The 113,139-nt window shown below is 54.5% G+C and overlaps 2 protein-coding genes across 5 annotated transcripts; both read left to right on the forward strand.

Moving 5' to 3' along the window:
• Nucleotides 1-12,258: 12,258 nt before the first annotated feature.
• Nucleotides 12,259-79,675, forward strand: CEP170B (centrosomal protein 170B). 4 transcript variants are annotated; one of them, XM_029058894.2, is made up of 19 exons: nt 12,259-12,357; nt 22,094-22,214; nt 35,717-35,806; nt 38,456-38,534; nt 41,482-41,540; nt 43,257-43,398; nt 53,080-53,196; nt 53,956-54,423; nt 56,293-57,011; nt 57,303-57,482; nt 58,020-58,158; nt 59,324-61,084; nt 64,916-65,156; nt 69,850-70,009; nt 73,411-73,554; nt 74,066-74,154; nt 75,480-75,573; nt 75,703-75,754; nt 75,965-79,675. In XM_029058894.2, exons 2-19 carry the CDS (start codon nt 22,095-22,097, stop codon nt 76,195-76,197), a joined length of 4,887 nt encoding a protein of 1,628 aa, XP_028914727.1. In that variant the 5' UTR covers nt 12,259-12,357; nt 22,094; the 3' UTR covers nt 76,198-79,675. The 4 variants fall into 4 exon arrangements, with proteins under 4 accessions (XP_028914727.1, XP_039768079.1, XP_028914729.1 ...); XM_039912145.1 differs by having other exon boundaries at nt 65,021-65,156; XM_029058896.2 differs by having other exon boundaries at nt 58,023-58,158.
• A 1,502-nt stretch (nt 79,676-81,177) lies between these two features.
• On the forward strand, nt 81,178-106,822 carry PLD4 (phospholipase D family member 4). Its single transcript, XM_039912146.1, has 11 exons — nt 81,178-81,265; nt 87,371-87,460; nt 89,829-90,007; nt 91,227-91,410; nt 93,020-93,140; nt 93,720-93,847; nt 96,890-97,090; nt 98,106-98,245; nt 102,439-102,604; nt 105,043-105,139; nt 106,505-106,822. The coding sequence occupies exons 2-11, from the start codon at nt 87,371-87,373 to the stop codon at nt 106,702-106,704; spliced, it is 1,506 nt and encodes a 501-aa protein (XP_039768080.1). The 5' UTR covers nt 81,178-81,265; the 3' UTR covers nt 106,705-106,822.
• The last annotated feature ends 6,317 nt before the right edge of the window (nt 106,823-113,139 follow it).

The raw sequence follows: 113,139 nt of genomic DNA on the forward strand, positions 1-113,139 counted from the left end.
CTTCAAAGCCTTATTGAAGGGACATCTCCTCCAGGAAGCCTTCCCTGACAAAGCCCCCCGCCCTTTCTTCTTCTCCCACTCCCTGACTTGCTCCGTCTCTTCTTTCCCGCTCCCAGCCCCATAACAACAATAATAATAATAATGATAATGATGCTGGTATTTGTTAAGCGCTTACTATGTGTAGAGAACAGTTCTAAGCACTGGGGTAGATACAGGGTAGTCAGGTTGTCCCACGTGAGGCTCACAGTCTTAATCCCCATTTTACAGATGCGGTAACTGAGGCACAGAGAAGTGAAGTGATTTGCCCAAGGTCACACAGCTGACAAGTGGCAGAGTCGGGATAGCACTTATGTACGTATCTCAGGAGAGTGGCTCAGTGAAAAGAGCAGCGTGGTTCAGTGGAAAGAGCCCGGGCTTGGGAGTCAGAAGTCATGGTTCGAATCCCGGCTCTGCCACTTGTCAGCTGTGTGACCGTGGGCAAGTCATTTCACTTCTCTGTGCCTCAGTTACCTCATCTGTCAAATGGGGATGAAGACTGTGAGCCTCACGTGGGACAACCTGATTACCATGCATCTACCCCAGCGCTTAGAACAGAGCTTGGCACCCAGGAAGCGCTTAACAAATACCATCATCATCATATCTGTAACTTATTTATTTGTACTGATGTCTGTCTCCTCCCCTCTAGGCTGTAAGGTCTTTGTTGGGAAGGGAATATGTCTGTTTATTATTGAATTGTACACTCACAAGCGCTTAGCAGTGTTCTCTGCACGCAGGAAGAACTCAATAAATACTATTGCACGAATAATGAAAAAAAAACCAGAATTGGGCAGTTGGCAGGAGCAGCTAAGGCACCTCACTGCTGTCTACCTTCCTGGTTCAGTCCCCGGGGCTGGAGCTGGTATAGCAAAGTGGACCAGTATGTGCTACCACCCTGGGGTAATCCCACATTCCTCCGTGGTGTCTTTGTGGGTTTATTCATTCATTTAATCGTATTTATTGAGCGCTTACTGTGTGCAGAGCACTGTACTAAGCACTTGGAAAGTACAGTTCAGCAACAGATAGAGACAATCCCTCCTACCCCAAATTTCACGCAGGGTTTGGGGCAAAAGAAGAAAGCGTTGAACTTTTCTGTTCCCGTCAGTGTACTTTCGGTCCTGGGGCATTCCTCAGGTTGTGATTCTTGAAGAAGAAATACAACACGACCCCTGCCCTAAGAGAAGCAGTGTGGCCTGATGGAAAGAGCGCAGGTCTGGGAGACCCGGGGCTTCGGTATTAATCCCGGCTCCACCACTTGTCTGCTGCGTGACCAGGGGCAAATCCCTTAACTTTTCTGTGCCTCATTTACCTCATCTGTAAAATAGGGATTAAGATCTTGAGCACTGAACAGGACAGGGACTGTGTCCAACCTGATTATCTTGTATCTACCCCAGTGCTTAGTACAGTGCCTGGCTCGTAGCAGGTGCTTAACCAATACCATAAAAAACCCTCACTCTCCTTCTGTCTGCTGTGTGACCTCGGGCAAGTCACTTAGCTTCTCTGTGCCTCATTTACCTCATCTGTAAAATGGGGAATGAGATTTTGAGCCCTATATTCGACTGGGATTGTGTCCAACCTAATTGTGTTAGTACGGTGTTTAGTACAGCGCTTAGTACAGTGCCTAGCCCATAGTAAGTGCTTAACGGATACCATAAAAAAAAATCCAGGTCCTTCTGATTCCCAGGCCCACGCTCTACCACTAGGCCAGGCTGCTTCTCTGAACTACAGAAGAAAAAGTCTCTGGGGTGGGATACTGGGGGTGGGGTGGGGTGGCGATTCAGGAACTGGGGGAGTGAACGCAGGGGATCTACCCTGTGCAGCCTCTGTGTTGCCTCAGGCGGGTCCCTTACCCTCTCTGGGCCTCAACATTCCCTTCCCCCAGGGCCGTGAGGAAGGAGTTTGGGATCCAAACTATTACACGCAAGCTCAAGCTACCCCATAGGGTATTTTCATACCTCTCGGAGTGAGGTTTTAGCGGAAATTAGCCCATTCTCTATGTAACTTTTACCTCTTCGGTTGGCATTCTTTTGGGTGCTAGTTGTTTATCTTGTATTCTCCCCAGCGCATAGCACAGGATTCGTCACATAGTGCAATAATAAGAATGGTAATAATAATATCGAGGAGCACCCACCCACCCGAGGGAGAACTTTGGGTGGGGAGGAGGGGTGGAGGACAGTTCCTCTTTGCTCCCTTGGGAGGAGTTGGAGCGAGAACATCCAAAATCCCTCCGCAGATCGACGGATGGATGCAAATCCCATCCACCCAACCCATTTCCTCCGCCCCCACCCCCACCCACGGGGCCCTGCAGCCTTCTGGAAGCTGCAGCTCTTTCTCTGACGCTTTCTGTTTAATCAATCAACGGCACTTACCGTGTGCAGAGCACTGTACTAGGCGCCTGGGAGGCTACAATACGAAATTGCTTGTAGACAAGATCCCTGTCTTCAGGGAGCTTTCAGTCTAGCGGGGACCTTCCAGTCAAGAGCCATCCATGTCTGCGGCCGACGGCGCGGGCACGGTGGCTAAACCAAGGGACGGAGATCTAGCCCAAAGTGGACGGTCCCGTGGAGAGCGGGTAGATGAGACCCCTGCACCCCTCCCCGGCCCGAGGCCTCAGTCAATCATATTTATTGAGTGCTTACCGTGTGCAGAGCACGGTACTAAGCGCTTGGGGGAAAACAATATAACAATGAAACGGACACATTTCCTGGCCACAGCGAGGTTATGATCTAGAGTGGGAGACAGACAATAGTATAAATAAATGAATTACAGATGTGTACGTAAGTGCTGTGGGGCTGGGAGCGGGGATGAATAAAAGGAGCAAAGTCAGGGTGACGCAGAAAGGAGTGGGAGAAGAGGAAAGGAGGCCTTAGTCAGGGAAGGCCTCTTGGAGGAGATGTGCCTTCAGTAAGACTTTGAAACAGGGGAGGAGTTGTCTGCCAGATATGAGGAGGGAGGGCATTCCAGGCCACAGGCAGGTTGTGGGTGAGAGGTTGGTGGCAAGGTAGATGAGATTAAAGTACAGTGAGGAGATTGGCATTAGTGGATTGTAGTTTACGAGCCGCTGCCCGGATAATTTTTCTACGGAAAGGTTCAGGACGTCAACCCATTCTTCAAAAAATTCCAGTCGTTGCCCATCCATTTTCCGCATCAGATAAAAACTCCTCACCATTGGTTTTAAAGCACTCCATTCATTCAATAGTATTTACTGAGCGCTTACTATGTGCAGAGCACTGTACTAAGTGCTTGGAATGAACAATTCGGCAACAGATAGAGACAATCCCTGCCCAGTGACGGGCTCACAGTCTGATCGGGGGAGACAGATGGACAAAAACAAGACAACTTCATCGCGATAAATAGAATCAAGGGGATGGACACCTCATTAACAAAATAAATATACCTTGACCTCTCCTACTTCACCTGGCCAAGCTCCTTCGGCAACCCAGCCCTCATTCTTCGCTCCTCTAGTGCTAAGCTTCTCACCGTGCCTCGATCTCGCCTGTCATCTTGCCGACTCCTGGGCCTCGTCCTGCCTCCGGCCTGGAACGCCATCCCTCCCCAAATCCGGCAGACAATTCCTCTCCCCGCTTCGAAGCTTTATTGAAGAGCCCCACGTGGGACAGGGACCTTTTCTAAAGCTCCACTGACCCCTCGTGCAGCTGATGGAGAGTAAAACCGGGAGGAGCCTACACTCTCCTCTTCTTCGCTGACCCACTGTGTGACTGTGGGAAACTCACTTAACCTCTCTGAGCATCCATTTCCCCCACTTGGGTAGTGGGGAGAACTCTCCAGAAGCCCTAGATTATTTAAGAGCTGATAGCTGGGAGTGAGTTAAATAATATTATTTAATATTTTTATTTTTATTCTCCCCTTCTAGACTCTAAGCTCACTCTGGGCAGGGGACGTGGCTACCGACTGTTATATTGTATTCTCCCAGACACTTTAGTACAGTGTTCTGCACACAGTGATCATTCAAGAAATGATATGAATATAGATAATAATAATTGTGGTTTGTGTTAAGCACTAACACCAAGCCCTGTACTTAGTGCCGGGGTAATTATAAGATAATCGGATCGGACACAGTCCCTGTCCAATACCGGGCTCACAGCCAAAAGGGAGAGGAGGTATTGAATCTCCATTTTACAGATGAGGAAACTGAGATGCAAAGAGATTAAATGACTCTCCCAAGGTCACACGCCAGGCAGGTGGCGGAGCAGGGGACTGGAACCCGTCTCCCAACTCCCAGATCTCTAGACCGTGAGCTCGTTGCGGGCAGGTAAAGTGTCTGTTATCGTATCGTCCTCTCCCGAGCGATCGGTACAGCGCTTTGCACGCTGTAAGCACACAGTTGAATGAATGAATCACAGATTCCAGATAGGTGGTGTAGCTTGTCCCCTTCCTTCCTGTCACCTTCCTCCAACCAGCTCCAACAACCCCTCCTTCCCACTTATCCTTAGGAGCTGGAGGAGGGTGGGGAAGAGGGAGTGGACGGGGGAAGGAAGGCAATAGAGGGGAAGCTCCCTTTGGCCACTCACTGATTTCCCGGGTCAGAGACACGTTCAGATCATCAGAAGCTCAGATCCCTTTCCTTGTATGTTTTGTCATTTTTTATGGTATTTGTAAAGTGCTTACTATGTGCCAGGCACTGTACTAAGCCCTGGGGTAGATACGAGATAATAATAATAATAATAATAATGTTGGTATCTGTTAAGCGCTTACTATGTGCAGAGCACCGTTCTAAGTGCTGGGGGAGACAGAGGGGAATCAGGTTGTCCCCCGTGGGGCTCACAGTCTTAATCCCCATTTTACAGATGAGGTCACTGAGGCACAGAGAAGTGAAGTGACTCGCCCACAGTCAGGTTGCAATCAGTCCACGTTCCACATTGGGCTCCGGGTCTTAATCCCCATTTTGCAGATGAGGTTACAGGAAAATGAAGTGACTTTCCCAAGGTCACACGGCAGACAGGTGGTGGAGCAGGGATTAGAGCTCTGGTCCTTCTGACTCCCAGGCCCGTGTTCATGCTGCTTCCTGTTCGGTGGGCCTGCCTTGATTTCCCTCCACAGGTAATTCCCACTTCCCTCAGTTGGGAGGGCTGTTGTTTTGGCATCTAGCTGCCTGCTGCCTGTGGATTCCACGCACCCTCTAGACTGTAAGCACATAACGGGCGGGGAATGTGTTTGCTATATTAATAATGTTGGTATCTGTTAAGCGCTTACTATGTGGACAGCACTGTTCTAAGCGCTGGGGGAGATACAGGGTCGTCAGGGTGTCCCACGTGAGGCTCACAGTTAATCCCCATTTTGCAGATGAGGGAACTGAGGCGCGGAGAAGTGAAGTGACTTGCCCACAGTCACACAGCTGACTAGGGGCAGAGCCGGGAGTCGAACTCATGACCTCTGACTCCGAAGCCCAGGCTCTTTCCACTGAGCCACGCTACTTCTTGTCATGCGCTTACCAAATACCATAATAATAATATAATAATAATGATGGTATTTGTTAATGGGGATGAAGACTGTGAGCCTCACGAGGGACAACTTGATTCCCCTGTATCTCCCCAGCGCTTAGAACAGTGCTCTGCACATAGTAAGCGCTCAACAAATACCAACATTATTATTAAGCGCTTACTATGTGCCAAGCACTGTTCTAAGTGCTGGAATAGATACAAGGTTATCAGGTTGTCCCACGTGGGGCTCACAGTCTTAATCCCCATTTTGCATTTGAGGTAACTGAGGCACAGAGAAGTGAAGTGACTTGCCCAAAGTCACAGAGCTGACAAGTGGTGGGAAGCAGCGTGGCTCAGTGGAAAGAGCCCAGGCTTGGGAGTCAGAGGTCATGGGTTCAAATCCCAGCTCCGCCACTTGTCAGCTGTGTGACTGTGGACTAGTCACTTCACTTGTCTGTACCTCAGTTACCTCATCTGTAAAATGGGAATGAAGACTGTGAGCCTCACGTGGAACAACCTGATTACCCTGTATACCCCAGCGCTTAGAACAGTGCTCTGCACATTCATTCATTCATTCAATAGTAATTTATTGAGCGCTTACTATGTGCAGGGCACTGTACTAAGTGCTTGGAATGAACAAGTCGGCAACAGACAGAGACGGTCCCTGCCTTTTTTTTAAGCGCTTAACAAATACCAACATTATTATTAAGTGGTGGAGCCTGAATTAGAACTCACGACCTCTGACTCCCCAACCCGGGCCCTTTCCAAGCAGCCACGCTGCTTCTCTTTATATTATATTCTTAAGTGCTTAGTACAGTGCTCTGCACCTAGTAAACACTCAACAGACGCGATTGACTGACAGACTGGCTCCGCTCATCCTGGCCAGAGTGTGGTCTCAAGGTTGGAGAGTGCTTCTGGGAATCAGGAGAAGCAGTGTGGTCTAGAGGAAAAAACACAGGGCTCAGGAGTCAGAAGACCTGAGTTCTAATTCTAACAAATACTAAAAAAAAACCCCCCAAAACAAACCTGAGAAGCTGGATCTGCCTTTGCCAAGGCCCAGGTAGCAGCAGGGCTACTTACTGGCAGGCAGTTTTGCCTGAAGCGGGCGACTACAGCCCGACTGTAGCTAAACTTTTTGGTCTGTCGTGCCCAGGTCTGGGGCGGGTCTGAGCCTATAATTATAATTTTGGCATTTGTTTAGCACTTACTTTGTGCCAAACACTGTTCTAAGCCCTGGGGTAGATACAGGTTAATCAGGCTGGTTACAGTCCCTGCCCCACTTGGGGCTTACACTCTTAATCGTGGCTCAGTGGAAAGAGCCCGGGCTTGGGAGTCAGAGATCATGGGTTCGAATCCCGGCTCTGCCGCTTGTCAGCTGGGTGACTGTGGGCAAGTCACTTCACTTCTCTGTGCCTCAGTTCCCTCATCTGTAAAATGGGGATTCACCGTGAGCCTCACGTGGGACAACCTGATGACCCTGTTTCTCCCTCAGCGCTTAGAACAGTGCTCTGCACATACTAACCGCTTAACAAACACCAACATTATTATGAATCCCCATTTTATAGATGAGGGAACCGAAGCCCGGAAAAGTGAAGTGACTTGCCCAAGGTCACACAGCAGACATGTGTGGCTCCACCCCTAATCTGCTGTGTGACCCTGGGCATGTGTGACATGGACTGTGCCCATACTGATTGGTTTATATCTACCCCAGCGCTTAGTTCAGGGAAGCAGCGTGGCTCAGTGGAAAGAGCCTAGGCTTGGGAGTCAGAGGTCATGGGTTCGAATCGCGGCTCTGCCACTGGTCAGCTGGGTGACTGTGGGCAAGTCACTTCACTTCTCTGCGCCTCAGTTCCCTCATCTGTAAAATGGGGATTAACTGTGAGCCTCACGTGGGGTGACCTGACTCCCCTGTATCTCCCCCAGCGCTTAGAACAGTGCTCTGCACATAATAAGCGCTTAACAAATACCAACATTATTATTATTATTATTCGGTGCCTGGCCCATAGTTAAGTGGTTAGCAAATGTCAAAAAATAGGAGGCTTTGGTTCCCTCCCCAGCTCTGCCCCTGCCCTGCTGGTGACGTTGGGCCTCAATTTCCCCATTTGTGGAACTGTAAGCCCGTCACTGGGCAGGGATTGTCTCTATCTGTTGCCGAATTGTATATTCCAAGCGCTGCCATAGTAAGTAGTTCAATAAATACTACATAGTACAGTGCTCTGCCATAGTAAGCGTTCAATAAATACTACTGAATGAATGAAAGGAACAGGACAAATCACGTATGCCTCTCTCAGTTTCTCAGGACTGTAGTGGCCATGAAAGCGTTTTAGGAAAACACCCGGGCCGGACAAATCCCAGGCCGGCATGGTCCAAGCCCAGCTCCCAGGGCAGGAGGCGGAGACAGGGAAGAGAAAACACTGGATTAGCCTGCTGTCCCAGGGCGGAAGAGGAGGGCCGGAGGAGAAAATCATAATCACGTTGGTATTTGTTAAGCGCTCGCTCTGTGCAGAGGACTGTTCTAAGCGCTGGGGGAGACACAAGGGAATCAGGTTGTCCCACGTGGGGCTCACAGTCTTCATCCCCATTTTACAGATAACTGAGGCACAGAGAAGTGAAGTGACTTCTTGGATTAATATTTGCTGTCCCTGGAGAGGAGGGCCAGAGGAGAAAATTTTGGATTAGTCTGCCGTCCCTGCAGCAGAATCGAACTGCAACTCACCAGGGACCCCCAGGGCGAGCGCACACATACCTTCATTTCCCCTCCCCCCGTTACCAGTGTTTTATTTTTTCTTTTTTGGGGCGGTGGGCGCTGGAGGGAGGGTGGTCTCTCTCCGGCCTCCTAATTTCAGTATCCCACTGCTCCCTCCCTTCCCTCAATCCTCTCCCGCCTTCCAGTTAGTCCCTCATCTCCCGGTCGGTAGGGTCTGGGAAGAGAGGTGGGAAGAATGGCAAAGTTTGGGGTGGGAGGGGGCAGTGGGTGGTGGGTAGAACCCGGGCCTGGGAGTCAGAAGGTCTCGGGTTCGAATCCCAGCTCTGCCACTTGTCAGCTGTGTGACTGGGGGCAAGTCACTTCAGGTCTCTGGGTCTCAGTTCCCTCATCTGTAAAATGGGGATGAAGACTGTGAGCCCCACTTGGGACAACCTGATGACCCTGTATCTCCCCCAGCGCTTAGAACAGTGCTGTGCACGTAGTAAGCGCTTAACGAATACCAACATTATTACTTCACTTCTCCGAGCCTCAGTAACCTCATCCGTAAAATGGGGATTGAGACCGCGAGCCCCACGTGGGACGGGGACCGGGTCCCACCGGATTGGCTTATCCCCACTCCGGCGCTTAGTACAGTGCCTGGCACCTAATAAGCGCTAGCCAAATACGATCGTCGCAGCGTGGCTCAGTGGAAAGAGCCCGGGCTTGGGAGTCAGAGGTCATGGGTTCGAATCCCAGCTCTGCCACTTGGCTGCTGGGTGACTCTGGGCAAGTCACTTCACTTAGGAGAAGCAGCGAGGCTCAGCGGAAAGAGCCCGGGCTTGGGAGTCAGAGGTCATGGGTTCGAATTCCAGCTCTGCCACTTGGCAGCTGGGTGACTCTGGGCCAGTCACTTCACTGTGCCTCAGTTCCCTCATCTGTAAAATGGGGATTAACTGGGAGCCTCACGTGGGACCCCCTGATGACCCTGTATCTCCCCCAGCGCTTAGAACAGTGCTCGGCACCTAGTCAGCGCTTAACGAATACCAACATTATTCTTATTATTCTCTGTGCCTCAGTGACCTCCTCTGCAAAATGGGGAGGAAGACTGTGAGCCTCACGTGGGACCACCCGGTGACCCTGGATCTCCCCCAGCGCTTAGAACAGTGCTCGGCACCTAGGAAGCGCTTAATAAATACCATCAGTATGATTCTCGTTATGGGGGAGTGTCAAGGGAGGGACGGCTAACCTGAGCTGACCGCTGTGGGGAGGGGCGTGGCCTGGTTTGGGCCGGGGCTGGGCGGGGGGAGAGAGGAGCTGGAAGGCAAGCAGCGTGGCTCGGTGGAAAGAGCCCGGGCTTTGGAGTCAGAGGTCATGGGTTCGAATCCCGGCTCGGCCCCTTGTCAGCTGTGTGACTTTGGGCAAGTCCCTTCACTTCTCGGTGCCTCAGTGACCTCATCTGTCAAATGGGGATGAAGACTGGGAGCCCCACGTGGGACCACCTGATTCCCCTGTGTCTACCCCAGCGCTTAGAACAGTGCTCGGCACCTAGTAAGCGCTTAACAGATACCAACATTATTGTTATTATTAAGGGAGGCCCGGGGACGTGGGACGGGCCTGGGGCGTGGCTTGTCTATATTCATTCATTCAATAGTATTTACTGAGCGCTTACTAGGTGCCGAGCACTGTACTAAGCGCTTGGAATGAACAAGTCGGCCACAGATAGAGACGGTCCCCGCCGTCCGACGGGCTCACGGTCTGATCGGGGGAGACGGACGGACGAGAACGACGGCGGTAAATAGAGTCGAGGGGCAGAACATCTCATTCATTCATTCAATAGTATTTATTGAGCGCTTACTAGGTGCCGAGCACCGTACTAAGCGCTGGGGATGAACCATGGCAACTAAATAGAATCGAGGCGATGTACAATTAACAAAATATAGGGGACGTGGCTTCGCTATGTAGAGAGGGCGTGGCTGGTCTATAGGGGACGTGGGGGCGCGGCTTGGCTATTCACGCGGTCGTAGGGATTGAGCGCTTACCGTGTGCACGGCACTGCACTAAGCGCTGGGGATTTACGCCTGGGAGAAGCAGCGTGGCTCAGTGGTAAGAGCACGGACTTTGGAGTCAGGGCTCATGAGTTCGAATCCCAGCTCTGCCACTTGTCGGCTGTGTGACTGTGGGCGAGTCACTTCACTTCTCCGGGCCTCGGTTCCCTCATCTGTCAAATGGGGATGAAGACTGGGAGCCCCACGGGGGACAACCTGATTCCCCTGTGTCTACCCCAGTGCTTAGAACAGTGCTCTGCACATAGTAAGCGCTTAGTGTGACCTTGGGCAAGTCACTTCACTTCTCCGGGCCTCGGTTCCCTCATCTGTCAAATGGGGATGAAGACTGGGAGCCCCACGTGGGACAACCTGATTCCCCTATGTCTACCCCAGCGCTTAGAACAGTGCTCGGCACATAGGAAGCGCTTAACAGATACCAACATTATTATTATGATGAAAGGGGACGGAGCTGGGGGGCGTGGCCTAGCTGGGAGGGGGCGTGGTCTGGGCGGGGAGGGCCAAGGGGGCGGGGCCTATCTCTGAGGAGGGACGGGAGGGCCAGGTCTGCCTACAAGGAGTCGTGGTGGGGCTCTAAGGGGGCGTGGCCTGGCATGGGCAGGGAGGGGGTCAGGGGGCGTGGCTTATCCAGGGGGAAAGGACAAGGGGCGTGGCCTGGCTCGAAGGGGGCGTGGCCTGGAAGGGGGGGTCAGTGGACGTGGCTTATGTATGGGGACATGCATGGGGCGTGGCCTGGCTCTAGAGGGGGCGTGGCCTGGAAGGGGGGTGAGTGGACGTGGCCTATATGTGGGGACATGCATGGGGGCGTGGCCTGGCTGTGAGGGGCGTGGCCTGGCTGTGAGGGGCGTGGCCTGGAAGGAGGGGGGTCAATGGAGGTGGTTTATATATGGGGACATGCATGGGGCGTGGCCTGGCTCTAAGGGGGCGTGGCCTGGCTCTAAGGGGCGTGGCCTGGCGCTAAGGGGGCGTGGCCTGCAATAGGGGCATGGCCCGGGTGGAGAGGCGGGACAGTGGGCGTGGCTTATTTATGGAGCCTGGTATGGGGCGTGGCCTGGCTGGGCGGGGGCGTGGTCAGGGTGGAGAGGCGGGCCAGCGGCCGTGGATTGGCTATGGGGACGGTCCTGGGGGCGTGGTCTAACAGAAGGGGCGTGGCCTGCCTGTGCGGTGGGCGTGGCCTGGCGACGAGGGATGGATGGGCGTGGCTCAGCTAGTGGACGGCACTGGGGCGTGGCCTGAATGGGGAGGCGGGCGTGGATTGGCTATGGGGAAGGACTCGGGGGCGTGGCCTTTTCATGAGGGCGGGGCTCGACTGGGGGCGTGGCCTGAGGGATGGGCGGGGCTTAGTCAGAGGGACGGCTCGGAGGGCGTGGCCACGCTGCGGCAGGGGCGTGGCCTGGACGGGGAGGCGGGACAGTGAGCGTGGATTGGCTACCGGACGGGCCCGGAGGCGTGGCCTAGCAGAGGGGCGTGGCCTCGCTGGGCAGTGGGCGTGGGCTGGGTAGGCGGGGGCGTTCGGAGGGCGTGGATTGGCTGGGCGGAGGGAGGGGGCGGGGCCTGGCCTTAGGGGGCGTGGCCTGCCTGGAGGGGCGGGTCCTGCTGGGGAAGCGGGGGGCGTGGATTGGCTACGGGTGTCGGGCGGTGGGCGTGGCCTATCATAAGGGGCGTGGCCTTTGTGGCGTGCTGGGGAGGTGGCGCGGATCGGCTACGGGACGGGCTCGGGGGCGTGGCCTAGCAGAGGAGGGCGTGGCCTGTGAGGGCGGGGGGCGTTTCCTAGCCGGGGATTGGCTACGGGGACGCTCCTGGGGGCGTGGCCTAGCCGAGGGGGCGTGTCCTAGCCGGGGTGGCGTCCCCGAGGGCCCGGATTGGCTAGGGGGACGGTCCCGGGGGCGTGGCCTCCCGGAGGGGGCGTGTCCTGTGCGGGCGGAGGCCGTGGATTGGCCGCGGGCGGCGGAGGGGGCGTGTCCGTCCCGGCCCCTCCCCCCGCCGACGTCACCAACCTGCCGGGCCAGTGCGGGCGGCGGCGCTGCGGGGCCGGGGCGGCGGCGGCGGGGGGGGGGCGGCCCGCAGCGCCTTGCGCAGCACCGCACCGCCCTTCCCCCGACCCGCTCCCCGGAGGAGGCGGCCGGACCAGGTACGAGAGGGGAGGGTCCGCCCAAGGCCCCAAGGAAGGGGTGCAGGGTCCCCCCCCCCTTTAATTCCCCTCCCCCACCCGGGTATAGAAATCGATTAAAAATAGGATTAAATAAAGGGATCGCCGCTCTAATCAATCGTCGGCGCGCACGGGGGGGCTCAGCACTGTGCTGAGCGCTCGGGAGAGCAGCCGGGATCAGACCCGTTCCCTGCCCACCACGAGCTCGCACGTTAGAGGGGGAGACGGACGTTAATAGCAATAGATAAATAGATAAATAGATGAATTGCAGATCTAATAAATTAATAATAAGGGCTTACTGGGTGCCCAGCACTGTGCTGAGCGCTCGGGAGAGCACCCGGGATCAGAGCCGTTCTCTGCCCACCACGAGCTCGCAGGTTAATAGACGGTAATAGCAATAGATAAATGGATAAATAGATGAATAAATGAATTGCGGATCTAATTAATAATGAGCGCTTACTGGGTGCCCAGCACTGTGCTGAGCGCTCGGGAGAGCAGCCGGGATCAGACCCGTTCCCTGCCCACCACGAGCTCGCACGTTAGAGGGGGAGACGGACGTTAATAGAAATAGATAAATAGATAAATAGATGAATTGTGGATCTAATAAATTAATAATGAGCGCTCACTGGGTGCCCAGCACTGTGCTGAGCGCTCGGGAGAGCACCCGGGATCAGACCCGTTCCCTGCCCACCACGAGCTCGCACATTAGAGGGGGAGACGGACGTTAATAGCAATAGATAAATAGATAAATAGATGAATTGCGGATCTAATAAATTAATAATGAGCGCTCACTGGGTGCCCAGCACTGTGCTGAGCGCTCGAGAGAGCACCCGGGATCAGACCCGTTGCCTGCCCACCACGAGCTCGCACGTTAGAGGGGGAGACGGACGTTAATAGAAATAGATAAATGAATTGCGGATCTAATAAATAATGAGCGCTCACTGGGTGCCCAGCACTGTGCTGAGCGCTCGGGAGAGCGCCCTAGAAGATCGGACCCGTTCCCTGCCCACCCCGAGCTCCCACTCTAGAGGGGCAGATAGACGTTAATAGAAATAGATAATTGAATAGATCGCAGATGTAATAAGTAAATAATGAGCGCTTTTAGTTTGCCCAGCACTGTACTGAGCGCTTGGGAGAGCACCCTAGGAGATCGCACCCGTTCCCTGCCCTCCGCGAGCTCCCGGTCTAGAGGGGGAGACAGACGCGAATAGAGATAGGGAGAGGAATTACAGCTGTGACACTAAATAAATACATTAATTACAGATCTGTCTCAGGTCCCGGGCCTGCTAGGCCGCCGCGCCGGCGGAGAGTCGGGCCCTGCGTCCCGGGGGGGGCGATTAAATGGGGGACGGGGTGAGAGTCCCACGGCTTCGGGGCCGGGGGCGACGCTGCGACTTGGGGGTCACCGGCCGGCCGGGGCCCGGGCCTCCCTGCCTCCCCCTCTCCCGCTTCATCCCAGCCGGAGGCCGGCCCGACGGCAACGCGTGGCCCCACCGCGGCCCGCTCGCCGTTGGGAGACCCGTTTCCCGGGCCGGTCGGACCGGCCGGGGCGGGCGGTCCTCGGATGGCGAGCGACCCTCCGGCGGGAGGTGACCGGACGGAGGCGAGGCCCCTCGGCCCGGACCCCGGAGGAGAGGTCCAGCGGCCGGGGCCGTGAAGGCGGCGGGAAGGCCCGGCCTCGTCCTCTTGGGCCTGGCCGGCGATTCGCATCCACCTGGTGCCGGGGAGGGGTTGGGGATTGATCGGGTTGAGGTCGGCCCACCCCGACGGACCCTCGCGTCCCCGAGGCCGGGGGGAGGAAGGGGCCCGGGGAGGGGCTCGCAGAGATCCCGGTGGTCGTGGGGGGACGCGGGGACGGAGCTCAAACGCCACCTCCCTCCGCCCCTCGGATCCGAAGCCCGCGGTGGAAACGGAGGCGATGATTCCCACTTCGGGAATCCCGGTAGGGCGGGGCCCGCTTTGCACCGGGGACGGGTTAGGGCGGGTGTCCCGCTGCGTCCCGGGGAGGCTCCCCCCGTCGATCGATCCGTCGATGGTGTTCATTGAGCGCTTACTTGGTAGCGCCCCGTACTGAGCGGAGGGCACGGCCTTTGGACGGGTTCCCCGGCCCCGGCGAGGGGGAGCGTGGCCCGCCGGATGGTGCCCGGGCCCGGGGGTCGGAAGGACCGGGGTTCTGACCCTGGCTTTGCCGCTGGTCCGCTGGGTGACCTGGGGGAAGTCACTTCACGTCTCTGTGTCTTGGTCGCCTCCTCTGGAAAAGGGGATTAAGACCGTGAGCCCCATGTGGGCCGTGGACTGTGTCCTACCTTGGTCAGCTGTGTGACCGTGGCCGCGTCACTTCACTTCTCTGGGCCTCAGTTCCCTCGTCCCTAAAATGGGGAGGAAGACTGTGAGCCTCACGTGGGACGACCCGATGACCCTGTTTCTACCCCAGCGCTTAGAACGGTGCTCTGCGCAGAGTAAGCCCTTAGCAAATATCAACATTATTATTTTGTATCTACCCTAGTACTTAGAACAGTGCCCAGCACACAGTAAACACTTAAATACCATTTTAAAAAAAAGACCTCCCCCCTCCCCCCCCCTTTCCCACTTAAATTTAGAGCCAGGGGAAGGGAGAGGATGAAAGGGGAGTGGCCTCTGAAGCTCTGGAGATAATAATAGTGATATTTATTAAGCTCTTACCTTGCCCCGAGCTCTGTACTAAATGCCGGGGTACAAAATACAAGGTCGTCAGGTCCCACGCGGGGCTCACAGTCAAAGCTGGAGGGAGAACGGGAGAATCCCCATTTTGCAGCTGAGGAACCGAGGCACAGAGAAATGAAGCGACTTGCCCAAGGTCATACGGCAGACGAGTGGCAGAGCCGGGAATGGAAAATGCATTCATTCATTCATTCAGTCGTATTTACTGAGCGCTTCCTGTGTGCAGAGCACTGTACTAAGCGCGTGGAAAGTGCAATTTGGCAACAGATAGAGTCAATCCCTGCCCAACAACGGGCTCACGGACTAGAAGGGGGAGACAGCCGACAGAACGAAACTAAAGAAGTAGACGGGCGTCGATACCATCAAAATAGATAAATAGAATCGTGGATATATATACACATCATTAATAAAATAGAGTGATAAATAATATATACGAATAGACCCAGGTGCCGCGGGGAGGGGAAGGGAGTAGAGCGGAGGGAGGGAGTCGGGGCGATGGGGAGGGGAGGAGGGGCAGAGGGAAAGGGAGGGCTCCGTGTGGGAAGGCCTCCTGGAGGAGGTGAGCCCTCAGTGGGGCTTTGAAGAGGGGAAGAGAGTTAGTTTGGCAGAGGTGAGGAGGGATGTCTGACTCCCAGGCCCGTGCTCTTTCCACTAGGCCGTGCCATTTTCAATTAATGGTTCTCAGGGTGGTTTGGGTAGATCCACAGATGATCGGCTCATCCCCGGTCACTGGAGAGGGGGGAGTTGGAGGTGTCGGAGAAGCCGCATGGAGTAGTGGCTAGAGCACGGGTCTGGGAATCAGTAGGTCGTGGGTTCTAATCCCGTCTCTGCCACTTTTCTGCCGTGTGACGTTTGGCAAGTCACTTGACTTCTCTGGGCCTCAGTTCCCTCATCTGTAGAAGCGGGATTGAGGCAGTGAGCCCCACGTGGGACAGGGACCGTGTCCAACCCGATTACATTATATCCACCCCAGCGCTTCGTACGGTGCCCGGCACTTAGCACGTGCTTAACAGATACCATTATTATATGCTATCGATGCCCGTCCGCTTGTTTCGTTCTGTTGTCTCCCCCTTTCTCGACCGTAAGCCCTTTTGTCGCCAAATTACACTCTCCCAAGAGCTTAGTACAGTGCCCTGCACACAGTAATCGCTCAATAAATACGATTGAATGAATGAATGAATGTGCCGGCTGTCTGGAGGAAGAGTTGGAGATGGAGAGGGGAGAGTTAGGGGTGTTGGATGGTCCGTGCTCGTTCGCTGGAGGGAGAGTCCGGGATGAGAGGGGAGAGTTAGGAGTGCTCGATGGTCAGGGACGGACCGTGGGGGTGGGCGTCCCGGAGAACGATGGCAGAAGGTTCCTCCGCCGGCCACTCTTGGAGACAGAGTCCTTGGGCTGGGTAGGCTTGGTGGGGGCTGATTGAGGTGGTTATCTCTCATTCATTCATTCATTCATTCGTATTTATTAAGAGCACAACAATAAACAGTGACATTCCCTGACCACAATGAGCTTAGAGGCTAGAGGTGGGGAGACAGACATCAATACAAATAAATAAAATGACAGATATGTCCATAAGTGCTGTGGGGCTGGGAGGGGGGGGGGAAGAACAAAGGGAGCAAGTCAGGGTGACGCAGAAGGGTGGGGAGGATGAGGAAAGGTGGGGCTTGGTCTTGGAAGGCATCTTGGAGGAGATGGGCCTTCAAGAAGGCTTTGCAGGGGGGTGGGGGGAGAGTCATCGTCCGTTGGATATGAGGAGGGAGGGTGTTCCAGGCCGGAGGCAGGACGTGGGCCAGGGGTCTGTGGCGAGACAGGCGAGATGGAGGCCCAGTGAGAAGGTTAGCACTAGAGAAGCAAAGTGTGCGGGCCGGGCTGTAGGAGAGAAGTGAGGTGAGGTAGGAGGGGACAAGGTGATGGAGAGCTTTAAAGCCAATAGTGAGGAGATTTTGTTTGATGCGGAGGTGGATGGGCAACCACTGGAGTTTTCTGTGGAGCGGGATGATGTGTCCTGAATGTTTTTGTAGAAAAATGATCCGGGCGGCAGAGTGAAGTATGGACCGGAGAGGGGAGAGCAAGGAAGCCGATGCAGTGATCCAGGCGGGATGGGATGGGTGATTGTATTAATGTCGGTAACAGTTTGGATGGAGAGGAGAGGGCGGATTCTAGCGATGGCGTAGGGGTGGGACCGACGGGGTTGGGTGACCGATTGCCTGGGTGGGTTGAATGACAGGGAGGAGTCAAGGATATCGCCAAGATTACAGGCTCGTGAGACGCCAAGGATGGTAACGATGGTGGTCTTCAGGGGTGGGAGAGTCAGGGGGAGGACTGGGTTTGGGGGGAAGATAAGGAGCTCCGTTTTGGACATGGTAAGGTTGAGGTGAAGGGAGGACATCCAAGTAGAGATGACTTGAAGGCAGGAGGAGATGCGAGACTGGAGAGAGGGAGAGGGATCGGGGCTGGAGTTGTAGATTTGGGTATCATCTGCATAGAGGGGGTGGTTGAAGCCATGGGAGCGAACGAGTTCTCCAAGGGAGGGGGTGTAGATGGAGAATAGACGGGGGCCTAGAACTGAACCCTGAGGGACCCCCACATTTAAAGGATGGCAGGCAGAGGACGAACCCGCGAAGGAGACTGAGAACGAATGGCCAGGTAGGTGAGAGGAGAACCAGGAGGGGACAGAGTCAGGGGAGCCACGGTTGGATAAGGTTTCCAGGAGAAGTGGGTGGTCTGCAGTGTCGAAGGATTAGGTTGGAGTAGAGGCCGTTGGATATGTCAAGAAGGAGATCATTGGTGACCTTCGAGAGGGCTGTTTCTATGGAGTGGAGGGGTCGGAAGCCAGCTCGGAGGGGGCCGAGGGGAGAATTGGAGGAGAGGCGTTTGAGACAGCGCGTGTGTACAACTCGCTGTAGGAGAGAGTTGGTGTTCATGTGGAGTTCCTCTCCATTCCTGCTCTGATCGGCGATGCTGCTCCAGCATAGAGCACCCGAGGCCAGGCCCAGCCCCTCCTCGCTATCTAACTCTTCCGGGACGGCGGTTCCAAGCTCCTGTAGCACCCTGTGCCTCCGGTGCTCCCCGGCAGGGTGAGGGTAGAGGTTTCTGAGATTCCGGCCCCTCCGCGAGTCCATCTCCACTCACAGCGGTCTCGGTTCCCCAGGAGCCACATGATTCGGAAGCAGAGCAGGCCCGACTGAACGTCAGAGGGGTGGACGGCAAACGGGAAGTTGCCCGACGGGGCTCGGAGGCCACTCGTCCCGCCCACCGCCGAGCGTGGCAGGGCTGGGAGGGGGCGGGAGGTGTGGAACCCGTTCCTCACCCCACAGGGCCACCCAATTTCTTACCCTTGGCCCTCCCCAACACGTCCCAGTATCTCAGACCGGCCGCTGGTCGTGGCCAGGCTCCATTCATATTTATTGAGCGCTTACGATGTGCAGAGCACTGTACTAAATAAACAGGCACATTCCCTGCCCACAGCGAGCTTACAGTCGTTCCTCTAGCGCTAACCTTCTCACTGTCGATCTCGCCTATCTTGCTGTCAACCCCTAGCATACGTCGGGCAAGTCACTTCACTTCTCTGTGCCTCAGATGCCTCATCTGTAAAATGGGGATGAAGACTGTGAGCCTCACGTGGGACAACCTGATCACCCTGTATCTCCCCCAGCGCTTAGAACAGTGCTCTGCACATAGTAAGCGCTTAACAAATGCCAACATTATCATTATAGGTCCTGCCTCCGGCCCAGAGCGCCCTCCCTCCTAAAATCCAACAGACAATTACTCTCTCCCCTCTGCAAAGCCTTATTAAAGACCCATCTCCTCCAAGAGGCCTTCCCAGATCAAGCCCCGCCTTTCCTCATCTCCCACTCCCTTCTGCGTTGCTCTGACTTGCTCCCTTTGCTCTCCCCCTACTTCCAGCCCCACAGCGCTCATGCACATTTCTCTAATTATATTTATTTGTCTTGATGTCTGCTCTCCCCGCCTAGACTGTAAGCTTAACAGTGCTTAACAAATATGTGACCGTAAACTCACTGTGGGCAGGGAATGTGTCTTTTTATGGTCATATTGTACTCTCCCAAGCGCTTAGTACAGTGCTGTGCACGCAGTAAGAGCTCAATAAATATGATTGAATGGAGGGGGAGACAGACATTAATATAAATACATAAATTACAGATATGTACATAAGTGCTGTGGGTCTGGAAGGGGAGAATGAATCAAGGGAGCAAGTCAGGACGGTGCAGAAGGAAGAAGAGGAAAGGAGGGCTTAGTCAAGGGAGGCCTCTTGGAGGAGAAGCCAAGGAGCCAGAGAGAGGTACCCGCAGGGCGGCTGTGGGGCCTGAAGCCCCCATGGAGCAGAGACACGCTCCAGGGATGGCGACCTGGCCTGGGCACCGTGCCCGGGCACCGTCCGTACAGGGATCCTCTCTTGCCAGTGCCACCCAGCTGGGGAGGCCCACTGAGGCTCTGGCTGAACCAACTCTCCCCGGCGCCCGACTGCCCATCCCTTGTCTCGCTCCCCTCCCCGGTCCTGCAGCACAGCAGCTGCCAGAGGAACCGGCCGTGGATCGTATTTACCGCGGCTCCAGGAGACTCTTGGTGTTGGGCAGGGGAATCTGGTTGTGAGTCTGTGGTGGAAGGGGGAGACCGGGAAAAATCCCAAAGGGGTGAGTGAAAAATCCAGGGGGAACTCACAGTCTAATCCAGGAGTCAGATGAGGGACAAATACCTCATGGAGAGGAGCAGGAGAATGGACATAAATAATAGATAACAGATAATCAATAAGTTCTCAGCAGGTAAATACCTATGTGGCAAGATGGCGGACGGGATGACGTGACCAGGGAGGCGAGGATCATCCCGGGACTGCCTCCTGGAAGAGATGGGAATTGAGGGACTTCCGGAGCCAGGGAGGACCGTGGTCTGACGTGAAGGGATAGGTCTAGACAGGCGGAAAGGTGTGTGCGATAGGTCCGAGTCGAGCGGGAGTCGAGCTGTTCCCGGCTTTCTTGGGAGAAGCAGAGAGTGTGAGCTGGGGATGGAGCAGCAGGAGAGCCCGTTGATAAGTAGAGACCTGAAGCCAGCGGCCGGGAGTTTCTGTTTTCTGCATGAAGAAATGAGGAGGGGAAGAGAGAGGTTCTGATTGGCGTTTTAGAAAGAAGATTCACGTGGAAGTGGGTCCAGGAGGGATGGCAGTGGCTGGAAGCAGGGAGGCTACCGAGGAGGCCTTTCGGCAGTCTTGGCTTTATTGAATGAACAGTCAATCAGTGGTATTTCTCGAGTGTTTACTGTGTGCAGAGCGCTGCACTAAGTGCTTGGGAAAGTACAATATAGCAGACTGTAGATACTTCCCTGCCCACAAGGAGCTTACCGTCTAGAGGACTTGCAATCCGATTCGATCGGTGCGGGCTGTTCAAATGAACTGTGAGCCTAACGTGGGCCAACCTGATTACCCCGTACCTCCCCCGGCGCTTAGAACAGTGCTCGGCACATAGTGAGCGCTTAACAAATGCCATTATTATTATTATCAAGTAGAAAAACCTGAACCTAATCTTCAAATGTCAGACCTTTCAGCACAACTGGCCTCCTGGTGGCCCCTACCCGTCTGCTGCTCTTCCCCCTTTCCCTCCCTCTCCCCTTCTACCCACTCTTACCAGCTGGTGGGTGTGGAGGCCCACGTGCAGTTAGTCTGCAGGTGGGACTCTGACTTCATGCCCACAGGTAAGGCGTTTTCCCTGATCTTCCTGCGCCGGCTCCAGAATCTGGACCCCGCTGAGGATGTTGCTCCTGGAGTCACCCCAGGGTGACCAAGCAGAGGGGCAGAACTGGCTCCTCTCCCTGGAGGGAGGCGGTGAATTAGAGACAGTCCTCAGTTGGGGGTCAGACCAGACAAGTCCTCTAGACTGTGAGCTTGTTAATAATAATAGTAATAATAATGATAATGATCATAAGAAATGGTTTTTGTTAAATGCTTACTATGTGCCAGGCACTGTACCGAGCGCTGGATGGAAACAAGTAAATCGGGTTGGACACAGTCCCTGTTCCACATGGGGCTCACAGTCTGAATCCCCATTTTAAAGATGAGTGGACTGAGACTCTGAGGAGCGAAATGACTTGCCCAAGGTCACACAGCACACAGGTGGCGGAGCTGGGATTAGAACTCAGGCTTCTGACTCCCAGGCCCACGCTCTATCCACTAGGCCATGCTGCTTGTGGGCAGGGATCGTGTCTCCCAACTCTGTTCTATTGTACTCTCCCCAGTGCTTAGTACAGAGCTCTGCACAGAGTAAGTGCCATTGATCGATTGACATTTGGCTTGTCAGGTATCATGAGCCTTGATTGAGCCTCTTCTGTGCGCCGGGGGCTTGTGAAACAGTCAGGGATTGAAAACACCCTCCCTGTTCTTCAGGAGGCAGAAGATATCGTCTGACAAATATTTGGTAAAGTATGAGATCGTTGACATTAGCCAATCAATCAATCAACAGATCAGTTAATGATTGCTGGGCCACTGCTGGGACGTCATCACTGGGATTATCTTGTCTCTGTCTTAGCCCGTTGCACGGTGGTTGGCACATGGTAACTGCTTAACGAATACCGCAGTTATTATTAATCAATACCCAGAAGGTGGGGGGATTAATCATGGAAGGTACCTTTTTAGGAGCGGGAGGGCGTGACCAGGAGGCAGGGCGGATTTATCTCTGGGCGGAAATCCCCTCAGATTTCTGCCAGGCATCTCCGAGAAGCGCCGGGAAACCCAGGCGGGAGTTTCCGGGATCTAAGCGGGAGCTGCTGGGGCCGCTCCCCTCCGCCCACCCCCTAGCTCATCTCCCTTCTCCTCTTCCGCACAGGCCTCCGGCCGGGAAGGACATGGGGATGCGGGGAGTGGCCACTCTGATGGTCCGGGAGTGGTCTGGCCCCATGATCCCAAACGGGCCCTGGTGGGAAGGGACCCCGGGGATGCAGGGAACACCTCCTTTGGTGGGCCCGGATTGGTGCCGCGCCGGCTGACCAGGGGTCGCGTCCTCGGTCTCCTCCGCAGGATGCCCAACGGCAAGATGAGTGTGACCTCGTGGTTCCTGGTGAGCAGCAGCGGGACCCGCCACCGGCTCCCCCGGGAGATGATCTTCGTGGGCCGAGATGACTGTGAACTCATGCTGCAGGTAGGCCTCACCCCGCCCCACCTTGGCTTTACCTGTTTCAGGGTAAACGCCCTAGATCTATCCGAGTTGTTGGTGCTCGCTTTCGCTCTCGCTTTCCCTCTCACTTTTCATCTCTCTCCCCCGTCTCTCCCCCGTCTCTCTCCTCTCCCCCCCCCCCATTCTCTGCTCCCTCCCTCTTTCCCTTCTTCCCCCCACTTTCTATCCTTCCCCCCAATCCCATACTATGTCCTGCATCATGGCCAATAAATAGAAAATGTGCGTCAGCCCAGCGGGCTAGTTGCCCGCCAGAAGTGAGTGGAAGCAAAGTGGACATAACCCCGTCTGCTTCGTCCACCCCCACCCCCAGCGGCCCCCTAAAGACCGCCCTTGCCTCGGGCTGCCTCGCAACCCCCTTGCTGGGCAGATGGGGAGTTTTCAGGGCCGCTGATCTTTGACCTTACCTAGATTGGCTTTGCCTTAATGCAGCGTCTTAAGCCAGGGGCGGGCTGTGAGAGGTTGAGAGAGCACGTCCAGCTCTTGGCCACTAACCTAGCTTCCCAGTTGGGTTAGGGGTCACCCTTTCAGGGGGCGGGGGGTGGATTGGATGACCCTCTGGTCCAACAGAGGGGCCCACGGTTTGACCAGCTGTCGCTGGGGTTGGGTTGCCAGTGGCAGGCATTGGGGTGTGTGTGTGTGTGTTGTGTAGATTCCTGCCCTTCCTCTGGACTTTTGTCAGACCTCGTCTAGTGCGTCCAGCCCCTGGGGCTCATCGCCAGCTGCGTTTCTTCCAGGGGTCCGCTGGCCGGAGTAGGTGGTTCCCAGGGAAGGGGAGGCCGCGTGCCCGTCTCAGGGTGTGGTTGAGTTTTCCCATGGATCTGTGGGAGGGAGGGTGAGGAGAAGGGTCTCTAGCTGGCAGTCCTTCGAGGCTTCCACCTCCCTTGCCCACCTAGGTTCCGTCCATGCCGTCTTAAATTGAGCTGGCCCCGAATGGTTTGGCAGGGAACGATTCACACAGGGGACCATGGAGGCTGGGGTGGGTCCGGGACTCCTGGACACAAGGGGAAACCAGAAGGTCTTTAGCGGGGGGCTCCTGAGGCCCACCGTCACCAAGCTCTGCCAGGCTCAGGGGCATCCCGGCCTCCTCCGTTCAGTCTGTCAGTGCCTTGGAGAGTGTGCTGCCAAGGTGGCAGAATTTGGGGGCCCCCGTTCAGGGTCGCTTTGGGCGGTTGCTGGAGAGCCTTGGTAGAGTGAAGGATTTTCATGTTGCGGGCTGAGCTTGGGCTTTTTCAAGCTTAATACGGGTCCACAGTATCCTTCCTGGCTTTGGGAAAACACCGAGTAGGAAAGCACGGCCAGCTAACTTTTGTAGATCCTGAGCCAGCCGAGGACCCCAGTGGAAAGCAGAATCTGGGGAGGAGAGGAATGCCATGGGTTTGTGTGGCCAAGAGCCAGGCTTTGGATTTGCAGCAAAGTTTAATGTACTTGCCGTGCTCCGATAGCTAATTGAGAGAGTGGCTAAGTTTTTTTTTTTTTTTTTGTAGAATGAAGGATTTTCACGTTGCAGGCTGACCTTGGGCTTTTTCAAGCTTAATACGGGTCCACGGTGCTCTGTGGAGTCTACAGGCAACATGGTGTAGTGGGTAGAGCGATGGGCCTGGGAGTCGGAAGGACCTGGGTTCTAATCCCAGCCCTGCCACTTGTCTGCTGTGTGACCTTGGGCAAGTCACTTCACTTCTCTGTGCCTCTCATACTTCATCTGTGAAATGGAGATTAAGATTGTGAGCCTCTTAGGTGACGTATGTATCCAAATTGATTGTCTTGTATCTACCCCAGCGCTTAGACCAGTGCCTGGCACGTACTAAGTGTTTAACAAATACCATCAAATTAAAAAAAGTGATTTAAAATGCTTTACCTGTCATAGAGAAGCAGCATGGCCTAGTGGAAAGAGTATGGACCTGGGAGTCAAAAGATCTGGGTTCTAATTCTGGATCCACTGCTTATCTGCTGTGTGGCCTTGGGCAAGTCACTTAACTTCTCTGTGCCTCAGTTCCCTCATCTACAAAATGGGGATTTAGTACCTGTCCTCCCTCCTATTTAGATTGTGAGCCCCATATTAGTATAGTGCTCTGCACACAGTAAGCGCTCAGTAAATATGATTGAATGAGTGAATATGGGACCAGATTATCTTGCATCTAACCCGGTGCTTAGTACTGTGTTTGGCATATAGTAAGCACTTCCAAATACCACAAATTATTATTATTATTATTATGAATGAGCGCTTATCCCAACTCCGTCACTTGTCTGCTGTGTGACCTTGGGCAAGTCACTTCATTTCTCTGTGACTCCGTTACCTCATCTGCAAAATGGGGATTAAGACTGTGAGCCCCATGTGGGACGGGGACTGTGTCCAATCTGATTAAGCTTGTATCTACCCCAGAGCTTAGAACAGTGCCTGACGAATATTAAGTGCTCAACAAATACCATTTTTTTATTATTATTATTTTTCCGGAGTACCGTCAACTGCACAGAGCAGTGTGGCAGGTTGCAGGTCTCTCAGTCCATCTTCAAGCATGGCTGGAGAGAATAGGTTTTAGCTGGAAGGAAGGAACCAGAAGACTGAGAGCTATCAGTTATACAGTTCAGGAAAAACCTAGGATTGTTTTCTATTGTACGTTCCAATCGGTCTAATGGACAACAGAAGCCAGGAGGCCAGCGGAACGTGGAGTTCTTCCTAAACGCCCCCAGATCTGTCACTATATAAGCCCCAGTGTGCCGGCCTCTAGGTCACCATCCGTCCTTCTGGTCACCCCCATCTCAGGACAGGCAGAAAGGGCTGGAGAAAGAGCCAAGAAGGGCTACCAGGATGGTCAGGGATGGGAGAGCACCTTCGATGCAAGGAGAGACTGAAAAGAATAAGATTCTACAGAATGATAGAATGAAGGCTGGGAGGGGACAGGATTGGCGTTTCCAGAACCGGCAAGAGCCTGGACAAGGCAAACATGCTGTTCCTCAAATCTTGCCCCGCCAGAATGAGGGGCGTCTAAGACAGAGCACGGGCCTGGGAGTTAGAAGGATCTGGGTTCTGATCCCGGCTCCACCATTTGTCTGCTGTGGGCAAGTCACTTCACTTCTCTGTGCCTCAGTTACCTCAGTTAAATGGGGATGAATCCCGTGTAGGACAGGGACTGTGGTCAGCCTAATTAACTCGTATCTACCCTAGTGCTTAGAACAGACCTTGGCACGTAGTCAGTGCTTAACAAGTACCATGCTTATTACTATTATTAATATTATTGTTATAGGAGCAGGATGGGGGGGGCGGATTCAAAACAAACAAGGAAATACTTCTTCCCCCAATGGGGGTACACCCATGGAGTCTGCTCCCACAGGGAGCTGTGCAGCTGAAACCAACAGCAGGTCGGTCTGTGCCGGGTCAGTGGAGGGGGAGAGTCAGGGATGGAGAGGGAAGAGTTAGGAATGTGTGAGATGGTCCACTGCTAACGATGGAGGTGGGTGATTTGGAGGGCAGTGGTCCCAAGCATATAGTTATAACTAATAATTAGGGTATTAAATCCTTATTCTGTAAACACCAGTGTATCTAGAAGGTTATAAGAGGAGACGCACTCTCTGTCCCACATGGGACTCCCAATCTACCTTATTCCCATTTTACACGTGAGGAAACTTAGACCCAGAAAGATTGACCAGGAATGATAATAATTGGTTTCTGTTAAGCACTTTCTGTATGCCAATCACCGTACTAAGAGCCAAGTAGATACAGGATTATTAGATTCATTCATTCATTCATATTTATGGAGCGCTTACTGTGTGCAGAGCACTGTACTAAGCGCTTGGAATGTACAATTAGGCAACAGATAGAGCCAATCCCTGCCCAACGACGGGCTCACAGTTTAACCGGGGGAGACGGAAGACAAAAGTAGATACAGTCCCTTAGGCTCACAGTCTAAGGGGGATGAGGAACAGGTATTTATGCCCATTTTACATATGAGGAAGGTGAGGCCCAGTGAAGCGACTTGCCTAAGGTCACACAACAGGTAAGTGGTGGAGCTGGGGATTTGCTCTCGGCTCATCTTACTCTGTGTGGGAGCCAGAGTCCCGGGCTGGATGTGGTGTGGAGATGGATGAGAGGGTCGTTCAGGTCTGATGCTCCTGTCCTCCCTCCCAGCCTTGCTTTACTCTGATAGCTTTTTACTCTGAAGTCAGTCAGCTGGGAATGGGAACGCCCTGTGTGCCATTAAAGGCCCGATGGAGGTTGGCTGAGAGAGGAACGTGAAGTGACGTGACCCTGTGTGCCATTGATGGTGCGATGGCAGTTTGGTTGTTTTTTTCCATGGTATTTGTTAAGTACTTTACTGTGTGCCAGGCACTATTCTAAGAGCTGAGGTAGATACAAGGTAATCGGGTTGGATACAGTCCTTGCCTCTCATGGGGCTCCCACTCTTCTTCATCCCCATTTTACAGAGGAGGTAACTGAGGCAAAGAGAAGTGAAGTCACTCACCCAGCAGACAAGTGGCGGAGCCAGGATTAGAACTCAGGGCCTTCTGACTCACAGGCCCGTGGTCTATCCTCTGAGCCAGGCTGCCGCCTCAGTTAAGCACATAGTAAGTGCTTGACAGATGCCATTGCCCCCAAACAAAAAACAACGACAAAAACCCCCCAACAATAACAAAAAAAACCTACCCTTAAAAAAAAAAAAAAAGTACGAGCTGGGGTGGAGAGGAAGGAGAGAACGCCAATAGCCCCACGATGGCCTTCCATCTCTGGATGCCCTCCATTTCTCCCAGGTCATCGTGCCCTATGTGGTGACGTGATCCCGTGTGCCATCGATAACATGATGGCGGTCAGCTGGAGAGGGAACATGATGTGGTCCTGCGTGCCACCTTGTCCCACCTTGCCAGTCGGCCAAAACACCACCTTCCGACACAAGGCCCAGATCGCATCCGGGTGAGAGTCTTTTCTAAAGTTGAAAGAGACAAGCTGCCGGACCTTTCTCTGACCCCCGATCTTTCCCTTGGGAGGAGGAAGCGGCTCGTGGAAAGAGCTCTAGCTTGGAAGTCAGGGAACCTGAGTTCATATCCTGACTCTGCCACTTCCCCGACCTTGGGGAATTAACTTCTCTGGGCCTCAGTTTCCGATCTGTAAAGTGGGGATTCAATACCTCTTCTCCTCGCACCCTAGACTCTGAGACAGGAATAGTGTCTGATCTAATTGTGTCCACCTAGCACTTAATATTTTATCATTATTATTATTATTATTGTTAGGGTGGTTGCGTGGACAGGCAGCCTGCTTGGGACTGGAGACCTGTCCCCGAACCCTTCCCGACGCCCCCTGAGCTGATGTGGCGTGGTAGAGATGAATCAGGGAAAGCTTTCCAGAGGAGATGGGATTTCAGGTGGGCTTTGCTGCTGAAGAGGGTTGTAGCCTGTTAAAGTTGAGGGGGGATGGAGTTCCTGGCAAGAGGGAGGGATGAGAGGTGAGGGAGTCAAGAGCAAGGAACAGGAAGAAGGTTAGTTTGGGAAGAATGAGGAGTGTGGGGAAAAAAGAAGCGGCGTGGCCTAGTGGATAGAGCATGGGTCTAGGAGTAAGAAGGACCCGGGTTCTAATCCCGGCTCCATCCCTTGTTTGCTGTGTGACCTTGGGCAAGTCACTTCACTTCCGGTACCTCATCAGTAAAATGGGGATTAAGACCGTGAGCCTCATGTGTCCAGTCTGATGAGCTTTTATCTATCCCAGGGCTTAATTCAGTGCCTGGCACATAGTAAGTGCTTAACAAATGCCATTAGCCAAAACCAAAAAAAGACAAAACAAACCCAACAACAACAAAAAAACCTACACTTAAAAAAAAGTGTGAGCTGGCATGGAGAGGAAGGAGAGAGCGCCAATAGCTCCACGATGGCCTTCCATCTCTGGATGCCCTCCATTTCTCCCAACTCATCGTAGATGGTAGTTTCCCTACCCAACATCTTCTCTGCCGTTGCAGAAATCCATGTGCTCAATCGCTCGCTCCCCTGACCCTCAGTCGCGGTGTCTCAGCACCAACTCGCGGTCCTGGCTCCCCTCCACCGTCCACTTCCTCCACTCCTGTGCTCACGCTGCAGAGCGCTGTTGGCAGAAATCTAGGCACCAGGCCAAGTTTGGCCTCTTCAGGTTCATCCCGCCTTGCCCCCTCCTCTGTAAGCTGCTTTATTGCTTTTCCCCCGTCGACTCCCATCCCCATTGCCCCCACCAATTACTCCAAACTCCCTCCCGAAATGCCCTTGCCCCACCTCCCCACCCTTCCCCCAGATGACCTACTTTGCTGACAGAATCGGAATTATCATTATGCTTGAGCCCCACCTCCCGATCACTCTCCCACCTCCACTCTCACTCTCTGCCATCTCTCAAGAGGAGATCTCCCACCTGTTTTCAGAATCTATCAATCAGTGTTATTGATCGAGCACCTACCATGTGCGGGGCACTGTCCCGAGTACCCGTGTCTTTAACCCCGTTCTTTCTCACCTTTGAAAAACACTCACACCCACTCTCTTTCCCTCCTGGCCCACCGTCATCAGCCGCGCCCTCTGATGGCTCCTTTCACTCTGCCTCCAAACATTGTCCACCCCTCCCCTAACCTAAAAAATCCTTCTTGGGATCCCGGTGCCGCGCCCAGCTACGGCCCCACCTCCCTGCTCCCATTCCTGGCCTGATTCCTCAGACCGGATTGTCTGTACCCGCTTGCCTCCGCTGCCTCTCCTCCAACTTCCTCTTAGACCCTTCCCTTGGTTTTCCTCCCCTTCACTCGCCCGAGATGGCTCTCTCCAAGGCCGTCGGTGGCTACCTCCTTGTTAAATCGAATGGACTCTCTATTCTGATCCTCGTCGGCTTCACGGTCACCTTTCGAAATTGAGGACCTCTCCCCTTTTCTGAGAAGGTCACATGACCTGGTTTTTTCTGACTCAGCTCTCACTTCTCTTCCTACCTCTCTGTCCGCTCCATGGCTTCCTGTTCCTCTGCTTCCCACTCCCTAACGGTGGGTGTCCCCCAAGACTCAGTTTTGAGTCCCCTTTTTCACTTTACACTCTTGGCATACAATGCTTGGTGCATAATAAGCACTTAAATATCTTCTTCTTATTATTATTGTTAGGGTGGCAGGTGAGGACGGGCAGCCCGCTTGAGATCGGGAACCTGGCCCCGAACTCTTTCTGACACCCTCTGATTCATTCAATCGTATTAATGAGTGCTTACTGTGTGCAGAGCAGTGGTGGAGATGAATCAGGGAAGGCTTTCCAGAGGAGGTGGGATTTCAGGAGGTTTTGAAGCTGAAGAGGGTTGTAATCCATTAGAGTTGAGGGGGAAAGGTGTTCCCGGCAAGAGGGAGGGATGAGAGGTGAGGGAGTCAAGAGCAAGGGGCAGGAAGAAGGTCAGCTTGAGAAGAATGAGGAGTTGTTGAAAAAAGAAACAGTGGCCTATTGGGTGGAGTGCAGGCCTGGGAGTCAGAAGGGCCTGGGTTCTAATTCTGACTCCATTACTTGTTTGCTGTGTGACCTTGGGGAAATCACTTCACCTCTCTGTGCCTCAGGTGCCTCCGTGGGGGGGGCAACAGGGTGCTGGGCACACAAGGGGAATCCCGCTGGGTACACTTCCCCCGGCTTCAATTACCACCTCTATGCGGACGATTCCAAAATCTGTCTCGCTTGCCCTGTCCTCTCTCCTTAATGCGATCTTCTCTTTCCTCTTGCCTCTAGAACATCTCTCCCTATTAATAAATATGGTATTTGTTAAGCGCTTACTATGTGCCAGGCACTGTATGGATGTGTCACTGACACCCCAAGATCAGTTTGTCCAAAACTGAACTCCTCATCCTCTCCTCTAGACTTTAGTAGGCCCACTGTGGACAGGGAATGTGTCTACCAACTCTGTTGCATTGCACCCTCCCAAGCACTTAGTACACTGCTCTACAAGCAGTAAGCGCCTGATGAGAAACAGCGTGGCTCAGTGGAAAGAGCACGGGCTTCGGAGTCAGAGGTCATGAGTTCGAATCCCGGCTCCGCCACTTGTCAGCTGTGACTGTGGGCAAGTCACTTAACTTCTCTGTGCCTCAGTTCCCTCATCTGTAAAATGGGGATTGAGACTGTGAGCCCTACGTGGGACAACCTGATTCCCTTGTGTCTACCCCAGCGCTTAGAACAGTGCTCGGCACATAGTAAGCGCTTAGTAAATACCAACATTATTATTATTATTATAAATACCACCGATGGATTGATTCCCTCCCCAAATTTCTCCTCTGCCTCACTTTTCCCATTACGGTTGACAACACCGCCCTCCTCCCTTCTCCGAAGCCTGCGACCTTGGCATTATCCTTGACTTTTCCCTCGCTTGCAGATTCTATATTCAGTCTGTTGCCAAACTCTGCTGGTTTTTCCCATGTGACATTTCCAGACTCCACACCTTCCTCTTCATCCAAACAGCCACTAAACCGGTCCCCACACTTGTCACCTTCTGCCTTGGCTTACTGCATCAGCCTCCTCATGGGTCTCGCTGCCTCCGGTCTCCCCCATCTCCAGGGCGCACTTCACTCCGCTGCCTGGCTCACGAGACGCCGTGGCCCGGTGGGATACGGCCGTATGGGTCCGGGAGCGCAATGTGAAGATGCGGATGAGGTAACTGAGGCAGTGAGGATGGGAAGCGAGTTCCCAGAGCGTTCCCTGGAGACAGAACATGACGGCCAGCAAGTCGTAAAAGAACACTAATGATCTATATATGGGGAGGGAAAACCGTATCTAACCTTTTCCTGACAACCACTCTGCATTAAGGATCCTTGGCAAGGCTAGTCCAGACCTGTACTCTTTAGGCACTCGTTATTCACCCCTCCCTCAGCCCCACAATAATATCTGTTATTTATTTATTCATATTAATGTTTGTCTCCCCCTCTAGAGTAGAAGCTCACTGTGGGCAAGGGACGAATCTACCAACTGTGTTGTAATGTACTCTCCCAAGCCATTAAGAATAATAATGATGATGATGATGGTGATATTTGTTAAGCACTTACTACGTGCCAAGCACTGTTCTAAGCACTGGGATCAGGTTATCAGGTTGACCCGTGTGGGGCTCACAGTCTTAATCCCCATTTTATAGGTGAGGGAACTGAGGGACAGAGAAGTTAAGTGACTTGCCCAAAGTCAAACAGCTGATAAGTGGCAGAGCCGGAATTAGAAACCACGACTTCTGACTCCCAAGCCCATGCTCTTTCCACGCTGCTTCTCTAATGCAGTGGTCCGTGCAGAGTAAGTGCTCGATTGAGCACGTGCGAACATTTTAAAACGTCAGTCGATTATATTTATTGAGCGCTTACTGTGTGCAGAGCACCGTACTGAGCGCTTGGGGGAATACAATATAATAGTAAACAGACACATTCCCTGCCCACAGTGAGCTTATAGTCTAGAGGGGGAGGCAGACATTAATATAAATCAATCAATCACATATATGGACATAAGTGCTGTGGGGCGGGGAGGGGGAATGAATAAAGGGAGCATGTCAGGGTGATGCAGAAGAGAGTGGGAGAAGAGGAAAGGACCCTAATCCTGCCTCGGTTTCCATGGTACCAGGCGATCACTAAGATTTCTTCCTGATCAGAAACCAGTCGTGTGTCCGATCTGGGGGCAGTGGAGTGCTCTGTACACAAAGATAGGCCTGGCTTCTTGTTTTCCCGCTTATCTCTAGCCTCATCCTCTTTCCAGCGTCTCCTCTGGTTCCGCTCCTGAAGCAGCTCCTCCTCTGCTCTCACACCCTCCCCCACCCCAGCTTGTCCCTGGGATAATAATAATGTGTGGCATTTTGTGAGATGCTTACTATGTACCAAGCACTGAACTACGCGTTTCAGTAGATGCAAGACAGTCAGGTCAGATACTGTCCTTTCCCGCACAGGGATTCACAGTCTAGGAGGGAGAATTAGTGTCGAATTCTCTTTTTGTAGAAGAGGAAACGGAGACACAGATAAGGTCCCTGGGAAGCAACTTGGAAAGAGCACGGGGCTGGGAGTCAGAGCACCTGGGTCCTAAATGTGGCTCTTCCAGGTGTCTGTGGTTTGACCTCGGGCAAGTCACCTCACTTTTCTGGGCCTCAGTTTCCTCAAATGTAAAATGGAGATTCGACACCTGTTCTCCCTCCTACTTGGACTGTGAACCCCATGTGGCCTGGGGACTGTGTCCAATCTGATTAACTTCTATCTACCCCAACGCTTAAAACTGACACATAGTAAGCACTTTACAAATACCATAATAAATACATAAAAAGTGAAGTGACTTGCCCAAGGTCACACAACAGGCTAGTAGCAGAGCTGAGATTAGACCCAGAATCCTCTGATTCCCAGGCCAGGGCCCTTTCCACTAGGCCATTCTGCTTCTCAGGGATCTCATCGCCTCCAGCCAGACTGGTGCCTAGCGTTCCTTTCCGGCTCTGGTCGAGCAGAGATTGTGCCTCTGCCCTTAGGTGTTGGCCAGGGCTGCTCCCTGGGGCTTAGTTAGGACTTTATTAAGCTTGCTGTTCCGAGAACTGTGTTTAGCTCTGAGGTAAATCCAGGATAATTAGATGGCCCCAGTCTCTGCCCCTCAGGGGGCTTTCAAGTCCAAGAAATAGGGAAAGTAGGTACCTTATCCCCATTTTACAGAAGAGGACACTGAGGCCCAGAGGAGTCAAATGACTTGCCCAAGGTTCCAGGAGGCCAGAGGCAGAGTTGGGACTGGAACCTGTGTTTCCCGACTCCCGGCCTGGGGCTCCGTCCTCCGGGCCTCGCCGCCTACAGGGTAGTTAGCCTAGGGAGGACCTGAGCCCATCGTGGGGTGGAGAATGAAGTTGTGGCTGACCTGCTTTTGGGGGGAAGACTCCTTCTAGCACTGAGAGATTTCTTGAGAGGAGACAGGTCTCTCTCCCCTCCATCTAAACAGAGCTGGGAGACCGGTGGGGACGGCGGGCATGATTACGTGCACTCAGCCGCTCTTCGGTGCTGTCTCCACCTTGCGTGTGAGCTGAATGTGTGCTGAGCGGGTGGTGACAAGTCACCATTTTAGGGGCCCCAGTTTGGATATGGTGGGCTGTGCCGGGAGTGGGTTTGGCCAAGTCGCGTGACATCTGACCTCCGCTCTGAGACCGGGAGGGGGTTCTGGAAGAGATCTCGGTAGGAGGGCATGGGGTTGGGGGCATCTGCCAGCCTGGATCTTGCAGATATTAGCTCTGGGCTGCCTCCATTTGAGCTTGGATTTGCCACCCTGAAGTTCAGGGGTGGCTTGGGCGGTGGGTTCTCCTGTGGAAAGAGAAGGCTGGATGGCTGCGGGGGCGGGGCTGGGGAAGGAGAGCCCTGCACTAGCACCATGGAGTTGTCTGCAGTGGGTCGGGGGCCAGCTGGATCTGGGGCCTGGGTTGATGTGGGGAGCGGAGACAAGGCAGAGAGGTTCAGACCAAGAGGGAACACTTTCCCCCCCACCTCTGGGAGCTGGGCTCTAGGACTCTGTTCTCACAGGAAGCTGTCAGAGAGGAGTTTGGAAAAACCCGTGGCCTACCGGTCTACGTTGGGCCACTGAAGGGAGAGTCAGGAATAGAGAAGAGAGAGTTAGGGGTGTGGGATGGTTCATGCTGAATCACTGGAGGGAGAGTAGTCACTGGAGAAAGAGTCAGGGATGGAGAAGGGAGAGTTAGGTGTGTGTGGGATGGTTCATGCTTGGTCACTGGAGGGAGAGTCAGGGCTGGAGAAGAGAGAGCTAGGGGTTGGATGGTCGCCCATGCTGGGGCAGTGGAGGGAGAGTCAGGGATGGAAAGGGGAGACTTAGGGGTGTCGTAGGGTCCGTGCTGGGTCACTGGAGGGAGAGTCAGGGATGGAAGAGGGAGAGCTAGGGGTTGAATGGTTCATGCTGGAACAATGGAGAGAGAGTCAGGGATGGAGAGGGGAGAATTAGAGGTATTTGATCCATCCTGGACCATGAGGGTGGATATTAAGGAGGGCAGGCGGCCAATGCACAGTTCCAACAAGCACGGCATACAGTTCCACCAAGCATCTTGATACCACTGCCGTAGATGGCGTCCTGGGCTGAATGGATTGTGGGGCCGATCCTGGGAATGTTACATAGGAGAAGATATCTGGAAAAGCTCTGGGAGAGAGTGGAAATCTTGACTTCTCAAACCCGATCCTCGGTCGCCTCTTCCATGTGGAAAACAGAGGGAGACGCCCAGGTCTGTGTGTGTGTGTTTCGTCGGCTGGTCTTGGCAGAGTCTGCACAGGTAGCAGTGGGGGAAGGGGAGGTGTCTGGTTTCTTAATCCAAAGCTGATTTCAAAGGGTAAATATTGTCAACCGGTGGTCCGACTTGGAGAGATTAGACCGCTGTTCCGACTGTGGGAGATTAGGATTGGCCACAGGCAGTTCCATTTCAGGGTCCAGAGGCAAGTAGGGCTTCCTGTCCAGACCCAATTTCCCCCGCCTGACCCCAGAGGATGGTCATAGGGCATTTCTCTCCTGGGACCCCAGATGGGTGCTTCATTCAGTGGTACTTATTGAGCGCTTAACGTGTGCAGAGCTCTGCACTAAGCACTTGGGAAGAATCCAATAAAACAATCAATCTGAGCCCACGTTTGGGGAGAGATTTCTGAACCCGGAACTGGTGGGTTTAAAGAGGACAAGCAGCCCGTTTGTTTGTCTTGGCTTCATTGAGCAGAAAGATTACTGTAATTGATTTATTTATTTACTTATTTATAATAATGCCCGCCTCCCCCTAGACCGTAAGCTCATTGTGGGCAGGGAACGTGTCTGTTTATTCTTATATTGTACTCTCCCAGCGCTTAGTACGGTGCTTTGTACACAGTAAGCGCTCGATAAATATGATTGAACAAATGAACGAACGAATGAAATCAGGCTGGGCAGCACGCGGGTCGTGGGGGTCTGGGCAGGCTCTCGCCGGCCTGCTGGCTTTGGGCTTTGGTCTGCTGGGCAAGCCGGCTTTGCTCTCGCGTTCGAAATCTGCCGAAGGAATGGGCCGAGGACCGGTTTGGGCAAGAAAGCTCACAGATCCCACGGCTGCTGTCGACAGAGCGGGTTGCTTTGGCCCAGGTGGCGCAGGTGATGTCTTGCCTGCAGGCAGGGGGCTGGGCTAGCTGATCTTTCAGCCTCTCACTGGGCTATTCTGGGATTCCCCAGCTGCTTTGAAACAATCGATCGGTAGTTGTTGAGCACTGTACTAAGAGCTGGGGAGAATAAATCGAGTTGGGAGGCGTGTTCCCTCCCCACTAGGGGCCTACAGTCCAAAAGAGACCGGGCATTAGGGCTGGGAGGGAAGGAGGATGGGATGGCAGGGGGCGGGGCCACAGTTACAAATTCAGTTTCTTTGGGGGGATTTATCTGGGGAGGGCTGTGAGGATAGGGAGGTTGCATCTCCGAGCCCCCCCATCCACCGCCTCATTCTCCTTCCGAGCCCTGCGACGGGAAGACGGGATTCTTGTCTCGGGTTGGGCCTGGCCTCTAAGAGCCTCTGCTTGTGTTCTCAGTCCCGCAGTGTGGACAAACAGCACGCGGTGATCAACTATGACCGGGACAAGGACGAGCACTGGGTGAAGGACCTCGGCAGTCTGAATGGGGTGAGTAGTGGCAGATGGAGCGGGGTGGGCATGGCTGGGAGGGATACTGGATCCCGGACAGGATCGGGGGCCCCCTGATGGGTTTTGGTCCCGACCCTGAGGTTCCCAGTCAATCGCTGGTATTTATCGAGCGCTTACTGCGTGCAGAGCGCTGTACTAAGCGCTTGGAAGAGTACAGCGGAAGAGTTGATAGACACGTTCCAATCAGTCAATCGTATTTATCGAGCGCTTACCGTGTGTGTAGCACTGTACTAAGCGCTTGGGAGACTACAGTATAACAATAAACAGGCACATTCCCTGCCCACAACGAGCTTACAGCCTAGAGGGCGACATGATTATATGACTACAGTGATCAATCATTCGTATTTATTGAGCATTTACTGTTTGCAGAGCACTGTTCTAAGTGCTTGGGAGACTACAAGATAACAGTTGGTAGATTTGCTCCCTGCCCACAGTGATCAGTCAATCAGTCAGTGGTATTCACTGAGAAGCAGCGTGGCTCAGTGGCAAGAGCCCGGGCTTGGGAGTCAGAGGTCATGGGTTCGAATCCCAGCCCTGCCACTTGTCAGCTGTGTGACTGTGGGCGAGTCACTTCACTTCTCTGGGCCTCAGTTACCTCATCTGTAAAATGGGGATTAACTGTGAGCCTCATGTGGGACAACCTGATTGCCCCGTATCTACCCCAGCACTTAGAACAGTGCACTGCGCATAGTAAGCGCTTAACAAATACCAACAATATATTCATTAAGCACTTACTGTGTGCAGACCACTGTACTAAGAGCGTGGGAGAGAACAGTATAACAGAGTTGGTAGGCACATTCCCTGTCCACAGTGACCTCACAGTCTAGAGGGACAGAGATGGTCCTGAGTGGGCCAGGCCCAAGGAGGAGTCCAGAGTACAGGGTGGGAGGTGATAATAATAATAGTAATAATAATAATGACTCTGGTGTTTATTAAGCTCTTACTATATGTTAGGCGCTGTACTAAGCGCTGGGGTAGATACAGGCAAATCACAGTTCCTGTCCCACATGGGCTCACAGTCTTAATCCCCATTTTATAGATGAGATAACTGAGGCCCAGAGAAGTGATTTACCCGAGGTCACATAGCAGACAAGTGGCGCATCAGGATTAGAACCCAGGACCTTCTGACTCCCAGGCCCGTGCTCTATCCATTAGGTCACGCTGACGCTAACGGAGAGGAAATCGGGATTGTTGGCCTGAGGAAGGGAAAGCAGAGTGACGGAGATTGCGTCTGTGCTAATCAACTCTGTGGGGTAGGGAATGGAGGAGAGGGAATGGACTGTTGCCATCTCCAAAGAGAGGAGAAGTGGGGCTCCAGCGTGTCAACTTTGACCTTTACATTTATGTAGTAGGTTCCCAATTCTGTGCTCTCCACATGATGGGCCCCTGGCACAGTGCTCCGCACACAGCGGGCCCGCAACACACAGTCTTGATCGTGAACTAGGCCTGTCAGAGCCTGGGGCAGAAGATCTGAAATGCCAGGACACCCGGGGAGCAAAGGGGGAGAATGGGAAACAAGGGAGTGACGGGGCTGCAAGCCGTTTCTCCTGAGAAGCCATTGGTGTGTTCCTTTTTTATAAAAACAACAACTGGTATTTAAGCATTTACTGTGCAGGAACCACACTAAGTGCCGGGGTAGATACGAGCTAATTGTGTTGGGCACAGTCCATGTCCCCCATGGGACTCCCAGTCCTAATCCTCATCTTACAGATGAGAGAACTAAGACACGGGGAAATGAAACGACTTGCCCAAATTCACGCAGTCGAAAAGTGGCAGAGCCAAGATTAGGACCCAGATCCTTCTGACTCCCAGGCCTGTGATCTATCCATAAGGACATGCTGCATCCTTCCGATTAGGAGGAGTTTCCCTGCCACCCCAAGTCTCTCTGCCCTCGACCCCTCCACCTCTGGCTTTCTCCCTTCCCCCAGTCCAGGAGAGTCAACCGAGAGCTGAGCCACTATTCCTCAAATCTCACTTCCAGGTGAAGCCCTCCTGGTCCTGTTGCCTTGGGCAACACCTTCCCCTCAATCAATCAATCAATCCCCTAGCTTCCTCTCCCTGGGTTGGGGTGGAGGGGTGCCTCCCCTTGCCCTGCGGCCATCTCTGTAGGCCCCGTTCTCTCCCCTCCCCCTCCGTCTTCCCCTGCCTTGGGGAAACGCTTGGTTCCCTGCTCACCCCACTCCTGTGCTGCAGGCGAGCACCCAGGAGAGCTCTGACCACGCCCAGGGACTTTTCTTTCCTCCCATAAAGAGATTGTTGCCAAAGGCTCAAAGCCGGGGGATTGTCGGCGTCAGGCAGTCGGTCAATCATATTTATTGAGCACTTCCTGTGTGCAGAGAACTGTACTAAGCACTTGGGAGAGTACAAAATAACAGTAACAGACACATTCCCTGCCCACAACGAGCATCCAGTCTAGAGGATGAGCTTACAGTCTAGAGAGTGTGCCACAGGAGGGGCTACGGGGCTCTCATGCCATCTTCACTCCTTCCTCAGAGAGCCTTCAGTGGGCAGAGCAGCATCTCCGGCCAACAGGAGCGGTGCCCATACTCTGCTGGACCTGGGGGTTTCCTCTTTCCCTGGGCTGACATGTCCTCACTCCCTTTCTCTCTCCCTCTGCCTGTCCCTCAGACTTTTGTGAACGACGCCCGCATCCCGGACCAGAAGTACGTCACACTGAGGCTCAACGACGTGATTCGCTTCGGCTACGATATCCTTTCCAGCTGGGTGCGCGTGGCCCCTGGTGCCACCAGGAAGGGGGCAGCTCGGTCTGGGAATGGTGGCACCAGAATGGTAGCTTGGTTGGGAATGGTCCCCCTGGCCTGTCTCAGTGATGATGGGCAACGTAGAACTTGCAGGGGGAGGGGGCCAGGCCGCGTCTGAGGGTGCTGTTGGTGGGACGGCCCAGTGAGCGTCTTGGCAAGATGTGGGGTGACCAGAGGAGGCTGGAGATCCTCTTCCCTTCCTCTGCCGCCGGTAGCTATAGGAGCAGGTCCCTGTCTGCTTACCCGGAAGTGGGAGCTGGATTGCCACCCACTGGGAGGTCCTTCCTATTCCTGAACTCACCGAGGAAGACCCGCCCCGGGCTTGGCATCTCCAGACAGTTGGTGGGCTGAGGGAACTGAAGGCCCCTGTTCTGTCCCTGGCTGGAGTCACTCAATCATATTTTTTGAGCGCTTACTGTGTGCAGAGCACTGTACCAAGCCTCTGGGAGAGTACAAATAACAATAAACAGACGCCTTCTTTGCCCACAATGAGCTTTCGGTCTAGAGGGGCGAGGCGGACATTAGTGCAGATAAATTATAGATTTGTACATTAACGCTGTGGGACCGGGAGTGGGGATTAATAAAGGGAGTAAGTCAGGGTAATGCAGAAGAGAGTGAAGAGGAAAGGAGGAGGGCTTAGGGAAGACCTCTTGGAGGACATCTTGGAAGAGGCCTCTCGAAGGTATCTCGGAGGCATCTCGGGGCCCCGCGTGGTTCCACCTTCAATGGGAGCAGAGCAGTTATGGGGATGGGGGGCGGTGGGAGGGGCGGGTGGGGGGTGAAGGGGGGAAGGAGCCCAAGGCCATCAGCTGGGCCTAGGGACAAGACAGCCCTAGGGCTTGCTGGACTATGGGAGGAGCCAGCTTGGGGTGAGTGGAGGCTGGAGCGGGCAATTGTTGTGTTCTGTGATTGGAGGAAAGGCAGACCTGCAGCTGGTGGGAACAACTTCACCTGCAATCACAAACTCACCCACACAAAGCAGCTGGGGACAGTCCCCAGAATGAATCATCCCTTTGCAGATAAGGAGAGTTAGCTGAATCAATCGAGTTATTTATTGAGCGCTTACTATGTGTACAGCACTGTACTAAACCCCTGGGAGAGTGCAGTGCAACACAATTAGTCACATTCCCTGCCCATATTTCTGCCATCAGGCCTTTGAGAGAGGGACTTGGGTGGGTTGGGGATGATCGTACAGGAAAGTTCATTTGGGAAAACCCCCTGCTGTTTGTCCCCTTTCCCAGTGTATTTTTATGTCCAACCTGGTGGACAGTGGGTTTTCTGCTTGGTGATTGGAGCCTTCTCTCCAGCTGACCTGGGAGGGAAAATCTGTACAGTCCTGGGAGCTTCCTCTGGTTGGAAGATGTCATTTTTCCACCCCATGGTCCCTTGAGGTTGCCCCGCTGCCCAGCGATGGATGGTCCTCGGCCCCGAGCCGTGGTCCAGTCAGACGGGTGGGCCGGCTCCTCTGGCCGTGCGAGGGTCAACAGGAGTGGTCTGCGGAGGGCGGATGGGGTGGAGGGTGCCTGCTGAACGTTTTGGGAGGGCCTTACCCAGGCGGCGCTCCAATGGGGGTCAGAGTGGGGGGCCCTGGTCTCTTCACACCCCTCTCCCACCCTCCCCCGGCCCCTCTTATCTGACCGTGCTCCGCTTCCCGGGCTCTTGGGGCCCAGGCTATTTTAAGAAGATCCTTCGGAGCTGGCGGGAAGGACGAGTGTTCCGCAGCTGAGCCCGGGCCCCCGGCAGTCCCTGTGCCTTCCCGCAGGGCTGGGCAAGGTCCTGGATATTGCCCAGGCTGGACCAGTTTCCCGCGGTGACATGGGTCTCCCTCCCTCCTCAGAGCCCGGGCCCAGTGCCCGTTGGAGGGTAGAGAGGGACCGTCCACCGTTCAGGCTGCCCTCCCCTGGAGCCACCGGTGCCATCTGAGTGAAGTCCGTGGCACTTCTGGTCAGTGGTTCTGAGGTATTCCAAAGCCTCCGCGTCCTCCCTTCACCTTGGTCCCCTCTGTCCTGGAGAGTAGGGCAACAGAAGTCCGGCCCCTGGCAGACACAGTGGGCACCATTTCCTGCTGCTGCTGCTGCTGCTCAAAGCCCTGCACGACCTGGGACCGGCCCGGTGCCATCCCGCTCCCAGCCTTAAGGCTCCGGTGGCTGGCCCTCGGCCCCTGCCCAGCCCAGCAGAAGGTTGGGGGCTTCGGTTTCTCAGCGAGAGCAGAAGCCCCCTGGCTGGGCACCTCTTGGAATATGCCGACCCGGCCCTGGCTGGGACCTCTGTCACGTTGGGAGAGTGAGGACGCGGGGTCAAAGACCTTTCAACAGTTTGACCAGCGGAGCAGTGTTTTTTCAAAATTGATTGCTGGCCAGAAGCAGCAGCTCCTCCACCCCTCCCTGCCCCTTCCAGCCGCCCGGCTCCCTCTCTTTCATCCCACGTCCCTGTTTCTGAAATCACTGATGGCCTGGAGCAAGTACTCCTAACCTTCACCCCATCTCAGAGAAGCCCCTCTGCCCCAGCCATCTGAGGCATTTCTACTATTCTCTGCTCTCTGATTTCTTTTTGTTTATGGTACTTGTTAAGGGCTTCCTGTGTGCCAAGCACTGTGCTAAGCTCTGGGGCTTCTCTTTAAATATATTTAAATACCTATTTTAAATGCAAACTAATCAGGATGGACACAGTCCCTGACCCATTTTAATCCCCATTTTACCAATGAGGCAACTGAGGCACAGAGAAGTTAAGTGGCTTGCCCAAGGTCACAGAGCAGACAACCGAGAGAACCGGGATTAGAACCCAGGGCCTTTTGACTCCCAGGCCCCATGCTCTATCCACTGGATCACACTGCTTCTCATCGTCGCTTTCGGTGTGGGGGCCGGCTATGTTCCTTAACCCTCGGTGGTCTACATTCCAACATGTATGTGCTGGAGCACATTCAGCACAAGGTCCCGGAGGAGGCTCTGAAGGTAGGTCCCTCGGCCCAATTGCTGTGCGTCCCACAACCCGCGGCTGCCCAGCCAGGGTTCCGGCCCACATGGTAATAACAATGATATTTGTTAAGCGCTTACTATGTGCCAGGCACTGTTCTGAATGCTGGGGTAGATACAAGGTTATCAGGTTGTCCCACGTGGGGCTCACAGTCTTAATCCCCATTTTACAGACGAGGTAACTGAGGCACAGAGAAGTTAAGCGACTTGTCCAAAGTCACACAGCTGACAAGTGGCGGAGCCGGGATTAGAACCCATGACCTCTGACTCCCAAGCCCGAGCTATTTCCACTAAGCCGTGCCCATATCTTTGCCGCCAGTCAACCATCACCCGGGATTGGAGGGGAAGAGGATTTGAAGTTCTCCCAACTGCGCTTTCCCTTCATGAGTTGGACTCCCGGCTCTGCCACTTGTCAGCTGTGTGACTGTGGGCAAGTCACTTAACTTCTCTGTGCCTCAGTTACCTCATCCGTAAAATGGGGATTAACTGTGAGCCTCACGTGGGACGACCTGATTACCCTGTATTATCTCCCCCAGCGCTTAGAACGGTGCTCTGCACATAGTAAGCGCTTAACAAATACCAACATCATTATTATTATTCTAGGGCCTGGTCAGGGAGCAGTCAGTCGATCCATCGTATTTATTGAGCACTTACTGTGTGCAGGGTGCAACCCTTGGCCCTCCTTTGCTCTCAGCTGCTCCTTTATCCCAGAGCAAACCTTCATTTATTCATTCAGTTGTATTTATTGAGTGCTTACTGTGTGCAGAGCACTGTACTAAGCGCTGGGGAGAGAACAATGCAACAATAAGCAGACACATTCCGTGCCCACAGTAAACTTACAGACCTGAGGAGATGGTCTCTGCCCTCCAGCAGGGTCTCTGGGGAACTCCTGCACCCTACCCCCCACCCCCAGCCCTGTGGTCCTGCCCCCAAGCTGGGGGCTTCTGCCTGGGTTGATGTAGTACTTGAGGATTTGGGGGAGACCTTCAGGGGATTGGTTTGAGTCTCCCAGGCCCAGAGTGGGGCAGAGGAAGAGAACGTGTCCTAGTTTCCTTTTTGCACCCTCCGGGGGGAAGCCGGCACCTCCATTGCCCCTCCCTTCAGAGTCTTCCTCACCCCAGTGGGATGGTGGGAGTGTGGGACCCTCCCCTAGGTGGACAGAGAGACCCCATGGCCCCGGTGCAGGCCCCCCACCTCCCCGGGGGTGGGGGACGACGACGGCAGAGAGACCCCATAGCCCCAGGCCCTGCTCTAGTGGGTAGAGGCTGGTCCAGGCTGGCGCAGACAGGGGTGTTCCAGGGTCCATGTGTCTAACGCTCTGAGCGGAGGGGATGGTGGGAGGGTGGGGAAACTAGAAGGGCCGTGGAGGCTTGATGGCCGAGAGATAAATTGGAAGTGGCCTTAATTCTCACTGAGGGCAGTCGAACCTAGCGTCTCCCCTCCCCGCCCTCCCTCCCACCCATATAATCCTCTGCCCCACAGCTACCCCTCCGTTTTTGCCGTCCGGCATTTTAATTCTTTTCTAAATGAGGAAGACACCTTGGCCGGGCCAGACCAGGCCATCCCGCCGAGCCCCGGCCCCACTGGTTTCCCACGAGAAGGAGCCCTGTGCCCCTGCCCTCGGCCCTCGGCCCTGGGGTCTGCGATGGCCGTCCCCAGGCCCCCCACCCGCAGCCGGTCCCCTCTGCCTTGTAGCACGAGAAGTACACCAGCCAGCTGCAGATGAGCCTCAGGGGACCGGCCTGTGGGAAGACGGGAGAGACGTCCCGGGAGTCCGGCCCCCTCGCGGATGCCTCGCAAGCCAGGCTGGAGAAGGGAGAGAGGAAGCTCACCGCAGGTACCTGCGGCCCTGACTCAGAAACCGGTCCGACCGGCTGCCTGTTTGCCTGGGGCCCCGTGGGTTAGTTGGGGAGTGCGCATGTGTGGGTGCCTGCGTGCACGTCCGCGTATGTGTTCCCGCCTGCATGAACAAGTGTGTGTGCCAGCTGGGGAGGCTGGAGTCGGAGGGGGGGGCTCTGGAGGGTAGGCGGCCACCCATCCGTGTGAGTGTCGGGGGAGGAGCCCCCAGCCAATCTTGGCTAACCCTGTCCAGGCAGGCAGGCCGGCTGAAAGGGTCTTAGAGTTGGGTTGGAGCTGGGGACCGATTCTCCCAAGGGCCCTGGAGGGAGGGAAGGAAGGGGAGAGGGCAGGCTGCGGCAGAGGACATCCTGGAGATCCCAGACTTGGCCTGGATCCAGTCTTCGAGGCCTCTGGGAAACAAGGATTGCTGGTGGGAGGAGGGGCAGAGTCTTGGGCAGCAGAACTCCACTGCCCTGGGGGGCGCTGCCAGCCTCTGCCCCTAACCCGGACTCAGGTGCAGGTGCCTGGCAGGTGCCGGTGCTGACAGAGGGCAAGCTGTCTTCCTGGCTCGTTGCCCGGAGGGAGGGGGACCTGATGGCCAATGGGCAGTTTAGAATCTGGAATGGGATGACAGGAACAGCACGTACAGTTGAGGAGGGATTTGCTCTGGAGAGCCCCATTCCCCTCTTCACTCCGAAGGGGCCGAGACACCGGCCTCAGAGAATCCAGCCAGGCTTGGTCTGGATGGGGACAGAAAGGAGGAGGAGATGCCGAGGGCTTCTGGTGGGAGTGTCCTCTGATTCCTCCCCCTCCTGACAGCGGCCCCCCACTGCAGTGGCAGGCTGGGGCAGTGACAGACTCGGGGGAGGGGGCGTTGACAGCCTTTGGAGCAGGTGAAGGTCACCGGCGGCCTCCGTGCGGCCACAAGGCCGATCGCCCAGAGGCTGAGAAGCACCCAGAAAAACTCTTCAGCCCCCAGAACCTGCAAAGCTGCCCCGGTGATTAGAGAGGGAACAGGAGACGTGTACCCTATTACTCTCTTTTGCCCACCTGTCAATCGATAGATGTTATATCTGTTGAGCGCTTACTGTGTGCAGAGCACTGTACTAAGCGATTGGGAAAATGCAGTGCAACAGCTGGTAGAAACATTCCCTGCTCACAGCGAGCTCACAGTCTACAGGGGAGACAGATATTAATATCAATAAATAAATCGCAGATAGGTACATAAGTGCTCTGGGGCTGAGGGAGGGGTGAATGAAAGGAGCAAATCAGGGTGATGCAGAAGGGAGTGGGAAAAGAGGAATTGAGGGCTTATTCAGGAAAGGCCTCTTGGAGGAGATGTGCTTCAATAAGACTTTGAAGGTGGAGAGAGTAACTGTTGGATATGAAGAGGGAGGGCATTACGGGCCAGAGGCAGGAGGTGGGCGAGAGGTCAGTGGCAAATATAGAGGAGATCGAGGTACGGTGAGTAGGTTGGCATTAGAGGAACGAAGTGTGCAGACCGGGTTGTAATAAGAGAGCAGCGAGGAGAGTTAGGAGAGGGCAAAGTGATTGAGTGCTATAAAGCTAATGGTAAGGAGTTTCTGCTTGATGCGGAGGTGGATGAGCAACCACTGGAGATTCTTCAGGAGTGAGGAAACATGGACTGACTGCTTTTGTAGAAAAGTGATCCGGGCAGCGGAGTGAAGTATGGACCGGAGTGGGGAAAGGAGACAAGGGAGGTCAGCAGGGAAGCTGGAAGAGTAATCAAGGTGGGATAGAGTAAGTACTTGGGCTAACATGGGAGCGGTTTGAATGGAGAGGTGAAGGCAGATCTCAGTAATGTTGCGAAGGTTGAAAAGACAGGAGTTAGTGATGGATTGAATATGTGGATTGAATGAGAGATGAGTCAAAGGATAACACCAAGGTTATGGGCTTGAGAGATATGGTGGTGCTGTCTACAGTGATGGGAAAATAACGGGGAGGACAGGTTTTGGGAAGGAAGATAGGAGTTCTGATTAGGGCATGTTAAGTTTAAGGTGCTGGTGGGCCATCCGCCTAGAGTATCTTGAAGGCAGGAGGAAATGCAAGACTGCAGAGAGGAAGAGACATCTGGCCAGGAGATGTAGATTTGGGAATCGTCTGCAGAGAGGTGGTAGTTGAAGCCATAGATTATTTCTCCAAGAAAGTGGGTGTACATGGAGAATAGAAGGGAACCCAGGACAGAGCCTTGAGGGACTCCTAAAGTTAGAAGATGAGAGGCAGAGGAGGAGCCCGTGAAAGAGACTGAGAACGAGTGGCCAGGGAGATAAGGGGGAGAAGCAGGAGAGGACAGTGTCAGTGAAGCTGAGGTTGGACGTTTCCAGGAGAAGCGGTGGGTCGACAGTGTTGAAGGCAGCAGAGAGGTCGAGGAGGATAGGCTAGAGGCCGTTAGATTTGGCAAGGAGGATATTACTGGGGATCTTTGAGAAGGTAGTTTCTGTGGAGTGAAGGGGATGGAAGTCAGATTGGAGAGGGTCAAGAAGAGAATTGGAAGAGAGTAAGCAGAGACAGCAAGTGGAGACAATAGGAGGAGAGCAAGTGGAGACAGCAGGAGGAGAGCAAGTGGAGACAGCAGGTGCAGACAACTAGCTCAAGGAGTTTGGGGAGAAATGGTAGGAAGGGAATGGGGCGATAAACTGGGGGGAGTTATGGGGGGGTCAAGGAAAGGGTTCCTTTAGGATATGGGAGACATGGGCATGTTTGAAAGCAGTGGGAAAGAACCACTGGAGGGTGAACAGTTAAAGATAGCAGTCAGGGAGGGAAGAAGGGAGAGAACAAGTGGTTTGTTAAGGTGCGAAAGGATGGGGTCAGTTGTGCAGGTGGAGGGGGTAGATTTTGAGAGAAGAAAGGTGATCTATTCTTGAGATACTGCTGGGGAAGAGCAGAGAGTTGAAGAAAGGGCGGGAGGAGGCCGAGACTGGAAAGAAGCAGAGGAGATTTTATGGAGGTCACACCTGATAGTTTCAGTTTTGTCAATAAAGTAGGTGACCATGTCATTAGGGGCAAAAGATGGGAGAGGCAGGTGGACGGGGGGTTTGAGGAGTGAATTAAGCATCTGGAACAACTGGCGAGGGCAATGGGCATGGGTGTCCACAAGGATGGAAAAATAATTTTGCCGGGCAGAGGAGAGAGTACGGTTAAAGTATGCAAGGTTAAACTTAAAACGTATGAGGTTGGCCTGATGTCTAGATTCTACCAGCAGTGCTCGGTAGCTCATGCACAGGAGTGAGGGAAGAGGTCTGTGGAGGCGATCCAGGGCTGTGGGTCTGTGGTATGAGATCGACGAAGGGATAGGGGAGCGAGTGAGATGAGTTCAGAAGAGAGGGTGGTGTTGAGACTGTCGGTTTGGTCATCGCGGGAAGGTAGTTTGGGTATGGAGGCTAAATGGGGCATGATGACTGAAGAAAATTGGATGGGATCAAAAGATCAGAGGTGAGGAAACAGCACAGATTTGCAGGGAGGAGGTGTGTGGGACAGAAGGCAGGTGAGGAGGTCATGGTTGGAGGGAGGGATTTCAGAGTTGGTGAGGGTAGAGATTGTGCAGGGGCTAAAGGTGATGAGATCGAGTGTGTGCCCAAGTTGGTGAGTGGGTGAGGTGGGGTGGAGCAGGTCAGTGGAGTTGAAGAATGATAGAACGTGGGTAGAGGTAAGGGTCATCAGGAACATATATATTCCCATCCCTGTCCTTCAAGGATAGGGAGAGCATGAGGGGGTAAGGTGTAGGGGTGGGGAGTCTGGGGGCCCAGAGGGGATCTGGAAGGGGCAGGAGGTCTCCGCTTGCCAGCCATTCTCTCCTGTCTGTTCCTTGAGCTTCTCCCAGGAGCTGCCTATATGACTTAAAAACAATTCCCTCCTCTCCCTGGATGGTTCATGCTGGGTCCAGGAGCCAGGAATGGAGAGGGGAGAGTTAGGGGTGTTGGATGGTCCATGCCGATCAACAGAGGGGGAGTCCGGGTTAGAGAGGGGAGAGTTAGGGGTGTTTGATGGTTCATGATGGGTTACTGGAGGGAGAGTCACTGAAGGCGCTTCTCCTCCAAGAAGCCTTCCCTAACTAAACCCTCCGCTCCTCTTCTCTCACTCCCTTCTGCGTCGCCCTGACTTGCTCCCTTCATTCCTCCTCCCTCCCAGTCCCACAGCACTTATGTAAATATCTATCATTCATTTATTTATTCATTCATTTATTTATGGATATTAATGTCTGTCTCCCCCTCTAGGCTATGAGCTCGTTTGGGGCAAGGAATATGTCAGTTATATTGTACTCTCACAAGTGCTTAGTACGGTGCTTTCCACACAGTAAGCGCTCAATAAATACAATTGAATGAACGAATGAAAACATCAGGGATGGAGCGTTAGCTCACCCTGCCCACCCAGTGGGTGATCCAGAAGGACAACCAGCTCAGAGTTCCTCTAAGAACCTTGGTGCCCCCGTCTGAGTCAGGTTCCAGGGTCTGGAGAACCGTGGGAATGGTCCAGTGGGGCTGGGATCTTACGAGGGAAAGGAGGGGTAAGGGGGCTGGAAAATTCACACCGGTGAAGTTAATGGCCATATGGGGCCAAAAGGGGCACTGGTGAAAGGCTAGGTGGATTATTTATGGCCTTCTTATGAGTCTGTCTTGCCTTCCTGTTAAAATCTTTTCGGACAAGGCTGTTATATTCTCCTCCCTCTGTACCTCCCCACAGCACCCCGGGGGATGTCGGGGGGAGAAAGAGAGAGAGAAAGAGAGAGAGAGACTCCGTGCTTTCCCACAGCCCCTAGGAAAGAGAGGGAAATAAAGCCCATTGAGGGAGGTACAGAAGAATCTGTCATCCACTGCCATTGCTGCGGTTCATCTGAACTCAATTCCCTTTTTTAAATCCTCCCTGATTATAGGTTCCTCACAGTGAGTCAGAGGATGAGACAGCATGAAATGGTCTGACCCATATTTTACCACCTAGGAGACACCGGGCTGCTGTCAGCCCCCCTCCCCCTCCTCTCTGTCCTTTCCTCCACCCCTCCCCCCATTTCTTCCCCTCCCTTTCTTCCTGCCTCCCCCTCCTCCTCTCAACACCCTTTATCTCCCCACCTCTGCCCCCCATTCTCTCTGCCAGCCTGCTTGTCTCTCTCTATCTCTCCCTCTGGTTCTTGGAGGCTGACACCTCCCATCCCCTGTCCCTGCCCTGTCCCTCCCTATCGTGGGCCTCTGCTGAGATGGATGAGGTCATGTTTGCTTGGCCTTGGGGCTGCCGCCAATTAGAGGTCCCGGGAGAGCAGCCTTCAGGGCCAGAAGCTGGTGTGACCGTGAAGTGGGACCTGCCGACCCCAACCTCCTCTCTCGTCCCTGGGATTCGAGATTAGAATGTCTTCTCCAGGGGGCCGAGAACAAAGTGGGAGGGCAGTGCCGGGGGAGTTGGAGACGGGCCCTCTGATTCCCCTCCTCCGTGGGCGGGAGTCGCGGGGTCATGGGGGCCGGGAACTCAGTCCACCCCGTCCCCTTGACCCACAGTCTCTGGCTGCCGCTGGAGAAGGGACTCTGGGTCAGCACGTTCCAGCCCCGTGTCCCTGGCTAGCCCCACTAGCCCGGAAGTCCAGAATCCGGCCCTCTCCCCTCCCCAGGAAGGGATCGAGAGAGTTAGGCAGAGCAATTAGAGCCGGAAGTTTTGTTGGGTCAATCATCAAGCCACTTGAAAGGGAACAGGGCATGGACCACCTCTGGCTAAGTTGGAGGCATCTCGCATCACTGGCTTAAAACGGGGTTCCTCAAAGGATGGGGTTCCTTTGAGGTGCCCCTTCTACTTCAGATAGCCAAATCAGAGAATAGAGTATGGGGCTGGGCGGTTGGGCAAGAGCTCAGGGTTCTTATCCCAGCTCCATGACTGTGTGACTTCTGACAGTCTCGCGTCCTCTCTGGGTCTCGGTGTTCCCATCTGTACAGTGTGGAGCTTTTTCCCTCTCATAGATCTGGTGGAAACTAGTGAACGTGCAAGCGCTTTGAGCTGTTTGGACAGACAGTGGCTGTTTTAACCCTGGGGGTCATGGACAGGGAGGAATGAAGTCCACTCTGACGCTTCCTCTTCAAGGACACTAAAAGGCGGATCTGTCTGTCGGAGTGTCCCTTCACCGCGTCTGTGTCAGTAAAACCAAATTTCAGATCAACACACCCAGGAGTCCCCGGGGATCGTTAAAATGAGTTGCTACATTTAGGCTATTTTTATCCCACCTCGCTCTGTTCAAGAGTTAAATCGTTGAGACTTGGCATTGGCTAATCCAGGGCATCAGAGTTTTGGGGAAAATTAAATTCCATGGAAATGGAGTTAGTTAATTGCTTAGTCCCAACTGGCAGTGAGCCCATCGCTTCCCATTTAATATATGACCAGAGCAGGTCCTCCTAGGGTGACGGATGGGCCAGGGGTTACTCGAGTTCATGGTGGTCTGTAGGTGGTCAGGGGGAAGTCAGAAATGATTTCTCCAAAGTCTTGACTGAGAGGAGAAGAGAGATTAGAGTGCTTTTGATCCCTGAGAAGCAGCATGGCATAGTGGAGAGAGCGCGGGACTTGGAGTCAGGAAGATAATGAGTTCTAATTCCGGCTCTGCCACTTGTCTGCTCTGTGACCCTGAGCAAGTCACTTCACTTCTCTGTGCCTCATTTACCTCACCTGTAAGATGGGGATTGAGTCCCCATTTGAGACGGGGACTGGCTCTAACCTGATTAGCTTGTATCCACCCTAGCTCTTAGTACAGTGCCTGGAACATAGTAAGCGCTTAACAAATACTGCTATTATTATTATCATCATCTTGGGCAGGCGGGAGAAACACATGGTGGTCCTGAATGCCCCCAGTATGGCTGGAACTCTGTGGGATACTCTGTCCGCTGGTGGTTATAGACAAGCCTTTCTCAAAGGCGGGTCCCCTTCACTTACTGGGATTTCCCCCCTTCTGGGGCTGCCCCAGGAACTTGTTCAGTGTTCCAGGGGGCAAAGGGGTGGGGCGGCTGACTCCTGGCAGGGGGGCCACCTGGGTAAGGTGCCCAGGCTACAGTGGCACTGGGGACATCTCTTCAGAATGCACCCTCTTCGTTTCCTTGTTTTAATGCTATTTATCAAGCGGTTACTGTGTGTCAAACCCTGTTCGAAATGCTGAGGTAGATATGAGTTAATTAGGTTGGACAGAGTCTCTGTCCCACATGAGACTCCGCCGCCACTCCTCCCTAATGAAAAATTGGGGTCAGGCCCATTGAGTGGCTTATGGCAAGGGGCAGTTGGGGTGGCCGAGGAAGACTCAGGAGGGCAGATCTGGGAAAGGGGAACGGGCCTGGCGGAGCCTGGAGAAGAGACCACTGAGGGCAGCCATGTTGGGGTGGATGGACGGGCCATGACACTTTGTGAAGGAAACCGGGGAACAGAACACCCTGATAATAATGATAACTGTGGGATTTGTTAAGCACTTACTAAATACCAGGCACTGTTCTAAGCATTAAGGTGGATACAAGCGAAATGGGTTGGTCACAGTCCCTGTTCCATGTGGGACTCCTAGTCTTAACCCTCAATTTACAGACGAAAGTAACTGAGGCACAGAGAAGTGAAGTGACTTGCCCAAGGTCACCCAGCAGACAAGTGGCGGAGCCAGGATTAGAACCCAGAGTCCTTCTGACTCCCAGGCCCGTGCTCTATCTACTAGGCCATGATGCTTCTCAGACTCCCACTGGGAATGGCTCGAAGCTGCAGGGAGGGAGATACCGGGGGGCAGTGGGGCACGGCGACATTGTCTCCAGGGAAAGACTGTGAACCATCGGAACCAGGGGCCAAGAGGAATGTAAAACTCCAGCCCGGAGACCTGTTTAAATGGCACAGGCACATTCCCAGAGGCAGGGGGATGAACAAGATGCCCTTCATTCTGACCCCTCAGGTTCCTGCTCTCGAACCAGGAGCTATAATCGATCAGTGGTTTCTATTGAGCACTTACTGTGTGCAGAGCAGTGTACTAAGCACTTGGGAGAGTACAGTGCAACAGAATTGGTATACACGTTCCCTGCCCACAATGAGCGTACACAGTCTGTCTTGTGATGCTTGCGATTATTGCCAGTGGCAATAATGAAAATGAGGAGAATAATAATAACGATCTCTCGAATGTGATGAGAGCTCAAATTCCTTCCTCATCACTGACCTTCCCTGTGAAATGGGAAGAGGCAGGTATTATTAATGAACCCCATTTTGCACCTGAAGATACTGTGGCCCAGAGAGGTTAAATGCCCTAACTGAGGACACCCAGCAGGTCAGGGGCAGAGTTAGGATTAGAACCCAAGTTTCCTGACTTCCAATTCCTATGCTTCCAGCATGGGCCCGGGAGTCAGAAGTTCATGGGTTCTGATTCCTGTTCCACCGTTTGTTGTGTGACCTTGGGCAAGTGATTTCATTTTTCATTGCACTTCAGTTGCCTCATCTGTAAAATGGGAATTGAGACTGTGGGCCTCACTTGGGACAGGGACTGTGTCCAACCCAATTTGCTTCATTCATTCAATCATATTTATTAAACACTTACTGTGTGCAGGGCACTGTACTAAGTGCTTGGGAAAGTATAATACAGCAATAAAGAGTGACAAAATCCCGGCCCAGAAAAAGCTCACGGTCTAGAGCGGGGGGAGACAGACATCAATACAAATAAACTGACATCTTGTATCCACCCCAGTGTATATTATAGTGCTTGTCGCATAGTAAGCGCTTAACAAATACCATAAAAATAAGGATAATGGATATGCTAATTCTGTGGTATTGTACTTTCCCCAGTGCTTAGTACAGTACTCTTCACATAGTAAGCGCTCAGTCAGTATGATTGATTGGCCCCTGTGCTCGATCTCTGCTGGGTTTGGGGAGGGCAGCAGCTTCCTTTACCACTTTAGAGGACCCAGAGACATGACTGTTGAACCGGAGTAAGTCAAGCGTCCCCCATCCCTTTTGCGCCTTAATTAGTTAAGGATCTCCTGGGGCAGCCTGCCCACTCCCCACCCTTCTACACCCCTCTGCCTCCATGCTCTGTGACTTAAACACAGAGAATGCTCGTTCATGTGCTGGTCCCAGCGTCGGGGTGCTGGAGCCACCCTGGATCCAGCCCTCTGTCTCCGAGCCCGGTCCTGGCAGGCTGGGGACCCTCACGGTCCGGCCCTCTTTGTCCATACCTCTCTGCAGCCGTTGTTCTCAACCCAGTCTCGTTGAGGCTAGCTGGTGAAGGATGTGGATAATTGAGAGATGCGGATAATGAAAATTTATAGATGATCCTCATACCTCATCCCAACCGGGTCCCGCATCTTGCCCCCCAAAACATTCTCTGTCCTGAAGCAGGATAAGGGCTTTGGGGGTCTAATCCTCTCTCCCCTGCGCACCCTCTGGGGATAGTGCCGGGGAGAAGGTGAGCTTGTCGGGGGCGGGGGAGCAGGTGGGGTGAAGGCACGGGACCTGCCTGGATAATGCCCCCAAAGCCGCCCTGCCGCTGATTGATTGAGAGTGGAGAGATGAAGCCATGGGGCCTGTGTGGATAATCCACCCCAAGTTGTCCTGGTGCTGGTCGACTGAGAGCAGAGGGGTCCTGAAGAAAGTAGGCAGCTGAGGCAAGAGCTGGACAGTATGGGGTTCTGGACTCATCCGGGCAGGAAGGAGAAGATCAGGACTTGCCCCTTTCCCTCCGCAGAGACGGCACCGCCATACCGCACCCCGCTTTATGGCCAACCCTCCTGGTGGGGCGAGGATGAGGCCAACAGCAAGCTGGACGGGCCGGAGGACCGGCGGCCCGATGACCCCTACCCAGGTAAGCCCGGAGAGGTGAGGGGGTCGGGTTGAGGGAGGCACCTCCCCTCGGTGCTTCGGTACCTCGAGCAAGGGCCCCTCTCCTCGCTCCTGGGCAGCCGGCACTTGGGGAGAGCTTTCACTCCCAGGCTCCTCCCCAAGTGTCTCCTGAGGGCGGCCTGCTTCATACTGAAACAGTAGAGGTGACGGGTTCCAGAGATGGCACCCCAGTGCAACGGACAGCGGGGTGACTCCCCTTGCTGGCCCCAAGGAACCTGGCAGCCACCGTCGGCCACAGACGGGCGGACTGAAGGAGCCACCCGTGGCTCTGGGCCGAGGGGCGAGTTCTGGGTTTACGATGCCGAGCTTATACCGATCGAAAATGGAGATTTTATTAATGGCCAGTCCCAGGTATTTACCGGGCACCCCCTGAAGGCGAGTAATAAGAAGTGGGATGTCTTGTATGCGCTTTCTATGTGGCAAGCGCTGTGCTGAGCTCTCGGGTAGATACGATACGATCAAGTCAGACACGGGTCCTGCCCCACTCCTAAGTGGCAGGGAGAACAGGTATTTAGTTCCCGTTTCCCAGCTGAGGAAACTGAGGCCTAGAGGAACAAACTGAGGGCTTGGGAAAGTACAGCAGAAGCCAGAATCGCATTTCTTGCCCACGAGAAACTCACGATCCGGTTGCAACCGACCTGCCGAGCCCAGAGGGGCTGGGGGGCCGCGGCCCGCCGGGCGAATCTAGACCTCCTCTCCCGTTCTCGGTCCGCGACTGTAGAGAGAATCAAGGAGGTGCCGCCGGGCGACGAGATCAACGGCAACGTGCCGGGCTACCGGGACGACCCGACCTCGGCCCTGTACGCGTTGCGCCGGGAGCCCAGCTACTTCGAGATCCCCACGAAGGAGTCCCAGCAGCCGCCGGAGACGCGGGTCCACGAGATCCCCACCAAGGACGTGGTGGCCCCCGCGGTGCAGAGCCACGCCTCCTTCACCATCGAGTTCGACGACGGCAGCCCGGGGAAGGTGAAGATCAAAGACCACGTGACCAAGTTCTCGCTGCGGCAGAGGCGGCCGCCGGGCCGGGAGCCCGCTTCCGCCCACGTGCACGCGGAGGTGGTCTCCGCCGAGAGCAAGGTGGCCGACTGGCTGGTGCAGAACGATCCCAGCCTGCTGCGGAGGCCCGCTCCCGGGGAGGATGGCTACAGCACCAAGAGCGACCTCCCCATCCACGCCAAGACGCTTAAAGGTGAGAGGCCGCGGGGGTTCCCTCCGCCACGGGGGCCGAGAACGTGCGGAGGAGGCCTGGTCCCTTCCCGCGGCGTGGCTGACCGACTGGGTGGAAGGAGGACGGAGGGGCGGGCTCGCTCTCACCAACTCGTAAGCTCGTTGTGGGCAGGCAATGTGTCTGTTTATTATTATACTCTCCCAAGTGCTTGGAGAGCCCGATGTTGGGTAGCGATTGTCTCTATTTGTTGCTGAATTCCACCTTCCAAGCGCTTAGTACAGTGCTCTGCACACAGTAAGCGCTCAATAAATATGATTGATTGAATTAATAAATATGACTGACTCTTGCCAACCGACAGATAGACATGCTTCATAAGGGCCAGAGCCAAGCAATAGGTGGATAAGACTACAAACTGCAGGACTCAGTCAATCATTCTGTGGTATTTACTGAGTGCTTGCCATGTACAAAACACTGTACTAAGCGCTTGAGAGAATACAATACAATCGAGTTAGGTTTTTTGGGGTTTTTTTTTGTTTTTCTATGGTATTTGTTAAGCGCTTTCTATGAGATGGGCACTGTACTACCCTCTGGGGTAGATACAACCTGATCAGGTTGGACGCAGTCCATGTCCCACATGGGGCTCACAGTCTTAAGGGGAAGCAGCGGGGCAGAGTGGAAGAAGCACGGGCTTGGCAGTCAGAGGACGTGGATTCTAATCCTGGCTCCGCCACTTGTCTGCTGTGTGACTTGGGGCAAGTCACTTAACCTCTCTGTGCTTCAGTTACCTCATCTGTAAAATGGGGATTAAGACTGTGAGCCCTATGTGGGACAATCTGATTACCTTGTACCTACCCCAAAGTTTAGAACAGTGCTTGGCACATAGTAAGCGCTTAACAAATACCACCATTATTATTAATCCCCAGTTTACAGATGAGGTAAATGAGGCACACTTGCCCAAGATCACACAGCAGATAAGTGGTGGAGTCAGAATTAGAACTCAGGTCCTTGAGTTCTAGTTGGCATCCATCAATGCTGTTGAGCGATTAGTGTGCAGAGCACTGAACTAGGCACTTGGGAGAGTAAAATACAATAGAATTGGCATCAGTCACTGATATCCATTGAGCACTTCCTGTGTGCAGAGCACTCTACTAAGCACTTGGGAAAATCCAGTGCAGTGGTAGACATGATCCTTGTCCACAAGGAGCTTGCAATCTAGTGTGGGAAATAGACCTTAAAATAAGTTATGAAGAGGAGATATGGGAGAGTATAGGAATATTCATTCATTTGTATTTATTGAGCGCTTACTGTTTGCAGAGGACTGTACTAAACGATTGGAGAGTACAATTCGGCAATAGATAGAGACAATCCCTACCCAACAAGGGGCTCACAGTCTAGAAGGGGGAGACAGACGACAAACCAAAACAAGTAAACAGGCAAAAGTGATGTGAGGCTGGGGTTGGGGTGAATAGCAAGTGCTTATGGGGTACAGATCCGAGAGCATGGGTGAGGCAGAAGGGGGAGGGAGTAGGAAAAATGAAGGCCTAGATAGGGAAGTCTCTTTGGAGATGTGGTTTTAGGAAGACTTTGAAGGTGGGGAGAGTGGTGGTCTGTCGGTTTGAAGGAGGAGGCAGTAACCTTCCGACTTAGTAGGGGGTGGGTTGAGAGGGGTGTGTGGGGGGGGGTGTGTGTCTGAGGGAGAGACACACGGGCAGACCTAATATGTGAAGACTTCCTGGAAGTGGTTAATTGGTGGAAGAGTTGGGAAGTGAGGGGAGGAGGGAGGTTTGGCGAGTAGATGGGGGACACAGTGAGCCCCAGGGACGAGAGGCGCCCTCCCTGTGTCCCTCAATGCATCCCATTACCTCTGTCCTCTCACACCACCCCCGCCAGGCCATCGGCACGAAGATGGAACACAGAGCGACTCGGAGGACCCGGTGGCCCCGAAGGCGGAGAAAGATCAGGCGGGGGCGGGCCGTGAGGCTGGGGCCCCGGGGGCGGCGGACCAGCAGGCCCGGCGGCAGCGGCAGATCCGGCGGGACCCCCAGGAGCTGCTCCACAACCAACAGGCCTTCGTCATCGAGTTCTTTGACGATGACACGCCCCGCAAGAAGCGCTCGCAGTCCTTCACGCACAACGGCCCCTCCGGCCCAGGCGATCCGGAGCCCAGGGCCAGGGCCGACCGCCGCCGGCCGCCGGCCCCGGCCGGCCACGCCTCCGCCCCGCAGCGGGCCACGTCCCTCAAGCGGGAGAAGACGGAGGAGCGGCCGAGCGGCGCCTGGTCCCGGCCGCCGGCCAAGCCCTACGGCAGCGTCGGCCGCCGGTCCCGGGCCGCCCAGGAGTTTGCCGCCGAGTACCTCCGGGAGGCCGCCCGGACCAATCAACCGGCTGGGGAGAGGCCTTCCGCCCCCCGCGCCGGGGGAGCCTCCTTCCCCCCAGCCGAGCCCCTTCCCCCCGAGGCCCCGCCTCCCACGCCGGCCACCGCCGACCCCAAGCTGGCCAAGGCGCGCAAGCAGGACGAGGACGACAGCCTGAGTGACGCGGGGACCTACACCATTGAGACGGAGACTCAGGACAAGGAGGTGGAAGATGCGCGGAAGATGATCGACCAGGTGAGGCCCGGGGCCGATATCCCGCAAGCCCCCGGGATGACGGTGCCTCCCCTCCACCTGGGGTCGTGGACGGGGACCGGGCAGGGTGACTTCTCACCCGGTGGTTTTTGGGGGAGCCGTGTGGGATGGGCCCAGGTGGGGTGGGGGCTGTGGATGTCCAGGCCACCACTGTCAGTGGGGAATGAGGATCCCCTGGGGGTAGAGGTGAGGAAAGCCCGAAGCCCCGATCGGCCTTGTCGGGCCCGGCCCGCTCACCGTGAGGCCGAGCTCAGGGTCTCCCTCCACGTACAGGTGTTCGGGGTGTTCGAGTCTCCCGACTTCTCCAGGATCACAGCCGCGGCCTTCCGGCCCATCATCCGCGGGGAGAGGGAGGGCGCGAGCTCGCCCGAGGTCGGCGGGTACCCTAAAACGGCGCCGATGCGGGACTTGGGCGGCCGGGCTGGGGGCAGCCCCCCCGTGGCAGACCCTCAGGTACCGGGGCCCCGGAGTGCTTCGGCGCTTCAGTTCCCGGCGGGGAGGAGGCGTCACCCTTCTGCCACCCCGATCCCGCACCCTGGGGCTCGGCCGACAGCTTCCGAAGCCTGGCCGGGGGCGGCCCCTCCTCCCTTCTTGCATCCGCTCACGGGCCCCAAGATGGAACCACCTCCCCATCAGCCTCGGGGGAGGGGGGTTGTGGCTTCCTTCCTGGAGAGCAGCCTGGCTTAGTGGATAGGGCCCGGGCCCGGGAGTCAGAAGGTCCTGGGTTCCGATCCCGGCGCCGCCACCTCCCGGTTCCGTGACCTTGGACAAGTCACTTCACCGCTCTGAGCCTCAGTTCCCTCATGTGTGAGCCCCATGTGATTAACCTGTCTCTACCCCAGCGCCTAGAACAGTGCTTGGCGCGTAGTAAGCGCTTAACAAGTACCATGATTGTTGTTATCATTATTATTTGACAGTCGGCCCGGGGGTGGTCCCAGCCCCGGCCCGCTGAATGGAAATCACCCGTCTCTCTCCCCCGGCCCGCCCCAGCAGGCCCTACCAGCGTCCGGCTCTCCGGGTAGTCAGAAGTGGGTGTCCAGGTGGGCCAGCCTGGCGGACAGCTATGCAGAACCGGGCCCGGCCGGCCTGCTCTATGAAGTGCACCATTCCAGTAGCGGGGCGGAACCAGGTGAGTCCCTGGCTTCCTGCCAGCCACCCTAGCTGCCAGACCCGGGGGTTGCTGGATGGCTGGCATGCCCAGCAGGGGAGAAACAGCACCCACACACTGTGCTTACGCTCTGGCACCTCTGGGGCCCACCTGAGGGTTGGGACACCCCAGGGTGAGAGAGAGAGAGAGAGAGTCCCCCACCCCCTGCCATCCTCCTCCACCCCCAGCATCGTGGTGAGGGGGACCTGATGGGCTGAGAGAGCCAGTTTCACGCCTGGGGACTTCCCACGTGGAACTCCAGTTTCTGTCTCTAAGGGTGATTAAGGGCCCACAGCAAGCCAGTCCCCGGGCTAGGGGAGCTACAGGAAAATCACATTAAAACCTGGCCCCTGGCCCACTTGGAGGGGGCGGGGTGGGCATCCGTCAAGGGGACCAACTTAGCTTGGAGCACAGAAAATGACGGCAAGAGTCAAGTTAAACCACACTTGCAGGGGCCACCCTGCTCTGACTAACCGTTGGGAAAAAAAAAAGCAGCGCAGCGTAGTCTAGCGGATGGAGCACGGGCCTGAGAATCAGAAGGACCTAGGTTCTAATCCCGGCTCCACCACTTTTCTGCTGTACCACAGTTACCTCATCTGTAAAATGGGGATCGAGACCGTCGGCCTTATTCATTCAATTCATTCATTCAGTCATTTACTGAGCACTTACTGTGTGCAAAGCACTGTACTGAGCACTTGGGAGAGTACACTGTAACAATCAACAGACACATTCCCTGCCCAAAATGAGCTTGAAGTCTAGAGACGAGCTTAAAGTCTCATGTGGGACATGGACTGTATCCAACCCGATTATCATCTATTCACCCCAGTGCTCGGTATCGTGCCTGGCACATAGTAAGTGGCTTAACAAATACCATAAAAAACGGTGTTTGGAGTGCATACTGCAGACTTCCCGCCCCCTGCAAATTGCTCGGCACATAGTAAGTGCTCAACAAATACCATTACTAATTAAATACTTGCATGGGAAATGCCCTGTATGCTGGCAGGGGAAGGAGTTTGACTCCCTCTGTGGCCCCACGTATCCCTCGCCCCCAGACCGTGCATGGAGGCCCAGGTTGGGGTTACCTGTGAGCCGGGAGCGGTGTGACCAGGGCCGTGGTTGACGGTTCAATCTTTCCCGTCCCTCGAAGGAAGCACCACGTGCCCCCCGCCCCCAGAGCCGGAGCCCGCCCTACCTTCGAGGATCCGCCGCCTTCTCCCACAGCTTCCACCCGGCGACAGGCCAGAGGCCCCGGCCCCAGGCCCCCTCCTCGGCCAGGACCCGTCGGCCGAAGTTCCCGGAAGGAACGTGGGGAGGCCGCCCCGCTCGGACGTGACCGTCAGCCCGGGCGAGAGGCCGCTGGGCCAGGAGGACCTGGACCCCGACAGCCTCAGCGACGCCAGCCGCTCTGACGATGGCTTCTCTGAGCAGAGCGGGCTTCACCAGGAGGCGGGCAGGACCCCCGAGCCAGACTGGGCGTGCCGGAGCTCCAGCCCGGCCCCTGCCGCCAGGACGCCGGGTGCCCCGGGGAATCTGGGCCGGCCGGGCGGAGACCCAGCCCCGACGTCTCTGCACGGCGGCGGCGAGGGTGGGGCCGCGACGCTCCCCGTGAGACCCTCCCCGCTGGGGGCCGGGGACTTGGGGCCCCGGGTGTCCCCCTGCTCTCTCGGCAGCGTGAATGGCGCCGGGAAGCCCCTGGCCCGGGGTGGAAACGGCCCCTGCTCCAGCTCGTCGGGGAAAATGCTCGTTTCGCTCCAGGCCAACCCGGGCCCGGGCGCCCAGGGGCCCAGGGACACCGCTGTAGCCACCACCCACTTCGCCCGGCAGAACAGCTTCACCAAGGAGCCGCCGGGCAGCGGGGCCCCCCACGTGGCCAGCCACCCGCTCCTCCGAGACCTGGAGGCGTCTCGGGCCCACCGCCTGGACCTCGGGCAGGACACCCACCTCATCCTGAAGGAGACCGAGACGGCCCTGGCGGCCCTCGAGGCCAAGATCCTCTCCCAGACCCAGCCGGAGGTGGCGGGCGGGGTCCCGGCCCCCCTCGAGGACTCCCTGTCCGGCGACTCCGACGTGGACACGGGCAGCACCGTCAGCCTGCGGAGCGGCAAGGACGGCGCTGGGCCGGGGCCCCGCCCCCAGCCAGGGGCGAGCGGGCCTCCGCGGGAGAAGCCGCTGCCCGGGCCGGCGACCCGGGACCCGGGGCCCCGGCCCAGTGCCCGCGAGAGGCTCTCGGAGAAGCGCCGGACCCCGCCGGCCGAGACGGGGGTCTCGGGGGACGGAATCCGGCGCTTCCCGCTGAGACGCAGCAACGGGCCGCGGGGGTCGCAGGAGCTGACGGACGATGAGCGGGGCCCCGGCGCCCCCTTCCCACCCGGCCCAGAGCCCGCCGACCCCCGGGCGGCCCCCCGCAGGAGGCCCGGCCCCCAGCCTCCGGCCAGGGAGGAGCAGAGCCGCGTGTCCGCCAACGTCCAGAAGGTGCAGCAGGTCCTCACCCGATCCAACAGCCTGTCGGCCCCCCGGCCCACGCGGGCGTCGAAGCTGCGGCGGGCACGGCTGGGTGACGCCTCGGACACCGAGGCCGGGGAGACCGAGCGGGCGGGGCCCGAGGCCAAGCAGGCCACCGAAGCCAAGAAGTTGTCCCGGCTGGACATCCTCGCCCTGCCCAGGAAACGGGCCGGCTCGTTCACCGTGCCCAGCGACTCGGAGGCAACGCCGCCCCGGGCCGGCTTCTCCGGCCGCAGCGTGGAGTCGTACGGCTCCGGCCGCAAGCCCACCATGGCGGAGGCCCGAGCCGCGGCCCGGAAGACGGCGGCGGCGGCGGCGGCGACGGCGGCCACGACCTCCCCGAGGCAGCCGTTCAGCCGGACCCGGCCGGGGAGCGCCAGATACTCCTCTTCTTCTTCCTCTAACAGTGAGTGTGGCTGCTCTTGGGGATGGGAGAGGGCAGGAGGGAGGAGTGCTCCCGCAGGGAGCTCTGGGGGCGCACCCCGGCCCCTGGGGTGTTTCTGGAAGCGTGTAGTGCACACCTTAAGTGTTCGGTAAATACCATTGATTACGGAAGACCCGTGAACTGGAAGGGTTGGGGGATCCGGGTCCCTGACATTTCCCGGGACTCACTAGTAATGGAGTGGAAAGAGCCCGGGCTTGGGAGTCAGAGGTCATGAGTTCGAATCCCAGCTCTTCCACTTGGCAGCTGTGTGACTGTGGGCGAGTCACGTCACTTCTCTGTGCCTCAGTTACCTCATCTGTAAAATGGGGGTTAAGACTGTGAGCCTCACGTGGGACAACCCGATGACCCTGTATCTACCCCAGCGCTTAGAACAGTGCTCTGCACGTAGTAAGCGCTTAACAAATACCAACATTATCATTATTATTATTATTATTATTATTATTAGAGCTGCCCTCACTGGACCCTGGGCTGGCTCGGACTCAGGAAGAGACAGGGGCCTTGCCCCTGATCAGCTGCCGTATTTGTGGGGAAGAGAGGACACTGTATTCCCCTTCCCCCCTCACACACATATATTCTCTCCTGCTATCTCTCTTTCGCTGCCTCCCTCTCTCTCCCGCTCTCTCTCCCTCAGGTAGGAAGCCAAAGTCCATGAGGCGTAAAATAGAGCTACTCTCTCCGTCTCTCTGTCCCCCAAATGAATATGAAGACACAGCCCCTGAGGCATAAAATAGTCGCAGATTCTTTCTCTCCGTCTCTCTCTTATGAACATGAAGACCAAGTCCTAGAAGCATAAAAGTCAAAACTACACACACACACACACACAAACAGCACACCTACATACGCACGCAAGTGTCCTAGCGGAATGCACAAAGACTGTGGGGGAAGCTGGAGGGTCTGGAGTAAGGTGAGGTTAATCTAGAAAGGCTTCCCGGAGGAGGTGAGTTTGTGAACCCGTAGACACCCTTTGGGGTTCTTTTCCCCAGCTGTTTGGTTTGTCTCCACCCACCCCTGGCCAATTGTTTTTACAACCAAATTGTCCTTCTCATCTCCTGCCTCTGAGAGGGTTTCGCCGGGCTCCCTGCCCAGCCCGGGCCACTAGTAAGAGAGAGATTTGAAGTTTGACCCTGAAAGCAGACGTTGCTTGGTTGCCTCCTCCTCCACCTCCTTGTGACTTTGGACCCAGTGGGGGTGGCGGAGGCGGGCTGGGCACTAGGTGTGGGAGCTGAGCTTTAAAGCAGCAGCCCAGCAGGAAGGGATGTCTAGGGCACCTCACCCCGGCTTGGCCCTGCCTTGGCGGGCAGCCCTGTGCCGGGGTGGAAGAAGAGGTGGAGACTGGGGCCCGCACCCCACCCAGAGCTCCCCCCCACAACTTTTCACCATCCCCACCCCCCAGATTTGGATTATTATTCTGGATTATTATTATTCCCATGGCCCGAGACTTTGGAGAAGCCTCCTTGGCCACTGTGGCCAGAAACAGCTCCCTACCCGGGCTCCCGACCACCCCGGAGGGGATGGGCAAAGCCTCGGTCAGTGGATCGAAGGCCTCCTAACAAGGCGTGGGCCGGGAGGGCCCGGAAGGGTGGGGACTCAGAGCGGGCTGAAAGCGGGCGTGACCGGAATTTATAGAACCGCGAAGGAGGTAAAAAAGACGAATATAGGGGATTGCTACCCTTCCCCGAATCCCTGGGTTCACCCCTGAACCCTGGGGCAGGTGGCCGGAAGGGTCACCGGTGCCCTATTTCTCCAAGGGTCCTTCTGCCCCCTCAGAGCCGAGTCTCAGACAGCTGGAGGGGCCATGGGATTTGGGGGAAAATGGCCTTAATCTCTTCTCCAACTCGCCACCGTAATTGCTTCTGCCGCGCTGTTCACTTACTCCTTTTTCTCGCTGGAAAATATGTGTGGTTCCTGATCACTTAATGTGATTTTTAATCCCTGCAGGGGTCACCATTCATTCAATCGTATTTACTGAGCACTCACGACGATAAACAGACACATTCCCTGCCCACAGTGCGTTTACAGTCTAGAGCGGGGTGATTCTGCCCGCGGGCAGCACCCCGGGTCTGGGCCGGAGAAAGCAGGGGATGGGGAAGGGGGAGTCACCATTTTTCCAGCTGCTCCCAAAGGATTCGAGTTTTCATTCCTTAGCACCTTGAATTTGAGTGGAGGGGCATCAATCATTCTTCCTATTAGACAGACGAGAAAACCGAGGCCAGGGAGATAAAGTGACTTGCCAGGGTCAGGTCTGGGTCCAGAGCTCAGATCTCCCACCTGACTCCTTGAGTGGATAGAGCACGGGCCTGGGAGTCAGCAGGTCATGGGTTCTAATCCCAGCACCCCCACTTGTCTGCTGTGTGACCTTGGGCAAGTCACTTCACTTCTCTGGGCCTCAGTTACCTCATCTGGAAAATGGGGATTAAGACTGTGAGCCCCATGTGGGACAACCTGACTGCCTCGTATCTACCCCAGCACTTAGAACAGTGCTTGGCACATAGAAAACACTTAACGAATATCACAACTATTATTATCGTCGTTATCATTATTATTATTATTAATGACCCGGCTTTGTCCCGAGCTCCTGAGGGTGCCAGGCATGAAGTGGCCGCCTGGCCGCCGGAGGCCTGCCCAAACTGGGCTCCTGTGAGTGAATTGGTATGGGGCAGACATGCTCTCTGGCTGTGGGCCTCTCTCCCTCTCTCCCCCCGTCCCTCCCTGAATGTCCGGCTGAGAACCTGGAGCAGGAAGTCTGTCCCTTCCGTCTGCCAGCTCTTCCTCGGTGACCTCATCGCCCTCTTGCCTCGGCTTGGTTTCCCCCGCACCCAGGTTCTGCTTACTAACCGGATCCACCACGTTGGATCCGGCCGGGAGCCGATCACACGTCCCACACCCCGGCCGCCGGACCCTGAGAGCCTGGCTGCGGGGAGACTTGCGTAGGGCCCGTCTCAGCGGGCAGACTCTCCCCCTCCTTCCAGCCCCACCCTCCCTGTGGAAATGGAAACGGCCGAGCCCCAGGGTGTAGGAACAAGGAAATCGAAAACCTTTTACAAGCTCGTGCCACCTTGGCACCTCCCACTAGCCTCCTAGCCCAGGTCGGGGGAGGAGTGGAGGGGAGCAACGTGCCCCCTGCTGGAGCTTCGGCTGTCAAAAATCACTGGGAATTGGGCAGCGCCTCCCTGCCCTCTCACCCGGCTAACTAGCCTTGCCTGTGCAGTTCCCTTCCCTAAACTGGACCCTTCCGCTGCTGCGAGGGCTGACTCCTCCCTCCCCGGCCCAGAGAAGCGGGAGACAGGGGGAGGAGGTGTCCAGCCTCCTTTCCTCTGAGACCCGCCATGTTTTGGGACAGAGATTCCCTGTTGGATGCCCTCCCCCAACCTCCAAGCCCTGGGGAAAGATCCCGAAGCTTGAGCGTAGGGTACAGGGGGGCTCTGTCCCCTCCGTTTTGTAGACCCCAAGGCTCCGAGTGGGCTAAATCTGACCGGTGGTGGGACGCCATGAAGGAGCGGTCCATTGATGATGTCGATCTTGGGTATTTTGGCCGGCTTCCCCCTGCCCGCTTCTACGATGTCCCATGGGAACGTTTGGGCTCTCCTGTCCCTGTCTCCCTCTCCCCCTCTTTCCCCTCTCCCTACCCTCGCCCCCCCCTCGTCTCCCTCTCTCCCTCTCTCCCTGTCCCACTCCTTCCGTTGTTATTTCCCTTTGGGCCGGGGGTGGTCGCCTTCAGTCTGGATCTTCACCTCTGTTTCTCTCCGTCTCTCCTCTCCTGTGTCACGCCTGAAACCAATTTCCTGTCCCAAGACACCCGGCGGAGGCAGCAGGGCTCGGATTACACATCCACCTCCGAGGAGGAGTTCGGCTCCACCCACAGCTCCCCCAAACACAAACGCTCCCTCACCTCCACAGCCACCCAGACCCCCCGGCGGCACGGCCCGAGCCGGCCGAAACGGCCCGGGAGGGAGACGGATGAGGACGAGGACGAGGACGAGGCGGATCCTTTCGGGTTCATCGTGCAGACGGCCGAGATCGCCGAGATCGCCAGGTGAGGCCGGCCGGAGCGTGGCCCGGGCTCTGGTCCGTCTCCCCGGCAGGCTCCCGCTTCCTGGCTGAAGGGGAAGGCTGGGGAGACCCAGCCTGGCCACCCCGTTATCTTCCTCGCTGTGAGGGGCCCCGGGAGCTGGGGGCCATCTAGGGCTTGCAGGCTCGGGCAGTGCTCAGACTTGGGCATCCTAACCAGAGCCGCTTGGGACGTCTGGATTTTCCAGTTGATTGGGACCTGGTCTGGATCTACCGGTTGGTGGGCTTATTGATGACAGGATCTGGGCTGGTCGTACTTCCTTTTCTCTAGGAAGAGACATTCAGGGGGCAAAGGCAAGGTACCGGCCCTTGAATCTCCTGAGCATTTTTACTGGCTCGTTGTGCTTTCTCATTAATCGTCTCAATTTGATAATAGTGATAATTGTTGTATTTAAGCAGTTACCCTGGGCCGAGCACTCCGTTAAGCCCCGGGGTAGATAAAATGCAAGTAGATTGGACATAGTCCCTGCTCCTATGGGACTCACAATCTGAGGGGGAGGGAGGACAGGTGTTTAATCCCAATTTTACAGATGAGGAAACTGAGGCCCACAGAAATTATGTGACTTATCCAAGGTCACATAGCAGAACAGTGGCGGAGTCGGAATTAGCACCCAGGTTTCCTGGCTCCCAAGCCCGTGTTCTTTCCACTAAAGGCCATCCCTGTGATGCAGGGACTTTTCCTCCCATAGATGAAGATGGGGACTCCCAGAGAGGTTCTGTGACTTGCACTGAATCCCACAGCAGCCCAGGGGCAGAGCCAGATCCCAGGCCTCCTGACTTCCAGGCCTGTGCTCTTTCCATTAGGCTGTAGGTTCTAATCCTGGCTCTGCCATGTCTGCTGTGTGACCTTGGTCAAGTCACTTCACTTCTCTAAGCCTCAGTTCCCTCATCTGTAAAACGGGGATTGAGACTGTGAGCCCCATGTGGGACAGGGACTGTGTCCAACCCGATTTGCTTGTATCCATCCAGGGCTTACTACAGTGCTTGGCACATAGTAAGTGCTTAACAAATACCACAGATATTATTCTCTGCCTTCTCTCTCCATCCCTCACTCCCTCCTTCCCCCCAAAGCCCCAAATCTCCTTGGATTCAGGAATGTCCTTGGATCTTTCTTTCCTGGCATTTTATTCACATGTTTCCTCACGCAGGGGAGGAGGGGAAGGGTGTCACAGGCCAGCATGGGCATCAGTGATGCAACTGAGGCCCAGAGAGAGGAAGTGGCTGTTTCGTGGTCGCCTAGAGCAGCGGGGGCAAGGGCAGAACAAAAACTCAGTCCTCACCCTGGGCTTCGACCTCAGAGCCAGTGGCACCTGAGGCTCCATCCTTAGGATGAGAGGTGCCTCCTGCCCCTCTGTGTCCGCCGCACTCCCGTGGCGGGCACCACCCTGCCCTTGGCACTTGAGGCCTTAAGCTACAGGGCAGGCCTGGCTCTGGTCTGAAGGCTCTGGAGTCTGTTTAAGAATCCAGAGGTTACCACCCTAACCACTGGGTGCTGAGACTTAGTCGGGGCAGCTTGGAGTCGGGGGATCACCTGCCCTCTTCTCCCTTGCCAGATTGCCCCTCCACCCGCCACGTGGCTTCCCCCTTCTGCCTTCCCCTAGTGGGAAAGGGCTTTGGCTTAAGATGGTCAGATTGTCCAAATCCAGCCTGCTCCCTGCCCAGGGTCAGTGCTGGGCCAAAATGGCAGCAGGAGAGCATGAGGACGGACTGAGGGAAGGACTTCCCAGCTGGCTGGGATGAGGAATCCTGGGCCCGCCCCCCGCAAGGATCTCAGGATGGAAGTTGGGGTGACAGGCAACCCTGGCGTCTGCGTTCCCCAACGCTTAGGGGAAAACAGTGGGTGCTGGAGGTGGGCAGCCATGAGGGTGTAAGGGAGCAAGAAACGCAGACGCAAGCCCAGAGACTGGCAGAGAGAGAATGTCCAGGTGCATAGAGGTCGATTTGGCCACCTCCCAAACTGGCCACCCCAGGGCCCTGATTCCAGCGTCAGGTGGCTGGGGATCTGAAGGCCACAGCTGTAGCTCAGCCTCTCCCCTGCTGATCATCCAGAGAGGGGAGGGTGGCCCTCTGGGTTGGCCCAGTCAGTGGTATTTATTGAGCGTTTATTGTGCGCAGAGCACTGTACAAGGTGCTTGGGAGAGTAATGATAATAATTATGAGTTTTGTTAAGCACTTACTATGTGCCAGGCACTTTACTAAGCTCTGGGGTGGTTACAAGCAAATCAGGTTGGGCACAGTCCCTGTCCCACATTCTCACAGTCTCAATCCCCATTTTACAGATGAGGTAACTGAGGCCCAGAAAAGTGAAGTCTGTCCAAGGTCACAGAGCAGGCAAGTGGTGGAGCCAGGATTAGAATCCGTGACCTTGTGACTCCCAGGCCCGTGCTCTATCCACTCTGCCATGCTGCTTTTCAAAGTACAGTGTAACAGAGCTGGTAGAGAAGCAGCGTGGCTCAGTGGAAAGAGCACGGGCTTGGGAGTCAGAGGTCATGGGTTCAAATCCAGGTTCAGCCGCTTGCCAGCTGTGCGACTTTGGGCAAGTCACTTAACTTCTCTATACCTGTTACCTCATCTGTAAAGTGGGGATGAAGACTGTGAGCCCCGTGTGGGACCACCTGATCACCCTGTATCCTTCCCAGAGCTTAGAACAGTGCTTTGCACATAGTAAGCACTTAAATGCCATTATTATTATTATTACTAGACAAGTTCTCTGCTCCTTTTCCTCCTGGAGTTCTAAAAAATAAGAGTGTGGGGCCCATCTCTGCCAGGACCTGGCTCCCTCCCAGTGAGCTGAGGGTCTTTCTGCTTCTTCGCCCCCTGGCCCTCCACTGCCCTGATTTTCCCTTCAAAAGCAAAGCCAAACCTCCCCTTTTCCGAGTCTTGGTATGGGCACCCAGGAGTCTCCTAATGAGGACCCAGGAAGGTCCAGCCCTACGTCCAGAAAGGCTAGAGATATGTGCCAGCTATCACACGTTGGAGAAGGGGGTTGTCCCTCCCCCAGGGAGGAATGAGCCCGAGTTATTGCCGGGACGGCGAGGGCAGAATCTGGTTGTCAGAAGGGCTAAGTTAGCTTTACCAGGAAGGACCTGCATCTACCAGCCTGCGCAGGGGAAGAACTGGAAGAAAGTCAGCAGCCTTCCCTCCCACCCTAGCGGTGGGGCAACTTGCCTTGAGTGAGGGGGCTGTGTTCAACCTCTGGGCAGGGGCTAGGGTTGAGCAGTGGTCCCCTCTCCCGGGATTCCGAATCCACGTGGAGGGAGAGCCACTGAAGTGGAAACCAGAGGGTGAATTTAGATTCAAATCAATCAATCAATCAATCTCCCCTATAGACTGTAAGCTCATTCTGGGCAGGGAATGTGTCTATTATATTGTTGTATCGTATTCACCCAAGTGCTTAATACAGAGCTCTGCACACAGTGAGTGCTCAATAAATACGATTAACTGACTGATTGAGCACTTACTCTGTGCAGAGCACTGAATTAAGCACCTAGGAGAGTGCAATAACAAAAGAGTTGGTAGACACGTTTCCCTGCCCACAAGGAATTTACAGTCTACAGAATCTTTCTGATTATCAGTCATAGCTCCAGGCCTCCTGCCCATAAAATGGCCATAGTCACGGCTCTGTTCCTCGCTCAAGTGCGGTCCGCCCGGCCCGGTACACTGTGTGCGGTTCCACTCACTGCATCTCAGGAAGGGCAGGAAAGAGCTAGAGACGGGGTGGAGAGGGCAACCAAGAGAGATCAGAGAGGTGGAGTGGCTTCCATACTAGGTGAGACCGAAAGGTCAGGATTCTGAGATCCAGATGCAAGTAGGCGCAGAATGGACAGACTCAGAGGACCCAGAACAATGAAAGATGAGGACAGGGTGAATACTGAGTTCCTGTTCCCCAAATCCCACAACCCAAGGCCAAAGGAAAGCCGTGAGATCTGGAGGGGACAAATTCAAACCGAATCCAAAGAAGCCTTTCTTCCCCCAGGGAGATTTAGGCAGCTGGAAACACCAGCAGATCCCAGAGGGTTTTGGATAAACCTGGTCCATGCTAGATCTCTGGAGGGAGAATCAAGGCTGGAGAGGGGAGAGTTAGCGGTTTTGGACGGTCTGTGCTGGAGAGGGGAGGATTAGGGGTGTTGCATGGTCCATCCCTAACTATGAGGGTAGGGTCTAGGAAGACAGCCAGCTCACAGTTCCTCCTCTGCAAACAGTAAGTGCTCAATAAATACGATCAACTGACTGACTGGTTGACTGACAAGCCCTGGTGATGCTGTTGGAGGCAGAACCTTGGGCTGGCTGGACAGTGGGGCTGACCGGGGGTGTGTCACTCCGGGGGTTGGTGGTCCAAGCCAGACAGTTGGAAACAAATCCATCGCTCTTGGCAACTGCAGTGGGAGGTTGGAAATAGAGCAGGAGGTTCCCTGTTGGTCCTGGATGTGGGGATTCTGTGCAGCTCCCACTTGGGGCTGGCATTCATTCATTCATTCAATTGTATTTATTGAGTGCTTACTGTGTGCAGAGCACTGTACTAAGCACTTGGAAGAGTACAATACAACAGTAAACAGACACATTCCCTGCCCACAACGAGCTTACAGTCTGGAGACAAGCTTGCAGTCTACAGTCTGGCCCGACCAACACTCCGACCACACTCCCATATCCCGCCGCAGGCTGAGCCAGACTTTGGTGAAGGATGTGGTCACCCTGGCCCGAGAGATCCACGATGTCGCCGGCGATGGGGAGTCCCACAGCTCGCCCGGGGCGGGACCCAACGCCTCTCTCGGCTCCGTCCCCAGCACGCCGGCATCCACCATCTCTGCCAGAGAAGAGGTGAGGGTCTGGGCGGGGCGGCGCCACTCTACGGGGGAGGGTCCAGCCGAGGAAAGATCCTGGAGGCTGGTGGGCTCGGACTGCCGGGCTGGAGGGAGGAGACTTCACGGTTGTCCATCCCCGGGGAAACAGGCCCTGACTATTAACCGTCGCGTCTGCTGTTCTCTAAACGTGGCCTGCCCCGTCGGTCCTCCGTGTGCCGGTCTGGACATCACGTTTCAGGAAGGACCAGCGAGGGGAGCCTGGATCCCCAGGGCGTTTCTCTGAGCTGTATTCAGCTCCAGGGCCACAGTCCTACGTCTCTGCCGCAGCCAGACCCCTGCATCTTAACACCAATGCATGCCGGGGCTGCATCCCGGGGCGGAGAGCGAGGCGGGGACAACTTGCCAAAGCTGAAGGAAGTGCCACAGGCATTTTCTGGAGATGTTGCCCTAATTCACAGTCAGACTAATGATGTTAGACCACTCATCGTGACTTAAACCTGCAGAGCCCCCCCTTTTTTTTTTACAGTAATTATGGTATTTGTTAAGAATCAATAGGTGGTATTTATCGAGCGCTTACTATATGCCGAGCACTGTACTAAGTGCTTGGGAGAGTACAATACACCAGAATTAGCAGACACTTTCCCTGCGCGTAATGAGCTTCAGTTTAGAGACTTAGTGTGTCAAGCACTGTTCTAAGTACTGGGGTAGATACAAGATAATCGAGTTGGAAATAGTCCCTGTCCCACATGGGACTCACAGTCTAGTTTGCAGATCATCCACAGCGAGATCAATTGAGAGTGGACAGTGAGCTGCAGAGGTGGAATCGGTCTCTGGCTTCCGATTGTAACTGCACGGGGAAGCCTTGGGGTGTGGCTAGGGAATTCCTGAGGATGGGGACATCAGCCCCAGTCTGAGAAATCAATCAAGTGATGATTTCTTGAGCACCACTGAACACCTGGGACAGGGTGCTGAACAAATGCACACTTATTACGGTAGGGCACTGGAAGAAGGGGTCAGGGAGCAGGGAAAGAAGAGCGATTTGAATGTGTCTCATGTTATGTTGTACTCTCCCAAGGACTTAGTACAGTGCCCTGCACACAGTAAGTGCTCAATAAATATGACTGATTGGGAGAACACAGAGTTAGAAAACACGATTTCTGCCATCGAGCAATGTACAGTCTAGCAGGGGAGACAGACGTGAGAAAATCTCACATAAGAGAAAGAAGAGAAGGGTAAGGTGGATAGGTGGGTGAGAAGATGTTTAAATAGGAAGAATATGGGAGTCTATCCCTAGGGAAGTATCATAGATGTCTGAGGAAGAGAAGGCACAGTGGTTGGGAGGATATGATTGGTGCGGGGAGGAGAAAAATTAATCAGGGAAAGCCTCCCGGTGGAGGTGAGATTTCCCAAGGGCTTTGAAGATGAGGAATATGCTTTGTTGGATTTAAAAGGTTAAGGGAGTTCCAGACAGGAGGCGGTGCACAAGCAAGGGGTTAGAGACGAGATGAGAATGAGGAACGGTGAGAAGGTTAGGTTAAAAGGAAAGAAGAATACAAGTCGGGGCATAGCGAGAGAAGAGAGTGGTGAAGGAGGAAGGAGAAAGCTGGCTGAGGGCCTTAAAATCCAACGGTCAGGAGTGTCTGCTTGATGCATAGAGGAATGGATAAGCATTAAAGTTTTTGAGGAGTGAGGTGACGGGTGCAGAGTGGGACTTTAGAGAAGGGCAGCAGAGTGAAGTATGGACTGGAGAAGGGAGAGGCTTTAGGTAGGGAGACAAGTGAAGAGATAGATCCAGTTGGCAGCCACTTGGATAGAGAGGAAGGGGTGGATCTGGGAAGTGTAGAGGAAGACTGATAGGACTTGGTACATGACTGAATATGGGGGTTGAAGTAGAGGGAAAAGTCAAGGATAATGCTAAGGTTATGGGCTTGAGAGACCGAGAGGAGGGAGGAAGTTGGTTCTCCCTTCCCAGCATCACCAGAATCTGCCCCGACACCAGCCTGGGGGCTTGGCGTATTCTGACTCCAATAATAATAATAATGGTGATATTTGTTAAATGCTTACTATGTGCAAAGCACTGTTTTAAGCTCTGGGGGGACACAAGGTGATCCGGTGTCCCACGTGGGGCTTACAGTTTTCATCCCCATTTTACAGAGGAGGTAACTGAGGCAGCAAGAAGTGAAGTCACTTGAAGTAACCCACACAGCTGGCAAGTGGCGGAGTTGGGATTAGAACCCACGACCTGTGATTCCCAAGCCCAGGCTCTTTCCACTGAGCCACGCTGCTTCTCTCTGTGGCATCAGCCTCTTCACAGATGCCCTGCCTGCAGCTTCTCCCCTTATTGCAGTCCATACTTCACTCTGGTGTCCACATCATTTTTCCTAAAAAAAAAACTCAGTCCATATCTCCTCAAAAACTTCCAATTCCTCCCTGCATCCGGCAGAAGCTCTTGACTATGGGCTTTAAGGGACACCATCTACTCTCTCCCCACTAGACTCCACTATAGTTTGTGTCTCTCCCACTACACCCCAGCTCCCACACTTTGCTCCTCTCCAGCCAATTTACTCACTGGGCCTCATTTTCATCTCTCTTGTCCTTGCCCTCGTGCTCACGCCCTTCCTTCTTCCTAGAACTCTCTCCCCTTCCTCCTCCGTCAGATCACGACTCTCCCCATTTTCAAAGCTTTTCTGAAATCACACCTCCTCCAGGAGACTTTCTCAGATTAGTATCTCATCTCCCCAACCTTATTCCCCCTCACCACAATACTGCCACGTCACCACTTTTATATCACCTAAGCACATAGGTACTCACCCCTGCAGCACTTATTACCATCAGTGGTATTTACTGAGTGCTTACTGTGTGCGGAACACTATACTAAGCGCTTGGGAGAGCACAGTACAACAGAGTTGGTAGACACCGTCCCTGCTCACATTGAGTTTATGTACATATCTTTAAACTCTACCACTTCCCTTTATCTGTAACTGTGTGTCTGTCTTCCCTGCGAGATTGCAAGCTCCTTGAGGGCGGGGGTCATATTGTAGTTTAGTATTGCGCAGAATAGGTTAAATATAAATTCTAAAAATAAATTGGATAAATTCTAAAAATAAAATCTATAAATTCGATAAATTCTAATGGTTGATTGAAGTTGCTAACGGTGTTGAGAAAGTTAGGTGGAGGAGAGGATTAGGGAGGGAAGGGGAAGAGTTCTTTATGGGACATGTTAAACTTGAGGAGCCGTTAGCAGGACATCCATGAGGAGTTGCTCACAAAGGCATGAGGAGAGACGAGGTTGCAGAGGTGAGAGGTTGGGCGACCGAGGTGGATTTGAGAGTCATCCGTGTTGGGGAGCCATATTTTTTCCCCGCGGCCCTCTTGAGCCCGACATGTCGCACTGACTCGCCATTCTCCTCCCGGCAGCTGGTCCAGCACATCCCAGAAGCAAGCCTCAACTTCCAGAAGGTGCCCCCGGGCTCACTGGGCCTCAAGGATTTCAACCAGAATGTCAACGACAGCCAAGACGACAACCTCACCCGGAGGACCAGAGCAAGAAACCGAGAGGAGGTGCCCCTTCCCCTTCTCTCCCCTCTCTCTTTTCCCCACCTGCCCTCATCTCCCCAAGCCTTCGTTAGGTGAGAGTAGGCTGGGGGTGACTCTGGACGGGCAGAACCGGGCTCTGACCCATCCCGGTCCAGGTGAACCCTTCTGAACCTGAATCTCATTTTAATGGGGATCGGCCCTTCCCTAACACGTTGCCCCCCCCCCCCCCCGCCCCACCCTTTCAGTATCTCCACCCTCAAGTCAAGTCCCTTCTCAATCCCCCTGAATGAGCGACCCATGCGTGGTCACAAGTCCACCCCTCCTCTCTGTCCCCCAGAGCAGCCCTTTGGTCACCCAAGGGAAAATCAAAACTGGACAGAGGGAATTCTCCGGCTTGTATCCCTTCCCCCGGTCCAGAGGCGACAGACCCTCCCTTTTGCCCAGACTTGGGGGTCAGGGGCAGCACCTTTCAGAGCCGGGAGTCCCGGGGAGCGGGAGTCCCGGCGACAGGCTGACTCGGTTCCCTTCCATGAAGGTCATCTTTGATAACCTGATGCTGAACCCCGTGTCCCAGCTGTCTCACACCATCCGGGAAAACACCGAAAACCTCGCGGAGAAGATGAAGTGAGTCGACATCACTTTTCCCTTTTAGTGTGCCTGTGCCCCCTCCCCCGAACTCCCTTTCCCCCCACCGACCGACTGACTACAGCTGGGTCTGGGGGTCTGAACAGAGGTGGGACGTTGTGGGGTGGGGCTGCTGGCCTGGGAGGACAGTGCTCTTCACATAGTAAGCGCTCAATAAATACTCTTGAATGAATGAGAGGGTTAATTTAGGTGACGGCTGAGGGAGAGATCCGGGCTTTCTCTTTCCACCGTCGGTCAGTGAACGGCGTTTATTGAGCATTTACAGTGTGCGGAACACCCAACCAAGTGCTTGAGAGAGTTTAGGACAAGGCAGTTGGTAGACACGTTCCTTGCCCACGACGAGGTTATAGCCTAGAGGGGAAGACGGACATCAATCAGTCAATCAATGGTATTTATTGATCACGTACTGCGTACCCAGCACCATACCGAGCACTTGGGAGAGTACTCTCCAAGAGAGTTGGCAGACACGTTCTCTGCCCACAATAAGCTTACAGTCTGCAGGGAGAGTCAGACATTAATCATTCAAGCAAAGGTATTTATTGAGCGCTTAGTGTGTGCAGAGCCCTATACCAAACGGTTGGGAGAGCACAGTACAAGAAAGTTGGAAGACACATTCCCTGCCTCCATTGAGCTTACAGTTTAGAGATGTAAGGCAGATGTTAAGGGCTTAGTACAGTGCTCTGCACATAGTAAGCGCTCAATAAATACGATTGAATGAAGAGCACTTACTATGTGCAGAGCACCGTACCAAGGGCTTGGGAGAGGACAGTACACCAGAGTTGGTAGGCACAGTCGTGTGAGCTTCCCAGCTGGAGAACTGGGACCTTTATTCTGTTTAAAGTAAAAGCATAGCCTAATGGATAGAGCAAAATAATAGTAATAATAATGTTGGTATTTGTTAAGCGCTTACTATGTGCAGAGCACTGTTCTAAGCACTGGAGTAGATACAGGGTAAGAAGCCTGGGAGTCAGAGGGAACTGGGTTCTAATTCCAGCTCCTGCTACTCGCCCGCTGTGTGACCTGGGGCAAGTCACTTAACTTCTCTGGGCCTCAGTTACCTCATCTGTAAAATGGGGAGTAAGACTGTGAACCCCATGCAGGACAGGGACTGTCTTCAGCTTGATTACCTTCTATCTACCCCAGTGCTTAGAACAGTGCCTGGCACATAGGCGCTTAACAAATACCATTAGGGAAAAAAAAAATACCGCCGAAACCACAGGGCTCCGTGGAGCCATCTCCCCGCCGTTCCCCTACCCTCCCGATCCCTGCCCTGCTGCAATACTGAGATTGGGGTGGGGGTCCAGGATCCTCTTTCAGAACACGGAAAGGACCTGGGAGGAGCTGGAGGCCAAACTCAACCTGGAGAATGAAGTGCCCATCCTGAAGACGTCCAATAAGGTCGGGCTGAGCGGGGCTGGGGACGGGGGCCGCTGGGCACGTGGCCGTCGCCTCCACGGCCCGGGCGGTGCCACCCCGGCGACCCCTCCCATCCCCAACGGTCCCGTCTCCTGTCGTCCCCCCCTGCAGGAAATCAGCTCCATCCTGAAGGAACTGAGGCGGGTACAGAAACAACTCGAAGGTGAGTCGCCTCGGATGCTGTGCCTGTTACCCCCGTTCCCCGCCCCTGACAGGCGGACAGGCGGGTGGACTGACCCGCTGTCTCGGTCACGGGGGCAGGGGGCTGGCTGACGTGGCCCAGCGGGGGAGGGTGTTGGGGGAGCCTGGGCTGCCGCGCCCCGCTCCCCGCCCCTGACTCCTCCTCCCCCTCCCCGTCTTCGGCCTAAAACAGTGATCAACGCCATCGTCGACCCCAGCGGCAACTTGGAGGTGGTCGCCAGCAACCGAGCGTCCGCCGGGCTGACCCCGCCGGGCGGGGCCAGGACTGCCTACGGCCCGGCCTCCCCGGGGGAGGGGCCTCCTCTCCCCACGCCCACCAGGATCTCCGCCCAGAGGTCGGACTGCGCGGCCTCCGGCCTCCTCGACCCCAGCTTCGGCCCGGACGGAGGGAGATGCGGGCTGTGACCAGCTGTGGCCGTCCGGGCATCTCCCGTGGTGTGTTTGTGTCCCGGGGGCCGCGGGGGGCCGTGGGGGTAGGGCGCAGCCCCGCCCGCGGCGCGGAGATCGGCGCCGGTGGCGGGCGGGGGTGAGGGGAGGCTCCGCCAGACCTTGGTCACAGGTGGACACCGGGGCCTCACGCCTGGCCCTGGCAGAGCAGGTGCTCTTAGAGGGAGGGAGGGAGGGAGATGGACAGCGTCTCCAGACAGTCGGCCGGTCAGTGCTTTGGGGTGGGGGTGGAACGCTCACCTTTCTCCCCTCTGTACTCCCCAGCTTGGAGCATGTACCCAAACTCTCGCGTGTACACATACACAACGCACGTACGACACACGCACCTCTCATCACATACACCCACAAACACCCTGACACGGAGATGCACGGAGACCGCCCCCCGCCACACGCGTCCAGAGACACGTAGCCACCCGGAGAGCCCCAACCCCCAGCCCCTTCCCTTGCCCCGACCCCGGGAAGCCTGTGTCCCCGGCGTTGCCCCTGATTCCCGTTCCAGCTTCGATGCCACAACAGGCCGGCCACTGAGAGGTGCTGGTGGACGGGGGCTCCTCTGAGTGGTCTTCCCACCCCTGCCCCTCTTCTCTTTCGGAAGCGGCGCCCTCTTCTTTCCCTTGCCGGTGCTTGTGCCAAACTGCCCCGGGTTGCCCCCCCCCCACCTTCCCGGGGCTTTTAAGAAGGGAGAGAGTAGTTGAGGTGGCACTGGTTGGTGCTGAATGGTCCTGGACAGCCTCCGGAGCTCAAATTCATTCACTCGTTCAATAGTATTTATTGAGCGCTTACTATGTGCAGAGCACTGTACTGAGCGCTTGGAATGGACAATTCGGCGAAGGTAGAGACGATCCCTGCCCAGTGACGGGCTCGCAGTCTAATGTCCAGGCGTGGGGAGCCCCCCCAAATGGTACAGGAGCAAGCCCCTGCCCACCGAAGCAGCATCTCCTGCTCCGCTGGGACCAGGCTGGAACCCCAGGGGACTGAATCCTCACCCCACTCCCTGGGCAGCTGAGGGTCCTGGCCAAGTAAGGAGAGGGGTTGGGGAGGTCGGTCAGGGCTGAGATTGGAACGGGGGAGGTGGTCCCGAGCCCTGGCACCGGCCTCCGGGCGCCCAACGTCAGGAATACGGGTGTGGGATTTCCGGGGAAGGCATCTCTTTCCTCTCCTTTCACTGCGTACGCTCCGAGCCCTGTGTGGGCTTGAGTCCAGCCCTACAGTGCCGGGTCATCTCCCCGCGCCGGCTCCCGAGGACCCCGGGGCCAGCCCGGCATGGAGACGGAGTGAGTGTCCACCCGCAGGCCGGGCCTGCCAACCTGAGCCCCATCTCTGAGGGACCCGCGGGGCTGGCCTGGCTAGGGAAGAGCCGGGCCCAGCCCTCTCTCTGAATGACACCCTTATCCTTGAGCCTGGCTTCTCCCAGGGTGGCGGTGGGGGGCAGTCCGTTACTGCCATGGCCCCAACAGGAAACAGCGCTGTTGTTTATTGAGGGTGGATTTTGGGCTTGCCCCTCCCTGTGCAGGGGTAGACTCTTCTCCTCACCGCCCCGGGTTCCGCCCGAGACGTGGTGAGCCCACCCGTAGCCTCCCGGTCTCGGCGGCCTTCGCCCCCTCCACAGAGCTGCCCGCTGGCCTCGCCAACCCTGACGGCTGCCCCGGGTGTGAATTATCCTGCCCTGGGAGCAGACACTCTGGCGGTCCTAAGCCTCTCTCGGGACCTCAGTTTTCCCTGCAAAATAAGTAACGATCGTCAGTGTCTGAGTGACCGCTGTGTACAGAGCACTGTTTTCTCTGTCTTTTGCCTGCAGAACACCGTGTTTGGTGTCTTTTAGGCGAAGAGCGCTGAGCTGGGCATCTTCCGGGAGCAGTGTGCTGTCCCGAGCACCCGATTCAGCACAGACTGCTTGCGCTTAGTCCAGTGCTCTGCACATAGTAAGCGCTCAATAAATACGAGTGAAGGAATGAACGTGCAGAGCACTGAACTCGGTGCCTACCGTGTAGAGGGGGCGTACATGCAGGTTGCTGTGCTCGGATGCTGCAGTGACCACTTGGAAGTAAAAGTCACGGTTTCTGCATTAGGAGCTAATGGTCTCTCTGGCTCATCCCTGCCTTCTGGGGCTGGTGGGGGTGGGAGGAGCTGGATGGAGACAGGCGCCCTTCCCTGAACCGACAGCTGCCCACCACATGCCAAAACCCCACATCATTTGCCCCCCTAAATGTCCCGTGGGGCTATAGGCCAGGGCCCAGTTTTCCCATGGTCTGGTTGAAATACGTTCTGGTCTCTTGTCCCATCTTGGACGGGCCAGTGGGGGAGAGGAGGGATTCTTCCTACTAAGGCTGGCACCAGCCTGGGAGGTGAGTTTGGGGGCCTGACTCCAAAAATCCTCCCTGCTCTCCCGCTGACATGGCCATTCCCCACAGACCCAACGCCAAAGAGCAAATTGTGAGAGTCCGCCCACCCCACCTCTCCTGGTACCCCCGTCCCCTCCCCCAATGCCGAAAACGTGCCTGGGTGACCCCCCCAAGGGTGTCCCGAGAGATGTGTGCGTGGGGCCGTGGGTGGCGGCGTGGAAAGTGTGTGTAAGTGTGTGTCTCTGTGCCTCAGTGGTGCCCTGAGCGAGGAGCCTCCAAGCAGTCGACCTCCGGCCCAACTCGCACACCCGGACCCGTCCCGGGACCCCCGTTTTGGGGTGGGCTGGGACCCTGGCGCTGGAGTCGAATCGTATGTCCCTCCCTGTGGCTGGGGCGGTCCCAGAGGGCACCCTAGGGGGGGCAGCACCCACCAGTGGAAGGAGAAGGAAGAAGCAACTTGGGACCCACCAATGGGGGAGCCCCGGCCGGGGGCTTCGTTCCGCCCCTCTCGCCCACGGCTCGTGCGCTACCGCCGAGTGACCCCCAACCCCTCGCGGTCATCTTTGCAATAAACCAGTGAGGGAGCCGGTCGACCCTCACCGGCCCCTCTCCCCACCCCCAGCCCCGGCAGCCTTGGTGCGTCCCCTCCCCACCGTCCGCGCGGGCCCACCTCCGTGGCCGCTTGGCTGCGGACTGTGCCGGTCCGCCCCCTCTGACCCCAGACTCCCCCTCCCCCGGGGTCCCCGTCTGCATGTGCCGCCGCTGAATGCCCAGTCAGCTGGACCTGTTTGTGGAACTTGGGCCTGATTTCTGACCTCTTGACCACCCCCCACCCCCAACACCTCCCACCATCCCCCGCCAAATGGGTGAAGATAATTGGGTGTTTCACGAATCTTGCTTTCTCCACCCGGTTCGCTGAGTCTCCTCTTCCCCCCTCCCTAGTCACGAATGGTGATTGCTTCTGTTTGGATCCTAGGCTGTATCTGTATGTACATTTCGTTCCCAGCTGGTATTGTGGATGTCTTTCAGAAATCGTTATTTTATATAATTTTATCATGAGGTTTGTCCAATAAATCATTCTTTTATCACACCCAGCCCGGCACGGTCCTGTTCCTGGAGAGACGAGGAGCTAGAGTGTGGCCCAGCCCCCCGAGGGCTGGACCGGGGTGGAATGGTTCTGTGGGGAGAGTGTCCGGCCCCATAAAGGTAGATACAGGGAGTGAAATTGTGAGGACGGTGGGTCTGGCCCCTGAGAGTTGGCCTGGGGGATGGACATTTGAGGAGAGCGTGTCTGGCCCTCCAAGAGCTGACCTAGAGAGGACTGTGGGACGAGTGTGTCGAGGGTTGGCTAGCGAGTGGACGTGTTAGAGTGTATTCAGCCCCCACCCACCGATTTAGAGGTGGGGACCTAAACACCACGGTGCCTGACGTCCCACGGCCACTTTCCAGACCGGCTCCCTGCAAGGTCGGATACGCTCTCCATACCAGCCCTTGGGAGGCCGGAAACAGTCTCCTCACATATTCTCTCTCCGATACAGGGAATGGACTTATGGGGAGAGTGCGTCTGGCCTCCCGAAGCTTGGCCCGGGGCGTGGTCGTGTGGGGAGAGTGCGGCCCCTACCAAGGAGTGGAATTATGGGGAGAGCGTGTCTGAACTCCCAAGGGTTGGCCTGGGGAGTGAACACGAGAGGGTGCGTGGCCCACTGAGAGCCGGCCTGGAGGATGGAATTGTGATGAGAGTGTATCTGGCTCCTCGAGGTCCGGTCTGGGGAGTGGATGAGTGAGGAGAGTGCCTCCAGCCCTCTGAGGGCTGGCCCGGGGAGCGGACAAGAGGGGAGAGTAAGTCCAGCCCCCCACGAGGGCCGATACGGAGGGTGGAGTTATGGGGAGAGTGTGTCCTCTCCCCCGAGGGTCAATATGGAGAGTAGAATTTTAAGGAGAGTGCGTCCAGCCCCCTGGACAAGTGTGTCTTGTCCCCCGTGGACTGGTCTGAGGAGAGGATCTGTGAGGAAAGTGCGCCCGGACCCCCCGAGGGCCGGCCTGTGGGAGGGACACGAGGAGAGTGTGTGCTCTGTTCCCCTAAGGCCGAGAGGGTGTGTGAAGAGAGCGTGTCCAGCCTCCCACGGGCCAGAGTCTGGGGAGCGGCCGTGGGACATCAGGCACCGTGGCGTTCAGTCCCCCACCTCCAACTCGCTGGGTGGGAACCAGGGCCAGGTTTCCAGTCTCAGGTGGGTACAGGGACTTTTTTTTCCAGCCCAGCAGGGACCTAGTTCTTGGTAGAGCTGCAGGCACCCAGATGGTCACAAAAACCTGTGCACGAATATATACACACACACACACACACACACTCTCTCTCTCCCCCCCGCTCAGTCCATGCCCCCGCAGCAGGGGTTCCCTAGAGTGGAGACGGGAGGGAGGTGGTCCCGTTTAAGGTCTCGGCCCCTCAACCGCCACCCTTCGCCCCCACCCCCAACCCCGGCGCAGATGGCTGTTGGCTCTGGTGGCAAGGAGGAAGCAGAAAAGAAAGGGGAAGCAACTTGGGCTGAAGGTGGGCTTGGAGGGAGAAACCCCAGAACCGGGTTCTGGCGGGGAGGAAGGGAGGGAGGGGCCAGCGTGCGCTCCGTTGGGGCCCGGCCCCAGCTGCCAGTCCGGAGACGTGCCCTGGTCGGCGGAGGTGCCCCACGGTAAGTGGCCGGGGTCATCGCTCAATCCCAAACCTGGCCCTCGAGGGGTGGGAGCTGTGGGCCCTAGAGTCTGGGAATTTCCCCTGGACCCGGGGGAGGTGGAGGCTTTGTTGCCATATCCTCTTCGGGCCTCAGCGTCCCCCAGATTGGGGCCGGTCCACTGGAGTCGGGGAGTCGGGGGGCGGGGAGGGTTACACTGTGATCCTGGATATCCCCCGGGACCAGACCCTAACCCTAGCCAGAATCCAAAGCGGCATCTCAGGGCCCAGTGTGGTCCACGTTATCGTTTCACTGACACCTGGCTGAGTGCTCAAGGTGCTGGGGTGAATCAATTAGTGGTATTTATTGAGCGCTTACTGTGTGCAGAGCACTGTACTGAGTGATAAGGAGAGTACCATATAACAGAGTTGGTACTGGAAGATCGTGGTATTTATTGAGCACTTAATCTGCGCAGAGTACTGAACTGAGTGCAGGGGAGAGTCCAATAGTTGGATACGATCCCTACCCTCAAGGATTTTCCGGTCTAGCGTAGATAAAATTAAAAGCCGAGGTTAAGTGGGAATTTTCCTCCCGTTCCCAACCTGGGTCCCGGAGCGGGGGCTCAGTGGGCAGAGGTCGGGAGGAGCCCCGGTTAAACGGTGCCAACCCCTGTGCCACACCATCTGGTTAGAGAACGGTTGCCGGGGTACCACAGGGGCTCGGGACCACGGCCAGCCAGAGGGGTCAAATGATAATAATAATAATAATGTTGGTATTTGTTAAACACTTACTATGCGCAGAGCACTGGGGTAGATACAGGGTCATCAGGTTGTCCCACGTGAGGCTCACAGTCTTCATCTCCATTTTACAGACGAGGTAACTGAGGCACAGAGAAGTGAAGTGACTTGCCCACAGTCGCACAGCTGACAAGTGGCAGAGCGGGGATTCGAACTCGTGACCTCGGACTCCCAAGCCCCTGCTCTTTCCACTGAGCCACGCTGCTTGGAACCATCCCGGCCCCTCAGGAGGATTCTAGGCATGAAGTCCCCTGTGCTGTGTGACTAGCAGCCTCTCCTTGGCCTCTCTGTGCTGCGGGTTTCTTGCCCAGTCCCTCTGCCCCGTCCCTGCCAGTTGTACCTATTGGATTGTACCTACTGTACTTACTGAGCATCTACCGTGTGCAGAGCACTGTACTATACCTGCTGTTCTGGGCATATACTGCACACTTTCTCAGGAAGCAGCATGGCCTAGTGGATAGGGCACTGACTCCTGGGAGTCAGAAGGACCTGGGTTCTAACCCAGGCTTCACCATTTGTCTGCTGCGTGACCATGGACCAGTCACTTCACTTCTCTGTGCCTCGGTTTCCTCATCTGTAAAATGGAGATTAGGACCGAGAGCCCCGTGTAGGACCCGGACTATGTCCAACATGAGTTTACGTGATATACCCGAGCACTAAGAACAGTTCCTGGCACATAGTAAGCACTTAAAAAAATACCGTTAAAAAAATTTAAAAAATCCCTTTCTAGATACTAGCCCTGTTTTGGGTGTCTAATGTGGGCAGGACACTGTACTGACTGACTACTGGATGCAGAGAACTGTAGCGTGGCTCAGTGGAAAGAGCCTGGGCTTCGGAGTCAGAGGTCATGGGTTCGATTCCCAGCTCTGCCACTTAGCTGTGTGACTGTGGGCAAGTCACTTCACTTCTCTGGGCCTCGCTTACCTCCTCTGTAAAATGGGGATTAATTGTGAGCCCCACGTGGGACAACCTGATTTCCCTGTATCTCCCCCAGCGCTTAGAACAGTGCTCTGCACATAGTAAGCGCTTAACAAATACCAACATTATTATTATTACTAAGTACCTACTGTGTGCAGAGCGTTGTACTCTACCTGCTACTGTGGGCATATACTACGTAATTCCTAGGTACCGAGCACTGTATTGGGTGTCTCGTACGGGCAGGGCACCGTACTGGACATCTGCAGTGTACTGAAGACTGTACTGAGCACCCTCTGGGAGCTGGGGGCCTACTGGTACAGAGTAGTGTGCAACCTGAACAAGCCGGGGTCCCTTCCCCTCCTCTTAGAAACGTCCCCTCCTCTTCCCCCCCAGGGCCCAGAGCCTCCGGCAGGGTCCATGCCGGTGCGGAAGAGAGAAGACTGTCAGCTCGTTGTGGGCAGGGAATGTGTCTATTTATTGCTATATTGTCCTCTCCCAAGTGCTTAGTACAGTGCTCTGCACACAGTAAGTGCTCAATAAATACAACTGACTGACTGCCAGGCCAGCGCAGGCTGGGGGCGGCTGACTGCCCAGAACCTGGGAGAAATCCAGCCTGCTGCTTGGTGAATTTTAAAAACCGATTTGTAGCGTGATGGAAAAGAAATAGAATTTTAGTCTCTGTAGAAGCCAGGGCCCTCAGAAACAGACATCGAGTTGCTATATATAACGGGAACCCCGATTAAAAGCAGAACTGGAACTTCTCAAGTCTGGTTTGTATTAGAACTGTAAGGGAGAAATGAAACCGTGGCACTCTCTCTTTCTCTCCCTCTCTCTGTCTTCCACTCTCCTACCCACAGGCTCTCGCACTTAGACACAGAGTGTTTATCCTGGACAGAGAACTGTACTGAACACCTACTGTGTGCGGAGCGCTGTACTCTATCTGCTACTCTAGTAGTGTAGTAACACTTTCTAGTTACTGAGTGCTGTACTGGCTGTTTACTAAGTGCAGGGCTCTGTAATAATGTTGGGATTGGTTGAGCGCTTACTACGTGCAGAGCACTGTTCTAAGCGCTGGGGTAGATACAGGGGAATGAGGTGGTCCCACGTGAGGCTCACGGTCTTCATCCCCATTTTACAGATGAGGGAACCGAGGCACAGAGAAGTGAAGTGACTCGCCCACAGTCAGCTGACAAAGGGCAGAGTCGGGATTCGAACCCATGACCTCCGACTCTCAAGCCCGGGCTCTTTCCACTGAGCCACGCTGCTCGGTACTGGGTCCCTACCGGTTGCAGCGTATACTATGCACTTCCTAGGTATTGAGTGCAGTACTGGATGTCTAATATGTGCAGGGCACTGTACTGGGTGACTACTGGATGCAGAGATCAGGTCTGTATGCAGAGTGCTGTACTCTACCTGCTTTTCTGAGCATTTACTAGGGACTGTAAGCCCGTCGATGGGCAGGGACTGTCTCTATCTGTTGCCTATTTGTCCATTCCAAGCGCTTAGTACAGTGCTCTGCACGTAGTAAAAGCTCAATAAATAGTATTGAACGAATGAATGAACTTTCTAGGTACTGAGAGCTGAACTAGGTGTCCACTATGGGATGGCACTGTACTAGCTGCCAAGAGTCTACCCACACGAGCACGTTCTGGGGGCAGTTTACCATACCGGGAGCCTACCGGTACAAAGTACTGTACGTCAGTAATAATAACGTTGGTATTTGTTAAGCGCTTACTATGTGCAGAGCACTGTTCTAAGCGCTGGGGGAGATACAGGGTCATCAGGTCGTCCCACGTGAGGCTCACAGTTAATCCCCATTTTACACATGAGGTGACTGAGGCACAGAGAAGTGAAGTGACTTGCCCACAGTCACACAGCTGACAAGTGGCAGAGCCGGGAGTCGAAAAAGCCACGATGCCTGCTCTCAAGGAGCTTTCAGTCTAATGGCCGAGACAGGCAGACACCAAATGCCAAAGATACAAATAAAAGAGTAGGAATCGAGATACACATTATAAAGCAAAAAATTTCACAGTAAATAAATATGCATATACACAAGAGAGGAGCAGAATTGGTAGTGGAGTGACATGACCAGGAAGATGTGGGAATTAATGAGGGAAGGCCTCCTGGAAGAGGTAACTTTATAGAAAACCTTGAAAGTGGAGAGAAATGTAATTTGGCGGCTTTAAAAATAGAGTTTGAATGAATAGCAGCGCGGCCCAGCGAAAAGGACAAAGGCCCGCGAGTCAAAGGATCTGGGTTCTGATCCCTGCTCCTCCACTTGTCTGCTGTGCAACCTTGGGCAAGCACATTCACTTCTCTGTACCTCAGTCACCTCATCTGTAAAACAGGGACTAAGACTTGGAGTCCCAGGTGGGACATGGACTGTGTCCTACCTGATGAGCTTGTATCTACCTCAGCGCTTAGTACAGAGCCTGGCACATAGTAATAAATACCATTTACAAAAAAAAAAAAAAGAAAAAGTTCTGGACAGGGGAAGAGCGGTTGAAACACGGGTCAAGATCAGGGCAGTGGGAGAGAAATGTGTTTGTGAGGATTGCTTGGGAGGAGTGCAGAGAGCGAGCTGGGGTCTAGCGGGAGAAGAGAATGGGTAGGACGGAAGGAGGTGGAATGTCTTGAGCCATAGGGTTGAAAGTTTTGTTTTATGTGAGAAGGAGATGGGGAGTTTCGAGGAGAGGAGCGATGGGGTACCGAAAGCATTTTAGAAAGACGATGGTTACGGTCGCAGGTTGAGCAGATGGGAAGGCGGGGGAAACCGGAGGCGGAGAGACCGGTGAGGAGGCTGATGTGATAGTCTAGCCGGGAGGTGCGAAGAGGAATTGAATCGAGACGGTGGTGAAGAAGGGGTGGGTCCGTTAACTAGTATGGAGGGGGAGAAACAGCAGGATTTAGTGACACTCTGGAGGGAGGCGGTAAAAAAGAAACAAAACCCGAGTTGATGGTATTCCGGGATAAGGCATGTACTGGTTTTGTGGAAGTGATGGGGCAGAGAGGAGGGAGAGGAGGAAGAATTCTGGTGTGAACAGATTGAGTTTCAGGTGCCATCTGGCTATCGCTGGGGTGTGGGGGGGAGTTCGAGAAGATATCTGGAAGCAGGAGGAGGCCCAAGAATGTAAAACAGGTAAGAACAAGCTTACTGATGGGAGATTTGGGTATAATATTAATAATAATAGTATTTGTTGAGTTCTTACTATGTGTCGGGCACTGTACTAAGTGCTGAAGTGGATACAAGTCAATCAGGTTGGACACGATCCCTGTCCCACTTGGGGCTCAGTCTCAATCCCTCTTTTACAGATGAGGTAACTGAGGCCCGGAGAAGTGAAGTGATTTGCCCAGAGTCACGCAGCAGACAAGTGGCGGAGCCGGGATTAGAACCCATGACCTTCTGATTCCCAGGCCCGTGCCGTATCCACTACGCCATGCTGCTTATATATAAACCCACATGCACACTCACTCACACTTACTTTCTCACACTCATGAGTATAGGGTCTCTCACGCCCACATTCTCACACACTCTCTCCCTCTCTCCCTCCCTCCCCCGCCCCCTCTCTCTCTCTCTCTCTCTCTTTCTCTCTCACGCGGTGATCTGCACATAGTACTTGCTCTGCACATTGTAAGCGCTCAATAAATACAATTGAATGAACGCACACAGGGAGTACTGGAGGTATGGAGCAGCAATGTAGGAGGCTAGAGATAAAGGAGGGTTGAAGGGGATGAGGACGGAGACCGGGCAGAGGGTCAAGAAAGGGTGGGATACTGGGAGGACGGCGCTTCGGACACCCAGGTGAGGACAGGCGCTAGCATTGTTTCTCCTGGGTGTGATCCCCAGGGTCACTAATCAATCAGTGGTATTTATTGAGCACCTAATAATAATAATGTTGGTATTTGTTAAGCGCTTACTATGTGCAGAGCACTGTTCTAAGCGCTGGGGGAGAGGCGGGGTAATCAGGCCGTCCCACGTGAGACTCGCAGTTAATCCCCATTTTGCAGATGAGGTAACTGAGGCACAGAGAAGTTAAGTGACTTGCCCGCAGTCACACAGCTCAGCGGCGGAGCCGGAAGTCGAACTCATGACCTCTGACTCTGAAGCCCAGGCTCTTTACACTGAGCCACGCTGCTTCTACTGGGTGCAGAACACTGTACTGAGCGCTTGGGAGCGTACCATATGGTAGACAGGATCCTCCACCTTCAGGGAGCTGAGAGTTGGCAGAAGACAGACACTAAAACAAAGGCAAGTAGAGGGAAGAAGCAACGGAGGATGAAAACCTGAACGAAAGCCTACTGGGCTGCTCTGTGTGTGTACACGTGTGTCTGCATATGTGTTTGTGTGCGCCCCCAGTTTCTTAGATTCCAGTGAGAAAACTGACCCACAAACCTACCCTGTGTATTCCAGATGGTAAAACAGATCTTCGAAAAACCGGTAGGGTCGGAACAGCCCCGCTCCCTGGAGTTGAGAGGAAAACAAGGAAGCCCCACGCGGACGGTAGGTGTGCGGCTCGGACAGCGAGGGTGGATGGACCGGATCAGGGCAGCAGGCCTCCAGGGTCCCGAGTGAGGGTGGATGGACCAGTCCAGGCTAGCAGACCTCCTGGGGTCCCCAGTGAGGGCAGACGGGCCAGGCCTGGGCAACAGGCATCCAGGGGTCCCCGGCCAATGCTCCGTTTTCTCCCTTTATCGGGGCTCCTTCTCGCTCCCTACATGGGCTGGTTCGTTAGTGCCGGTGACCAGCACTGAGAGGAGAGGAGATGGGGAATCCCTGGAAGAACGCCTCAAAACCCCTGTCCACACCGACTGTGTCATCTTCCTTCCGCGAGGGCAGATGGCTCAGAATGGACAGGGGTAGAACCCCCGCTTCTCCCTCTGGCAGATGGCTCAGAGTGGGCAGGGGTAGAACCCCAGCTTCTCCCTTCCTATCTTGTTTTTTTAATGGCATTTGTTAAAGCGCTTACTCCGTGCCAGTCGCTGTTTTAAGCCCTGGAGCAGGTATAAGTTTATCAGGTTGGTCACGGTCCTTATACCACATTTGGCTCACATACTAAGTAGGAGGGAGAACACGTATTTAACCCCCATTTTACAGTTGAGAAAACCGTATTTAGTCCCCATTTTACAGATGAGCTGAGGCCCAGTGAAGTGACTCGTCCAAGGAATCGGCAGAGCCAGGATTAGAACACAGGTCCTCTCACTCCCAGACCCGTGCTTTCTCCACTAGACCGGGTCGCTTCTCACTTTCCTTCGTGCACAGCCCCTGTCCCCTTACCCCCTTTCCATGCCCGCGCAAGCCGGGAGATGATGAGGCCGTGTGGGCGGAGACCTGCAGGTCTCTCCGGGGACAGTGAGCTACTGGACCCCCAAAACCTGTAACAGCATCCCCACTCTGGGTCACCATCCCCTCTGCCACAGAGCGTTCAGCTCCAGGACTCCTCCGAGAATCCTCCCCGCTCGATGCCCCACGCCATTCGCTTCATTTTATCCGCGTGGCCCGTGGTCTGCTCCTTCCCTTCAACTCCTACTTCTCATATGTACCCCTCTATGGTTCCCGGCCCCGATCACGACCGTGTCGCCGCTAGATAAAGGGAGCACTTTCTGGGCCTTCTCTCCACCCTGCCTCCTAGTTGCCCGGTGCATTACGGGCTCTCTGGTACTGGTCAAATAACTGAGTTCTCTGGGCATCCTCAGCCAGAGAATGGCAGAGCACGATGTTGTGGGTCCTGGGGGAGACCCTCAAGAAGACAACTCAGCAACCAATCGATCCATCGTCGTCAGAACGATCCTTGGCTCACCAAGAACAGATTCGCCCTCTCTGCCTGGCAGATACAGGGACCAGACAAGTCAGGGCAAGACCCAAAACCCCCAGGGGAGCACACGTGGGAATCTCAACAGAACAGAACTTGACACTCCAGACCCAAATCTTGTCTGCTGTGTGAGTTTGGGCAAGTCACTTCACTTCTCTGTGCCTAAATTACCTCATCTGTAAAATGAGGATGAAGACTGGGAGCCCCGTGTGGGACAGGGAATGGGTCCAACCTGATTTGCTTGTATCCACCCCAGAGCTTAGTACAGTGCCTGGCACACAGTAAGTGCTTAGCAAATACCACAATTATTATTATTATTATCGTTAATGGATGGAACACAGGTTTGGGGGTCAGAAGGACCTGGGTTCTAATCTTGCCTTCACCACATGTCTGCTGTAGGACTTTGGGCAAGTCACTAACTTCTCTCGGCCTCAGTTACCTCATCTGTAAAATGGAGATTAAGAATGTGAGCCCCATGTGGGAAGAGGACCGTGTCCAATCTGATTAACTTTTATCTACCCCAGCACTTAGAACGGCGCTTGGCACACAGTAAGCACTTAACAAGTACCATCATTATTAGTTCTCAGTGACTGAAGGGACTGGAGTCTGGCCCCATTCCAGAAGAGGAGAGACTCTTGGAGATCTCTCCTTGGATATTTCTAAAAATCAAACCGACACCCACCCGCCCAGTAGGGGAGGGTGGGGCAGGCCAGATGACCTTTTGTGATCCTTCCCGTTCCTGTCCGCTGACCCTCCGCTGAGAGCTTCTGTCTTTTTTCTTTTTATTGTATTGGTTCAGTGCTTACTGTATGCTAGACTCTGTCCTAAGCACTGGAGTAGATGATAAGAGGTTGGACACAGTCCAAGTCCCACATGGGACTCACAGTCTTAACCCCCATTTTAAAGATGAGGTAACTGAGGCCCAGAGAAGTGAAACGACTTGGCCAAGTACACACAGCAGACAAATGACAGAGATGGGAATAGAACGCAGGTCCATCTGACTCCCACGCTGTCTCCACTAGGCCTTGCTGCTTCTCCCTAATGCCAGCTTCCTCCCAGTTGCAGATCGTGGCTGGATTTGCGATCATTTGGGCCGTGGCCATGGCATTGACCATGGCCCTGCGATCGGGCCCCGTCCCCTCTGCACCCACCCTGGGGCCACCGGGCGGGGACCACTGTCACCAGGGAGAGCCGCCTGATGAGGGGGGCGAGTCCCCAGGAGACAACAACTCGTGCAGGTAAGTGAGACGGGTCGATCAGGTCGAGCCCTGATCCAAGCCCACTGCCCCCCTTCCCGGTGGTGGCTATTTCTATCTCCCGGTCATCCAGTATATCACCGCTCTGTGCAGAGCGAGGGGCAGAGGTGAGCAGGGACCATAACTAAATGGGGAAATGAAGAGACGGGAAAGGGCTTTGGTGATGTTTCATTTGAAATAGTGAGAGAGAGGGAGAAGCCCGTGAGAGGACTTATTCATTCATTCAATAGTATTTATCGAATGCTTACTATGCGCAGAGCACTGTACTAAGCGCTTGGAATGTACAATTTGGCAACAGATAGAGACAATCCCTTCCCATTGATGGGCTTACAGTCTCATCGGGGGAGACAGACAAAAACAATAGCAATAAATAGAATCAAGGGGATGTACATCTCATTAACAAAATAAATAGGGTAATAAAAATATATACAAATGAGCGGACGAGCCCAGTGCTGAGGGGAGGGGAAGGGAGAGGGGGAGGAGCAGAGGGAAAGCGGGGGGAAAGGGGGCTTAGCTGAGGGGAGGTGAAGGGGGGGGCAGAGAGGGAGCAGAGGGAAAAGGGGAAGCTCAGTCTGGGAGCTTGAAGGAGAGCCATCTGCGGTTCTCCATCTCTCTCCTTAGAAGAGGGCAGAGTGGGAAGAAATTGCAGCAGGTGGATTTAAGTTAGAGGAAAGGAAGAACTTTCCTAAAGGTTCGGAGATAATTCTCAAAGTAGGTTACCAGTGAAGGTCGGCAGGTGGAATCTGGTTCCAGAGGGAGCTCTGAGGAACATCCCATCTGGCTGTGATCCCCGACGGAGGCGGGAAGATGGACAAAATGACCTTTGAAGGGCTTACGGTCTCCAGGGAGAGGGTCATCAGTGGACCGGCGGGCAGGTTCTCCCACCTGGCATCATCTCTGGGCTGAGGTGATTCCCGCCTCTCATGGTGGCTGTCTGGAGAGGACCCGGCCTCTGGCCTGCGGGAGCAAATCAGTCAATCGGTAGTATCTATTGGGCTCTTACTGGGTGCAGAGCACTGTACTGAACACTTGGAAGAGTACAATAGGACAGGGTAGGTATTCGTTCAATTGTGTTTTTTGAGTGCTTACTGTGTGCAAAGCTCTGTACTGGGCACTTGGGAGAGTACAATACAACACCAGACAGATAGGTTCGCTGCTCACAACAAGCTTATAGTCTTTAGGGACCATCTGGCCATTGCAGTTTTGTCCTGGTGGAGAGTCTTCCGCTCGACATGCCCTACGCGGCCAGCAGCCCGGAGGGGCAGCCCATAGCCCAGACCTGGGGACGGCTCCTGGAAATGGCTCGAGAGAGTGTCCACGTGGCTTCGTACTACTGGTCCCTCACGGGAGCGGACGTCGGGGTCAACGACTCGTCTTCTCAACTGGTAATAACAAACATGCGATTATTATTAGGATTATCGTGTGCTTAGTATGTGCCAGGCAGTACGCTAAGGGCTGGGAGTCAGGAGGCCTTGGGTTCTAATTCCGGCTCTGCCACTTGTCTGCTGTGTGACCTAGGGCGAGTCACTTCACTTCTCTGGGCCTCATTTACCTCATCTGGAAAATGGGGATTGAGACGGTGAGACCCACATGGAACAGGGTCTGTGACACACCCAATTTGCTTATATCCACCCCAGCGCTTAGTACAGTGCCTGGCACAAAATAATAATGATGGTATTTAAGCACTTACTATATGTCAGGCGCTGTACTAAGCATTGTGGTAGATACATAGTAACCGGTTAACAAATACCACGGTTCTTATTCATTCATTCATTCAATAGTATTTATTGAGCGCTTACTATGTGCAGAGCACTGTACTAAGCGCTTGGAATGTACAAATCATTATTATAATTATTAGGTACAGGCAGATCAGCCACCATCCCAATCCCACCCAGGACTCCAAGTCTTGGGGGAGGAAACGCAGGCCTGAGAGGTGGGTTGGATATGATGGGGAACATGGAAAATGGGAGTGATAATAGGCTCCAGGCAGGGATGCCAGCTTCCCGGAGGTGAGGAGTCTCCCATACAGAGTTTAGGACAAGGTGGGCAGCTGGAAGTGAAGACAGATTGCCAGGTCCACCCAGAGAAGCAGCGTGGCTCAGTGGAGAGAGCACGGGCTTTGGAGTCAGAGGTCATGGGTTTGAATCCCTGCTCCGCCACGTGTCAGCTGTGTGACTGTGGGCGAGTCCCTTCACTTCTCTGTGCCTCAGTTACCTCATCTGTAAAATGCGGATTAAGACTGTGAGCCCCACCTGGGACAACCTCATTCCCCTGTGTCTACTCCAGCGCTTAGAACACTGCTCTGCACACAGTAAGCGCTTAACAAATACCAACATTATTATAAGAAGCAGCATGGCTCAGGGGAAAGAGCACGGGCTTTGGAGTCAGAGGTCATGAGTTCGAATCCCAGCTCTGCCACGTGTCAGCTGTGTGACTGTGGGAGAGTCACTTAACTTCTCTGTGCCTCAGTTCCCTCATCTGTAAAATGGGGATGAAGACTGTGAGCCCCACGTGGGACACCCTGATTCCCCTGTGTCTACTCCAGCGCTTAGAACGGTGCTCTGCACCTAGTAAGCGCTTAACAAATACCAAGATTATTATTATTATTTGTTTGCCTCATCACCCCACTATCCCTGCCAGCAGCCCCCACTCCCTGAGACCTCAGGGGTTCCTCTTGCCCCTGGGCCCAGAGCCTGACCAGGAGGGCCAAAGTCTATCTATCCCCTGAAACTCTCGACGAGCAGCCGTCAAGGATAGCAGAAAGCCCAGTTGGGGTCTTTCCTGAGGGGAGCGGGCACAGGAGGTCGGGGTCAGAGGTGAAGAATCGTGTTCTTCCCCCACCCCACATCCCCAGGCCTAGGCAAAACGCTCCTGGGCTGATTTGTGAAGCCCAGTTCCTGGCCTCTGTGGTCAACCCGCCTGAGGGTTGCAGGAAATGAGATCCCTTACTGGCCCCTCGGAGACTCATCTCTATTCCTCCCTTCTGGCCTGCAGGGAGAAGAGATCCTGAAGAAGTTGGAAAGCTTACCGGCCAGGAACGTCTCCCTGCTGGTTGTAGGAAGCATCCCCACCCTGGCGTTGGCGTCGGAGGACCTAAGGGTGCTGGAGCGAGCGGGTGATGTGTGGGCCCAGCACCTGGGCACTGGGAGCTGCCCTGCCTGCTCCACCCACAGCCCCTCCTGCGCACGTGTCGGGGTGACAGCGGACAAGCAGAATTCCCAGGGCTCTAAGGGGGCTGGGTCAGAGGGGAGCAAAGACGGGGGGGGGGGGCAGAGAACAAGAGGGAAAGGGGAGAAGCAGTGAGAGAGGAGAAGGGGAAGGGAGAGGTGCCCCCTGACCCAATGTCCCCATCTCCCCCACCTAAATACACATCTCCAACCTAAATATGGGTCCCCAAACCCTAGATGGGAGGCAGGGCAGAGCGAAACTTCAGGCCGGCCCCGGCACAGTCGGGATGCCCGGTCCTCTCGCTCTGGTCACTCTATGGTCGGCGGTAGCTCAGGTGGGTGCTCTGGTGGTGCCCCCGTCTGACTTGCCACCGGAGCGCTCCCGGAGCGAGGGCGGGCAGCGGCCGCCGGTCCGCCCCTCCACGGGGTCTTTACGGTTTCCTCTCGGAATTGGAATGGAGGCAGGCAAAGTGGCAGAGGTCTGGGAACCCAGCCCCAGCCCCTAACACCTGGAGTGTCTCTTTTAGGGGCTCAGGTAAGGAGAGTCAACCTGGGCCGCTTGACCCAAGGCGTTCTGCACAGCAAGTTCTGGGTGGTGGACATGCGGCATATTTACCTGGGAAGTGCCAACATGGACTGGAGGTCCCTGACACAGGTGAGGGGAGACCCCGTTTGTGCCATCACCTGGCAAAGATGGGGAAACCAAGGAGGCCCCTCTGGGGGACCCCACGCACTGTGAATCGGGCTGGTGTGGAGGGGGGCATTCAGACAAGCCTACGTCTTCTGTCTCTCCCTCTCTCTTTCTGGTCCCTGCCACCCTCTTCAGACCATGATGCCTAGGTGGGTGTTGTCCACCTTGAAACTAATTGCAGCATGGCCCAGTGGATAGAGCATGGGCCTGGGAGTCAGAAGGACCTGGGTTCTCATCCCGGTTTTGCCCCTTTTCTGTTGTGTGACTATGGGCAAGTCATTTAACTTTTCTGTGCCTCGGTTACCTCATCTATAAAATGAGGATTAAGACTGTGAACCCCATGTGGACATGGACTGTGTTCAACCTAACTCGAATCTGCCCCAGTCCACAGCACAGTGCCTGGAACATACTAAGTGCTTGACAAATGCCATTAAAAACAAAACAAAGCAAACACAAACAAAAACCCCCACAGATTTCCAGGTGTTTCTTCTGTCTGCTCCTTGAACTGGTGTCTTCAGCTCTGGGGGGCTCCTCTGGGAGACTTCTGAGACCAGAAGGAGTAGAGCCTGGGCTTCGGAGTCAGAGGTCATGAGTTCGACTCCCGGCTCTGCCGCTTGTCAGCTGTATGACTTTGGGAGAGTCACTTAACTTCTCTGTGCCTCAATGACCTCATCTGTAAAATGGGGATGAAGATTGTGAGCCTCACGTGGGACAACCTGATTACCCTGTATCTACCCCAGCGCTTAGAACAGTGCTCGGCACATAGTAAGCGCTTAACAAATACCAACATTATTATTATTATTATCTGGCCTAAAAATCATCTGGAGAAGCTCCACAGAAGACACAGGCAGCCATGACGGCAGCTCTCTGGCCAAATGAGTGTTCTTTATTTGTGTCAAGGATCAGCCCTGAACTTCCCTGCTTAAAATATATCACTTTTATTGTTATTACTATTAAGTGCTTACTGTGTACCAAGCGCTGTGCTAAGTGCCGGAGTGGATCTACTCTGAGCTGACTGGACACAGTCACTCTTCCACAGTCTAAGGAAGGAGGGAAGACAGATCCCCGTTCGTACAGATGAGGAAACCGAAGCACAGAGAAGCTGAGTAACTTGCCCTGGGTCACACAGCAGAGTGGCAGAACTGGGATTCGAACCCAGATCCTCTGACTCTTTCCACTAAGACAAAGCCTCAGCACCTCTGCACTTGGCAAGCCATAGCCCTGGCACCTCTAGGCAGGCAGCCTATAGCCCTGCCCCTACTGGGTTTGCAGGCCAGCTACCCTCTCTGCTAGAATTTTGCTGCTGTTTGGGTGATTTCTAAGTGTCACAGCTTCTCTTGAGCCTCAAGTAAACCCTCAGCTTTAGGAGCTCCGAAAGACCCTGGTCCCAAAACCCATAGCGACTGGAGCCAAGAAGGGAAACCAAGTCAGCAAAGTGGGTAGGATGGCTCTCCCTGTTTAATTTCTGTCCCTTGCCAGTTGTGGGCTGGGATCCATCTATAACCTCTTTGCTGGAGCTCTGAACGAGGCTCCAGCTGCTCGGATTGAGAAGATCAGTTTCAGTGGGGAGGAGGAGGAGGAGGAAGGAGAGGAAGAGAAGGAGGAGGAGGAGGAGGAGGAGGAGCATTTCCTGTCATTCTGGAAGTTTGGGGGGTTCATTAATGAGCAAATTGCATTTGGACCAGCCCGAAGGCCACTCCTGTGATTCAGGCCCGCCTACTCTCCTCCCCACAGGGACCTGGGCCTAAATCCACAGACAGCATTTGGTCTGTTCTGCCTCCCAATCAGTCGAACAATCAATCAAGTATATTTATTGAGTGCTTACTGTGTCGAGCATTCTACTCACCCCTCCTATGGCCCTAAACCAGCATTTCCCCAGGGGCATGGTGGTGGGTGATGGGTGGCTACCGCAAAGTCCACTCAATCAATCCATCGACCAGTCCGCTGTATTTAAGGAGCACTTACGGTGTGCTGAGCACTGGGCTGTGCCTCTGGGGAGAGTACATGAGAGTTGGTAGACTGGGGATCCCTGTCCTCCAGGAGTTTACCTCACAGCTGCATGGGTTCTTGCTTGCTTCTCCATCCCATTGGCTTTCAGAGGGTCAACCTCGAACCCTGAGAGGGAGGGAGGGAGAAAATCAAAGCCAGAGAGGTTGGGGATCCCCCTCTCTCATCCGGCTCCATCCCTGTGCCCCACGTGACACTCTGACCTAGCACACACAGGATGTGTTTGTTCTCTCTCCCTCCTGTCTCTAAGGCACACTTTCCCCACCTGTGTGGAACAGCCTCCTCGGTTCAGTCCATCTAATCCTCTCCCTCCCTTCCTGTAAACCACAGCTCTGTGGACACTGCTTCCAGGCAGCCTTCCTGATCATACAGATGGGTTTATCTGCGTGGCCATCTCCCCTATTGAACTGGGGGCTCCCTGAGGGCAGAGAACATGCCTATTCTTTAGCAACATGGACCCAAAGAATAGAGCCCAGGCCACTTTGGAGGAGGGGGGGAGTCAGACAATGTTGGTTGCTGATTGAGGGTTGGGCAGTGTCTCAGCTGACCACCATCACTGTGCCAGGGACAGGGTCGGGGGGGAGGGGGAGTGTGCCATTCATGCAAGTGAAGGATCTGGGAGGTTGTACTGGGGGCTGTGTGGGAGGGTGGGGGACAAGGAGGAGAAGCAGCATGGCTCTGTGGCAAGAGCCCGGGCTTTGGAGTCAGAGGTCATGGGTTCGACTCCCGGCTCTGCCACATGTCAGCTGTGTGACCGTGGGCAAGTCACTTCACTTCTCTGTGCCTCAGTTCCCTCATCTGTAAAATGAGGATGAAGACTGTGAGCCCCACGTGGGTCAACCTGATTCCTCTGTGTCTCCCCCAGCGCTTAGAACAGTGCTCGGCACATAGTAAGCGCTTAACAGATACCAACATCATTATTATTAAGGGGGATGTGTGAGGAGAGGGCCTCTCTCCCGGCCTCCTGCCCCGTCCGTAGACCGTGGCCCATCCCTGCAGGTGAAGGAGCTGGGGGCTGTCATCTACAACTGCAGCCGCCTCGCCAGGGATCTCTGGAAAATCTTCCAAACCTACTGGGATCTGGGCACTCCTGGGGCTGCCATCCCGCCCTCCTGGCCGCAGAACTACTCCACCAGCATCAACAGCCACCGGCCCTTGGACGTGGACTTCAACGGGACGGCGGCCGAAGCTTTCCTCGCGGTCAGCAACAGAAACGCCTTGGCTTCTTCATCATCATTAGTGTTTGTAAAGCATCTACCGTGGGAAGAACACTGTACTGGGTGCCTAAAGTGTGCAGAGCACTGTACTGGGTGCTTACGATGTGCAGAGCGCTGGAATGAGTGACTACCGTGTGCAGAGCACTCTGAGAGTTCAGTGTGCAGAGCACTGTGCTGAGACATCAGTGCACAGAGCAGTGTGCTGAGAGACTTCAGCGTGCTGAGCTGCGTACCGGGTGCTCACAATGTGCAGAGCACTGTACGGAGAGACTACAGTGTGCTGCGCAGTGTGAGAAGAGCCTAGTCTTTGCAGAGCATTTTACTAGATGTCTACTATGTGCAGAGCACTGTACTGAGTTCTTACAACGTGCAAAGTACTAAACTGTGTGCCTACAATGTGCAGGACACTGTACTGGGTGTCTGCGGGGTGCAGAGAGAGTCAGGCAATCATATTTATTGAATGCTTACTGTGTGCAGAGCCCTGTATTAAGCACTTGGGAGACTACAATAGACAATAAACAGTCACATTCCTGCCCACAGTGAGTACTGAGGAGTTCACTGTGCAGAGCACCGTACTGAAAAACTTCAGTGTGCAGAGCAGTGGAACGAGAGCTTAGCGTGAGCAAAGCACTATCTTGGATGCCTAGTCTGTGCATAGCACTGTACGATACGCCTACTATGTGCAGAGCATAGCGTAGTGGATAATCCCGGCTCCGCCACTTGTCTGCTGTGTGACCTTGGGTAAGTCACTTGAGCAAGCTTCAGTTACCTCAACTGTAAAATGATGATTGAGTCTGTGAGCCCCACTTGGGACAGGGACTGTGTCCAATCCGACTTGCTTGTATCCACCTCAACGCTTAGTACAGAGTCTGGCACATAGTAAGTGCTTAACAAAAAACACGATTACTATTAACAATGTACCGGGTGCTTGGGAGCCTCCAAGTTCAGCCGCACCAGCAACCCTGGGGTGTCAACCTGGTGTCTGTGTTCCCTTTCAGGCGTCTCCCCCAGCGCTGTGCCCCCAAGGACGCACCCACGACCTGGCTGCGCTGCTGCAGGGCATCAGGGAGGCCCAGGAGTTCGTGCACATCTCCGTGATGGAATACTTCCCCACTACGCGCTTCCAGCAACCGCCCAGGTTCGTGCAGACCCAACCCCGGTTGTATCCGCCTCCACCCGATGCCCATGACCTGGACGCCCCTCCTGTCCCAAGAACCCACCACCCCTTCCTTTGGGTTGGGGGATGGGAATGCTGCCTTCAAAGCCCCAGGCTGGAAGTCAGAGGGGGGTGGCACAGGGGATGCCAGCCTTTTCCTTTCCTTCATTCATTCATTCATTCGTATTTATTGAGTGCTTACAGTGTGCAGAGCCCTGAACTAAGCACTTGGGAGAGTACAATACAACAAGAAACAGACACATTCCCTGCCCACAACGAGCTTACAGTCTAGATGCAGGGAGTCAGACATCTCCCTTGTTGTGTTGTGTCGTGGGGCTGAGAGGGGAGGAAGAACAAAGGGAGCAAGTCAGAACGACGCAGAAGGGAGTGGGAGAAGAGGAAAGGAGAGGCTTAGTCTGAGAAGGCCTCTTGGAGGAGTTGCACCCTCAATAAGGCTTTGAAGCGGGGGTAAAGTAATTGTCAGATTTGAGGAGGGAGGGTGTTCCAGGCCAGAGGAAGGCCGTGAGGTGGGAGGCAGTGGTGAGATAGGCGAGATTGAGGCACAGTGAGAAGGTTGGCACTAGATGAGCCAAGTGTGTGAGATGGGTTGTAGAAAGAGAGAAGAGAGGTGAAGTAGCAGGGGGCAAGGTGGTGGAGTGCTTTAAAGCCAATGCCTTGTCTCATGCCGTCGAGTCGTTTCCGACCCACAGCGACACCACGGACGTATCTCTCCCAGAACGCCCCGCTCTCCATCTGCAATCGTTCTGGGAGTGGATCCCTAACTTTTCTTGGTAAAAATCCGGAAGTGGTTTACCGTTGCCTCCTCCCACGCAGTTAACTCGAGACTCCTCCCTCGACTCTCTCCCGTGCCACTGCTGCCCAACATGGGTGAGTTTTGACTTGTAGCAGATTGCCTGCCACTCTAGTGACTGGCCAAGCTAGGAATGGAATGGGTAGGCCGCTGCTTGACTCTACCTCCCGAACCCGAGACTGGTAGAGGACTGGAAACTCTCCAGATGCGACAAGGAGAGGAGAGTGCGAGAGGTGTTAAAGCCAATAGTGAGGAGTTTTTGTTTGATGCGGAGGTGGATGGGCAACCACTGGAGTTTTTTGAGGAGTTTCATTTCACTCTTGAAGTCCAGGTGGCTCTGGGTCCCAAGTCTTCTGGGCTCCATGTGCGGAAGGGGACATTTAAGGAAGCCCCTCCTCAGTCTCCCTCTCTTCCTTATTTTTTTTTTTGTGTGGTATTTGTTAAGCACTTACTACATGCCAGGCACTGTGCTAAGTACTGGATTGGGATACTAGATAATCAGGTTGGACACAGTCCATATCCCACCTGGTGATCACAGTCTTAATCTCCATTTACAGATGAGGTAACTGAGGTACAGAAAAGTGACATTCTCAGATTCACACCATAGATATGTGGCAGAGCAGGGATTCTAATTCCACCCAGGTAAGGGCCCCCCATAGTGTAGCTGATGCCCTTCCACCGGACGCAGAGCGGGGGTCCCAGAGATGGGGTGAGGAGGAACAGGGTATGAGCCAGTCTTCGCTTGCATTCAGAGCCAGAGAGCAGGGTAGGACTGGGGAGGAGAGGGGAAGAGTAGGGCTTTGGAGAGAGGGGAACATCAGTCATTTTATGCTTTAGAGAAGCAGGGTGGCTCAGTGGAAAGAGCACGGGCTGGGGAGTCAGAGGTCATGGGTTCAAACCCAGGTCAACCAACTCCCAGGCCTGTGCTGTAATCATTATGCCATGTTACTTGTACCCTGAGACTGGGGCTTCTTGGAAGCCAGGCCTGTCCCTGCTTGAATCTCCCTGCTCTGAGAGGCAAGGGAGGGTTGCTGGGTGGTTCTGCTGCCCTAGGCCTGACAGACCATCTAGCTTCTCTTTCTCCCCACTGATCCCAGCTCCAAAGCCTCCCCGTGAGTCCTTAATCCAGATCCAGACTGTCCAGCCCTGGGTCAGTGTGGGCCATGCTAACTACCAGTCCTTGCATGGTCGTTGCAGGTTCTCCCGTCTGTCCCCCCAAGTTGGGAGCCCCTCACAGGGCAGATTCGGAAAGCTGCAGTCCGGGTTCTCTGTTCTGGGGCTCCCGAGGACACTGCAAACACCAGCTTCACTAGGTCCACAAATACCACCAGTGGGCAAGGGCTGACCCTTGCTGGCAGGTGTCAGAGAAGCAGCATAGTGTAGTAGATAGAACTCGGGCCTGGGAGTCAGAAGGTCATGGGTTCTAATCTCAGCTCCGCCACTTGTCTGCTGTGTGACCTTGGACAAGTCACTTCACTTCTCTGTGTCTGTTACCTCATCTGTAAAATGGGGATTGAGACCGTGAGCCCCATGTGGGACAGGGACTGTGTTCAACTTGTTAAACTTGCATCTACCCCTGTGCTTAGTATAGTGCTGGCACACAGTAAGCGCTTAACAAATATTGCAATTTTCATTAATTACTGGGGCACATCCGGACCGGCCTGGGGGGGACTCTGCAGTGACTGACCTACTGGGTCGGCCCTGCCTGAGGGTGGCCCCAACTATCAGGAAGAGGAGGGGTCTCCACACTGGCTGAGCAAGGGCTGGCATTCAGGCCAGTGAGGATGTGTCCAGACTGATCCTGCCGTGTCCAAATCTTGAGCTGTTTGGGGAGGCAGAAGCAAGGAGCCGCTTAACTTGGAGACCAGAGGGAATTACAGGAAAGAAATAAAAATTCCAGGCCACCCGGCTGCGGGTGGTATCTGGAGAGTTTCAATTAGATATTCTGGTTCACAAGAGAAAACGCTTCAGACACATGGGAAGCCTCACAGGAGAAGTCAGTGCATTCTTATGCCAACTTGTTAAAAATCAAAATGCAAGAGGGAGGAAGCCAGGCAGCTCCAAATATCAGCAGGTTTCAGAGAGGTTTGGATGGTCCATGCTAGGTCACTGGAGGGAGAATCAGGGTTGGAGAGGGGAGAGTTAGGTGTGTTTGATGGTCTGCACTGGTTCACTGGTATCAGTCAATCGTATTTACTGAGCACTTATTGCGTGCGGAGCACTGTATTAAGTGCTTGGGAAAGTGCACTATAACAATATAACAGACACATTCCCTGCCCACAGTGAACTTACAGTCTAGGGGGGAGGCAGACATTAATATAAATAAATGAAAGATATGTACATAAGCTCTGTGGAGCTGGGTGAGGGGAGGAATAAAGGGAGCAAGCCAGGGAGATGCAGAAGGGAGTGAAAGAAAAGGAAAAGAGGGCTTAGTCAGGGAAGGCCTCTTGGAGGAGATGCGCCTTCAATACGGCTTTGAAGTGGGGGCAGAGACACTGGAGGGAGAGTCAGGGATGGAGAGAGGAGAGTTGGGGGTGGTAGATTGTCCATCCCTAACCATGAGGGTATCCAGAGGGCAACTGACAAACGGCACCTTCAAGAGCGTGGCATGACACCACGGTCAGAGATCTGGCAGGACCGAGAAGATGATCCAGAGAGGCATCTCTCATTCTTTCATTCATTCATTCAATCATATTTACTGAACACTTACTATGTGCAGAGCAGTCTACTAAGCGCTTGAGATATTACAATATAACAATAAATAATGAAATTCCCTGCCCACAACAAGTTTACAGTCTGGGAGGGTGGGAGACAGATATCATTACAAATAAATAAAATTCCAGATGTGAATATAATTACAGATACAGAATTACAGATATAATGATGGCATTTGTTAAGAGCTTACTGTGTGCAAAGCACTGTTCTAAGCACTGGGGGGGATACAAGGTGATCAGGTTGCCCCACGTGGGGCTCACAGTCTTAATGCCCACTTTACAGATGATGTATCTGAGGCCCAGAGATGTTTAGTGACTTGCCCAAAGTCACACAGCTGACAGGTGGCGGAGCCGGGATTTGAACCCATGACTTCTGACTCCCCAGCCCGTGCTCTTTCCACTGAGCCATGCTGCTTCTCTAAAGCATAAAATTACTGATGTTTCCCTCTCTCCAAAGCCCTATTCTTCCCCTCCCCTCCCCAGTTTCTAGTCCTACCCTGCTCTCTGGCTCTGAATGCAAGTGAAGACTGGCTCATACCCTGTTCCTCCTCACCCCATCCCCGGGATCCCTGCTCTGGATCCAGGGGAAGGGCATCAGCTGGACTATGGTGGCCCTTACCTGGGTGGAATTCTTCTGCCTCCTCCTGCAGGTACTGGCCCGTCATCGACAACGCCTTGAGGGCTGCCGCCTTCAACCGCAACGTCCCCATCCGGCTCTTGGTCAGCTGCGGGGTCGACACTGACCCCTCCATGTTCGCTTACCTCCGCTCGCTCCGCGCCCTCCACCACCCGGAAGCCAACGTCACCGTGGAGGTGGTAAGGAGACGTTCCCCTCGTGGCCGGCTCCCCTCCGACCCCCGCTCTCTCAGCGCTCACTGCCATCCATGGGCTGGGCGGGGAATGGGTCTGTTTATTGTATATTGAACCCTCCCAGGCATTTAGTACAGTGCTCTGCACTCCGGAAGCACTCAATAAGTACAATTGACTGACTGCCTGCCTGACTGGGCCCTGGGAGCCAGTACTCGGGGCCCCAGGGACTGAGGGAGGAGGAGAAGACCCCAGGACTCCCCTGGGCCCAGCCCCCAGATAATAACAATAACCTTTACATTTGCTAAACGCTAACTATATGCCAAGCACTGTACTAAACTCTGGGGTAGGTCCAAGATAATCAGGGTGGACACAGTTCCTGTCTCCAATGGGGCTCACAGTCTAAGTAGGAAAGAAAACAGTCAGCGAATCCCCATTTTACAGAGGAGGGTACTGAGGGACAGAGAAGCGGATTGCTCTAGGACATATAGTGGGAACACCCTCCCTCCTCAACTCGCCCCATCCTTCAAAGTCTTATGGAAGGCACATCTCCTCTAAGATACCGACCCTGAATAAATTCCCCCTTTCCTCTTCTTCCTCTCCCTCCTGCATTGCCCTGACTGGCTCCCTTTCTTCTTCCCCCCTCCCAGCCCCACAGCACTTATGTACACATCTGTGATTGATTGATTTATTTATATTAATGTCCGTCTCCCCGCCTCTAGACTGTGAGTACGTTGTGGGCAGGGAATGTGTCTGTTATACTGTTACATTGTATTCTCCCAGTCGCTTAGGACAGTGCTTTGCACATAGTAAGCACTCAATAAATACGATTGAATTTTTTTTAAAAAGTGAAAATGGTTAGAGCTGGAATCAGAACCCAGATCCTCTGACTCCCCAGGTTGTACTCTTTCATTCATCGATTCGATCGCATTTATTGAGCGCTTACTGTGTGCAGAGCACTGTACGAAACGCTTGGAATGTACAATTCGGCAACAGATAGGGACAATCTCTGCCCCCAAACGGGCTCACAGTCTAAAAGGGGGAGACAGACAATAAAACAACAAGAAGCAACAACAACAACAATAAAAAAACAACAAGCTGCACATTTTGCTGAAACTCCTCTGAGACCTTCCAGATAAATGTCGTGTTTGACATGAGGCGCTGGAAGGGAAGGCAGGCAAAGAATCACAGATGGGCATGACGGGGATGGTAATATTCATAATTGTGGGTTATTTTGGAAATGTGCTTATTATGTGCCAGGCACTGTGATAGTCGCTGGGGCCCCATGACACCACAGAGTCAGTCAATCGTATTTACTGAGCGCTTATTGAACTTCCAGTCTAGAGGAGAAGACAGACATTAATGTAGATTACAGATGTGTACACGTGCTGCGGGGCTCGGACGGGGCACGAATAAAGGAAGTAAGTCAGGGTGACCCAGAGAGAGTGGGACAAGAGGAAAGGAGGGCTTAGTCAGGGAAAGCCCCCTTGGAAAAGATGTGCCTTCAGTAAGGCTTCGAAGGAGGGGAGAGGAACTGTCCGTCAGATATGAAGGGGGAGGGTGTTCCAGGCCAGAGGCAGGATGCCAGCAGGCCCACAGCTCTGTTCAAGCCAGAGGGAGTTTTAGCAGCAACAGTCAAGACGAAAGGAGTGAACGTAATGAACTCATTTATTTCCCATCGTCTGAGGCGTTGGTGGAAAATGGGGACACGCCATTTCTCTTTTAGAGGGTTGTGGGGAATCTTATAAATCCACAGCCCAGCCAGGGAGGGGTTAATCCCGACAAGCCTCTGAGGGCGCTGAAGGAATTTTAGTGCTGCTTCAAAGCCCAGATCGGTTCTTCTCTTCTTATAGCTGGGAAAGGCCAGATGCTTCAGGCCACAAATGAACCACAATCAGGTTACAAATAACCTGGGTTTAGTTTGGGCGTCCAGAAGAGCAAACAGCACCGGGATCCCGGGGGCCCAGTTGGAAACAGAGCTCCAGGTTGGCTGGACCGTGGGCACAACCTACGCTTTCCTACTCTCCCAAGCACTTAGTACAATGCTCTGCCCACAGTAAGCGCTCAGTAAATATCACTGCCTGCCTGACTGACCGCGACTGCTCCAGGGCCTCCGCCCAGGGCTCCGGGCCCAACGCTGAACCAATCTGATGTAACCGGTTCTATATTTAGCCTTGAACGCTGCTGGCGTTGAAACGCCTCTAAATTCCTCGGGAACCGGCCGGCCTCGTTAGCACCGCAGACTCCCAAACCGGTGGGGTTTATCCAGAGACGACACCCAGTCGAGCGACGGCAGCTGGCCAGGAAGTTTGAAGGCAGACTGTCTGGCTTGTGTAAACTGTCCACCGAAAGGCAGAGACATTTTCAGAGGTCATTAATAATCCAGGCTCCGTGGCTGGCTGCCACGCGTGGTGACACCTTCTTCTTCTTTTTTTATTTCCAACAAGAAAGTCTTCATCGTCCCCATCAAGAATCACTCAAACGTCCCTTTTGGCCGACTGAACCACAGCAAATATATGGTCACGGAGACGGTGGTCTATATTGGTGAGGGGCTGGTTTGCTCTGTGCGTGTTTTGTGTGTGTGTAGGGGGGGGTGGTGTGTGTAGTGGAGACGATAAAATGTCACGGGGCAGGGGAGGGAGGCAGGAAGAGGTCACTTGGAGTGGATGGCTCTGACCCCAGAATGCCTGGGTGGGTCCCAAGTATTTGGATGTTCCAGGCCCCAAAGGATTCTGGAATCCTTCTGAGAACTCCAGATAACCGGGGGCGGGAGTTCTCGAACGGCGGAGGGACGACGACAGCGACGGCGTGAGGATACTGGTCCTCGCCAGGGACGAGCCAGCCGACACTGCTCTTGTTTGACCTTCTGACCATTGGAAGATGGAGAGGTCCCAGGAGTGACCTCTTCTCCCCTCTCCTCGCAGAACCAACTAGAAGTTTTCCTGCACCCACCTTGATAACCCCCATCAGCTCCACCCGTTGTTGATCTTTGACCTCCCTCTATCCTCCCCGGGCACTATGTCTACCACCTGAAGACCCATGTCCAACTCGGGGCCCAGTGCCCTCTGTAGCCTTTTTTTTTATGGTATTAAGCGCTTACTATGAGCCAGGCACTGTGCTGAATGCTGGGGAAGATACAAGCTAATCAGATTAGACACAGTCTCTGTCCCACATGGGACCTCACAGTCTTAATCCCCATTTTCCAGTTGAGGCAACTGAGGCACAGAGAAGTAAAATGACTTGCCTACGGTCACCCAGCTGACAAATGGCAGAGCCGGGTTTAGAATCCAGGTCATTCTGACTCCCTGCCCCGTGTTCTGTCTACTAGGCCACACTGCTTCTCAGAAGCAGCTAATTGGGCTACTTTGACTGGGCCCAGGCCCGAACTGTCACCAGGGTCCAGAGGGTTGAGCTACAGGCTGAGGGAAAGCAATGACTTTGGGGTCATCAATCATTTTGGTGTTAAAGGCCTGTCTTGGGTCCCTTCACGCCAGCTTCGTGGTGCATTCCGGGGCCAGACAAGGAAATCTTTCAGGCTTGATTATCCAGACACTTCCAGTCTCGAAACCCCATGTTCAACTTAAACACCCCAGATTATTGAGGCCTCAGGGGACTTTCTAGCTCCAATTCCTGGAGCTATTTGTAGTTGTGGAGCCTGCAGAAGGGTCATTGCCATCTTGCAGGAGTCACTGGCCCGCTTGTCAGGGGGTCATAGTCATTGTAGTCTGGGCAATTAGGAAAGAAGTTGGGCTTGGCTTCAATCATTCTTCCCCTGGGGGACCTCTTGGCGGGGCCCTGAGCTGGCACCCGGGCTGGCTCCACCCTCTGATAGACCTGGAGGGGCTTGAGGCTTTCCGCGTGCCCAGCGAGTTGCATGCCACCTGGCCATCCATTCCCTTCCTGCCATAGGAACCTCCAACTGGTCAGAAGATTATTTCAGCAACACGGCCGGGGTGGGCCTCGTCCTCAGGCCGAAGGCCTCGGACCCCCAGGGACGGCGCTGGGCCGCTCGGCAACTCGTGCAGCGCGTGTTTGACCGCGACTGGAGCTCCGACTATGCCGTCAGCCTGGAAGACCTGCCCGGCCACCCCGACTGTGCCTGCACATAGCCTCCTGGAGGCCGCTGAGGGCGGGGGCGTCTCCCAAAGCCCCCTCACCTCCTTCCCCAAGTCTTCACGGGCACACACACACACACATACACACTCTCACACACACACCCTTCCAGGTCTGTTCTCTCTCTCTGTCTCTCTCTGAGTCTCTTTCTGTCTCTGTCTCTCACATAGAAACACATACATACACCCCTCCTCTCCCAAGTGCATTTTCTCTAGCAAACACCCACACCCACACACACACACATTCCCCTCCCCCCTACCCCAAGTCTATTCTCTTTCTCTTTCTCTCTTTCACACAAACACACACAGACACACACACATATGAACTCCTCCTTTTCCAGGTCTGTTCTCTCTCTCACTGACACACACACACACACACAACCCCCCCCCCCCCCAGGTTCGGTCTCTCTGTCTCTCTCTCTCTCTCCTGTCACTATGTCACACATAGACACACACACAAGCCTCCGCCCCCTCTTAAGACTATATTTTTTCAGACACAGACACAGACACCCTCTCTCTCCCAGGACTGTGCTTTCTATGTTTCTCTCCCAACCCCAGCAGACACACACACACACACACACACACACACACACACACACACACACACACACACACTCTCTCTCCTTCCCTTTTTCCCTCCCTTTTGGTCTCCCCCTCAGACCAAAGAGATATGTTTTTCAGCTGGCTCATTGACACCAAGGAGAGAGAAGGCAGCGTCCCTGGCAATTCTGACAATTCTGGACACTTGCCGTTGACCCAGCCTTCCCATCCCAGCACCGAGGCCCCCAGGAATCCACGCAGCTGCCACAGGACCGACCCCACTGAGATAAATTCAACGCTTTTCTTGCAGGGTCTCTGGTGGGGAGCAGTTCTGTGACTGCCCTCGGGGGCTGAGCCACTCGAGGCTAAGATCCTCGTCTAGTAGGAGAGCTGAACATTGGGGTGGACCTTTATGTTTGAGTTTTCACAAATAAAAGCATCACAAGCTCCCCTCCCCTGGCTTCCTGGGTCAGGGTGTCTTTGAGTATCTCTTACTCGGTGCTCATCTCCGTGTGACGGTAGGTATTTCTGTGTATGTGTTCACCACTGCGTTTGGGCGTGTCTGGACAGGTCTGTGTGTGCGAATCAGTGCATCCGTATATTGTGCCTGACTGTGCGTATGTGTGCCGGGGTGAGAAAGGTGGACTCTGGGGCACAAGGAGCAGGATCTGGACTGCGGGATCTGCAGAAGGCAGGGATGGGGAGGTGGTTTCTGCCTTAAGGCACAGAATCACCCCTGCGGGTCTGCCCTGCGGGCCCATCGGCACCTTTTAGTGGTGAGTCAACAGGTGCTGGAGGGGGGTAGCTCAGAGGGAGGTGGCCTAGTATGACAGCTGGCATCTCCCAGAGAGGGTGTCCAAGATGGCTACTGGACTCAGGGGTAGGAGGGACAGGAGCACTGCGTCTCCTTCGCGTCCCCTCCCCGCTCCCATCCGTCCCCCTCCCGGAGCCAGCAGGGCGCCCGGCTCCAGTCTAGCGGTGGGGGGCGGTGAGGTGGGCTTCCTGTTGCTTTTAGAATCCTGGATCTGTGGGATAACAGCTGCCTCCAGTCTACCAGACCTCTCGTCCACAAGAACTGCCAATTACCCCACCTGCCTTGGCCCAGGTCACCAAATCAAGGTGAGTCGGGGGGCTGGGGTCCACTGGGGCAAGAAGGAGTTTATCCCGGGCTCATGTAATCCTCCATCTGTTCCCAGTGGCCACATCCTGACTGGAGCATATGTCTGCCCTCCCTCAGCTGGGTGGGACCAAGATTGTTCTCTGACTCTCCCAGCCCCCAAACCAGCAAGGCCCAATTTTTTTTTTATAGTATTTGTTAAGCACTTACTATGTGCCACACTGTTCTAGTTACCGGCGTACCTACAAGATAATCAGATTGGACACAGTCCAGGTCCCACATGAGGCTCACAATCAAGCAGCGTGGCTTAGTGGAAAGAGCACATGCTTAGATGTCAGAGGATGCGGGTTCTAATTCCTGCTCTGCCACTTGTCTGCTGTGTGACCTTGGGCAAGCCACTTCACTTCTCTGTGCCTCAGTTACCTCATCTTTAAAAGGGAGAGTAAGACTCTGAGCCCCACGTGGGACAACCTGATTAAATTGTATCTATCACAGCGCTTAGAACAGTGCTTGGCTCATAGTAGGCGCTTAACAAATACCATAATTATTATTATTGTTTACAGTTCAGTGTACAATACATTTTAGTGCAGTGCCTGGCACATAGTAAGCGCTTAACAAATGCCATAATTATTATTATTATTACAAGCAAATGGGGTTGCACAGAGTCCCTGTCCTACTTTACAGATGAGGTAACTGAGGTACAGAGTGTGTCTCTGCCTCTCTATGAGCTCTCTGCCTTGTCTCATTCTCTTCATGGATGGGACTGTCCATTTGGCTTTTTAGTATTTTTATTTGACTAGGTGACCCCCTAGACTATAAGCTCCTTGTGGGTAGGTGAAGTATTATTTTGTAACTCTACCAAGCACTTAGTACAGTGCTCGGCACACAGAAAGCGCTCAATAAGTACCACATGTTGATTGATCGCCTAGATCAATAGATGGTTGGTCAGTGGATGGGCCGTCAATGTGCTCACCTCCTTTGCTCATATCCAAGGGTTCGTTCCCTCTAGACCATAAGCTCGTTATGGGCAGCGGGTGTTTCTGCTTATTCGGTTCTACCGTATGTTCTCAAGTGCTTAGTACAGTGCTCTGTACATAGTACAGCGTGGCTCAGTGGAAAGAGCACGGGCTTTGGAGTCCGAGGTCATGGGTTCGAATCTCAACTCTGCCACTTGTCAGCTGTGTGACTGGGCAAGTCCCTTCTCTGTGCCTCAGTTCCCTCATCTGTAAATTGGGGATTAAGACTGTGAGGCCCACGTGGGGCAACCTGATTCCCCTGTGTCTACCCCAGCGCTTAGAACAGTCCTCGGCACATAGTAAGCGCTTAACAAATACCAACATTATTATTATTATTATAGTAAGCGCTCAATAAATACTATTGATTTTAAAACAGTCTTCTTTTCTGAACTCAGGAAACAAGACCAGGAAGTTGGGGACAACTAAGAGGTTGGGGACCGTGCTGGCTCCCGGAGGGGGACGGATGGGAGCAGGGAGGGGGCACGGAGAAGACGCTGTGCTCCTACCCTGCCCAGCGCTTAGAACAGTGCTCAGCACATAGTAAGCGCTTAACAAATACCAACATTACTATTATTATTACCTCTGAGGCCAGTAGCCATCTTGGACGCCCTCTCCCCGAAGGTGTCGGCTGTCACACTAGGCCATCTCCCTCTGAGCTGCACCCCTCCCGCCCCCACCAGCCCCGGCTCACTCACCCCTAAAAGATGCCAATCGGCCTGCGGCCTGGGGCGGACCTGGGATTCTAAAAGCAACCGTGATCGATTCACGGATTCTTGGCCAACACTTCCTGCCCTCTAGATGGCAATCCCTAGCTTCGCCTTCCCCAGTCTCCTCCTCTTGTTCTCTGAGTCCCGAAAAGGAGAATGTTTTCAAATCAGTCAGTCAGTGGTATTTACTGAGTGCCATCTATGAGCAGGGCACTGTACTAAGCGCTTGGGAATGTTACAGTTCAACAGAATTAGCATTTGTCCCCTGCCCATAGCGAGCATATATTCTAGGGGGAGCTACCCCTTGGATATTCACTGATCTAATTTCCAAAGCTCAGGAACTGATAGCCCAACTCGAGACAGATGATGGGAGTTTAAACTAGCTGGGTCTCCCTGACCGGCGCTGGACCCCACCTCTTCTCCCGTGGCTGGCCCTGACTGTCCTGGCCATAGCCCTGACATTAACCCCGCACACTTCGCCCCTCTAACGCCAACCTTCTCACTGTGGCTTCTTTTCATTTATCTCACCGTGTACCCCTAGCCCATGTCCTGTCTCGGGCCTGGAATGCCCTCCTGGAATCTGACAGTTCCTCTCCCCCACTTCAAAGCCTTATCGAGGGCCCATCTCCTCCAAGAGGCCTTCCCAGAGGAAGCCCCTCCTTTCCTCTTCTCTGACTCCTTTCTGTGTCACCCTGACTTGTTCCCTTTTTTCTTCCCCACTCTCAGCCCCACAGCACTTTTGTACATATCCGTAATGTATTTATTTGTACTGATGTCTGTCTTCCCAGCTATAGACTGAAAGCTTATTATGGGCAGGAAATGTGTCTACTGTTGTACTGTACTCTCCCAAGCGCTTATTACAGTACTCTGCATGCAGTAAATGCTCACAAATACAATTGAGTGAATGGTTGACTCTCCCTGCCACGGCCCTGACTCTATTTGCTGTGGCCCTGACTTTTTCCCTGCCGTGGCCCTGTCTCTCTTTCTGTCATGTCTCTGACTTTACCTAGTCTCTGCCTGGCCCTGCCATGGCTCTGACTCTCTCTGCCTTGGCCCTGACTATCCTTGCTGTAGCCGTAACACTCCCTGCTGTGGCCCTGACTCCCTCTGCCGTGTCTCTGACTGCCTCTGCCACGGGCCTGACTCTCTCTGCCGTGGCCCTGGCTGTCCCTGTTGCGGCCTTGATTCCCTTCCGTGTCCCGGACTCTCATTTCTATGGTTCTGACTGTTCCTGCCAAGCCCAGGCCTCTCTGGCCTCCAGGTGCCTCCTGGTAGGAGCCTAAACAGGTGCAGAGCAATCAAGGCCAGACATTCCAAGCCCATTCGCTATTTATGGAGATTTTCATTTTCAGTGTCATCAAGACAGCCAAGGGTGAAAAAATAAAAGGCTGTTAAATGGGGTGGGGAGTGCAGGAAGTGGGGGTAACACCCAGGAATACATATTACTGTCGGGTAAGTACACTTGAGTGCAACAGAAATATTCATTTTTGCTCCAGTACTCGGGCCTGAGAAGGAGTCTTAGAGCCCACTCTGAGGGTCCTGATTCCCCATCCGTCACCCCACTGGGCAGAGGGCAACTCAGTATTTGCCTCTTGCTCAATGCCTCATCCTGCTCCTGACTCCAGAGCATTTCCCTTGACTCTTGATCTGGAACTCCTCCAAATCTGCCTTATCTCAAGTCTTCCTTTCTCCAAAGCCCTCTTAGAAACCCACCTCCCTTAACACTCCTTACCTTATATTCAGTACCTCAATTCTTATCAATCCTTCACCTGCTCCTTACGCTTACGTATTTGGTTTTTTCCAACCTCAGCACTTGCATATATATATATGCATATTTGCTTGAACACTGAATTTTATTTATGTTGATCCCGCTGCTTCTGAGTGTGTCTGGATTTATTTTCCCCATTGCAGTGTAAGCTCCTTGTGGACAGGAAATGTGTCTTGTGTTTCTGCTGTACTCACCTAGTTCTTACTACAGAATATTACAATCAGTAGGCACTCAATAACTATCACTGTTCCTACTCCTTTTTTCCCTCCTTCTCCTCCTCCTCTTTCTCCTCCTCTTTTTCTTCCCCTTCGTTTTCACCCACCCTCTTTTTTCTTCTCCTCTTCTTTTCTTCCTCCGCTCCTGCTCTTTGATTTCTTCCTGTTTTTCTTCCTCTTTCTCCTCCTCCTCTTCCAGAGCAATGGAAATGCTCACACTGAGAAGCCTTCAGAGGTACGTTTTTCCTCAGTTGAGCCCTTCTACATTAGGGACCACCTAAACTCAGCACTTCCTGTGCACGAGCCAAAAACTTGCACTTATGATGATCCTTAACATTTGCTTCCAACTCCGGACCTCTTTCAAGTTTGAAACAGGCTGAGAATACACCCGGAACCCTCAGGCAACCTTGACCCCAGAGCGGGAGAGAGAGAGAGAGGGTCTCCCAGCAGCAGGCACTGGGAACCCGTGAGAGAACTGCTCAATACTCCAAAAAAGATTTCAGAAAGAACCAGAGCCAGATTCAGATTTCTCCTCCTTGGATCGCCTCTCATGTGCATCAGGACTGGGTCAAGATTCATCGAGAAGCAGTGTGGCTTAGTGGATAGAACCTGGGCCTGGGAACGAGAAGGTCATGGGTTTTAATCCCCCTCTGCCACTTGTGTGCTGTATGACCTTGGGCAGATAGCTTCATTTCTCTTTACCTCACAACCCTCATTTGTAAAATGGAAAGTGAGACTGTGAGCTCTTGTGTCCAATTCAATTTAATTTACTTGTATCCACCCATCACTTAGTACTGTGCCCGGCACCTAGTAAGCACTTAACAAATACCATTATTATTATTATCAAGATAGAAGAAGCCGCATCTGAGGCTTGTGTAAGAAGCAGCCAGGTGTGGCGGAAAGGATTTTCCCAGGGAGAATAATAATAATGATTGTGGTATTTCTTAAGCACTAACTATGTGCCAGGCATTGTTCTAAGTGCTGGTGGGGAATACAAGCAAAGAGGGTTGAACACAGTCTCTGTCCAACACTGGGCTCACAGTCTTAATTCCTATTTTACAGATGAGGT

This window comes from Ornithorhynchus anatinus, chromosome 1 (assembly GCF_004115215.2).
Source record: "Ornithorhynchus anatinus isolate Pmale09 chromosome 1, mOrnAna1.pri.v4, whole genome shotgun sequence".
Classification (NCBI taxonomy): Eukaryota; Metazoa; Chordata; class Mammalia; order Monotremata; family Ornithorhynchidae; genus Ornithorhynchus; species Ornithorhynchus anatinus.

Bases quoted from the DNA above. Each gene is read 5' to 3' on its own strand.
- CEP170B (XM_029058894.2), top strand. From the start codon at position 22,095: ATGCCCAACGGCAAGATGAGTGTGACCTCGTGGTTCCTGGTGAGCAGC. The intron at 43,399-53,079 runs GTACCTGCGGCC...TTCCCTCCGCAG, and splicing joins AGAGAGGAAGCTCACCGCAG to AGACGGCACCGCCATACCGC. The intron at 74,155-75,479 runs GTGAGTCGACAT...GTGGGGGTCCAG, and splicing joins AACCTCGCGGAGAAGATGAA to GATCCTCTTTCAGAACACGG.
- PLD4 (XM_039912146.1), top strand. From the start codon at position 87,371: ATGGTAAAACAGATCTTCGAAAAACCGGTAGGGTCGGAACAGCCCCGC. The intron at 91,411-93,019 runs GTAATAACAAAC...TCTGGCCTGCAG, and splicing joins ACGACTCGTCTTCTCAACTG to GGAGAAGAGATCCTGAAGAA. The intron at 93,848-96,889 runs GTGAGGGGAGAC...CCATCCCTGCAG, and splicing joins ACTGGAGGTCCCTGACACAG to GTGAAGGAGCTGGGGGCTGT.